At 34.7% G+C, this 123,130-nt stretch overlaps 2 protein-coding genes across 9 annotated transcripts; both read right to left on the reverse strand.

Moving 5' to 3' along the window:
- Positions 1-8,908: 8,908 nt before the first annotated feature.
- On the reverse strand, positions 8,909-50,930 carry LOC136033160 (protein cereblon-like). 7 transcript variants are annotated; one of them, XM_065713823.1, is made up of 8 exons: positions 50,803-50,930; positions 39,370-39,531; positions 32,156-32,370; positions 31,218-31,370; positions 28,634-28,734; positions 26,898-27,163; positions 18,553-18,749; positions 8,909-12,841 (listed from the first exon to the last, which is right to left on the reverse strand). In XM_065713823.1, the coding sequence occupies exons 2-8, from the start codon at positions 39,529-39,531 to the stop codon at positions 12,676-12,678; spliced, it is 1,260 nt and encodes a 419-aa protein (XP_065569895.1). In that variant the 5' UTR covers positions 50,803-50,930; the 3' UTR covers positions 8,909-12,675. The 7 variants fall into 7 exon arrangements, with proteins under 7 accessions (XP_065569895.1, XP_065569896.1, XP_065569893.1 ...); XM_065713824.1 differs by having other exon boundaries at positions 50,793-50,833; XM_065713821.1 differs by lacking the exon at positions 50,803-50,930 and adding an exon at positions 50,752-50,784.
- Positions 50,931-65,682: 14,752 nt separating this feature from the next.
- On the reverse strand, positions 65,683-121,542 carry LOC136033173 (uncharacterized). 2 transcript variants are annotated; one of them, XM_065713865.1, is made up of 6 exons: positions 121,380-121,542; positions 92,800-93,061; positions 89,851-90,125; positions 85,359-85,414; positions 70,910-71,132; positions 65,683-66,092 (listed from the first exon to the last, which is right to left on the reverse strand). In XM_065713865.1, exons 2-6 carry the CDS (start codon positions 93,051-93,053, stop codon positions 65,746-65,748), a joined length of 1,155 nt encoding a protein of 384 aa, XP_065569937.1. In that variant the 5' UTR covers positions 93,054-93,061; positions 121,380-121,542; the 3' UTR covers positions 65,683-65,745. The 2 variants fall into 2 exon arrangements, with proteins under 2 accessions (XP_065569937.1, XP_065569936.1); XM_065713864.1 differs by lacking the exon at positions 121,380-121,542 and adding an exon at positions 102,227-102,363.
- Positions 121,543-123,130: the final 1,588 nt, after the last annotated feature.

A 123,130-nucleotide genomic window follows, 5' to 3' on the forward strand; every position in this document is an offset into this window, starting at 1 on the left:
TTACATGTGTTTTAGTCCCCTAATTTTTTATCTCTAAAAGCGTTATCTTGTAAATAAAATTTGCGATAATGATTTAGCAAGAAAACAATTTCTCATTAATGCGCAACTTGTACATGCTTTATATGCGAGTTTACAGGCATGAGAATATTAAAGCTCGTAATTAGCATTAGGAATTAACCCAGCCATATTAGTTTCAAGAAGTAATTTCATATAATTAAATTTAAATAATTAAAGTGATTAAATAATTAAAGAAATATAATTATTTAATTAAATTATTATATTATTAACTTAGTTACAGCAATTCAATTATAACTCAATTGCTACAATTTAAATGATTACTTTAATTACTTCCAAAAAGTAATTTTTAGACATAAAAAACATCACTAAAAACTAATGACGATTTCCCTCTTTAAAATTCAAACTCTTCCTGGTTTGAAAACGAGTTATTAAGCCCATTGGTGGGTTTTGGGTGATTGGTCTTGAAGCCCAACCCATCTGACAAGGCTCAACCTCCATCACATAATGTAACAGGGTGTTCCAGCTGAAAAATCAAGTAACTTTAAAGTAACTAGAGAAGTTACTTGAATTTTACATTCACCAGGAACGGCTTTTGAAGTAACTAAGGTCTTATTCAGATAGAAGAAAATATTACGACTAAGATTTTGATAACATTTGTTTTAGACTCATTTAGTTTGAATTTAGAATAACCTCCTGTGCATAAGTCCTTGTAAATATTGTAGCTAAGGCCTCCAACCAGTAGAGGAAACTCTTGGAATATTTTGGAACTGATCTTGAAATCAAAAAAATTAGATACACTCTAGGGGTGTATGAATAGTATATTCTAGGCTAGTTGCATGTTTAAACTTGTTTGTCTTGGGTATAGTTTGAATAACATAACCTCTTGCCAAGATAGCAAAAAGTATCTAATCTAGAATTTTACCACAATTATTTTTTCTGCATTGTTTCCTGATTGAATAAGCTAGCCTAACCTATATCTTAAATTTAACCCACTGTATAAAATTGACCTACATTGTTCACAAAAAGAACAGCAGAATGCTGCATAAATAACTTAATGCCAAATTCATTACGGAAAGGTATTAATTTTGCAATAAATCTGTGGGCATTAACCTAGATTTGGTTTAAATATCCTGTTTCTATATTAATTTCAGTGCATTAGTGTCTGAGATAGCATACAGTAGTGTTGATTATTGAAACTCTTTGGCTTAGGCCTATCTTTTTCTTACATTCAGTTGAACTATTAAGGTTAGAATTTTAGACTAGGCTAGTTAAAATTTCCAAATGATGGCCTTTTCACTAGGCTATCTTTAAAAGTATTTGAGCTTACTAAATTATTTTTTAATAATGGATCTGCATCAAATGAGAGGGAGTTCCCCTAGATTTGGCAAAATACTTTGGGAATTTTCATTGAAATATATATATTTTGGTACATCCATCAAGGAACCCCCCTCCTCAGATTTTCAAAATACATTCCCTTCCCCCTCCCATTTACAGTCTTGTAAATTAGTGCCATTTGTGAATTAGCATAGCAGAAAGACTTTGGTTTTGTCCTGGATTTTGTTTTATTTTATACTTGACTGATTTCAGCTTATTCATAGAAAATTGTAAGGGTTTCATGTCTTCATTTTTATGGAATTTTTATTTTTTATTTATCTGCATAATTTTATAGTATTTGCTTATGAATAGGTTAAACTTGTATCAGATCAAAGGTATAAGCTATATAAAAAATGGCAATTTTTCATGATAATTAAAAATGTTTTCTTGGGCATTAATTTGTGAACACAGAACATTTTGTTGTTAGGGCAATATGATTTTCAGAAACTTGTTTAATAACCAAATCAGGCTCATACTTAGGCCCATGACCTAAATTTAACTAGAGAAAGAAACAGAAACTTGCAGGTAGGATTTAATTTAGAGCAAAGTGGATGTCATATATTTGAAATATTCAGTTCACCAAGTTTAACCTTTATAAAGCAGAGTAGTCACAACACAATTTTCAGTTTACTGTATTGGCTTCTAATTAAATCTAGGCTTTCACATTCCAAGATAAAAATGATTTATTCAAAGCCCAATAAAGGAACAAAATTTTACAGCCTCCATCAAATATTCCAAAATTCATGAAAAATATAGCATAGAGATGGGTGCATAAAAATTCAATGGCTGATTTAGGATTTTTCTGTGAAGGGAAATTTCTCTCTTCTGATGGCTGTTCAAAAACTGTTGTCTTTTGATAGGTAGAAAACAAAAATAACTGAACCTATAGACTTTGTATGCATTCCTTTCATCTCAAATACTTGATACTCTTCAAAACACTCACTATTATTGAAACAGATAGCTTACAAAATCCTAAAATATCAAATAACTTCAAAAATTCAATAGATTATCTCAGCTAGAAACAATTTTAGATTTTACAATTTTACAGCTTTTTTCAAATCTTCATACAATGAACACTGCCAGTGGTACGTCAGAAATGCCACATTTAGTTCTACAGTTGCTTATTGATGAAATAATGGATACTGATGTAGGATCAGATAAAAATGAAGAAAAATGGTGGTAAGTTGTAATATAATATTCAATTTAATCTTGCAAGTTATTATTTTTCTAGACACAATCTTGTATATTCAGGTATGGACAAGTTCCAAAGCTGCCAATAGCACAATTAAATAGAATTCCAAAAGCTGCTGACACTAGCAGCAACTGCCAAATAGCATTACTACTTAGCTACCCCATTTTCTCTATTTTGTGGTATATGTATAAATGAATGTTGGAGTGGAGACAAGTATTATGTTGACTAATAATTTGTAATTTTTTTTTACTACATAGAAACAGTTTTTTAGGACCAAGAAAAAAGGATTCTGATTTTATTTAAAAATACATTATTTTGTTTTGCTACAGTCATTTATTGTTGTAACCTGCGATTATGATGTTATTCATCATCTTGTATACAATAATTGTGAGTCTTTATTTTGATGTGCATATTTGAAGAAAAAGTTTACCATATGTATAGACCAACTAACCCAATAGGAACATTTTGACTAAATACCTGACAGCCTGTACAACCAACAAGTCTCTTTTTGCTTCCTGGCTTTTGGCTATGGTCTGTTTTATGCTTTCTATTTAGCTAATTTTGTTTTGCTGGTTAAATAGCAGAAATATTCTTTATTTGACTATGTTTTTGAGTTTAGGCTATTTTATGGTTTTCATTTAGTTATTTTCTTTTTTCCCAAGAAAGAATGTTGGTTAAATAGCAGAAATAATCATATAGGCTACATCACCTATCACTGTCTTTGTACAATAAACTTCTAATTTCTTGGAATTAATTTTTTCAGGTTTGGCATTAATAAATTTACTCATAGATAACATTGGCCTCCAAAATTACAGTTTTGAAAATTCCATAAAGTATTTTGCCAAGTTTCATGCTATTTGATATGTTAATTCCAAAAATGGTTCCCATCATTCCCATAATGTCAAGATTTTCTTGAAAAATACATATTATTTTAAACAAAACCCAATTTGGAAAAGAATGATGTTGCCCAATTTCTCGTGTACTATCTGGTAACATTAGTTTCACCCAAAGCCAATAATTTGTTATTTCTTTATATTACATAGAAACAGTTTTTTAGGACTTAAAAGTTTCTGATTTTATTTAAATGGCCCTTGTGTTTCAAGAGTTAAAGAATTAAGACAAAAGGTCAAACTGTAGCATAAAGAGCAGAGTATTGTGGAGGGGAAATCAAATCACATAACTTTTCCTAGCTAGAATTTCCTCTTTGTGGAGAATTTTTCCTGCAGAAAATTCTCCCATCAAATATTTTTTTTCCTCAGAAATGTATTGATAAGCATCTTATCACTTTGGTTATGGATGCAGTTGTTGGCTTGTTGGAAAATTACAAATTTCTGATGGAATGTAAACATTAACTTGCTTTTCTGAATTTACAACAAATTAGTGCAAACATAAATGCTTGGTTTGGTGGTGTCCATTGTAATTCTGAGTAACTTGCAATGTCAAGGATAATAACATCTTTGTTTTATTATACTTGACATCTAAAGTTTGTGTTTCCAAGATTTGTCAGGGGCTAGTAGCTACAGTAAATTCTTAAATGATTCATAAATGAGGGTAGCTTCCCCCTCCTTAATAACTCATTTTTCACCCTGAAGTTTTTAATATCTTATAAAAGTTTCTTAGGGGCCATTTTCACAAGGATTCAAGTTCAACTAAAATCCTTGTGAAACTAACAAAAGATGGATAAAATTCATCTTTGTTCAACTTAGAGATGTGCTTCATAGTCCAGTTAAAAATGCGGCAAAAAACATAATCCATCTCAGTGATACCTTAACTCATATAGCAAATTTCAAGCAGAACTAGCTTAGCCTACTAGCAGTTGTCTTTCATTTTTGAAAAGGCCAGGCTACCCAAGCAAAGGGTGTATTGTCATTACAAATGATTTTGCTGAAATGAGCTGGTGGAAAACTATTATGAAATGTAACGAATCTAGTTTACTGTTTAGAGATTAGGATATCACAAAATTAAGCATTCAATTTGCTTGTTTGTAAATCTTAAGTAAATACAGACCCTGTTGGAATTTTGTTGATATCCATCTCACAATTAGTGTGTCTAAAGAAAGTTTCCAAAGAGCATTCAGTTTTCAGCATGCATTTTATCTTTATTGATGGTTAAAGAAAGCAATAGATATACCTGCTGTAGTTGATTAGTAATAAATAACTTGCTGCCTTTCTGCATAAAAATGTGCATTTTTATGTATAATGTATAGCTTTTAAAGTCATTAATTCCTGAGAAGCCCCTTCTCCAGTTATGCCAGCTTTATGGGCAGTAAAGCCTTTTTAAAATAATCTGAAATAATTCTTTGGGGATCCTTACCAGTGACTTTCCTTTCTACTGCAATTAGCAATGGGTGAAATATATTGCAGTCACTAAAAATTTACAATCTTACCTATTTTACCACTATTAAGTTGCAAAAAGGGTGAACTAAATATTTACCATTGAATTTGCCACAAAAGAAATTTCTAGCTTCAAGAAATTCAATCATGCCTTTAGAACAAGGGATCCTAAGTTAGGTCAAAGTCTTGAAAATGTGCTTCTAGTATAAGTAATTTGTATCTTACTAAAAATGAGACATAAAAAATCCTGCAGAAAAGAAACAAGACAGATTATAAAGGATCATAATAAAGGAAGAAATACCATGGATGCCCATGAAATGTAAGATAGAAATGAACAAAACTTCAATTATGCATCTGTTTTCTTTAAACAGACAGGAGGAATAAACCTCCAAGCTTTGACAAATTCAATCTCACTTTTGGAACCAGGTATAAGACTAATTTCCAGGGAATGAAAACAGTAAATCCCTGGCTTTTCTATTGACACAGGCAGTGAAGGGAATAAAAACACATTTATTGTTCTGCCTATTTGTTCAACTTCTCTGTCTGTTCTACAAATTCTGTATTATATTTATTTGATAAAAAAAAAGGCAAAATGTCATAGATAAGATTTATTTGCAAAAAAGCCTGCAGGACATAGCAAACACATGCAACTTTATGCAAGCACCTAATTCCAAACAACTTAAAAAGGCAAACAAACTTGCAAACAACTTAAACAAGCAAACAAACTTTCAAACACTATGAATTCAGAAACACCCATAAATAAACTCTTACCAAGCTAACTCCTCAAACATGATTCCCTATGCTTAATCCCTAAACAAAGATTAAATAAAAAAAAACAAGTTTTTTTAAACTGAAAGTAAGGAGCAATATTAAAACTTAAAATGAACAGAAATTACTCCGTATATGAAATGGGTTGTCCCCTCTGCAATCCCTCACTCTTTACACTAAAGTTTTTAATTGTTTTAAAAAGTAGAATTGTGGCAAAGAATCAAACTTTAGCATTAAGAGCAAGGAATTGCAGAGGGGACAACCCATTTCATATACAGAGTAATTTCTGTTTGTTTTAAGTTTTAATATTGCTCCTTACTTTCAGTTTAAAAAACTAGTTTTTTTTAATTTAATTTCTAAACATTTTTGATTTTGGCTCTCCGCACATAAATTATTAAAATGAAATTTGCATATTAATTTTTTTTTGGCTAAATGGCTTTCTCTTAGTTTTGATCTGACAATTTTGAGAAATAAGGGGTGGGGAAGGAGGCCTAGTTGCCCTCCAATTTTTCAGCTACTTAAAAAGGCAACTAGAACTTTTAATTTTTAACAAACGTTTTTATTAGTAAAAAATATACATAACTTAAGAATTAACTTACATAACAAACTTTTATACTCTTATATTTTTTTATTATGTATATGAGGGGGTTTGTCCCCTTGTTAATACCTCACCTTTTATACTAAATCTTAAGTTTTGTCCCAATTCTTAAAGAATGACCCCTGAATCAGAAAGGCTGTGGAATAAATAGTTGAAATTACCACCACTACTACTATATCATCTACAAATAATATACATGATACCCTGAACCAATCCAAAGATACAAATGGGGCTCCATTATTTTTTCATAAAACTGTCTAAATCATTAACAAACAAGGAGAAAAGCTTTGGGGATAAAGTACATCCTTGTTTCACACCCAAATGAGACATAACTAGTCTAGAAAATTTCCCCATCACCTTTACAACAAACTTCACCCTCCTATACATAGCTGCTATTATTGCTACAAAACAAGACAGCAAGCCTATTTCTAACAGGCTTTCAATTAACAACCTCCTATTTACTGAATCAAAAGCACTTCTCAGGTCTAAAAAGATACAAATAGCCAACCATTTTTCCATCTCAATATTTCCAAAGTAAAAATATTGTCAATAGTGCTGAATGTCAATCTGAATCCCACTTGTACTGGACTCAGTATTTCCTCTTTATCTAACCAATCTCTTAGCCTAAATTCCAAAACCTTATTTGCACATTAGGGGAAGGGGGGGGGTGTGTGCATTATATCAAATACCTAACCTAACCACCTCTATATATAAATATTAATTTAAATGTAATTGCATCATAGTTTGTTTCACAAAAGAACCTAACTTTACTTATTGAGTGTGTTCTGAATAACACAGAAGTACCTAACAACCATATTGATGCATAGCTTAGATTTCTTGTTATGCATTGATGTATAGTTCTTCTCAATTCCTATTTTGATAGCAATACATGAGGGTTTGAATTTCACATTATTTTGCATAATTGCATAGCCTACTAGTTTTGACCCTATTTTCTAATGTAGCAAGAAGTTAGGCCTACTTAAAAAAGAAAAAAATTGTATGCTGACCAATGGTCAGCATTGCACAGCAAGTGATATCCTGATTCAATGTCTGTAGCTGGGAGTGTTACAAAACACTGATTCTTCATTTGAGTGCAAAAAACATTTGATTCTTCTTAAGTTTTTCCTCTAAATTTCTATAGGTAGGCTAATCATTATAGCTAGGTGTACTATGGCTAAACTTACAGAGTCACACCATTGACCCTTATCCCAACCAAAATAACAGCAACACCAGGCCTTAAACTCCTAAGCTTAAGTTTTCAAGCCTGGAGTAGCCTACAAGAAACTTTGCTAGGAGGGCTCAAATGTATCTATAAATTAACATTAAAAAGTTGTTACAGGCTACCAATAAACTGCAAAGTTTTTTGAAGCACTTCAATGAATTACAGGATTCAATCTAGCCAAGGCTAGCTTAAGTAATTATCATTGAATGTTTTAAATCAGCTTCCAGAGTAACACAGTGTTTCTTTCTGTCAAGTGGGATTGAACTAAGCTTTCTTTGAACTATATACATTTATTTCTGGACAATTAGACCTATTACTCACTCTAGGCTATGCCATCTCTACAAAACAATTTACCACTGACTTTGGATAGGCTAGCAACTGTCCAAGCATTACAGGAATTTAATTAGAAGCTTCCTAAAGCAAGACCTGAAGACTTCATCCCCAACAAACTATTCAACCAAGCTTCTCTAGATATGCCCAGCAGATCACATTAATGCTTGAACTTTACCAATAAATTTTTTATTAAAAATCATTTTAAGGTCAAAATAAGATTGTTTACCATCACTGGTTCTTTGAACAATTGCAGTTCCATTCTCTTCCCTGCATAGAGGCTCATAGTCTTCAAACTTTTGTGTTAGCCATCATAAAAATTTTATATTATTGTAGTGATGATAATGATGTTAAGTTACTTAACTAAAGATACTCGTTAACTATCTTTAGCAAAAGTTACTTAAAAAGTTACTTTGAAGTAACTTTTCTGTCGTTCCAGCTGCTAAATAGCCTCAGCTGGAACGGAAAAAGTTACTTTTAGTAACTTTTCCGTAACTTTTAGTTACTTTTTGTCTCAGCTGGAACACGCTCTAAGTTCAGAATAGCAAGAAGCAAAAGCCACAAGACCCTTAATACATTTGTTCTTTTCATAAACAGATAGCTAATCCATGTCTATAAATTTCCAAGTCTTAAACACATTTTTCTACTGTTTTCTTAAATTCAAACTTTTTTTTTGGGGGGGGGGTGGACAAATTATTGGGGAGCAACCCAAATAGATATGGGTCGCCAATTAAGAAAAAGGCAAAGAAGATTAAAGAATGTTAGCTTTTAAAATTTTGATATTTTGAAATATGTGTTCAATCCCGTAAATTAAGGATAACTCTAGCACCTAGAATACTGATAATATTGCACTATCAGTTGTCTTGGAATGAAAATAATAAAAAATGAATAATTATAACTGATGCCAACTGAGCTTTCGAACAATCCCAAAGACTGACAGTTACGTAATCAAAGATGGCAGTGAACAAATTAGACCAACAGGAATTAACCCTTGACAGCTTTGAGCTTAAATCATTCTTTATCTAATCTTGAGTATCAGCATATTTCTGGCTATAATACATTAACAACGTCCATAAACAGTTAAATTTTATTCGTTTTCACGCAATACAACATGCTACGAAACAGAGTATATACATATACGACATCTTTCAAATGTATTGATTCTATACAAGATAAGCGCCACTTGAGGATAAGCTTGAAGGACCCTCGTTTTTCTCCCAATTATCAATAAATGTAAATAAAATTCTACACTACAGCAAACAATGACAAGAGGGTTTACTTTCCGTTCAAGAGAGAAGAACTTTTAAATTTAGAGAATTTTAGAAGTTATAAATATATTATTATTATATATCATTATATTAATAAATATATAATATACTTATAAATTTAACTTTTATTTTAGAGCATAAAATTTAGCTCAGATCAGGTGAGTTGAAGCAAAGAAGTTACAGACGTGTTCCAAAACTCAATTACTACCAATTTTTTATTAATATCTTTAGCTTAGACCGGCTGATAATAAAACAACTATATATTTTATTAAAAATTTAATATAATATAAAATTTTTAATATAAAAATAAAATTAAATTTAATTAAATTCTTTAATGTAAAAGGAGCTAATTTTAAAGTCTGTTCTCATCTTAGGTAATACAAAAATACTTATTATCTTTTTATACGTTGTTTTAGAACAAACATAATAACAAATTTAATTATCATTAACCCTAATTGTTCTGGAACACATTTTAATTAACACTGGCGATATGAATTTAAGCGGAGTCATTTTTTTAAAGCATTTTAAAACTACTTTGGTCACGGAGTATATTAGCTCTTTGGTGGCTAAATCCAACAACTAAAAATCGTCTTCTTTGTGCTTGGCGTTATCTATAGACACCGTGTGTCATTTGCAACTAAGGGCGTGAAACTATTATTATTGTCATAGATTTATTATCTGAATAGATATCAGATAATATATAGATAATATGGATAGTATAGATAATTAGAAAGAATGCAATTAGTAGTGATGGCGAAGAATTCGGTGCTACATGAACTAATCCACATGGTGATGCTGGACTGGGATACAACCAATACAGAAACGTTTAAAATAATTAACCCTGGAAACAAGAGAATAAACCAAAGACTTTACATATGTAAACAGCTTAAATTATATAGATGTATTGCACAAATTATACATACGCAAATTATGTCTAATTACACAAATTTGTGAATGATTGTTTGTATTATATGTAATTCTATACTTACTACATTCTATACTCTAAATTCTATACTGTATTCTATACTTACTGTAATTTCCTTACAACATACACATACCGCAATTTTTTAAACGACGCAATTTAGATAGATAAAAACAAGACAAACCCTTGAATCTGATTTAACATTTTTTTTTTTAAATATGAATGATCCAAAAAGTTCATGCGTGAAAGTAAGACTTGTCCTGGTGGAATTTTCCGATTCTATTTTCAATAGGATATTCAATTGGGCATATGCTATTCTGAGCTATTCTCTGAGCTATATTGTCATCTATGCTATGTCATCTATTGTCATCGGGTTCAGCCTTGCTTCAATATCTTCCACATCTTTTAGAAGATAATTTTTGTGTCTCTGTTTCACCTTTGCATGACAAAAAATGGCGGGAATACTTGATCGCAGTCAAACATATTTTATGTAAAAAACGAAACAAAAATCCTACAATTTTGTTTTCTTTAAGAGAAGCAGGAATCCGAAAATGAGGCGCCTACCGAACCGAAGCTTGTCTCGATGGAACTATTTAATCCTTATTTAAGGGTATTCAAACAACAAAAAGAGAAAACATACATGGACCGCTCAGAAGCCAATCGAGCCAAGTCCACCTTACATGTTCCGTAAGGTTTCGGCATTGAATCACCGATTGACTTTTAACTGTTCTCAGTTGCATGGATTTCACCAAAATAAGGATTAACGTGAAAGAATAACACCTTTTCTTTAAGAATTCAATGTGATAAATTCAAACTAGAAAACACCTGACGATATTCTCTGTCTAAAAATATCCTCAAAAGGATATTTTTGATATTTGGAAAATTTTTTGATATTTTTTTTATCAAATGATTCACAAAGCAACTAAAAATGAATATCCTTTTGAATTTTCGTATAAAATGAAATTTTTTCCTGCAATAAACATTTTCGCAAATTTATCACTAAAAACGTTCAGTCTTACTAAATCCAACTCTCAAAATAACATTTTCTCAAACATTAAATTTAGCCGGCATTTTTTAAGAAGAAAACTATCACGTTTGAGGCAAAATCTAATATTCGATGGAAATTAAATGAAAACTAGATGGATTTTGTTAATTTTTTGGCATAATTTTCGATCTTACTTAATTACTATCTTATTAATTACGATCTTATAATTTTAGCATAATTTTCAATCTTACTGTATGAGGCAAGATTTTGAACAAATTCGTTATTTTCAGCTTCATCTAGATTCTAGAAAGTCAGAGTCACTTTCAAAAACAGATTAAAATTTTAAAAATCAAAAAATTCTGGCCCAAAGAAGCACTTGCTAAAGTTTCCCTTGACATCCTTATCAAGAATTAAAATTGGTGGCAAACTAAAAATAGTACCCTAAAAATACATATTTTTCCCAATTTTCACCCCCCTCTCACTTCGGAAAAAGTGTCCAAGGCCCCTTCATTCTAGACTTGCGTGCACCTACAAATATTATCAATGGTGTTTAAAATACTGGCCATCATTAACCAGTAAGATACTTCAGACAATTATTCTCTAACATCAATAATGATGCGATCTTAAATCTCATTCTTCTTCTATATGGGATCGCATTCTTATTCTATCATTCTCTTCTTATCCTTCTATTACATCTTATTCTTCTTCTATATTATTCTATTATTATATACTTTCTATTAAATCTTATTATTATCTTCTTCTTCTATTATTAGTATTTATCACATTTCCTTGGTCATGCTGCACTGAAGTATAAGGGTTTTGCGAAACTTGTGCTTCACTGAAGGTCTTTATTTTTTACAAGGACATACAGCAATAACTATTTCGAACTTTTCTTAGCAGTTTTTAATCCACATTACCAAAAGTTTCTTGGACGAGTCCTCTTTTTGAATAATACGTAGACAACATTTTGGATATTTGGAAAAATTTTTGATATTTGTTTTCTACAAGGACATACTGCAATAGCTATTTCGATCTTTTCTTAGCACCTGTTAATCCACATTGTCTTTTCCAAAAGTTTCTTGGGCAAATCCTCTTTTTGAATAGTACGTAGACAATATTTTGGATATTTTGAAAAATCTTTGATATTTGTTTTCTACAAGGACATACTGCAATAGCTATTTCGATCTTTTCTTAGCACTTGTTAACCCACATTACCAAAAAGTTCTTGGTGGGAGTCCTCTTTTCGAATAATACATAGATAATATTTTGGATATTTTTTTCTACAAGGACGTACTGCAATAACTATTTCGATATTTTCTTAGCATTTGTTAACCCACATTACCAATGGGTCGGTCTTCTTTTAGTGCAGGAACTTTTCAGATCTTATGCTTTGGTGAAAATCTTCCCTTATGGTCTTTATAAAGATACTGGATACTATATAATTGGTTCGATCTCTTTGCGACACTTGTTCATTCACATAACCCAGAGTTTCTTGGGGGAGTCTCCTTTTTTAATAACACACAGAAAATTCTTTTGATTTCCCTGGTACTGCTGTAATAAAGTAGGGGCACTGCCAACCTTATGATTAGTTGAAAGTTGTTCTTTATTTTCTTCATAAGGAAATAATGGAAAAACTTGCTGGATATCCTATCAGAACTTATTAATTCACATCACCCAAAAATTTTCGGGTGAGTCTTCCTTTTTAGTGATACGCAGAGAGACTGACGATTTGGTGAAGCAAAAAAAATTGTCAGGATTCAAATCCTTGTTTGTAAATTTCCATCCGAGATGCTCTCCACAGCTATGACAAATCATTATCTGCCAGTTGTATCTAAATTAAAGATAAAACGATCAATTAAATATATTTCTTCCGTTATATTTCTTAAATATACAATCCATTAAATATTTTCCATTTAATAATAGCTAAATAAAATATCAAACATATTATATGATAATTTATTTCATTTTTTCATGCTGCTAATGAAGCTCTACAACCGGTGCCTTTTCAACAACAATATAACCGTGAACATATCTCGGAAATAGGGAAAACGCAAGCAAAAACACGTTTTCATGAAAATAATTAAAGATAGTTACATCAACATAAGTAGCAACATAAAAAGAGGGGTACCCCCTCCCACCACACACACACAAAGAGTTTTAGTATCCCTAAATTTTTATCTTCCTATATTAATTATTACTTCAATATATTTTAATAGTCAAATGTTATTACGAAAACAAAATTATAAGAATTTTCAACGAGTCTGAAACCCCTCAAAGATGGCATAGGATAGGTATGAAAAGTGCACCATTGGAATTGTACTGGTCAAAAATCCTGTAGAGGTGAATTACAGCCCCCCTCCACCTTGAGAGACAAGGAAAATCAATTTCTTGCATGGGAAGAACTGACGTGTCTCTCTTGTTTTTTCTTCGACGCTACTGTGGCACTGGAACATCATGGAGAGTCATTTAAAAGTTCATTAGAAAGCTATTTTTTATCAACACTTTTTTTTATAAATTTGATTTGACAAAACCATCACAAAGATGGTACTCAAAAATTACACTTTGGGTGCCATTTCTGGACTTAAGAGTTTGGGAAGAACGATAATGCCAATATCATCATCTCCATGGTCGAAAAGTCTAAGCCTGAAGTTTAGAATCCCAATCTTAACATATTGGAAGCTCTTGAGATCAACAACAACTGGACAGAAAGCACATCCGCTTATTGACTACTGTCACATCCTCCGAACTGATAGTAGCCAGCTACTCTCTTAAAAACATACCTCTACTGATTTTACCTCTCAACCGGCTATTTCAGAAGAGGAGCTTAGACCTTGCGTCTGCAGCAAGCCAAGCTTTTACCAAGCCGCAAGTCAAGCGTCAGGAGGGTGAAAGCGAGTTCAGAAAACACTTGACGAGAGAGCCAAGATAGCAACTGAGCTAGGCTTAGAAATAACAGTCCTAAAGACAGCGAAAATGCGACTCAGTCGGATTTGTGCGCTATTCAGTTTAGATGAGGAAAAAATGTAGACGGTCAGTTGTATTCTTCTGTTAGAAGCGATCATGTTGGTCTTTTTTAGGAGAGACTTTACAGGAACAGAACTGCGGTCGGATATTTTACCGAAAGTTATGCCACATATCAGTGTGGCGTCTGCTGAACGAATTTTTTATTCTGAGAGTATTGAAAGCGTTACTAAAAAAAAAAATAAAAGGAAGGACAAAAATGCTCACAAGACTTGCCCTTCTTCACGTTCGTTGTGATAACATCATAAGTGTAGGAAGTTATTATTGATAGATTTACTAATAGTAGAAATAGGAGGCGAGAATTCGCTCCACAATATTGACAGTGTTTCTGTGAATATAGTTTTCTAGATAGTTTTACACTACTGACAGCCAGATAATGGACAGAAACATTAGCATGTAATTTTCAATATCAAAATTGTACTTAATTTAGAACAGAAATTTTCGCAACGAACCCCCCTCCCTCTTCCTACAATACGGGATCGCATCCATCACTGGATCTGACCGATTCTAAAACATAGATAGATTCTAGGAACGACAATAAGGGTAAACGCACTAGTTTTGTGGTTGTAAAGAGTCATGTACTTTCTTTATATTATTTATTACATTTTCACAAAGAATTCGTAGGAAGGCAGTGTCTTAGAAACTTGAGAAAGGACTAATTCAACCGGAAATTAAGAATTCTAGTACCCTTGTAAGGACAAAAAATGATTGAAGGGCAACCAGTGCTCTGGGGAGCTCAACCAGCTCTCCCTTCCCATGCTTTTTTTTGCCCTGGAATACCCCCATAGCCCGATAGTATTCTGACCATAAATTATAGATAGCCATTTCGCTAGACTAGTCAAAAGGACGAATTAGTATGCCTCCAGGGTCGACATAAACCCCGTAGCCCCAGGGGCAATGACCCTAAATTAAGAAAATTATTCACAGTTATGTTTTCTGAAAAGCACCCTTTTTTCTGAACAGCTTTAGATTTATTCCCCGAAGTCCCTAAGTCAAGGATCCACAGAAAAATCTGTAAAATAAAAAAATATTTCACCTGAAAACGGGCCAACACTTTTTTCTCTGTTCGGCCTGGACCCGTAACAATTTTATTCAGCATAGATCAAAAGAAGTTCGGGACTTCGAATGTTTTTAGTCATACCAGAACAGCTACTAAGAGATTCACAACGTCAAAAACGGAGCCACAGATTTCATGTCTTAAACCGGCTGAGAAATTACATTCATAAGTTCATGGGCCAAGTGAACCCTATCCCGAAACAATTGAAACTAACACAAAATTTGTTTCGTATCAGATAGCCTTGAAACTGACTGAGAAATGGTAATAAGAACTTGAAATGTTAAAAAAAAAAATGATTCCACGCATGAGGATCATTGGCGTGTCATTAAAATTACTTTAAACCCAAAGTTACAATTCTATTTTCATATTTAAAGGAAACAGCGTTGCCATTGGTTTGTATTAAAATCCTCAGAGTTTCTCATCTTTATGTTCCATAAGTCTAAACACTAGGGAAATATAGATAATCTTGACTCAATCAAACTTTTGATAAATTTAGGGCAAAATATGTAATTTGGGAGGGTTAAGCATTAAATTATGGTACATATAGTTTGTTCAAATGGTTCAGAAAATAGCTGTTAAAACAATTAAAAATAACTGTCAATCTTAATTGAAACTAAATAATCCAGTTTCACTGAACTGACCCGACCAGGGATATTTTTCACTGGCGTTAGCTTGAATTTGAATTGAATATGGATAATCGTGACTCAATCCCCCCTATCGTAAACTTTTGATAAATTTAGGGCTAAATATGTAATTTGGGAGGGTTAAGCACTAAATTATAGTACGTATAGTTTGTACAAATGGTTCAGAAAATAGCTGTTAAAACAATTAAAAATAACTGTCAATCTTAATTGAAACTAAATAATCCAGTTTCAATGAATTGACCCGACCAGGGAGATTTTTCACTGGCGTTAGCTTGAATTTGAATTGAATATGAATAATCGTGACTCAATCCCCCCTATCGTAAACTTTTGATAAATTTAGGGCTAAATATGTAATTTGGGAGGGTTAAGCACTAAATTATAGTACATATAGTTTGTGCAAATGGTTCAGAAAATAGCTGTTAAAACAATTAAAAATAACTGTCAATCTTAATTGAAACTAAATAATCCAGTTTCACTGAACTGACGCGACCAGGGATATTTTTCACTGGCGTTAGCTTGAATTTGAATTGAATATGAATAATCATGACTCAATCCCCCCCTATAGTAAACTTTTGATAAATTTAGGGCTAAATATGTAATTTGGGAGGGTTAAGCACTAAATTATAGTACGTATAGTTTGTGCAAATGGTTCAGAAAATAGCTGTTAAAACAATTAAAAATAACTGTCAATCTTAATTGAAACTAAATAATCCAGTGTCAATGAATTGACCCGACCAGGGAGATTTTTCACTGGCGTTAGCTTGAATTTGAATTGAATATGAATAATCGTGACTCAATCCCCCCTATCGTAAACTTTTGATAAATTTAGGGCTAAATATGTAATTTGGGAGGGTTAAGCACTAAATTATAGTACGTATAGTTTGTACAAATGGTTCAGAAAATAGCTGTTAAAACAATTAAAAATAACTGTCAATCTTAATTGAAACTAAATAATCCAGTTTCAATGAATTGACCCGACCAGGGAGATTTTTCACTGGCGTTAGCTTGAATTTGAATTGAATATGAATAATCGTGACTCAATCCCCCCTATCGTAAACTTTTGATAAATTTAGGGCTAAATATGTAATTTGGGAGGGTTAAGCACTAAATTATAGTACATATAGTTTGTGCAAATGGTTCAGAAAATAGCTGTTAAAACAATTAAAAATAACTGTCAATCTTAATTGAAACTAAATAATCCAGTTTCACTGAACTGACGCGACCAGGGATATTTTTCACTGGCGTTAGCTTGAATTTGAATTGAATATGAATAATCATGACTCAATCCCCCCTATAGTAAACTTTTGATAAATTTAGGGCTAAATATGTAATTTGGGAGGGTTAAGCACTAAATTAAAGTACATATAGTTTGTGCAAATGGTTCAGAAAATAGCTGTCATAACAATTAAAAATGACTACCAATCTTAAATGAAACTAAATAATCCAGTTTCACTAAATTGACCCGACCAGGGAAATTTTTCATTGGCGTCAGCTTGAATTTTTTTTTTTGGCGTTTCACTATGCGGTTTTGCTGGCTTTAAAGACTTTCTTATTTCACAATTTAGTAGCGCTACAGAAAAACCTAACATTCCCATATCCTGCGTCTTTCATCAATCCTTCAACAACATATTACAACAACATAACTTCAACAGCATAACTTCAACAACATATTATGTCCAGAAAAAAAAGGCGAGGATTTGTAGAAAAAATTAAATTGAAATGCGGAAAAAAACAAAGCAACGAAAAAGAAGAGTAAAATCTATACCAAATATTTTTAGAACGAGATTGCACACCGTCAAGAAATTTGCAGGGGAGGCAAAGTCGAACCACAAAATTTGTTTTTGGCAGGATTTAAAAGGAAGTATATCTAATTTGCTCTTATTATACATTTCTAAATGTATTCTTATTTCCCAGGGAGGAGGCCACCCCCTTGCGGCATCCAAAAGATAGAACCAGCTACAGCTACTACTTAAAGTTTTCTTGTTGTACAATATTTTTTATTACCTCAATGATAAAATGAAAAAGTGAAAATCGTTTTTTCAAAACAAGTTTGATTTTCTGGATGTGTTTGCCACATACGTTAGATCCTTGTATCTGAATTAACTTTTTTTCAAGAACTTTGAAAAAAGTGGAAAACAGGCAATTTGTATGGAAAAAAGATTATGGGAAAATTCTCAATATTTTGGGTAAGAGAAGTATGAAGTCCTGAGCATACATTTTTCAAAAGTTACGCACAAAGAGAGAAAAACTTTAACCAATGGGAACAACTAGACAAGGGTCGTAAGAGGGGAGCGATAGCTGTCCAAACCAATAATAGTAAAATGCAGCAATATTTGTTTCTAGTTGGTGTGATTGGGGGGTGGGAGGACCCCCCCACCAAATCCTAAACTTTTTTTAAATTACGGGAAATTCTTGTTCAAATCATCATATAAAAGTTTTTTTTTTATTATTATTGAGCCGTCAAAAAATATTTTACGTACGTGCCTACCTCTCAAATATTTTTTTTTACAATTTAGTTTTATACGGTATATATATTTCATATTGTTTGCTATTATGAAAAAAACAACTAATAAACAAAGAACACTTTGGGACAAAGCTTCGCCAGTCCAGATCCCAAAAACCCTTACTGTCTGAGCTTCGTGAAAATTAGTAAGAAGCGTGTCTACGCTGGCACAAAACTGATTCTAACCTCAAATCTGCAATTTTGGCAGATCTCTGATAAAATTAATGTTGCAATTATACATAGTTGCCTGATATAAAGCCAAAACAAAAATACAATAACAAATAAGAGTCACAAATAATTAATATTCAGAGGCTCACCCTGGAAACCAGCTGAATTCCATTGTAGGAGAAGTGATAACATCAATACCAGAAGCATTACTGTAGGTCAAAGTGTCATGTATATAGCCCCCTGGATTGACAAAGGTGCCGTGCGGTCCGTGCAGACTTAGAGCTAAAGAATCAGATGTAACAGCCAATGATGAGTTACATTCCTTACAGCACACCCCTTGCTCAAACTATAAAATGGAAAATAATAGTATTTTTGTATCTATTTTTTTTACAAAGAAATGAACTCAAAATTCAGTTCCCTATAAACAAAACATGTAAAAGCGGAATTTCTATTAAAAATTAAAATTGATGAGTTAAAAACATAATTCAGTATTAAATATTCAGTTCTAAACCTTTATAATTACTTCACTCTGTCTCTAAGACTTTGTGACATCTGAAATTCGGGTACATGAAGCTATCCTGCCAAAGAAGTATTTGATAATTTCATTAAACAATAGTTTCTATTAAGATTGTGATGAGTGATGAAAGATATCGAAGATTTATTCGTAGCTACAATAAGAGTTATCAAAAAGTATTTGTTTATGAATTTGACAATTTATACAATTCAGTTTCTTTTTTTAAGAAAATTGTTTGGGAGATACCGGGCGAAAACCGAGTCAGGTGTTGGTAACTTTCTGAAGCTGATAAAATACTACAAACATCAATGTAAAAATTAAAATAATGCTGAAAAAATGATAAGTATGCCAGCTTCAAATGGCAGAGATAATTAATTAATTTGTGAAAAAAACGTTTTAATAATAACCAATAAAAAAAACATGAAATTAATTCATCAAGCCTGCTTAAATTGCTTGCTATAATATAATAATATTGATTACAATGGCAGTCCAAAATCAGGCCACCATACTGGCCTGAAAATTCTTCATTGTCTGGCTAATAGGTACTAGATATTGTTATCAAACCTACTGTATTGACGGGTGAAGTCCAGGTGAAAAGTTAGTTTGTGTCCTGATACGAGTAAGTAAGTCTGGATGAAGGGTGGATGGGTGAACGAATATCTAGACATTTCCTTTTTCGGTGAATTAAATACAAAAAAACAAGTTTTTTTCAACTGGAAGTAAGCAATACCTTGCTCTTTACGCTAATGTCTGAATTTTGTCTCAATTTGCAAAGTTGGACTACTTGAGAGGAAAAGACGATGACATCCAGCGTCATCGTTTTTGTCGGACATTTTTGAACTGCTATGCGGCCTCAAAGAAAAGGAAGATTTGTCAATGTTTACAATACTTGATCCATTCGGACGTGCCTTCTTTTCCAACGGACCCTCATACAATAGTGACCTCACGCCTGAACGAATGCGTCCAGATGCTTAATTTTTTAGTCGAAAAGCAGGGAACATGTTTGCAGAGTTCAAGCCCAGTGATTTGGCCACTGATGCCAGCTCACCATTCCCCCTCTGTTCATGTGGTGCTGTCAAATATTCCTGACAATATTAATACGAAAAACTCTGCAAATCAGCGTGATTTTTTGCAGAAGCTTGGTTGTGCTGGAAATGTGAAACATACTGTTTTTCGCCGAAATGGACCTGTAGTCCATATGGTTGACGAAAATTCTGCATTGGCAACAGTGGCTACAATACTTAATAGTATGGAAATTTGGGCTAAGATTATAAGAACCGAGTACGCAGGTTTTATTAAAATGTACACTGATTTTGATGTTTGTCAAATCTCCGTGTTCGATGAAAGTGTAATTTCTGCGACACACTTCGGAAATTCAAGAGTTGTGCAGCTGAAGTTTAAAACAAATGATGACCTTTGAAGTTTGGAGTGAAGATCAAATATTGTTTATTTCATTTCACTCGACCGATCGAAAAACCCAAGCAGCGTCTCAACTGCCAAGGATTCGACATTTTGCTCGGGAGTATTCGAACCCGACCAACTGTAGTGGATGTGCGGGTGATCATAGTAATAAGGGTTCATGCGCGCCAAGCAGACATAAATGTCGTCACTCCGCTTGGCATGTCTGTCTTACCTCAGTCTAAGCCTTTGTTTTATATACATAAATCTGAATCAACCTCAAACCTCGATTTTGTCCTGTCTGATCATCCAGAACTTCAATCTCCCACTATGACTGTTTCAGATGACATCCTACCAAGCGACGATCTACACCTCCAGTTCAACATTTACATGTCCCCTTCACAAAATAAAACAAGACCCTGTTGGTTCACAAAAGCATCATGGGATCACATAGATGTATCGTCCTTTCAGTACACGCTTGATTCTTTGCTGATGAAAATTAAAATCCCTTTCCACCTTCTGTCAACTTCATTAAAAGGGAACCGACTGGACCTTGATTGCTTTCTAGCTGAGTTGACGCATTTTCTTCAGGTCGGCTCTTCTGTATTTGTACCTTCGATAAGGGTCAAAATAGGGACACAGAAACGTGGTTGGAAAGAAGATGATGAGTTGCAAGATACCAAGCACCGTCATACGTATTGGTTTCGGATTTGGGCCGACTGTCATCGTCCTCACTTGGGTGTTATCTTTCAATTGCTGAGTCAACCAAATGTGAGTTCCAAAAAGCTCTCCGTCATTGGGAAAATAGACAAGTTCAAACGGCAACACGTGAGATAAAAACCAAACTCCAACACCTTTGTAGAAGAGTTTTAAAGGTGACATCAAGTTCCTCCTCGTAATCTAACCTTATCGATGGCGCTTCGTGAAAAAAACATTTTTCTTCGCTTTCCTCCAATAATTCTCCTATTAAAATACTTATTAAAATGCCCTCCTCCACCATATTTCAAAACTTGACTACCGGAGGAACTCTGTCATTGTTACACCTTCAGCTGTCCACACCCAAATCCGTCTAATGAAACAGCTTGCATTTCTCAGAAACATATTCCAGCTGCTCTTTCGGAAGGTCTTTTTGCCTGTGTCTTAAACAAGGGCAAAAACCCAAAGGTTTGTGAATTGTACAGACCAATTATTATTTGCTCTACAATTGGTAAGCTTTTTGAAAAAGCTGATCTTCCAAGAAACAAACACAAAGCGCAACCATGGGGACAACCAATTTGGATTTCGCGAAGACTTGGGTGTGCAAAACGCACACGCAACTTTTTTGGCTATAAACCTGTATGGGCGTGCAATCGACATTTCAAAGGCATTCGATTCCATTATCCATTCACATGCTGTTTTTTTCTATTAAGAAGTGGAACAAACCCTCTTTTCTGCCGTCTCTTATGGAATTGGTATAGTTATGCATCCATACGGATGCAACTAGGTAGCCAGCTGAGCAAATCCGTCACTGTTCAGAAAGGTGTGAAACAAGGCTCTGTGTTTAGTCCAAATCTTGTCAATAATGCCATCTGAACCGTTAAAAATATTCCTCCATTTCTAATTGAGTCCTATATTGATGCCAGCCATCTCTGTTACGCAGAAGTTATCCTTCAATTATCAGATGATCTCTACTTTCTCCAAAATAAAATTCATACAGTTTGCTCTGGTATTAATGAGATTAGGCTTCAAGTTGCCGCCTCTAAAACTGAGCTTCTCGTCTAAAGTTCGTCTCAACAACCTTCCGTTACTATCAATGTTGGACCAGAAACTATTTCTGCATTGTCCTCTCTGAATTATTTAGGTCTTCCGTTTGGATCAAATGTTAAAAATACTAAAACACTCGCTATCTCGGCGTTAAAGAAAAGCTTAGAAAATCGTATGGGCTGCTTGCTCGAGTTAAGGGCCAGTTTTACAAAATAACCCTGGGTGGACTTTACAACGCTTTTTTGCACCGCATGTCTTCTTCCTTGTCCCTTTGTGGAGTTTTTCCATAATATCTGAGCGGAAGAAATTAGATCTTCATTCTTCCGTTTTTGCAAATATGTTCTGCAATTGCCACTCTGGACTCGCAACCAGTACATTTCGAGTAGATAAGGCGTTTTCGATATTTCAAACAGTTCGTGGTAGCGAACTGTAGTAAGGAGCGACCCGGCTAAATAGTAACCGAAACTCTAAAATACGGAATTTCGACACCAATAGTTACATCAAAAGAATCGCATTTCAATGCTGATTTTAAATATATAAGATTCATCAGGTTTCTTACCCATGAAAAGTTACGAGCCTGAGAAAATTTGCCTTATTTTACAAAATAGAGGGAAACACCCCCTAAAAGTCATAGGATCTTAACGAAAATCACGCCATCAGATTTAGCGCGTCAGAGAACCCTACTGTAGAAGTTTCAAGCTCCTATCTACAAAAATGTGGAATTTCGTATGTATTGCCAGAAGACAGATCACGGATGCATGTTTATTTGTTTGTTTGTTTTTTTCCCCAGGAGTTATCGTATCGACCCAGTGGTACTAGAATGTTGCGAGAGGGCTCATTCTAACGGAAATTAAATGTTCTAGTGCCCTTTTTAAGTGACCCAAAAAATTGGAGGGCACCTAGGCCCCCTCCCAAGCACATTTTTCCCTAGTCACCGGATCGAAATTTTGAGATAGCCATTCTGTTCAACTTAGGTTTTCGACTTAAGTGTTCAAATTAGGTTTTCGACTCCCTCGCTCTTTACGCTAAAGTTTTTTTTTATTGTTTTAAAAAGTAGAGTTGTGACAAAGAGTCAAACTTTAGCGTAAAGAGCGAAGTGTTGAGGAGGGGTGAGGAAGAGCGAAGTGCTTTGGATGGGACAACCCCTTTCATATACGGAACAATTTCTGTTCGTTTTAATTTTTAATGTCGCTCCTTACTTGCAGTTAAAAAAACATTTTTTTTTATTTAATCCTCAAAAATGAACCAACTTGTGGATAGGTTCAACAAGCGTCGAGAAAATATTGTCGAGTTTTCACATAATTGTTTAGCTTAATTGTGTTGCGAAAGTAGCTGAGATGTTGTTTGTTTTTTTTGTGAGTTTTTCTTGTTTATTGTTTCCATTATATTTTATTTTTCTGTATTTTTTTACTCCTCTAAGTACATTTTATGTATGTAAAGAAGGCTTAAGTGAACTATTATTATTATTATTAACGGCTAATTAATTAGAATAAATAGCTCTTTTAAAATTACTAAAAAAAAGCTTTGGCGTAAAGAGCGAGGTAGTAACGAGGGAGTGACCCTCTCCCTTATAAACGTAATAATTTCTGTTCGTTTTAAATTCTGATGTTGCTCCTTAATTTCAGTTGAAAAACTAGTTTTTTAAAATTTAATTTCTGATAACTTCTAAATAATTCTGGGAAATCTGCCCCCCCCCCTCCCTCCATGGAAAATTCCCTTATTTCATGAGAAATTCCTCCAAAGGAACTCTTCAGCCTCCCCCCACACACATACAAACACACCAGAAAAATACCCTCTGAAAACGCATTTATACTTCCCAGTAACCAATACTATATGTAAACAACGGGCAAAGTTCATAACTTGTAGCCTTTCTCCCTGGGGACTGTGGGGGGTTAAGACATCCTAAAAGGCATAGTTATTAAATTTTGCGACTATGTTGAAATAAAATGGCTATCTCAGAATTTTGATCCGGTGACTTTGGGGGAAAATGAGCGTGGGAGGGGGGCTAGCTGCATTCCAGTATTTTTGGTCACTTAAAAAGGGCACTAAAACTTTTAATGCTCTATCAAATGAAGCCTTTTCCCAACCTTCAACGATCACTGATTCGATATAATCATTCCTTGAGAAAAAAAAACAAACAAGAGCCAAGAGCTCAAATGGCACTTCAGACGAGGTCGGAAGAGCCAAAAGCCAAGATCTTCTTCCCACTAAGTTTCATTACGATTTCACCACTCTAAGAGTTTTCCAAGATTTCCGATTTCCCCCTCCAACTCCCCCCAATTTCACCGGGTCCGGAAGGGATTTAGAATAAGAGCTCTGAGACACGAGATCCTTCTAAATATCAAATTTCATTAAGATCCGATAACCTGTTAGTAGGTTAAAAATATCTCATTTTTTCTAATTTTTCCGAATTAACCGTCCTTCCACTCCCCCCCCCAGATGGTCAAACCGGGGAAGAGACTATTTCTAATTTGATCTAGTCGGGCTCCTGATACGCCTGCCAACTTTCAGCGATCGCCATATTGATCACGTATCTAGTTTTGGATCTTCTTCATGTAAAAACTGAGGTGGTCCGGGATTCAAACCTGAGCACAAGCCATACTTAAGAAGAACAATCATTTGTTTTATCGACAAATAAAATTCTTCTCAACTATCTTGTTTGCTCCCCCCCCCCATATGGTCAAATCGAGGAAGAAAATATTTCTAATTTATTCTAGTCTGGTCCCTGATGCGCCTGCCAACTTTCATCGTCCTAGCTTATCTGGAAGTGCCCAAACTAGTAAATCCCCCCAACTCCCCCAAAGAGAGCGACTTATGTTAATAACGTATGTAGGACATGTGCTTATTTTTCCCACCAAGTTTCATCCCGGTCTCTACACTCTAAATGTTATCCAAGATTATCCCCCTCCAACTCCCCCCAATGTCACCGGATCCGGTCGGGATTTAAAATAAGAGCTCTGAGACACGAGGCCCTTATAAATATTAAATTTCATTAAGATTCAATCACCCGTTCGTAAGTAAAAAATACCTCACTTTTTCTAATTTTTCCGAATTAACCGTCCCCCCACTCCACCCAGATGGTCGAATCGGGGAAAAGAACTATTTCTAATTTAATCTCGTCTGGTCTCCGATACACCTGCCAAATTCCATCGTCCTAGCTTACCTTGAAGTGCACAAACTAGCAAAACCGGGACACACTGACAGACCGACAGAATTTGCGATCGCTATATGTCACTTGGTAAATATCAAGTGCCATAAAAACAAATAAAAAGGCATCCGTGATCTTTTTTCTGGCAAAAAATGCAAAATTCCACATTTTTGTACATAGGAGCTTGAAACCTCTATAGTGGGGTTCTCTGGTACGCTGAATCTGATCGAGTGATTTTTATTAAGATCACTTGATGTTTAGGGGCGTTTCCCTTCTTTTTCAAAAATCGGGCAAATTTTCTCAGGCTCGTAACTTATATTGGGTACGATTAAATTTGATGAGTTTTACATAATTTGAACAAGTATCAAAATTTGATGCATCTATTGTTATAAAAATTCTGTTTCTTAGAGTTTTGGTTACTATCAAGCCACATCACTCCTTATTTACAGTTCGTTACCATGGAAACTGTTTGATTCCAAAGCAGAATGCTGATATTACATCAATTTATCAGTCTTGGTCCATTTTCAATCCTATCATTCATTTCATCCAATCTTATCACTCTAATCCTATCAGTAGCCTTTATAGATATTCATCTCCTTTGTTCGCTGCAAAAGGTTAGTTTTTTTGGTGTCTTTTATAGACTTCTTTTTTTATAGCTTTTTTGATGCTTTTCTTTAGTTTTTTTTAGGAAAGCCTGGCAGAGGTCCTTGCCGAAATATCTACTTTTGTCTTTTTGCTTCGCTTTGTCTACTGGTTGAAAATCAACTTTGTTTTCTTTGTTATTTTTTAATTATATTTTCTCGTTTTTCGTCAAACTAGTGTGTTCCAAGAACGTATTTACGAATTCAAATTCATAACTCAATATGTAACATGGTTTTAAATTAATACCCTATTATTCTCCAATGCCCGGAATTGAGGATTATTGGATCATTCATCCAAACAGCCGGTAATTTTCTAATTGTCAAGAATAACATATTTTTTAAAGATCAATGATACCAATAAATAAATTAACAATAAAATAAACATAGTTAACAACAATTAACAAACACAATTAACAATAAAATTACAGTAGAATTTAATTATCTTGCGTGAATAGCAGAGAATAGAGATGTAATATGGATACCTTGCCAATAACACTCAAATTGGCTCTGAGCCTTTGCATGACCCAATTCATCGAGAGAAGCTCCATCATAAACTCCTCTGAAAATGGAAGCTGAAGGATTAGCCAATAGAAGATATCCAAAATTTGGCCTCTAATTTGATTGGAAATATATATTTCTATTTCTCTTTTAAAACTAAAAAAATGATGAAGGGTGACTTGCCCCCCCCCTCCTTGACATCCTCTTTTTCACAAAGAAATCTGATTGAAATTGTGTCTTTTTATGTCCTTAGCCCTTCTGAATTGTCGAAAGGGAGTGGAGGATAAACATCCCTTCCCCCTCTCCACATGATCATCGTCTCCCCAAACACACCTAATCAAATTTTTAGATATGTATTTTTTTCCAGCATAATGTAAAGGTTCAGAAATTACGTATTTGAAAATGACGAATCAACAAAGCTGTTGGGGCATTTTAAGAGTCAAAGTGGTTGAAGGGTAGTTACTAGGGTAGCCACAGAATTAACAATAAAATGACAGTAGAATTTAATTATCTTGCGTGAATGGGAGGGAATAGAGATGTAAAATGATGTACCTTGCCAATAACACTCAAAATGGCTCTGAGCCTTTGCACGACACAATTCATCGAGAGAAGCTCCATCGTAAACTCCTCTGAAAATGGAAGCTGAAGGATTAGCCAATAGCAGATATCCAAAATTTCAGAATTTGGCATTACAGCAAGTATAGCAGTGCCATCTAGCGTCTTCACATGAAGCTTGATTTTTTCCATTAATATATTTGGATCATATAAATCGAATATGAAGGAAGGCACAGAGGAGAGACTCTTTAACTGGCTGAGTTCTGAAAATATTGAAGTTACTACAATAAAACAAAAGAACTGTAGCATTCTAGTTTCTAAGCAGAACTAGAACAAGCGCAGGTTTTAGTTCAGTTCTTATAGACTAATTATGCGTCTATAGACGTGTGATTTAAGTTTCTAAGCCCGATTGGAACAAATGCAGATATTTAGTCCAGTTCTAAAAGACAATTCCATCTTTATTTCAATTATTTCTTCGCTTCAAATATTGTGCCACAGGTCATTGACCCTTTTGAAAGTTAATTCATTGCATATTTCATAATATACAAGTGTTTCAGTGAATAAGTTCAAATTAAAAAAAAAAGAAAAAGAAAAAAACATGAATTGATTCTGTAGAGAATTTTGACCTGGATTTAGACAGGGCACAAGTTATGAATAGTTTTTAGGGTGGACAAACTTACAAGTCACTTAAAAAATGCACAGCCTTAGTGTGAATTAAATATTTTTAGAAAGCAGTTACAGCATATTATCTTATTTTTTAAAGTCTAAATACAAGACACACATCGACAAAACAAGTCCTATTGACACTGAAAAAACAAGCACAGATACAGAAAAACTGTTTATACAAAAAAAAAAAAAAACCCACGATAAACTACGTTCTTACATAGCATCATGACACTTAAGCATGGTAAAAGTTTATGCATACCTTCTTCAATATATTCGCACTCGTTTCATCTTATTGTCTCTTTTATTTCTAAGGTAATATCAAACATAGTCACTTATTACCTAAATTCCGAACTAGCCCAGCCACTAATAACAGAAATTACCGAAGGTACCATTTTTCGAGCACAAATATGCCGAATCGAATGTTGATTTTACAAATTAACTTGCTTTAGAGATTGAGCTGACTTGAACAATTCAATACGAAGCCACCTCAAAATACACTGAAATAGCACCCCACCAAATCTGGCAATAGTCCTTAGAATAATTCTCGTTCATTTTTCTCAACAAGGTTTTCATGTTCGTCTCGTCTATACTGACTTCTCGACGAAAACATTACATTTAATCAAGGCTGTATCCAGGGTGGAGGGTTAGGGAGTTTAACCCCCTCCCCCGAAATGTTAGTTCGACTCGTAAAAATGTAACAAAAATGAATATAAAACGAATTTTTGATACGTTTTTAGTTTTTGTTACCCCTACCCCAAAAACATTCTTGTGTAAACCCCCCTCCCCCGAAAAAAATACTGGATACGGCCCTGAATTTGATGTCACAAGTGATTCAGATACCCATACTTAATTCTTGTTCTAATGGGTCTCCTCTACGTTCAATAGAGTTCTTCATCAGGCAAATACGTTTTATAGCACAAGCTTAAAAATAACTTAAAGAGGATGGGTAAATAATGTGGATAAACATCAGAAGTAATGGAATAACCGTAAAAATCGCGAGACTTCATATGAAGGGGCGGGGGTCCTCCTTCACCACGGACGTGTCTGTTCTTCATAAAAAAACTTACTTGATAATCTCAAATTATGTCCACTTATGTAGGAATTAGCCACACTTGATAACGACACTTCAGGCAGTATTTTTACTTCTGCAAACTGGTAAACATTATCCCTAAAAAACAAATAAAGATCATACCAGCTAAATGGTAGCCTAAATAGGACTCTTAGCTTTAAACTAATCGTTATATATTTTATAAAAACAGATGTTTATTACATTAGCAAAAAAAAACTTTAGTTTACAGTAGCGGTTATTTTCAAGATAGCAGAGCTCATCGGTATATATAAGTATTGCTCATCGGGCACGTGAACAAGAATTCATTTAAGAGACAAGAAATTTGAAGAAATACAAAACAAAAAGCTATTTATATAAAACATGCACATAATTATGAAACTATTATCATCATGTCATCCAGTTAAAAAAAATGTGACGGTTCTGAATATGAAGAGGGGGTGTGAGTACAAAATTCTTTTCAGGTAAAGGGGGTTTTAATAAACTCCTGAAGCTGCTGATTTACATATTCAAGAAAACAATACAGTCTGGCAGAAACTAATGCTGGACATGTTATCCAGTCTATGAAACTTCGATGGATGTGGATATTAAGGAAAGACGGATTGGGTGTACAACAGGCTTTTTCGGTAAAGGGGGTTTTAATAAACTCCTGAAGCCGCTGATTTACATATTCAAGAAAACAATACAGTCTGGCAGAAACTAATGCTGGACATGTTATCCAGTCTATGAAACTTCGATGGATGTGGATATTAAGGAAAGACGGATTGGGTGTACAACAGGCCTTTTCGGTAAAGGGGGTTTTAATAAACTCCTGAAGCCGCTGATTTACATATTCAAGAAAACAATACAGTCTGGCAGAAACTAATGCTGGACATGTTATCCAGTCTATGAAACTTCGATGGATGTGGATACTAAGGAAAGACGGATTGGGTGTGCAACAGGCTTTTTAGGTAAAGGGGGTTTTAATAAACTTCTGAAGCCGCTGATTTACATATTCAAGAAAACAATACAGTCTGGCAGAAACTACTGCTGGACATGTTATCCAGTCTATGACTGGATAAATCGTTTACTAAAAAATTATACTAAATCGTTTGCAAACCTTAGGAGCCGTGCAAAAATTTGAAAATCTTCTGCAGTCTTTTCATCCTGCAAATTCCAACAAATGGTTCTAAGCTGAGATGGCTCGTTGAATGAAGAAGTTACTTTGCTCTCTGCAGCGGATAAAACATCATCCTCTTGTACTAAAAGGCTGCGATAAGGTAAAGATATATCTCAAAACTTCTGTTTTACTGAATTTATTACTAATAACGCCATAAGCTCCTTTTTAGTCTGCAATTCAGGGTTGGCAAAACGTCTGGCTAACTAAATTTATTACTAATAACGCCATCAGCTCCTTTTTAGTCAGCAAGTCAGGGTTGGTAATTTCGTTGTCCTGAGCATCTCATATCGTAAGTGCTTAAGGGGTTCAAGCATTTTTAAGCTTTAAGCGATGCCTTTGGGCCAGGATGTTCAATTGAGGGGTTTTTTGAATAGGCAAATTCAGCAACAGGACTTAACACTTCAAGAATATACAATTTAATTATTTATTACCGTTTTTTAGCAAGCACTACCATTCACTTACAATAATTTTCAATTCAATTAAAAATATATTTCAACTGAAACTGATAAGAAAAAATCATAGCGTGCACGTGTCCAGGGTATTCCTTACATACTTTTCAAAATTTATAATGATAAGATAGTTTAGAATTAAATCATATATATATATATATATATATATATATATATATATATATATATATATATATATATATATATATATACATATATATATATGTATATATATATATATTTAGATTAAAGAGGGCGGAACTACAATGGTTGACGGCCCCTAATATTCCAGCTCCAAAAAGTTGAGGAGACTTGACAAAAATAAAACCATTAAATTCAGCATGTCAGAGAACCTTGTTCAAAGGTTTTAGCCCCACTTTACAAAACTAAAAACTTTATATTTCTTTCAAAAAGCTCGCACTTATTTGCTAGTTTTCCCCCCAGGGAACATCGTATCCAATGGTAGAGAATATCGCGAAAGGGATCAATTTGTTGAAACTAAAAGTCCTAGTGCCCTTTTAAATAACTGAAACTGAAAGTCCTAGTGCCCCTTTTGCATTATTGAAACTGAAAATCCTAGTGCCGCCTTTATATTATTGAAACTGAAAGTCCTAGTGCCCCTTTTATATAATTTCAGTAACTACCAGTGGCCATGTCAAAGAAGTAAAATTCAACTCCTATGGGGAACTTGCACACGATCAATTGGTTACGATAACCGGGAAATCTTCAAATAAAAGATGAGAGAGATGAGTAAAAAAGTAAGGGGGATTTTTTCCAACTCATCCTAAAAATAATTAAGGTTATTTGGGAACTTCAGTAATAGCTGAAATATCTCTTTCAATGAGCAAATTTGAGCTTTATTCAAGGAACAAAGAAAACAGTAAGTTGCAACTATGTATTAGTGCTTTGAAAAAAGATTGAAAATGGACAGGGTTCACTTAGAGCCTTCAGGAAGAGAACTATCCAAAGGAGCTCACCCTTCACGTCTTGAGTAGGTTTTAAGAACTTCAAAACGTTGTCGGGCTTTGCCTATTGCTTTTATACCAAGATAATTGATGTGGGACCTGTCGACTGGTTCTTCATGCCATCCCAAGATCTCAACTGTAGTCCCAACTTTATATTTGGATCCCCTGAAAGAAAATATTTCAAATAAATCCAATTCATAGCCGATGATCTAACAGACCGCATCATGATGTGCAAGTAAAGGTGGTGAGGGTGTTTTCACTCCTACACCATGCACCATAAAGACTACACCATGATCTGCAATTAAAGACCATAGCCTTGCTTTTACAGCTAAAGGTCTTATCTGACATCATACTGCTTTTATTGCCAAAAACTGATTTTTATACTGTTCTCAAAAGGAAGAAGTAGACCAGTAGGAAATAAAGTTTGATTGAACATACACTTCCACGCTAATTCTCCCATTGAGAACAGCTTAGTGAACAGTTTTGACAATTAGCAAAAGTGGGAGAATGTCATACAAGACCTTAAGGTGACTTTTGACAACGACAAGTTTTTGAACTTGCATTCTGCGGTTTCTAGAAAAATGCTTATGTATTATGTGCACAAGAGGTTTCTAAATTAGTTCAATAATATGCAATTTACTAAAATAAACAATTAGAATTAAAAGTATAATCTAATAAGTAGAAATAAGAAAATCGAATCGAAGAGCAACTGATTTATAACCAATAAAAAAGCAGAGATTTTCCGATCAACTACTCCGCGGTATACCCAATTAGCATGAAATAAAAAAGGTTCTTGTAATGTAGTGCTTGTGTGGCTAGTTTCTACAAGTTACTGTATTTTAAAGGCTAATTACCATCTTTGTTAAAGCGCGTAGCCCCTAATTTCTCAGCTTTGAGCATCTACGAGAAAAATATAAGAAAAACAGAGTAAAAAAGGAACAAAAGCTTACTCTCTTGGCAAAACGCCAAAAGTGTGATTTCCTTGAATGATTTTTGCTGCCGTATTTCTGGCTCTCCACGTGAAAAATCCCAAGGGGACTGTTTGTCCAGGCAAGGGAGGTGCTACTGTCTCCATGCCACTCTGATCTGGGATGCACAGTTCAACAATTTCATCATCAGCAAAGATTACTCTTCCTGGGATCGAATTAAACTCGTGTCCTAAATACTGAAAAAAAGTGAATGGATTTTCAAAATGAAGCAAAGATTTAAAAAGGAAAGCAAAAACAAGCAAAAATGTATCAAGAAAGGGATATATAATATATTCAAACAGAACATGGACCAATTACACAATGCAGTGTAACAAAAAATTGCTATTATTGAGTGCTAAAGAAAAGAAGAAAAACAAGTCCCTCGTTGATTTTGTTTTACCATGAATTTTTTTATTATAATTAAAAAAAAATTTAAATAAATATTTTTATAATTTTTATTTGCTTAAGAATAAGCAAAAACGTATCAAGAAAGGGATATATAATATATTCTTACAGAACATGGACTCCATATTGGTAAAAAAAACTAAAAAAAAAACACACAAAAAAAAACACAGGGTTCTCAAAGAATTGACATGGGAGGGACCATTGTGCTTCTTCGGGAAATTCTTTCTTTCATATCCTTTAGCCATTGATTCTTTTCCCTACAACCACAGTTGGCCTTCTTGTGGCCATTTTAGTGGCGCTAATTAGTGTCGGTCCCGTTCCCCGCATGTTTTGTTCACATACGCATGTGCGATTTTATTTTTTTTTTAATGAAACATCACTACTGTCTCCCTTACTAAAATTAACAAAAATACTAATAGAGGCATGAAAATGCTAATGTAATGCCCTTTATAGCCCCAGGGTTATGCACAAAGAATTTAATATTTCTAGCTTGAATAGCATATCTGCAAATAGCCTTCCACTAGTTACTCGGACCACCCTCCTATAATGGTACATTTTTATGGAAGTGCTATAAGGGGGACTATACCTCTGTACTGTAACACTGTAGTTTATCGAGAGTGGTTTAAATACATGACAATATTTATGCTATGTCATTTATGCAAATGTCACCTTTTTATTGCATCTTCCAGTTTATAAATACATACTATATATGTTACCGTGGATGCCCAAAATACCTTTTTTTCTCCTTGGATGTAGTCAGCGTTGCCAGTTAGGTTTTTCAGTTTAATGCAAGGTTTGATGATGACAGGTTAGGTTAGATTTGGTAAGCTTAGGTTAGATTTTTAACCCATTTATGATATCATAGCCAAATTTAACGCTTTTTTAACATAATCCAACATAATATAACCTAACTTTAACTTTTACATAGCTTGAATAAGACTGAAAGAGCTATCTCGCAAAGCTAATTGAATTTAAGCAGAGAAAAAAATATATGCTACAGGTGATGACTTTGTTTGTTTGTTTGTATTAGTGTTTTTGAATGGATTTCTGTGCTTTAATCATTTTGATCTAAAATTTAAATTGGATCTTTTGATTGTATTTGTACGTTGCTAATTATTATTTTTTGTGGCCGTGGTCCTGCGGTTTTCTGTGTGTCAAATATACTATACTCTACTCCTATACTATAGTGCAAATGTGCATATATATTTTGTTACAAACTCAAATATATCATTTCTTTGAGTCAAACAAAATTAAAGTCTTTCTAAACATATCATATGTTTTCCATTAACGTACACAAAAACAGGTCAAAAGATTACCATATAATATTAATAATATAATATTAATTTAGTATGTATATATTAATTAATATTAATATATACATACTATATTAATATTAATACCATATAATATTAATAAATAATATACATAATAATAATAATATAATATTAATAAATAATACCATATAATATTAATAAATTTAGGCTTGCTTGGTTCAATAATAGTCAATGAAATTAAACCAACCCACGTATCTATATAAAACACTCACATACTTGAGATATTTAAAATGTTCTCTTTCATGTACTATACAATTTTGAACACTACCATGTCAACAAGCTTTTTGAGGTGCTTCAATCGCAATTTCACGAAAATTACTGAAACTACATCTTTTAATTTTGGATTTGGTTTTGAACTTTAAAGATCATTTATCAAGACTGCCTATACAAAAATCAGGCAATTTTAGGTATCGGGATTATGGTGGCCATGCAACTGAACCTCTACGGCATATCCATCTACCTTCAAACTTTTTCAAAAGCCATATTGTATCGGGACTATGGTGGCCATGCAACTGAACCTCTAAGGCATATCCATCTACCTTCAAACTTTTTCAAAAGCCATATTGTATCGGGATTATGGTGGCCATGCAACTGAGCCTCTAAGGCATATCCATCTACCTTCAAACTTTTTCAAAAGCCATATTGTATCGGGATTATGGTGGCCATGCAACTGAACCTCTAAGGCATATCCATCTACCTTCACACTTTTTCAAAAGCCATATTGTATCGGGATTATGGTAGCCATGCAACTGAACCTCTAAGGCATATCCACCTACCTTCAAACTTTTTCAAAAGCCATATTGTATCGGGATTATGGTGGCCATGCAACTGAACCTCTAAGGCATATCCATCTACCTTCAAACTTTTTCAAAGGCCATATTGCAGCGGCTTAAAGTTCCTACATGTAATCCTGCATTTGTTCCATTATAATCAATAGTAGGCACAATGAAAACTAACCCCCAAAAAATCTGGAGGTATGTATCATCTGGTAACCCTGGTACGCATTCTGTTACACAACTTCTAGTGGACGGCAGTAAAATCTGTGACCCAAGATTCAGAATACACTAAATAAGCAGTTCATCTTGGTATTTAATGTCCCTGATAATGCTCCAATTCCGGATCCCCCAAGATGTGAAATTTTAAATGGCATGGCCACCATTACTATAACCGAAACTGATGTAGAAACCCAATTGAAGAAGATTAACCCAAATAAATCTGCAGGACTGGATGAAGTGCCCCCTGGCTACTACACGAGACATATACAGTGTTGTCACATCCTATCGCTCTACTTTTCCAAAAGTCCCTTAGTACTAAATATATTCTGCAAGATGGGAATACATCACGCCTGTACACAAAGGGTGTAATAGAAATGAAGCTAGCAATAATCAAACAATTCGTCTTACCTCAGCATTTGGGAAACTACTCAAAGTTATAGTCAATTCTGCCATTATGGTTGATTTAAATACTAGCAATCTGCTCTCACCTTATCAACATGGATTTCGTTATTATGGTGGCCGTCAATTGAAACTCTAAGGTATATCCATCTACCTCCAAATATTTTCAAAAGCCATATTGCCGCGGTTTAAAGTTCCTACATGTAATCCTGCATTTTTTCCCAAGATATTTGGCAACAATTAGGAGTTTGATTACCATAAACAAAAAAAACGAATAAAAACCCTTCCACTATAAGGATAATTAAAATATCGTAACATCCATAGTGATATATACACAGTAATGCTTGCAGGAACCTGGAAGGTTTGGCATTCGACATCATTTCAAAAAATTTAAGCTCCCTGATTCTAGGACACCTTATATCTGACATCGCAAAAACCTGTCCCTGAGGTAAAACTTTCTTAAACTTATACCCTAATCCTCCTAAATTTTTGCCAAAAAGTTCACCTTTTACCTATACCTACCATTCTGCTACTAAAACGGATATTGATGAAGGTAGATTCAAGTTTGTGCTTTGCAGCTTCTGATGGATGAAAAGGATATTATTAACCGTGGACATACTCTGTGTTCTTACCTGGAAAGGAGTGATACCATACTTGCAATTTGCAACATGAATGCATTCAACCCTTAACAAAACAAGACGGGGTCTTCGGAGGAACCCAGAGGGTTATTGTTGGCGATTCTGTATTAATTATGACAACCAGTTAAACCTTGATTTTTCTACTTTTCCTGGATGAGGTAACGATGAAAATTTTCATAGGTATGCATAAAATACGGTTGTTCAAAAAACAATATAAAATAATAGCGCACTTAGGGTCCTGGGAGGAACCCACTTGGTATACTGCGTTACCAAAAGTATTTTTCGTTTTTTTTTAAAGTATCTCAACGCTCGAGATAAAATCTAAAAAAAAAAATCTCAGCGACCCTTGATTTTACAGAATCAAGTGACCTTCAAGAACCTGTTATTTTTTTAAAACGGCCCCCGATTAAAGAAAGAAAAAATATAGGGGTCCTCAGGAGACACCAGCTTGGCAAGCAACGCTGACGAGATAGGCTTGGTATGGAAGTAGTTAAAAACACATTAGGGCAGTTATAAAATTTCTTTTGGTGTATTTCTATGGTTTTGTAGAAGACGACCTTAAGGGAAAATAAAAATGTACTTTATGGAACCTTGTCTCTACACATTTGAAAAGAACACCTGGGCTAAGGTATGGTGTTAAAAGAACACCGAACACCAAACACCGAAACATTGAGCCAAAGAAAAAAAAAGGAAGATTACTTCCCTGTAGTAAAAAGTGTCTTTTTAGTTCATTGGTTCGGGTCTGTGATATACTTTCGTAAAGTCGTTCATATTGTTCTTTAAGTGTATGTTAGAAAAGAAGACCTTCTTAAGCACAGTTTTGGTTAAGTGTACTATGTGCCACTGCGTAAATAGCGACTTTAGTTAGCCACTTAGCGACTGCACAATATCAGGAAGCAAGTTTGAATGGTGCTACTGGAGAAACTGGAATAAATATAAATGGTGTGCTTACCTAGCAACCATTACATCTCTGTTATCAGGGGAGGAAGCTTCCTATAATCTACTTCAGCTGAGTGTGTAATAAGCTGACAAAGTGCAGGGTCTGAATATTTATTGTTACAGTCGACGTTCACTAGCTATTCATACCCCGTTCCGCCTGTTAAAAAATAGCGCTAGAGAATTTTGACCACTGATCTTGGAATCCGGTAAGATCTAGGTATATCATTTAAGAAATCTACAGTATTTGGGTTTGGTTAAATTTTTATGTATAGATTTTTTTCTAACTTGTTTTACCAGTGTGTTCTTTCAGACTTTTAAGGTGAACATAGGTATGAAACTAGAAATGTTGAACTAGTTAAAACGCTTTTTCTAATTACTAACAGATCTAAGTTTTCCATTAGATCCATAGGCCCTGAAGTCTGGAACAGACTTTCAGCAGATATAAGAAGTAAGAAGGCCTTTAAGGAATTCCATGTTTCTTTGTGATGTAGCTGTTATAACCCATATACTAGATATCGATTTGTTGATTGATTTTGTACTGAATATATATGCTTGTGAGTTACTAAAGAGGATTTTGTTTATGTGTTTTATGATTGGGTGGGTTGTAGGGTATGAGTTAGGGATTCATTCAAGGTCTCTGTAAATATATTCATTTTTGAGTTGTTGATTAACTGTTCAGTAGGGCTGGGAGAGGGAGTAGCATGAGATTTTTTCTCCGAGGAAGTGTATTAACGCTTGATATACGTTTTTGGGCCCCAAACATGTTAATTAGCGTCGGGACTTATTCTGAATGTTAGTGTTTTATTTGTATTATCTAGCAATTTAATTTTTGTGTTTTTCTGTGACCCATTTGTAAGTAAAATCATAATAACCACTTTATTTGTTGTGTGGAAGTGGCTGAAAAAGCTACCAAGTCACTTAAAAAGTGTACTGTTGGTTTTTGGAAATCCATTGGGTCTATTTATTCTCGTCTTAAAAAATCAAACCAAGCTAAGCCTTGGCTCCAAACATTGGTTGCTTGTGGTAGGCCAAGGTCTGAAAATACCGAATAATTAAAAATAAAACTGTTGTCAAATAAGCAGGTTTGTCAGCAGAATAATCTTCATTTTTCTACAGTCTAAGCACCAATCAATTAATATCGTAAATAGCGTAAAATTACATAGTACTTAACCTGGTTGTAAACTTCTTCTGGCCAGGTGGATGTATATTAATCCGAAAATACTATTAACCCATAGCATACCAGGAGAGAGAAGGTCCTCGGAGGATCCCAGATAGGGATTTTGGTGATTTTGAAGTAATTATGACAACCAATCTAACCTTCATTTTTCTACTCCTACTGGACGACGTAACAATCAAGATGTCATGGTGATGCATAAATTACCTTCTTTCAAAAAACTATAAAAAATACTAAGGCACTTGGGGTCCCGGGAGGAACCCGTTTGGTATACTACGTTACCAAAGGTTTTTTTTTCTTTTTTAAAGGATCTGAACCCCAGAGATCTATATAAAAAAATTTCAACGACCACTGATTTTGAAAAATCAAGGGACCCCCAAGGATCACTTACTTAAAAAAAAAATATCAGGGGTCATCAGAAGACCCCAGCTTAGTAAATAACATTGACAAGATGGGTTAATTATGAAAGGGATAAAAACCTGACCTCAAACATACTAAGTATTCATATTATTTCAACAAATCATTTAAAAACGGATCCAAAGACACTTTCGTGCCGCCCACAGCTACTTTTTCCAATATGTTTTATATTTTCTACTGTAGATAATTTTCTTTGGGGTCAGTTACTTCAATTTTAGAACGCAGAAAGTTTCCAAAAGAGCATAGTTCTTACCAGCTTAAAGTTTCCATATACTTTTAGTAAAGCATTTAAGAAAATTTCCTTGATGTCTCTAACTAGCCTTACTAAAAAAAAAAAATAAATACAAAAAAAAAAAAAAAAAAAAAAAAAAAAAAAAAAAAAAAAAAAAAAAAAAAAAAAAAAAAAAAACGGCTAGGCTTCATGAGGTGGGTTGACTGCATTCATGCTCACATATCTTTGGCTAGAATTTTAAAAGTTTCTACTCAAAATAATTTAAGGCACATATTAGGACTTTGGGTCTACCAAACGCATTTAGTAATACCATATTCACCCAAGCTTTGTTTTATCTGAATTCAAAAGGAGAAAATTTTGGAGTTATATGCTTTAAAGTATCAGTGCAATCATGCATACTTGCACCTGAAAGTTAACCCTATGGAATGCACCCCTGCCCGTTGTGGTGTACAAGAAGGTGAAGCACTTTCATTGCCAGAAGGGTCACGTATGATAGGAAGATGAGGGTACCCCCCCCCCAAAAAAAAAAATTCTCAGCCAAAAAACCGAAGTCGGTAAAATAGTGGCACAGGACTTCATCCCTCCCACACAATAGCATATTTCATAAGTTATGTAGGGATGAGTAAGAGAAAACATAGAAGTGACAAAATTGCCTTTACTAACAGTGTGTTGATCAGGAAGTCCTCGCTGAAATTCAACAGGCTCGTTGTGGGCAATTACTTCACCAACTTCTGAAGCTATTTCTACTGGAATGATGTCTAACTGCTCATCTATATTCACACTTTCTTCATCTGCACTTAAGTAATCAGTGTCTGAGTCACTCATCTGCAATAATAATAGTATAAATGGCATTATTACAATCCAAGGAATGCTGCAATTTTGCCATATTGCAATGGTATAATGCAAAAAATAAACAAAAAATAAAATCCTCAAATTTTGATTAACTGATATTCGATTTAACTTGTATTCTTCTACTCCGAATTTGAAATGAACCACTGCTTTATTAAACCATGGACATTTTTCCAAGATTTATTCTACAGCCCGGAGTATCTTGTATCTCCTATGTGTGCCGATAGCAAGTTCCCCTGCGGAAAAAAAATCTTTTAAGATTTCCTTTACTCAAGAAAGTTTCCTAACTTAACTGATTTTTTTTTCTTTGCTTGATGGCAACAACAGTAACAGTAAGTGACTTTTTTCCTTTTTTTAATTTTTTTATTCTTCAATCTGAATAGTAAGTTAAGCTTTTCCAGATGTCCCTTGCATAACTGTTGAGCTAAAGTGTAAAATAGCAGCTTTCCACTTACTTTTTAAGGAGATTCAATATCCTAAAGAATCACCCTTTCTTGTCCATTGTAAACTTTCTCACATCGAGAGGCCAACCTATTTACAATTGATTGGGTAGTTTTTCTGTAACCAGTAGAGCTTAGATAAAAGATCCGAATAAACAACAGAAAACTAAAAATCGACACCTACTTTCCCGGAAATCTTGGAATCATCTCATTTTGTGCTGAAGATGATTAGTACATCTGCTAGGAAAGCGCCAAAAATCAGCTCAAAAGATATGTCATTTGATCAATTTGACATCTTTGAGAGCTTCCTGTGGTTCAACCTAATCTGATTGAAAAACTCGTCAACACAATTTTACTGTCGTTTCTATCAGCTTCCATAGCCAAACCATAAATTCTTAACAGCTTGCAATGATGACTAGTCCTCAAACGAGAATCTGTTAATGGCTCTTTTGTCTTTGAGACAGTCAGCCAAGGTTGAGGCTCACAAAACGATATTTAAGGTATCGAATAAAAAAGTTCTACCTGGAAACTAAAATGTTGGATAGCAATTCAAATTTTAGGCAAAATTAGAATATTCAGTTGAAATTTTGATCAGCTGTAGTTTTTTTTGCCATAAATTTTAGTTGCAATCATTGGGCTCGGTCCAGAACAAGGACAGGTTATGACCTTAGTTAGGACTTTTGTTATGATTTTTTTTTCGAGATCTATCAAAACTTGTTGCAATTTTTTTATCATTCTTATCTTCCAGAACATTTCTTACCTAAAACAGACACCTTGAAAAACAGAACAGCGAAGGTAAATAAGAAAAAGAAAAGTGATTAACTGTTGTGTTTTTGCCTTTTTGTCATTAATGAAAAACAAAACTTTCTAGAAAGTGAGTTTTTCATAGAAAGTAGAGCCATATTAAAACTCAAGACAAGCAGAAATAAAGTCATAAAAAAAACTTAAATTTTAAACAACAAGCAACTAGAGTAAAAGAAAGATTGAAACCCAAAATGAACAGAAATTAGATCTATGTTGCATGGGCAACGTGAGGTGTTGCGGCAACCTTTGTGCAGCTTCGCCGAGTAAAGTGTGGCGAGAGCAACACTTTAGTTTTGTTTCCTTGCTTCAATTAAGTGCTGACGTTGTCAATCTGTAAGGATCTTAAGATAAATACTATGTACAACAACTCACAAAAGTTACAAAACCCCTCACTACCGAAGATGATTATGAACTATCAGCTGACTGTTGCTTAAAACTCCCCTTTATGTCTCACAATTGGTATCGGCCTATTTTTGGTTTCAGTGTGTACCTTACTACTGAAGTTGTCAACCCCCTTAAACTGGTAAATCTCATGAAGGAATTTTTCTACCAAAAAATGGATGACGTATACTTTGATCAACTCATCAAGAGCTGCCAACTTCTGTCGAAAAAAAAAATCTATCCCTCTTAGTTTAAAAGTTGACTTTTTTGACGTAGGCCAAGTTTCTAACATCTTCACTTAGAAAGGAGCAAAGGATAAACTCTAATTTCTTTAGCAATGAGAGAACTTTTAAAGTTTGAGAGGCACATCTGATACAATTTCTGTATCGGCCTATTTTTAGTTTCAGTGTGTACCTTACTACTGAAGTTGTCAACCCCTTTAAACTTTCAAACTGATATATCTTATGAAGGAATTTTTCTACAAAAAAATGGATGACATATACTTTGATCAAATCCTCAAGAGCTATCGACTGCCATCGAAAAAAATATATCTGTCTTAATTAAAAAGTTGCCTTTTTTGCCGTAGGCCAAGTTTCTAATGTCATCACTTAGAAAGGAGCAAAGGATAAACTCTAATTACTTTAGTAATAAAAGAACTTTAAAGTTTAATAGGCACACCTGATACAATTTCTCTACTGCAATCCCAAGTGCAAAAAACTGAATGATAAACTCAGCTAAAATCACAAACAGAAATGGATAGAAACAATAGATTTTTGGCCCCAGTGAACAGTTCTACAAGGCTTTCCAAAATGCAAAGTCATATTCATCAATCTGGCCTAAGGTACACACTTTCCGTAAAAACCGCAGAGGTTAGACCCTTACCACTTTCTAGGAATAAGATGAAATTGTGGGGCTAAGCAAAAAAAAAAAAAAAACACAATAAAACCAAAGTGTTGCTCTTGCAGCAGAATTAAAACAATAACCATATCAAATATGAAGGTTCCATACATTGACAAGATGAATAATTATCAAACAGTTCGTGGTAACGAACTGTAGTAAGGAGCGACCCGGCTCAATAGAAACCAAAACTAAAAAAAAAAATGAATTTTGATATCAATAGCTACATCAAAAGAATCGCATTTCAATTCTGATTTTAAATATATAAGTTTCATCAAGTTTAGTCTTACCCATCAAAAGTTACGAGCCTGAGAAAATTTGCAACATTTCAGAAAATAAGGGGAAACACCCCCTAAAAGTCGTAGAATCTTAACGAAAATGACACTATCAGATTCAGCGTATCAGAGAACCCTACCGTAGAAGTTTCAATCTCCTATCTACAAAAATGAGGAATTTTGTATTTTTTGCCAGAAGACAAATCACAAGTGCGTGTTTATTTGTTTGTTTTTTTCTTTTTTCTTTTTCCCAGGGGTCATCGTATCGACCAAGTGGTCCTAGAATGTCGCAAGAGGGCTCATTCTAACGAAAATGAAAAGTTCTAGTGCTCTTTTTAAGTGACCAAAAAAATTGGAGGGCATCTACGCCCCCTCCCACGCTCATTTTTTTCCCAAAGTCAACGAATCAAAATTTTGAGATAGCCATTTTGTTTTGCATAGTCGAAAACCATAGTAACTATGTCTTTGGGGATGACTTACTCCCCCACAATCCCTGGGGGAGGGGCTGAAAGTTACAAACTTTGACCAGTGTTTACATATAGTAATGGTTATTGGGAAGTGTACAGACGTTTTCAGGGGGATTTTATTTTGTTTGGGGGTGGGGCTGAGGGGAGGGGGCTATGTTGGAGGATCTTTCCTTGGAGGAATCTGTCATGGGGGAAGAAAAATTCAAAGAAAAAGGGCGCAGGATTTTCTAGCATTACTATAAGAAAACAATGAAAAATAAACATGAAAACGTTTTTTTCAAATGAAAGGAAGGAGTAGCATTGAAACTTAAAACGAACGGAGATTATTACGCATATGAGGGCTTCTAAAATACTTTAGCATAAAGAGCGAGGCATTTAGGAGGAGATAAATACCTCACTCTTTATGCTAAAGTATTTTTAGTAATTTCAACTATTTATTCTACGGCCTTTCTGATTCAGGGGTCATTCTTAAAGAATTGGGACAAAACATACGATTTAGTGTAAAGAACGAGGTATTAACGAGGGTACAAACCCCCTCGTATACATAATAAAAATATAAGATTATGAAAGTTTGTTACGTAAGTTAATTCTTAAGTAACGTATATTTTTTACTAATAAAAACGTTCGTTAAAAATTAAAAGTTCTAGTTGCCTTTTTAAGTAACCGAAAAATTGGAGGGCAACTAGGCCTCCTTCTCCACCCCTTATTTCTCAAAATCGTCTGATCAAATCTAAGAGAAAGCCATTTAGCCAAAAAAGAATTAATATACAAATTTCATTTCAATAATTTATGTGCGGAGAGCCAAAACCAAACATGCATTAATTCAAAAACGTTCAGAAATTAAATAAAAAAAGACTAATTTATTTTACCTGAAAGTAAGGAGCGACATTAAAACTTAAAGCAAACAAAATTAATCCGTAAATGAAAGAGGTTGTCCCCTGCGCAACTCCTCACTCTTTACACTAAAGTTTTTTTTATTTTAAAAAGTACAGCTGGAAAATAAAAACATGCATTACTTCAAAAACGTTCAGAAATTAAATAAAAAAAAACAAGTTTTTTAAACTGCAAGTAAGGAGCGACAGTAAAACTTAAAACGAACAGAAATTACTTCGTATATGAAAGGGGCAGCTCCCTCCTCAACGTCCTGCTCTTTACGCTAAAGTTTGACTCTTTCTCTCAATTCTTCTTTTTAAAACAGTAAAAAACTTTAGCATAAAGAGCAGGACGTTGAGGAGGGAGCTGCCCCTTTCATATACGAAGTAATTTCTGTTCGTTTTAAGTTTTAATACCGCTCCTTACTTTCCATGAAAAAAACTTGTTTTTTTTATTTAATTTCTGAACGTTTTTGAATCAATGCATGTTTTGATTTTGGCTTTTTTGGCTCAGATGAATAATTAACAAGAACTTTGCATATTTTTGAGATATATGGCATAAAGCTGCCATTCACCTAAAGCTAGCCATTCTTGAAAAATTTCACATGCACCCTTTGCACAATCTGAATGGAAAAAGTTTTTTTTGAAAATTTACCTGAAAATTTTTACGTAATATTAATGAAATATTGGAAATACCATTTTAAAAACTTGGATGCACATAGTGTCTTTTGATTTAATTTAACAATCCTCCTCAATATCCCTTGGAAATTTCAACTAAATACCACTAGCCGTTTCTGAGGTATTGCAAATATGCCATTCTGACAATTAGGATGCACATAATGTCTTTTGACTAAGTTCAAACCCCCCCCCCCCCCAATTCTTTGCCAGTTTGAACTTAGTATACTTAACTGCTCCTGAGATATTGCAGACATTTGGACAAATAGATGCATATGGTGTCTTTGATTTGGTTCAACATCCCTAACAGTATTTCTTGTACATTTCAAGTTAACAATCTTAGCCTTTACTGACTTATTACAGATATACCTGTTTGACAACCAGGGTGCACATGGTTTCTTTAATTTCAACATTCCCCACACCCTTATCTCAGAGATTCAACTTAATAGCCGTTAGCTTTTCTTGCCATAACGAGGACATAACATTTTGAAAACCTGAATGCATGAAGAGCCTTTTGATTTAGTTTGATATCCCCCTTAGCAGTTCCTGGAAATTCAATGGGTATCCAAAAAGGCTTAGGGTGTGAACATGAAATTTTCAAAAAATATTGAGGGGGATGTTGGACAAAATCAAAACACACTTAAGTGCATACTGGATGTCAAAAGGGCATATTAGCAATGTCTCAGAAATGGCAGAGGGTACTATGTTGAAACTTTTTAAGGCATGTTAAGGGATGCTGAAAAGTAGCTGGAGGGCAACCAGTCCCCCTTCCTTGCTGCTTTTTAGTTCTTCTCTCAACACCAAGAAAAATTTTGAGGAAGTCCTTTTTTCTGAATAGTCAATTGGTCTACTAGCTCTGCTTTTGGGGATGACCTGACCCCCATAGCCCTCATGATAAGCATTGCAGACTATGCAACTTTCACAATGTTTATATTGTTGGGAAATGGGTGAATCTTTGATTCTGGGTGTGTCCAAAAATACTAAGCATATTAAGGTAAAAATTCAAGTTTTCAAAACTTGAGGGGGATATTTAAAAGATGCCACACTTTTCTCAGAAAAAGAACAACCCAATATACAAACAATATACAACTTCCAGATTTTGCCCCAGGAGTTACTGGAGGTCATTTCATTCCCTGAGGCATAGTTACTTGACCTTTTAACCAGAGGCATCATTTATGGGGGGAAGGCAGGGGTGGGCAAATGCCCACCCCTGATTATTCAAGGGGCCCAAGCCTCCACCACAAAGGGCCCTTTGCCGGCCATAATAATCCATTATGTCCAATACAATCCATTCTGTCCAATTGATTTGAAATTACTGCATGCCTATTAACCAAAGAGCATAATTACCTGACGACCCTTGAAGTAATTACACTCCTTGCTATTATCCATTAGGCCTATTAACCTAAGATATTAATAGACATTACCATTAATTAGTATAAAGTCATCATCCTAGTGCAAACCGGGTCGTGCAAGGATTGGAATTGGAGTGACAGAATTGTTTGTGATCTTGCCGATTCAAAATCTTATTTGTTTGTTATCATGAGTTTGTCAGGAGCTCAAAAGCAAAAATTGGCAGCCTTGAAGAAGGAGAAAGAGGCAGAAAATCGGTCTTCTCTGAGTAGATGGATTAAGAAAGAGAAACCTTCACCATGTGAACCGGTTCAGCAAGTTTGTGCAGATTTTTATTTCTGTTCTTTTGGGTTTCAGTTTTCTGTGCCACTCACAGTTTCCTAGACTTAAAGAGCTGAAGCATGGAAAAGGATTTTCCGTGTTTTTTTTTTTGTCATTTATGAGCAACACGGTTCGCAAACTCCTGTCTTCTTCCATTTAGGTTCAAAGATTTGAGTTCGAGTATCCTGTAATAATAAGAGGCATAGAAAACCGCATTGAGTAGTACACCGTATGAAGAGTTATGAAACTACGTCAAATATATTTTTTTTAGATCTTGGTTGCTGTTCATTAGTCAGATAATTCCTTGTTCAAGTCAGAGAAATCCATTGTTACTAGTTTAGACCACAAGCCAGCCAACTTAGACAAATTTGCATCCCAATTTATCGATTTCTATAACTAATCACCATGAAACTAGACTGGAGCCGGGTTAAAGTTACTGTAGTCACGACACACATTTCGCCACTTGGGCCAATATTCTGGATCTGTTTAGCCGTCTGATTATCAATCTACCATTTATACATATCCAAAAAGAGTTGTTTCCATAACATCTTCAGTTTCTGAATTATGCATATCAAGCAATCAGCATCAAGAAGCAATCTTCAAGACATACTAGAATGCCTCTGCAAGAACTCAAATAATCCTACAACATGACTAGGACGTGACTGAAGCAATGACAAATCCACGAAAATGGATTGAAAAAGGGTATACTTTCTTTCAGGTGTGTAATTCAGCAACTGAGCAAGCCATCGCCAACGTTTCATCTTCTTTGAATGAAGTGACGGTCCCTTGGATCGAACAAGCAGGAAACAAGACACCCCAAGGAACCACTACGCCTGTCGCAGGTCTGTCGGAGCCTCACCTTTGGCAAGATACACCTCAAGATGAAGAGCATCGCCAGTCCAGCGGTTCTATGGAAATTTCTTCGTCCTCTCTTGATCAACCATCCCAACTGAAACTAGTACAATACCCTGCACAAGTGACAGCAAACGGCAAGCCGAAACGGTCATTCTATGCTTCATATTATGAAAAGCACCCATGGCTGGAGTACTCCATACAGGATGATTCTGTTTACTGCTTTTTAGTTCAGCATTTCCTGAAGTTTGACATTAAACCCACAGCCTTTTTGGACCCACTTAGCCTCAAACATGCCCCCTTTTCCCAACAACAAACCTAACTTGTATAACTTACATTCCTTGTCCAATGAACTTTGTGGGATCATGTCATCCCGATAGACATAATTATTTGACATTTTGACAGTCATCAGATGAAATACAATGAAAAAATATATCATTAGGGCTACATATGAGACCATCAGGAGCAGAAGGAGGGTGTGGTTGTGAACTGCCAGAAGAATGACCATGCTATTTTTAATGAGCCTTAGATGAGGAACCTAACAGTACTACCTTTTGTTCTATCATGTTTCCTTCAAAAGACCCACTAAACTACAATTTTCCTGGAACCACAATAAAATCATGAAAACTACTTTACAACAGTCTAAGATACATAATTATCTCACTCCCAAAGGTTGATTTCCTTTAATTGACTCCCCCATTCCTAATAGAGCTATATATAGCCCAGTCTATATATTACCATCCTATTTTACAATAATTTCAATATTTTCTTCCTAATGTGTTTACAGTAATCAAACAGCAGCAATTTGTAATATATTCTCTGAGGCCAACCTGACTTTTTTACATAATAATGATAGATGGTAATAAGCTTATCTAAGCTATGGATGTCAGGTGATTGATTTTTCTAACAATAATTTTGACAGGACCTGGGCCTGTCATCATCAGGTTAAATTCAAATTTCTTGCCAGAGAGTAAAATCACTAAATAAATAAAACTAAAAACACTGAACAACACTAATGATGAGCTGAACCTGGAATTATTGTTGTGCCATGACCTGAATTTTGGTAGAGGTATTGATGGGTGCTGTCCTAGTAGATCTTAAAGAGGTAGGGCCTTTAGGAAAGGGGTGGAGTTTTTTGTGAGTTTTCAATTATGGGTGATGGGTTCCCAAATTTCCCTAATGTGAAACTCACCATTGTCTTTATTGATGGTTGGTTTATTTTTAGCAATTTCCAAAGCTTCTCTGATTTTCTGCTTTAAGAATTATGGGACAATAGCAATAAGTTGGGCCTGGTCAAACTTAATGGAGTGGGAAGGGTTTTCAAAGATATGATGGGCCAATGCAGAAAAATTATCTTCCTCCTTTAGCTTTGTTTTTTTAAAGCTTTGTCTCATGGTATGACCTATATAGGTATCACCACAACTACATGGAATCTCATATACCCCTGGTGGATCTGAAGTGATCTTATCCTTGCCTTTGTTCAAGAAGGAGGATATAGTCCTTCCAGAGGGAATAAACACCTTAAAGCCAAGCTTAGTGAGTTTGCTCATCTTTCTCCTGGAAATAACCCTGTCAATGACTTTTTGGGAGTATCCATTACCTATCAGAACATCACTTATATAATCAAGTTCAGCCTTCAGCTCAAAATCAAAGGAGCACACCAGAAATGTTATATCAATCAATGAATAGACTACAGGATTTTTGATGATAGGGTGGTTATAAGAGCCATATCATATCTATCACTATGAGTTGGCTTTCTATACAGGCTCAAGTCCAACCTAGTTTCTTGTTTTGTAATGAGAACATCTGAGAAGAGTAAATTGTGGTTATTTTCAAGTTCAATGGTGAACTCAATATCTGGGTCCTGATTAGGATCCTTTCTCAATATTTTTAACCAACAGTCTTGATTTTTAAATGTCTTCACTCCTTTCTCCCCCAAAGAGCATCAGCCTATTCTATATTTCTAATGCTTAGAAGATTGTATAGGTAAGACACCTACCTATCTAATCTTTGACAAAATATATTTTATTTTATATTTGGGCTTCCAGTCTCCATTTCATTGTTTCTATGTATTGAAAAGACAATTCCTTTTATTTCAGCTGGATTTTTAGCTAAATTTAGGCCTTTTTCTAAACTTGAGAAATTACATTTTTATATCTTTAAAACCATGTAAATCAGGATTGAGCAAAGATATGAGACTCAAAAAACTTTCCTATGACTCATTTGAGCAATACATCTACTTCTCAAGGGTACAATTTTATAACTTATAATAGTCCTCAAAGATCAGTTTCCTTTGAAATGGGGAGGGACAGAGTTAGGTATCTAAAATATCTTCCCAGGGGATCAATAAGGATTTGGATTAATTCCTTAGAATTTTATTAACCTTTCTCAACTACTGTCCATTACAGACAAAAACACCTAACCTAGAATTTTACTGTAGCACCACTAGATTCATTATTTTATTCTCTTTCCATATATCATAAGTAATTTCCTAAAAATGCACCCTAATCTCTCCATATGATCTCATATACAGGCCTATAAATATATCTATCTTCTCTTCTGAATTGCCTGTTAAGTCATATTTCTGTGTTCTTGATCTGATGAAATCTAATTCTGCCTGAGTGATGGGGGATACCAGGGTAATACAGACACCTCATTCCCATCTACTCCAGGGAGCTCTAAGCTTAAAACGCATCATAGTCAGAACAGGTTCCATTAATGGTGTATATAATACACATCATATATAAACTATATAACACATCATCATTATATAAAACACATCATAGTCAAAACAGGTTGCATTAAAGGTGTATGGGAAAGGCTTTTCCTGCTTAGATTGATTATAGATCTATTTCTGAGAGTCTAAATTGTGAATTTTTTAAAGTTTTGGTGTTTTATAGTGAAGCTTGTTGGCCATACATTGTATATGTTGACAACATTCTTCTACCAAGCTGTAGCCATAGAAGCATAACTTAAAATTTGGCCATACTTAATTTTCATCTTGCTTCTGCTGGTTTGTTAATTAACCCTTCTAAATGTCAGTTTAGTTGCTTTAGCAGCAGCTATCAAATGGATCCTTTGGATCTGGAAAATGACTACCCTCCTTGCTCTATTTTGGTGAATTGACTTGGAATTGTGTTTGGTTGATCTTTTTCTTCTAAGATAGCAAGTAGCCCCTGAAATAGGTTACACTTTTATTTATTTATTAATACATCAAATGATAAGCAATAATGCTTGTTGCTATACACACAACTTCATTGGAGGCTCCTTGGATCTCATCTAACTGTACCTATTCTAAAGTGACTTTTGATAGGCTTAAGATGGATATTCTTAGGTCGCACATTTGCCTAGGACTTGTTTTCAAAAAAGAAAGGTTCAAGATTAACCTGTTTTTGGCAAAAGTTAGTACTGGAGTTTTTCCACACATCTTAAACAAGTAGGCCTAATTCAATTAGGCCTACTTGGTTACTAATATTATTTGGTAAAATTCTAGTTAATTGACTTTCTTTCAGAACTTTATTGGACCTCATCTAACTATGCATATTGTGAAGTGATTTTTGATAGGCTTAAGATGAGTGATTTTTGATAGGCCTAAGATATTTTTAGGTTTCACATTTGCCAATGAAGTGTTTTCAAAAAAGAAAGGTTCAAAATTAACCTAGTCTGTGGTAAAAGTTAGCACTGGAATTTTTCCATACTTTTTAAATCAATTCAAAAAGTCTTTTAGATTGATCCCTCACCACATTCCAGTTTCAAATTTGTATACAGGGTATATAAACGACCAACTAGTCCTTTTACCCTTTGACTCCCCAAAAAATATCATCAGAAGTTAATAACCAGTATTTACATTTAAAACTCGTACAAGTATCATGCGTATATATTTTAAATTATTTGCATCATTACCTAAACTTACCCCATGTTTACTTGACCGTACATATCCGACTAATCCAAGCGTTTTATGAGAAGCACATGACGTCAGAGGTTACTCGGATTACCCCCAAGAACGCTCAGGATTACTTGTCCGTGGGCTTGCACTTTAGGCCTTTTTTCGCGTCAACCAGCTGGTTTAACCAATGACAGCTTTGGTTTAACCAGCTTGTATGTTTAACGCAAAAGCGGAAAAAAATTACATATGGTTGAGCTCAAACAAAACTGGTTCGCGAAAACACTCTTTTTACTTGTCGGTTTGGGCAAAAAATTTCAAACATTAAACATCCGTATAGTGTTAAGAGTGTCATTCTACTATAATTAAATGATTTAGCACTGGCTTAATTTCCTCCGGATTTGACATATTTCACATTAGTTTGAGGTCAGAGAGAATTGAAAAATGATCTAGCATACTCTCTGGTATATTTGAAGAGATAAAAAGGGTCTGAATTAGTGGAATCTTTGGTTAAATTGTTCAGGTAATATATTGGAAAATGTTGTATTCATACTGTAAAAGCAAAATTATCTATAAAAAAGTCCTAAATGATAAGACTTTAGCTTTGTTGAGCTACCCTAAACAGAGGATAAAATTCTAGTTTGACTTCTTTTTGTTTTGATTTGGAATTCTACTAGCCTACCAGGCTGTAGATTAAATTTCCAGTCAAATTCCAGTTTAGCTACTTTTTGCTATCTTTGATTGGGGTTATGTTAGGTGAATGAAACTTTCAGTGATTAATCCATAGCTAAAAACATACTCTGAGAAGCTATTGCTAAGCTTATGTGATAACCCTCTTCTGTTTTTAAATCTGGGAATTTTGCATACTGGACTGGTCTGTAACTATTAAAATTTTGGTAAAACAACATCTTACCTTAATTTTCAGCAAGCAGTTTCTGTTTCTCTGGTTTTAGGCCTGATAATGCAATTCTTGTTATTTGAGTAGAATTTTAAGCCATATCAGTGTTTTGTATTTAAATATAAGGAAATGTATATCCTGAAAGTTTCCAAATCTTGGAAACTTCATAAATTGAAATTGAGCAAAGTTATGACACTAAAAATGCTTTTTTCTTGTCATTTAAGTAGAAGATTTATTTTGCAAGGGTTTCACTTTTATAACACAAGCATTTTTAAGGGTGTGGACCAAATATTGAGATTTCCAACTGTCATCATTACTAACCAGCAATTCTACAGGATTTAATCCTTATTTCATTAGACAATGTGATTTAAGGTAATTTAAGGCAAACATTTTTAAGAGAGAGAAAGAGTAGAGTTAGATGCTCCAAAATACTTTCCCATGATATAGTTTAGTCTCTAGACCCATCCCTAAAAGTTTCATTTTCCTAACCTAAACCTTTTTCAAGATAATATAAATTTATCTAAACTAGAATTTTACCAAACAGAAGTTTAACCTAATAATTTGTAATAACATATTGTTCAGGCTAGCCTTTGCAATCCCTATAAATTTTGACTCTTCACAATAAAGCACTATTACAGGCTTAGCCTAACAAAAGAAAATAGCAAACTGCTTAATCTTAATAAAAAAAAAATCCAAAGGACTTTATATTTCTTCAATACAAAATATATATTAATTTTTGTTTTCAGTAGAATACTAGTTAAGTATAAACCAGCAAATGTTTAAGAATTTTTTGAGGGGGGACAGCTGCCTAAAATTAACAAAATATTTCTGATAAGCACAAAAATATAACAAATTAAGCTAAACTAGGAAAATAGTTTTTTTCTCACTGAACAGTTACCATAACACATAATGTGTTGTAAGATTTTTGCAGTACTTGTGCATTATAGCCACCACATTCAAGTTCTATTGAGAAGTTTAGCTTGGCTAATGTTAATGACATAAAATAAAATATGATGAATATATAAAACTTTATCAACAAAATTATGAAAACTACAACAAAGAATCCTGGAATTTGTAAATCAGCATCATATCTAAATATACTGTATCTTACATTGTGATAGATTGTTTTAATGCCCTACTGTACAGGGGTAAATATTTAAATTATGTATCATTGGCAATTATCTGAAGAGTAATCTATTAAAAGTCTCCTGAGCTAACTAGGGAAGTTTTTTCTTTCTTTTTTTACTTGCTTTAGCCTGTATCCAGTTCCTGATTGCCATATAAATTCCATATTCATAGTTAAATAACATAAGCCTTTGTATATAGACTATACCTTGTTGCTAATTTTTCTGGGCATAGAATGTTTGATTTGGTAAAGCCCTAGAGAATGACCTGAAGAGAAAGAAACATAATAAAAAAAAAATTCATGCTTCATAATTTTTAGAATAATAGCTGGTAACACATTTTATATTCAACTTTGCTCTACTTAACCCCTCAATCCTCCCAATATAAAAATGTATTGCTGAAATTTCCTATTTTCCATTTGTTTTGTCAATCTGTCTCTCTAACTTCATCCCATGTAGCTGTAAATTAAACAAATGTGACAAACAATAACTAGAAAAACAGGTGACAGGAGGTTAAATGCATTGAAAATATGAAATTTGAGCCATATTTCTGCACATTGGGAGGGGGATTGAGATAAAGCATAGCCTAACTTAATGATTTTCTCTTGCTATGTAGGGTAATTGGAAGGTCACTTGTATATCATGCTGTCCTTTTCAGTTTTAGTTGGATAGAAAAAATCCAAAGAAAGTCCCCTTTGAAAAGATAGGAGCCACAAGGTGAGATTGTATTTGTCAAAGCTTGGAGGTTTGTCCCTTCTGTCTGTTTAAACAAAACAGAATCTTAATTGAAGCTTTGTTCATTTCTATCTTAAGGGTGCACAACAATTATGATATAAGGTACTTTTCTTTATTCAATTGTCTTCTTTGTTGTCTAAAAGACTTTTTTTTAATCTAGATGTTTCATAAATTGTTCATTTTTACCAGAAGTTTATTTGACCTACTTTGAAATCCCTGGTCTTAAAATTACATTTGACTTTGTTAAAGCTAGGAGACATAGACCTTGTGTTTGTTTAAAGAAAGTGAATAAACATTAGTAATTTGTATTGCACTAAAGCCCTAGGGCCATCACAATTCCAAACAAAAAAGAAACTTCACTTTAGAATATTCAACATTGTCTAACATAACAGAAACAAAGAAAAAAAAATTACAAAATTTTACTTCTGCACTCTACTGTCAACATGAGAAATTGTCCAAAATTTTAAAATCTTGCAAAACATTCATCCCTCATCACATTCACCAGCCATCTCTCATCAAACCTACACTTCATTTCTCATCTCACTCAATCCTACAAATGCATCAAATGACCCACTCTCTTGTTAGTGCTTCCATAGATATGGTCAAAGTAAGAACCATTTTGCTTACATTTTATTATATCTAGAAGTTTTCTGTAGCTAAGTCAGTACTTAAATATTTCATACACCTTTGTAAACAACCTTAAGATGGTAAAATAGGTTGGATTATCCAAATTTTTAGTTACCACAATATATTTCAATCATTATTGTAATATAAAGGGCAGCCAATAGTAAAGGACCTGAATAAATATTTTAAGGTAATTAAAAAGGTTTATTACTCAAAAACTTGATAAAACTAAAAGGGACTTCTTAGTGATTGATTACTTTAAAATATCTACATTATACACAACAATAAACCTTTGCTATAAAGGGAAAGTCAGTAAGGCCCAAAAGCTATTCAATACTAATTGTGCTTTGAGACAGTTTGCTGAATGTCTAAATGATTTTAGATAGTAATGAAGATAAAATGTGGACAAACTCAACACCAATATGCAAGTAAGTAAGTATGGCAGCACTGACACATCAAGGTCTAAACCGGCAGTGCTAATTTCCACTTTGTGACCCTTTGGCCAAGAATTGCAATTAAGGGCTGGGGGCCAGAAATCTTGTGCTTTTGTACACCCTCCCTGCTTACCTTTTGCATATTTCTCCATTTGCCTATTTAGAGCTGGTTTAGATCTGTCTAACATCACTGACCCCCATTTAAAACAAATAAACAGGCAATACTAGGAATCAAACCTGTACCCCATGGACAAAGGATTTCTTACTAAGAGTGCTTTCCACTTAGCCAAGAACATTATTACGACCAGAGTAGAACAACTATTAAAAAAAAAAATATTGAAAAAAAACCAAGATGGATTTACAGCCATTTTCACTAATCTTCAATACACATTGTATTTTACTTAGACAAGTTATTGTAAGGCAGGTGTCAACAAAGCTCCAGCAGGGATTGCTTTACTTAAGATGCAAACTAGCATGGTGAATACTTAGCTGGTAAAAACCAAATACACTAGCAATGCCAGGAATTAAACCTGTACCCCTTGGACAAAGGATTCCCAAACCAGAGTGCCAACAACTTTGCAAGGAACACAAACGTGACCAGAGAATTATCATTTGAAAAAAGAAATATTGAAAAAAACTCAATTCATGGTTGTTGCCATTTTCTCTACTGTCCCATAAACAATATATTTTATTTAGACAAATTAATTTTAAGGCAGGTATCAACAAAACTCCATCAGGGATTGTATTTACTTAAGATACAACAAGCAATGTGATTGCATAGCTTTGTGATATTCTAGTCTTAAATAATGATAAAAAAGCAAATTTACATTTGCTATTTGTTTTCCAAACCATTTTAAGCAAAACCATTTGCAACAGCAATACGTCCATGGTTAGATTAGTGTCTATCCAAAATGCTTTACAACAAAAGGGACACATTTCTTGCAAAGCAAATACTCAGCTTTAATGCTATTCTGTGTCATCTCTAAAAAATTAAACTGTATCAGGTGTATTTTGATATAAGATACTTCTAAGACTTTTAGCAAGGGGGCAGGCATTTCTTCACAATTTATACAATGTGTAAAAGTGCACCAGGGGGTGAGATTGAAAAAAAAATTTCAGGGATGGGTCTAAAGGCTAAAGTATGTCCTGGGAAGGTCTGCTTACATGGAGTACAAAGAAACTGTTTCACAGCTTTCCTCAATCCACTTTATAAGGTTTTAAAGATATGCAAAGACATTTACTAAATTTTGAAAAAAAAATATTAATATAGCTTAAAATGCTACTCAAATAAAAGGAATTGCATTTTAAGAGCTAAAGCCAGAGTAAAAGAAACTGATAATTAAAAATTAAGGTAAATCTTGTTTTGTCAAAATTTCAATAGTATAGGTATAGACCTTTTGAGTAAGCAATTATCTAAGACTTAGAAATCAGAAAAGGGTTGACATAGAAGCCTGGCAGTACCTTCCCAGAGTGTTTTTGACCCTGGATTAATTACTGAGTTTCATTCTTGTAACCTATTCCCTTTCCAAGATAATGAAAATTAGCTAAACTAGAATTTTACGTATTTTTTGCTTTGGATTCATTACTGGAAGTTCTATTTTCCTGACTTAACCCATTTCTAAGATAGAAAACAGTAGCCAAACTAGAGTTTGACCTGAAAATTTATCCATGGCCCTATAGGGTAAGGCTGAAATGTAAAGAGTTCTGACAGAGATGCAACACATCTTGAAGCATCTAGTAAGAATAGTAATTGGATTAACAATGCTTTATAACCACTAGGGTCTTGCTTCATCAAGGTTTTATCTCTGAAGCCAAATTACCAAGCTAAGGTCAAGCCTAGGGCATCAAAAGGATGAAACAAAGATTTCCAAGTATCTTCATAAGTTTTCAAAAGCATATTCAAACTCTTGACTTCCTGTCTTAAGGCCTATGTGAATCAAATTGCAAGATATAACCCAACATTTATCCAAATAGCCCTAATACGAAAAAAACAAAATTAAACCTTACTTTTGCGTGGCTAGAATTCTATTTGTCAGCTTATAATTCTGATTTTATATAGACTTATTTATAGCCTACGAATTCTTCTTTTCGAAATCTACGCCTGAAAAGGTCAACCAACAATTATGAATGGTAGAACCCTACGGTTAAAAACAATGACAGTTCTGGTTAAATTAGAGTTCAACCAGTCAATTGTTTCACGCAAAATCACTTTTCATGACAACCTGGTTTGTCACTGTTTCACGCAAAAACAGCGGTTGAGCTCAACCACACCGAGTGGTTGAGCTCAAACAGTCTCTTTGGTTGACGCGAAAAAAGGCCTTTTCTAACCCCGAAAAAAAAAGATTATCGAGGACAAGAGACGTCAATGTTGCATATGAAATGTTAGTCATATTTAATGTTATATAAGGCCTTTTTTTGCGTCAACCAGCTGGTTTAACCAATGACAGTTTTGGTTTAACCAGCTTGTATGTTTCACGCAAAAATGGAAAAATATACACATGGTTGAGCTCAAACAAAACTGCTTCGCAAAAACACTCTTTTTACTTGTCGGATTGGGCAAAAAATTTCAAGCATAAAACATTCGTAAAGTGTTAAGAGTGTCATTCTATTATAATTAAATGATTTAGCACTGGCACAATTTCATCCGGATTTGACATATGTGCCGTAAATATACCGTGTGTGCATTCAAGTTTGTACAAAGAGCGCATCTGCAGTATCCAGATGACCAAATGGGCGTACCTGCAATATATTAGAAACCGCTATGGGTATTGAGTCGAAGCCTTCAGTGCATGTTGACAGGGCTGATCAATTAGATCAAAAGACATTATGTGCATCCACGGTTGTTAAAAGGCTGTATCGGCGATATTTCATGAACAGCAAAAGGATTAATATTGAAACTATTAGGGCATCCTGAGGAGAATTGGCAGATTAATACTTGTCTATTCTGAAGTTCGGTGGGTGTTCAGAATGGCTTCAGTCCTAAAGAAGCCCAAAGATTACACAAATTTTCAATTCATTTTTTTGACAGATATTCCACATAGTTGTCCATCTATTCCCACAGAATTCATCCTATTGTTAGAATGTGCGATTTAAAGTAATCTAAAGTTACGCAGTATAACTATTAGCAAAATTTATTGCAAATTTTGTCCAGCAAACAAATAAACAAGCATCTCGATTCTTAAGGATAAGAACCCAAAAATATTGTCGAATATTGCTTATATTAAAAAAAAACTTACATCAGTTGAAAACGAACAGAAATGAACTTAACACAAAACAAGTTCTCCAAACAAAAGGAAACAGTTGAATTTAATCTAAGATGAGCAGGAATAAGTTCAGATAGTGATTGTGGTGTAAAACGAACATAAATCACTATCAATAAATAAATGAAAACCAAACTGCACAATGAATAATCAAATGAAGCATATATGAGACAAAAATCAAAACTACCAAAAACAGGAGTAGAGCTAACGCCCCTATTCTTTCTAAAGACCAAGACGTCATTTCTGATTGACCAAAAACAAAATTACCTTACCTTAGACCTTAGATCCTCCTGAGCCATCGGTGGCGCATAGGGCGTCGACATAGTCTCTCCATTCATCACGAAGCTGTGCGGCTGCAGTGATATCTTCCCATTGGGGAGTAAAGGAAATGATTGTCTTTTTCAGGTCCTGATCATACTGCCTCCGCAGTGTGTGTTTTGGTCGGCCTCGTCTTTGTCTTCCTTCAGGCTGCCAATGATACAATCTTAAGGGCAGTCTGTCTTTGGGCATGCGTTGAACATGACCCAAATATGTCCATCTTCGTTTCTTCAAAACTTCGGTCACTATGGGCTGGTTTGTTTTCAGCCGGATTTCCCTATTGGTAATTTTCTGATGCCAACTGATTTTGAGGATCCCTCGAAGGCAAATGTTTTCGAATCCAAGGATACTTTTCTCAAGTTGTTGGTTGAGTTTCCAACATTCACTGGCGTTCATCAATATAGACAACACATTGCTGTTGAACTGGCGCAATTTTAAACGAAGTGAGTATTTGTTGCTTCTCCAAATCGGTGTTAGTCTGTTGAAGGCGCCTGATGTTTGTCCAATCCTTCTCTTGATTTCAAATGTTACATCGCCAGTATTTTCTATCCAGCTTCCTAAGTATTTAAATTCTTGGACCTGTTCAACAGATTATCGGAGCATTGAAGAGTTAGGGGGGAGCCAGATATGGACATACTTTTTGATTTGTCGACGTTGATCGACAATCCGACCTCTCGGGCTTTTTCTGAGATTTCATCAAATAGCAGCTGTAATCGATCTTTGGCGTCTTCTAGTAGTACTATATCATCTGCAAAGTCAAGATCTGCGAGTTGTTTGTTGTTGACGTTTACTCCATAGCCCGTAGACTGTCTGAGTACATAGTCCATAACTATTGTAAATAAAAGTGGTGAAAATACACATCCTTGCTTGACACCAGTCATGATTTTGAAGGATCTTGTAACTTCGTTTTCTGTTCGAACACAGCATTCTGTTTCTTTTGTACAGGGCGATACTCAGTTCTACTATCCTGGGGGTATTCCATAGTATTTGAGGATTTTCCATAAGATTTCTTGGTCAACCGAGTCAAAAGCCTTTTCTAGGTCAATGAAAAGAAGATATAGCTTTTTATTCCACTCCTTTGAGTCGTCAACCAGCATTCTCAGTGGGAAAATTAGGTCTTTACATGATCTTCCAGGTCGGAAGCCGTGTTGTTCATCACGAAGATGTAGGTCCAATTTCCGCTGTAGGCGTTGTAGTATGATAATTCACAAAAGTTTTTATAGGTATCGACATTATGTTAATACCTCTCCAGTTGCCACAAACAAGCGCATCGCCTTTTTTGAAGAGCTTAATAATGGTTCCAGTCACTGGGCACTTTCTGGTCACTCCATATCTGAGTTGGCAGCTCAACCCAAAATGTCATGCAGTCGCGGACTGAAGTTTTCAGCATCTAGATGTAATGCCATCTACTCCTGACATTCTTCCGTTCCTCAGCTTTCTGACAACGGCTATGATTTCTTCTGGAGGCAGTGGTTCTTCATTTACAACAAGAATCATAAATGGAATGTCAGAAATTATATCTCGGTCATTTATTCTCGGTCTATTTAGTAGGTTCTCGAAGTGGGTTGCACACCTCTCGTCAATCATCAAAGGGTCTGTCATAAGGACTCCATTCTCATCCTTTACTAGATTGAGAAAAGAAATACATTTAAAAAAATTTTCTCTTTTATAACGTTAATAAATTTCAAATTTCTGAGACTTTCAAGAATGAGCATCAATAAATATTGAACTGTCAATTTACATTCGTTAGTTCTTTTCCGTAATTTTGTTTATTATAGTGGTTTTTCACTATTATGACAGATGAAAAGTATACAACTTAAAATAAAAAAAATTATCAGTAAAGCAAAAATGAAGTTTGGGTCCTTAGAAGATATAGTCCTACTTTGCTAGCTAGTGCTATTCCTGTTTGTGGTATTTTCTGTTCGTTTTAAGTTCTTCATTATTTATTGTAATTTCTGTTCGTTTTGTGTTTCACTTATTTACTGATAGTGATTTATGTTCGTTTTACCCTTCAAGAGCTATTTGACTTTAATTTTGCTCGTCTTAGGTTTAGCGTCCATCTTTACTTTTCTTTGAAATACTTATTTTGCGAAAAAAATTAAAAAAAACAAACAAGTTTTTTTTTTAAATGAAAGTAAGGAGCGACATTAAAACTTAAATCGAACAGAAATTACTCCGTATGTGAAAGGGGCTTTACCTCCTCGACGCCCCGCTCTTTCCGCTAAACTTTGACTCTTTCTCTTAACTCTACATTTTAAAACAGTAAAACACTTTAGCGTAAAGAGCGGGGCGTTGAGGGAGAAAATCCGCTTTCATATGCGGAGTAATTTCTGTTCGTTTTAAGTTTTAATGTCGCTCCTTACTTTCATTTAAAAAACTTGTTTTCTTTGTTTAATTTCTGGATGTTTTTGAATTAATGCATAATTTGATCTTGGTTCTCCGCACATAAATAATTAAAAGAAATTTGCATATTAATTTTTTGGGGCTAAATGGCTTTTTCATAGTTATAATCGGAAGATTTTGAGAAAAAAGAAGCGAGGGAGGAGGCCTAGTTGCCCTCCAGTTTTTTGATTACTTATAAAGGCAACTATAACTTATAATTTTTTACGAACGTTTTCATAAGTAAAAAATATGTGTAACTTACGAATAAAATTATCGAACTTCTATATTCGTATGTTTTTATTGCGTATTTGAGGGGGCTCACCCCTCGTCGATACCTCCCTCTTTACATTAAAGCTTAAATTTTGTCCCAATTCCTTAAGAATGACCCTGAATCACAAAGGACGTAGAATAAACAGTTGAAATTACTAAAAATACTTTGGCGTAAAGAGCGATGTATTATGAGGAGGTAAACCTCTCATATGCGTAATAATTTCTGTTCGTTTTAAGTTTTAATGCTGCTTCTTACTTTGAGTTGAAAAAACTTTTCATATTTATTTATCATTATTTTTTAAATAATTCTAGAAAACCTTGCGCCCCCTCCATTGAAAGTCTCTTCCCCCATGAGAAGTTCCTCCATGGAAAGATCCTCCTCGGTAACCCTCCCCCCTCAAAGCTCCCCTCAAACCAAAACATTCCCATGAAAACGTCTGTACACTTCCCAGTAACCATTACTATATATTAACCCAGGTCAAAGTTTGTAACTTGCAGCCCCTCCCACGGGGACTGCGGGGGAGTAAGTCGTCCCCAAAGACATAGTTATTAGGTTTTTAAACTATGGTGAATAAAATGGCTATCTCAGAATTTTGATCCGGTGACTTTGGGGAAAAAATCAGCGCGGGAGGGGGCCTAGGTGCCCTCTGATTTTTTTTCACTTAAAAAGGGCACTAGAACTTTTAATTTCCGTTAGAATGAAAGCTTTCGAGACATTCTAGGACCACTGAGTTGATATGATCACCCCTGGGAAAAAAAAAACAAACGAAAAAACAAATAAACACGCATCCGTGATTTGTCTTCTGGCAAAAAATGTGAAATTCCACATTTTTGTACATAAGGGCTTGAAACTTCTATAATAATGTTCTCTGATATGCCAAATCTGATGGTTTGATTTTCGTTAAGGTCGTACGACTTTTAGGGGGTGTTTCCTTCTATTTTCTAAAATGAGACAAATTTTTTCAGGCTCGTCACTTTTGATGGGTAAAACTAATCTTGATGAAACTTATATATTTAAAATCAGCATTAAAATGCCATTCTTTTGATGTAACTATTGGTACCATTTTCTAGAGTTTCGGTTACTATTGAGCCGGGTCGCTCCTTAGTACAGTTCGTTACCACGAACTGTTTGAAATTAATTATGAAGTAGATTCGATTAAGATTGTAACAAATGTTTAAGAATATTAGGTTTTTGTTTATAGTAATAATAATATTCATTAAGGAGTAATGTTTTGTTGACTTTAATAGCTTGTAGAATTAAAAAAAAATATATTTTTTCTGTTAAGGGGGTTGAAACAGTTTGGAAGACAAAGAGCGTAAAAATAAATGATGGATTGGTAGCTCGCCAAACACAAACGTCGAAGCACAAACAATAAAATTAAAAGCATAAGATAATGCTGAAAGAAAATAAAGAGTATTCGAAGGCCAAACCCCAAAGAAAGCGTAAAGAGATTACTAAAGACTGGCGAAACCGGTTTTTTACTTGCCAAAAAGCCTGCGAAGCAATCCTTTTTTGACCAGTAATATGATCAGGTAGCAATAAGCTGCCTGAGGTCAAAAAAGCTACGCACACTCATCCTCCATCCAAATGTCTTCAAAGCCTTCCTCTTTAGACCCTCTCAAAAAGTTTTCATTTCCTTTAAATCTTTCCTTAAGACACCCTCCTACCCCACTCAGGAACAAAATACTTGTCAACCCCTTTTTATGTGATTATATACAAGGGTGAAAATGTTCATGATTTCATACTGCACAGTTTCTTATGATAAAGTGTAATATCAAAAACTTACTAATCTAATCTAAATTATGCTTCTAAGTTCTGAATGTGATTTCTTCCACTAATAATTCACTCTAATTATCCCAGCACGTGTAAATATATACGCATAGGACAAAAACAGGATATGATATTACATATTGACGAGGCAATAATATCCCCAGACAAAATTTTCTAGAAAAAAACTCTCAAAGAATCTTTGGGCCCAGACTTCAAATATGTGTTGGATAGGAATATTTACTGCTTTTAGTGTCCCAGTATCTAATGATTCTAGTGATTCAGTGTCTAGTGATTCAAAATGCCATTAACGAGATTTTGAGACGGTGGCAAATTACTAAAAATGACAAATTGAAACCCAATAAGGACAAAATGTAAATTAAATTAAATGAATGGTCATTGAATGAATGCCCGCGAATGAATAAATGAAGCCTAAAACGAAGAGAAGCTAAAATGAACAATCAGGTCGAGCTAAATTAAACAGAAATAGCCATAGATAAGAGTGGAGCTGACAACCTCCAAAATCCTCTAAAAGCTAGACAGTCATTTACAATTTACTGAAAATAATGTATATTTTGAATAGTTTACTATTTGTCCTTGCATAAAAAATAATCAAGTTTAAGCAAAGTAAAAAATGAGTTCTTAGATACAAAATATATAAAAAACCCAGCAATTGAAAAATCTAAATTATTTGATTTTAAAAGTGAGATAGTTTGATGAGTTTCATAGGTCTTCTTTTTGACCCATTATTTTAAAGTCACTTTGATAGCTCATACTTACAGTCCAGTTTGTTTTGGAGACCTCTCAACTTGTGGAGGGATTTGGTCTCACTAAAAAATATACTCATTTGTTCAGATCAGAAGCCATGACCAACTGTTTTATTTAATAATATGAAAAAAACTTCGTTTTCTTAAAGAGTTAAAGAGGCTGCGTCCCAAAGTCGAACCTTAAAACGTACAGGAATTAGAAGAGGCAGTTGGGGGGCTGCCGCCCCCCAAACCCCCAGCTTTTAAAGACTCTTTTGTACAGGTTTTTTTTTGTGGGGGGACTTCATTGTTACTAATTACTAGTTTCGGCACAATGGTTCTCCTGTCCTCTTGTGTTTAACATTTTTCGAAGTTATTCCATTATGCATTCATTTCAATTTTTTGTTAATTAAAAGAGGGCCTTTCCGAAGCCAAGAGTGGGGGGTTAGCAAAAAAACAAAAAACCTGTACAAAAGAGTCTTTAAAAGCTGGGGGTTTGGGGGGCAGCAGCCCCCAAACTGCCTCTTCTAATTCCTGTACGTTTTAAGGTTCGACTTTGGGACGCAGCCTCTTTAACTCTTTAAGAAAACGAAGTTTTTTTCATATTATTTCTGTACGTTTTTCTACAATCCATGGTGGATGTAATTTAATAATTCCTGTACTCCTCGTACAGGAATTAGGAGAGGAACTTGGGGGGCTGCCCCCCCCCGCTTTTAAATCATTGTATAAAATAGAAGAAAAATAGATAGAATGACCGAAATGTTTCTTTTGCTCATAAGAAGCTAATATTCTGTTATCTCTCAATTGATAAGCTGTCCAGGTGTTATCAAAATTATACACTTTTATTTTGATGTTGTGAAAAAAACCACCCGTCAGGGACTTGAATCCTTGACCAGAGGATTAAAAGTCCCACGCTCTACCGACTGAGCTAATCACTTGCATGTGTGTAAATATAATTTCTCAATAATTTTTAAAAATTTCAAATTAACATGGGCTCTTATGGAGAGAAATGCGTTAATTAAGTAGCTAATGCGTGGTTTCTGGAAAACAGGGAAGTTATCGGATCGAGCTGAAATTTCACGGATAAGCTCCTGGGCCGTAGGGGACCTTAACTTGTGAATTTCAGCCCGATCGGACAACGTTAAAAGGGGGGTGGGGTTGGGGGGTCGAAACTTTCGGGGGGTTAAGATTTTCCTACGGAACTTTCCAGGAAAATTACTCAGAGAACACCGCATCGAATGAGTCCTCGTACACCCAGATCCGATGTCGGCTGTGACCTGTAGGCGTCGAGAAAAAAAAGAAAATGAAATTTAAGTGCCTATGCGTGGTTTCTGGAAAACAGGGAAGGAGTTATCGGATCGAGCTGAAATTTCGCGGATAAGCTCCTGGGCCCTAGGGGACCTTAACTTGTGAATTTCAGCCTGATCGGACAACGTTAAAGGGGGGCTGGGGTTGACGGGTCGAAACTTTCGGCCAGATTTTCCCCATGAAGGAAAAGTTGGAGGGGGATGAAATTTGGCAGGTTTCTTAGTTGGAGCTCGGGCTACGAAATGCATCCCTTCCCATCCCTCTGCGACCACTGGAACCGAAGATCGCTTAACATTGTCGTGTGTCGCCTCTTTATAGAGGCACGAGTGTGCCTCCTTGATTTGCGAGCTATACCGTATGGGCAGATTACTAAGCAATTACCATAGAGTGTTCAATTTATTCTCTGGAATACCTTGGTGTAACACCTGGAACTAATATAAAAACAGTCGAACAATGATAGTTGACACCGTTATAACGGACTTAAGAATACGTTACGCTAAGCGGCTTCCCTGAAATTCAGCATTTGCTCTACCAGTGATTTATAATGTTTTGTCAGAGTGGGCTATCTAATACACAGAAAAAATCTCTAGAGAAAAATAGAAAGATCTACAGTGTCGTTTGCTGAATATTCAATTTCTTGTGTTTTGTATATATGTTTAAAATTAGTTTTTTTTTGTTAGTTTTTTCTGTTTATTCTTTCCCTCGTTGTTCTTTGACTCCGTCCATTCTTCTCTGTTGTGTGTTGGGTTATATATACAGTCATTCATTGATTCATTTGCTTAAAGACAACAGCATAGTTTAAAAAAAGTTCTAATATTACCAATACTTCTGACTAACAGTAACAATTAGTTACAGAATACTGAACGTCATTTTTTCTCTGTGCAATTTTTCAGGATTGCAATTTAGTACCGTCTTTCAGCATCAACGATGAATGACCAATACAAGAAGCTTTTCAGAAGTAAAAAACCTTGAATCTGACCTTGATTTAGAAGTTTTTCATTGTTTTCATTTTCTGTTTCCATTTTATTGTAGCAAGTAAAAAATAAAAAAGAATAATTTAATTTCAACAATAAAAAAAAACAAAAAAACTGTATAAGTAAAATAAATTAACTATTTAGAATATTTGGATTGTTCGATAGAATTTCATCCCTTTCGTCCCTTTCATCACCATTATCATTTTTACCACTTTCATTAATTTCATCAGTTTCCCCACTTCCCCTGAATTTTTCATAATCACCACTTCCATCAACTTTATCACTATCACCACTTCCATCAAATTTATCACTATCACCACTTCCATCAACTTCGGTATTTTTAAAAGCGACTTTATCATCACCATCATCTTCTTCATCATCTTCTTCATCATCATCTTCTTCATTATCTTCTTCATCATCTTTATCATCGTTCGCAAACGTTAAAGATTCACCACCAGCACTGAGAATACTTGAAAATCCTGAAATACAGAAAAAAAGTCTCATAGAAGTGAAATAAAATATATTTTGTGGTTAGTACTCACATCTTATGCTCAGTGCTCATGTAAAAGGAAACTTTGACCTAATCCAAACAGACTGTGTCCATAATACCACTCCTACTATACTATTATTGCGACTCCTACTACTGCTACTACCACTCCTGGCACTGTTACTACTAAGGCTAAGGATATGTAGATGAAACTTGTAGAAAAAATTGTAGATATCCTACTAAATACTAAATAGAGTTATTAGTACATAGTTCTGGTAAATAAACTTCAGTGAAAAAGTGACCAGTTTCAGAATGATATTAAAAATATATGAAACTTATATATTTAAAATCAGCATTAAAATGCGGTTCTTTTGATGTAACTATTGGTATCAAAATTCCATTCTTTAGAGTTTCGGTTACTATTGAGCCGGGTCGCTCCTTACTACAGTTCGTTACCACGAACTGTTTGATAGCAGAAAAATAAAACCCGCAAACACTGGGGGACGGGCTTGTTGGCATAAACAGATGGAGGGAGCCTTTCATTATTTGTAAGATGTCTTGATAATTCCCTGTTATTTAATAAATATTCACCAGTTTTTCCCTGTTTTAATGAATTTCACCAAATGTGGACATAACCATAATATTTTACAGGCGAATCTCTGGTTTTGAGCATTATAACTTTTAAGCTACAAAGGGAATTCTTTTTTAGTCGCTGAAATATCGCAAGGAAGCGAAAGAAACCTCTGGTTGAAAGTTCATTTCAGAATAGTTTGCCATAATCAGGTGTTCGTTTTAATTATTAGTTTTAGAATTTAGAAAAGAATGATTGTTTAAACTTACAGAATATTACCATAAACCGTACTAGATATTAGGCTTCGAACCAAGGTAAATAAAAATGAGCCAGGGTTTCCGCAGGGTTTTTGATGCCTCCGTCCACTCGCTGCGGTCAGAAATTCTGGCACTCACCCACAAGCTATCATGACATCACACTGAGTCACAAGATCGTCTCATAAGTGCTAAGATCAATATTAATTTCTTAATATATGAGGAGGCATTTTAAGCACATTAGAGTTTATTCAGATACAAAGAAATCGGGGGCGGATCTGGAGGGTGATCTTAGGGTTACATATCCCCCCAAAAAGGGAAACATCGTACTAATTGAAGGGATGGAGGGACAAAAATACTGATGCGGACAAGATTTTTATCGGTAACACACCATCCATAAAAGTTAATTACATATCTGACCCAGAAAGAAATTTTCTAGAAACTCTATATAGATTTAGCAAATTATAATTCTTTGGATACCATGGATGTGAAAGAAGATTTATTTTGAGAGGAAGAATTAGCGACTGTTCTAAAAGGATTAAAAATAATCAGGCCCCAGGTGCCGATACTGTGGTAAATGAATTCTCAAACGGGGTGGCTCCGAGGTTAGAAATAAGCGACTGAAGATTATGAATATGATTTTTGAAAAAGGGAAAGTACCTGGCGACTTTAGGAAAACCCTAATTAGACCAATATATAAGAAAAAATGATAAGAGTGAGTGTGTTAATTATCGAGACAATAGTCTGGGCTCTGTAGGTAGCAAACTACTTAGTATGATACTTTTTAGACTGAGAGATGCTGTAGAAAAAGTGATAAGAGAAAAACAGTGCAGTTTTAGAAAGGGTAGAGGACCATTTCGATCAAATTTTCATTCTTAGGTTAATAATTGAGGAATGCCTGAGTTATAAAATGCCTTTGGTCCTCAATTTTATAGATTATGAACAAGCGCTCAATTATTTTGATAGAAGAGCTTTCGTGAAGGTCTTATCCATGTATTGTAAACCAGATAAATACATTAAAGTGATTAGTGCTATGTACGAGAATAACACTGCTGGAGTAAAGGTAGGAATTGAGGTTAGCTTCTGGTTTTGTATTAGATCAAGAGTTAAGCAGGTTTGTGTTGTATCCTCCTTCATTTGGATAATCTTGATAGATTTTGTATTTGGGAGCACGGGGAAGGCAATGGGTGAACACGGAATCAAATGGGGAGGAAAAACCTTCCTGGACTTAGATTATGCTGATGATTTAAGCTCCTAGATGAAAATGGGAACAATTTAAGTGTCTCTTAGAGGTTTTGCGCGTTCAGGGTGCTAGAATAGGCTTAAAGACTAATTTTAAGAAGACTATGTCGCTAAGGCTAGTGATAAGTGAAGATGAAAAGGTTTTCGTTGGGTAACGAAAAAATTGATCGGATGGACAGTTTTGCTTACCTGGGTAGTATTATTAGTGAAACGGTGGGCGCAGTGAAGATGTTAAAAGTTGAATAATCAAGACTCAGGATGTTTTTCTTAGAAATAAAAAAAAGTTTGGAATAAGAAGAAGATAAGTCTGCACACCAAGATTAGAATATTAGAAGCTACAGTGAGGACAGTGGTCAAATAGGGTTCTGAAGCATAGGCGCTTCGAAAACCGGATGAATATTTGCTACATCTTTTCCAGAAAAATTGCCTACGGATTGTTCTTGGTACCCGACTAACTGACTGTATTTCAAAAGTAGTATACGATAAATTCCCTTCTATCCTACTTTCTAGGGCTGTAATGAGAGAAAGGTTGAGATGGCTTGGGCAAGTTCTGCAGATGAAGGACGATAGATTGCCAAAGATTGTCATCTTTGGCTAGACATCAAGGGTTAAATGTAAAGCAGGTTGTCCGTGGGGTAGGAGGATGTCACAAAGAGATATTTGAGGGAAGTGGAAACCTCCTAGGAGGGTGCAAAGAGGGAGGTTTCAAATAGATTGGGAAGGAGGAGGAGCAGGTGTAGCTGTGTTGGCCTCGGGCGGGTTGGTGCTATGGTAAGCTGTTAGTAACAGTAGTAGTAGTAATTGGGAGGAAGAAAGAGGACCCACGAGTTATTCCTCCTCCTAGGTTTTGAAAAATAGATTTTTTATATATTTTGTTCTTATGTGGCAGACGCTCCATCCTAAATTTTAGAAAATATCTCTTTGTATCTTCACTATATGGAAAAATAATATTCCCCCCTACATTTTTGTGGGATTGCTTGGAGTCGCTTCATTTTTGCTCGGTGCCAAATTGAAGAAAATATTGTAGCTTAGTTTATTAAATTTACTAGGGTAGTCGAATAAGCAGGCTGCAGCCCCTACTTCAGATGGCTCTTGCTTCCAAATTAACAAACTGTTGCCCCGATTTTAGATCCTAAAGAGCATCAGCCCAGGTATCGAAGACCCAATTTTCGTCCAACGTAGAATAGCCCACATCCCCCCCTACCCAGAAAATTCTCGCAGACACTTCCATCTTCGATGAAAATATCCTAGGAAAATTTTTGCGGTAAATTTCGTAGCTTACAACCCTCTCCCTGAAAAATACCCTATAGCATGCTTTAATTTGAAAAAGACTAATTTCTGGTCGTTTTTCAAATTAAGTCGGATATCCCATCTCCATGGATCGTTTTGGTCACTATTGAGCCGTGTCGCTCCTTACTTACAGCTTTTTTACTACGAACCGCTTGAAAATTTTTCGTAAATCATCTGAATTCTTGTTGTAATCATTGAAACCTCCATTTTCTTTGTAAAGAAAGAAGTTTTTAAAATCATTTTATTCACTAGCTCGGTTAATTTGATTCATCCCCCAAAAGCAAGATAAAGAAGCAATGAAAAATAATGAGGGGAACAATACAAAAAAGCTTTTATTTTAATGTCATGAATAAATTTGTCAAGGAATGGTAACATCGGTAAATGGTAAAGAATGGTAAAATAATTGTTGAGAAAATCAACACCATCTAGCATTCTCACGTAAGCAACGTAAGTAAAAATAAAAACGGTCGTAATATGTTACTCCATACAACAAACGGCATTAAGCAAATAAAAGTCTGATTCTCGTCTTAACGATCAGACTAACTATTACTGAATGCATCAAGTCAGCAAAGGTGCTTGGTACTCAGTGAAAGTTTGCAGATTATAGACAAAAGCACAATGAAGATGACAAAAAATTGCTTTCCTTTCACTTGTAATAAGTATGATCAACTAAATTAAGTAGTCTAATGAAATGAAAACAATTTAATAATCCTAAGTTTAGAATTGAAGAAACAGAATACGTAGATCAGAAAAAAAATATCGGATATACAAGGAATTCTGATGAGGATCAACTTCCTACGAGATGTGGGATAAGAGATTGACGTAAAAGCTCAGAGTTGTGGGTGCGAAAAATTCTACATAAGGTCAAGAAAATAGAGAAACGGGGCTCTTGATTTTTCAAAGTCATTGTTACAAAGTACCAACTTACAATGGTACTTTCTTCTTATGTGTTTAAATAAAACCCAGACAGTAATTTTGATTTTTTTGTGTCCTAAGTAAAACGTAAAATTCAAGTTACCATCAGTCCATGGTTAATTGGAAATAAATTCAAAGTCTGAGTGAGAGGAACAGCTAGCCTAAGCCTTTTTCAGAATGCATAAAAATGAGGCCATTTTCACTTGTTGATTGTAAATCACACTAGAGCCATATTCCTATTGTATTCTTTGAACAATATATAATCAAGAGATAACCCATATTTTCCCCACTCAGGACTCATCGCAACTCTCTTAGTTTACCCATCATTAGTTCAGGTGTATGAAACCAGCAAGATATAAGTTCTGGATCTGGTTGGTCGAAAGAGCTCAGTTCAATAGCACTAGTTTGGAGCAATAGCTTTTGGGAAAGAGATTTCGTAGCTAAGGTTGGGTGAACTGAATCGACCTTAAAAAGACCATGGGCACAGAAGAATTCTAACTCATTTACCCTGTGCATAATAAATGTAAGGATCCTCACCTCGTACACCCACAAGAGCTAAATCTATTTCGAATCCAGCAGGGAAAGTACACATCTGCTTATATTTACAGAAGTTTAGTATATTCCGGGAAACGAGGCTCCTTGATGGGATTCTACCATCAGCTTTTTGTCCGAAACGGATAACCACTGGTCGGTTATCTACACTTCGCTTACGGTTCCCAGCATATCGACATTGCAGTATTGCCATTTGAGCAACATCACCCTGTAAAACGAAATATTTTTATTTAATAGGGTAAGTTGATTTCCCTTATTCATCGAAAACGGGATAAAATACGATTAGAAAAAAAACTTGTTTATAGCCTGTACCACCAACTTTTATGTGGATACCTCTCTACATAAAAGTTATTCCTGTTTTTCATCCTCAACCTTACCCACTACGACTTGAATGGATTTATTTGCATTGTTAGATGGATGGTATTTAAGGCTGTACACGTCTTCTTATCTCACGAGCAGAATTTTAGGCAAAGCTAAAGACGGTTAAATACTTGGGAAAAATTGCATTTTTTTGGATGGGAGTCTTTGTTTCAGAGCTCTACAGTTAATGCTACTACTTACAGCTCATTGTAGCAGCAAGCTACCTAATTCCAACACAGCTGAAAAATGCTAAGTGTAGAACAAACACCAATAAATCTGTGGTGCGGATTCGATAAATTTTTAGTGTTAGTGTATAATAATTTAGGACATTTAAAAGGACTTGGGAAGCGTGACAATTTGTGGGTTTGAGTCTTTCCTTGGAAAGAGTTTTCTAAGGTTTTTCCTCTTTCCACTTTTCATTCGATTGCAAAACTATAGAAGCAAAACATCATGTTCAGTAGATACGTAGTTTTCATCTATAAAATATGACCTCCCCCGCTTTAATTTGTCAAACGCTTCTCTCTTTACTCCCTTCCATGAAGTTCCAATATCCTTTCGATCAAGCTGTATGGCTTGATCGAGGGACTTTATTTGAGGAATTTCCACTTTTCATTCGACTGCAAAACTATAGAAGCAAAACATCATGTCCAGTAGATACGTAGTCTTCATCTATAAAATATGACCTCCCCCGCTTTAATTTGTCAAACGCTTCTCTCTTTACTCCCTTCCATTAAGTTCCAATATCCTTTCGATCAAGCTGTATGGCTTGATCGAGGGACTTTATTTGAGGAATTTCCACTTTTCATTCGACTGCAAAACTATAGAAGCAAAACATCATGTTCAGTAGATACGTAGTCTTCATCTATAAAATATGACCTCCCCCGCTTTAATTTGCCAAACGCTTCTCTCTTTACTCCCTTCCATGAAGTTCCAATATCCTTTCGATCAAGCTGTATGGCTTGATCGAGGGACTTTATTTGAGGAATTTCCACTTTTCATTCGACTGCAAAACTATAGAAGCAAAACATCATGTTCAGTAGATACGTAGTCTTCATCTATAAAATATGACCTCCCCCGCTTTAATTTGCCAAACGCTTCTCTCTTTACTCCCTTCCATGAAGTTCCAATATCCTTTCGATCAAGCTGTATGGCTTGATCGAGGGACTTTATTTGAGGAATTTCCACTTTTCATTCGACTGCAAAACTATAGCAGCAAAGCATCATGTTCAGTAGATACGTAGTCTTCATCTATAAAATGTGATCTAGCCATCTGAAACTTTTTTTTTACATATAGGCCTTATAAGATTGAACTGAGTTTTTGCACCATTTAATATTTTTGATATACAGTCATTCCTTATACCACAGCAAGGGTTGGCCTTGGAAAAAAAACAATGAAATGTATATAAATAGGGATATGAGAAGCATTCCCATTCAAATCTTGGCAAAAACTAAGCACTGAGTATCCCCCCTCTCTCTGGAAAAATTTCTGGCAGCGCCCACTTATCACTTGTAAGATTACAGACTTAACTTCTTATTCTTCCCAGTAAGTCTATTGCGTCAACATCTAGTTATGTAAATAGTCCCTTATTGCCACTTTAAAGTCCAATCTTATAAGATTAGGAACTTAATTTCCTACTCTGCTGAGTAAGTCTACTACTTCAACATCTAATCACATAAAAAGATCCTGATTGCCACTTTAAAGTCCAAACTTTTGAGATTAGATACTTGAATTCCTACTCTTTCGAATAAGGCTACTACATCAACATCTAGTCATATAAATAGTCCCTTATTGCCACTTTAACGTCCAATCTTATAAGATTAGAGACTTAATTTCCTAATTTTCTGAGTAAGTCTACTATTTCAACATCTAGTCACACAAATAGACCCTTATTGCCACTTTCGAGTCCAAAGTTTTAAGGTTAGAGACTAAACTTCCTACTCTTCCGAATAAGGCTACTACGTACAAATCTAGTCAAATAAATAGTCCTTTATTGCCACTTTAAAGTCCAATCTTATAAGATTAGAGACTTAATTTCTTACCTTTCTGAGTAAGTCTACTACTTCAACATCTAGTCACATAAAAAGACCCTTATTGCCACTTTAGAGTCCAAACTTTTAAGATTAGATACTTAAATTCCTACTCTTCCGAATAAGGCTACTACGTCAACATCTAGTCATAAAAATAGACCCTTATTGCCACTTTAGAGTCTAAAATTTTAAGATTAAAGACTAAACTTCCTACTCTTCCGAATAAGGCTACTACGTCAATATATAGTCATGGAAATAGTCCCTTATTGTACTTTAAAGTCCAATCTTAAAAGATTAGAGACTTACTTTCCTACTCTTCTGAGTAAGTCTACTACTTCAACGTCTAGTCACATAAAAAGACCCTTATTGCCACTTTAGAGTTCAAACTTGTAAGATTACAGACTTAAATTCCTACTCTTCCGAATCAAGCTACTACGGCAACATCTAGTCATATAAATAGTCCCCTATTACCACTTTAAAGTTCAATCTTATAAGATTAGAGACTCAATTTCCTACTTTTCTGAATAAGTCTACTACTTCAACATCTAGTCACACAAATAGACCCTTATTGCCACTTTAAAGTCCAATCTTATAAGATTAGGGACTTAATTTCCTACTTTTCCGAGTAACTCTACTACTTCAACATCTAGTCATATAAATTGTCCCTTATTGCCACTTTAAAGTCCAATCTTATAAGATTAGAGACTTACTTTCCTACTCTTCTGAGTAAGTCTACTACTTCAACATCTAGTCACATAAAAAGACCCTTATTGCCACTTTAGAGTTCAAACTTTTAAGATTAGAGACTTAAATTCCTACTCTTCTGAATAAGGCTACTACGTCAACATCTAGTCATATAAATAGTCCCTTATTGCCAGTTTAACATCCAATCTTATAAGATTAGAGACTGAATTTCCTACTTTTCCGAATAAGTCTACTACTTCAACATCTAGTCACATAAAAAGACCCTTATTGCCACTTTAGAGTCCAAACTTTTAAGATTAGAGACTTAACTTCCTACTATTCCGAATAAGGCTACTACGTACAAATCTAGACAAATAAATAGTCCTTTATTGCCACTTTAAAGTCCAATCTACTCTTATGAGTAAGTCTACTACTTCAACATCTAGTCACATAAATAGACCCTTATTGCCACTTTAGAGTCCAAATTTTTAAGGTTAGAGACTAAACTTCTTACTCTTCCAAATAAGGCTGCTAAGTACAAATCTAGTTAAATAAATAGTCCTTTATTCCCACTTTAAAGTCCAATCTTATAAGATTAGAGACTTAATTTCCTACTTTTCTGAGTAAGTCTACTACTTCAACATCTAGTCATATAAAAAGACCCTTATTGCCACTTTAGAGTCCAAACTTTTAAGATTAGAGACTTAAATTCGTACTCTTCCGAATAAGGCTACTACGTCAACATCTAGTCATATAAATAAACCCTTATTGCCACTTTAGAGTCCAAACTTTTAAGATTAGAGACTAAACTTCCTACTCCTCCGAATAAGGCTACTACGTCAATATATAGTCATGGAAATATTACCTTATTGTCACTTTAAAGTCCAATCTTATTAGATTAGAGACTTACTTTCCTACTCTTCTGAGTAAGTCTACTACTTCAACATCTAGTCACATAAAAAGACCCTTATTGCCACTTTAGAGTTCAAACTTGTAAGATTACAGACTTAAATTCCTATTCTTCCGAATCAAGCTACTACGTCAACATCTAGTCATATAAATAGTGCCTTATTGCCACTTTAAAGTCCAATTTTATAAGATTGAGACTTAATTTCCTACTTTTCTGAATAAGTCTACTACTTAAACATCTAGTCACACAAATAGACCCTTATTGCCACTTTAAAGTCCAATCTTATAAGATTAGAGACTTACTTTCCTACTCTTCTGAGTAAGTCTACTACTTTAACATCTAGTTACATAAAAAGACCCTTATTGCCACTTTCGAGTTCAAACTTTTAAGATTAGAGACTTAAATTCCTACTCTTCCGAATAAGGCTACTACGTCAACATCTAGTCATATAAATAGTCCCTTATTGCCACTTTAAAGTCCATTCTTATAAGATTAGAGACTTAATTTCCTACTTTTCTGAATAAGTCTACTACTTCAACATCTAGTCACACAAATAGACCCTTATTGCCACTTTAAAGTCCATTCTTATAAGATTAGAGACTTACTTTCCTACTCTTCTGAGTAAGTCTACAACTTCAACATCTAGCAACATAAAAAGACCCTTATTGCCACTTTAGAGTTCAAACTTTTAAGATTAGAGACTTAAATTCCTACTCTTCCGAATAAGGCTACTACGTCAACATCTAGTCATATAAATAGTCCCTTATTGCCACTTCAAAGTCCAATCTTATAAGATTAGATAAAAAAAAGTTTTTTTTATCTGAAAGTAAGGAGCGACACTAAAACTTAAAACGAACAGAAATTACTTCGTATATGAAAGGGGCTGCTTCCTCATCAACGCCCCACTCTTTACGCTAAAGTTTGACTCTTTCTCTCAACTCTTCTTTTTAAAACAGTACAACACCCCCTCGTCAGTACCTCGCTCTTTACACTAAACCTTAAATTTTGTCTCAATTCACTAAGAATGACCCCTGAATCACTAAAGCCGTAGAATAAATAGTTGAAATTGCTAAAAATACTTTAGCTTAAAGAGCGAGGTATTAGGAGGAAGTGAGCCCCTCATATGCGTCATAATTTCTGTTCGTTTTAAGTTTTAATGCTGCTCCTTACTTCCAGTTGAAAAAAACTTTTTCATATTTATTTTTTCATTGTTTTTTTTAAATAATGCTAGAAAATCCTGCGCCCCCTTCATGGAAATTTTCTTCTCCCATGACATATTCCTGGATTGAGAGTTCCCCAACATATTCCCCTCTTCTCAACCCCTCCATCAACCAAAATATACCCCTGAGAATGTCTATACACTTTCCCAATAACCATTACTAAATGTAAGCACTGGTCAAAGTTTGTAACTTGTAGCCCCTCCCACGGGGACTGCGGGGGAGTGACTCGTCCCCAAAGACATAGTTACGAGGTTTTTTGACTACGCTGAATAAAATGGCTATCTCAGAATTTTGATCCGTTGACTTTGGGAAAATAAAAGAGCACCAGAACTTTGTCACAAAAGGAGCACCAGAACTTTCATTTCCGTTAGAATGAGCCCTTTCGCAACATTCTAGGACCACTTGGTCGATACGATCACCCCCGGGGAAAAAAACAAACAAATAAACACGCATCCGTGATCTGCCTTCTGGCAAAAAATACAAAATTCCACATTTTTGTAGATAGGAGCTTGAAACTTCTACAATTGGGTTCTCTGATACGCTGAAATTGATGGTGTGATTTTCGTTAAGGTTCTATGACTTTTAGGGGGTGTTTCCCCCTATATTCTAAAAAAAAATTTCAGGCTCGTAACTTTTGATGGGTAAGACTAAACTTGATGAAACTTGCATATCTAAAGTCAGCATTAAAACGCGATCCTTTTGATGTGGCTATTGGTATCAAAATTCAATTTTTTAGAGTTTTGGTTACTATTGAGCCGGGTCTCTCCTTACTACAGTTCGTTACCACGACCTGTAAGTCTACTACGTTAAGTCTACTACGTTAACAACTAGTCATATAAATAGTCCCTTATGGCCTGTTTAAAGTCCAAACGAGTGTGTTCTTTTTCCATGGTTTTTGGCAGCTCACAAAACTGGACAGAAAAGCAGTTACAACTTAGTTAGGGAGGGGTGACTAGCTAGAATTGAGTTAAAATCAAATATAAGATTAGAGACTGAATTTCCTACTTTTCCGAGTAACTCTACTACTTCACCATCTAGTAACATAAATAGATCCTTATTGCCACTTTAGAGTCGGGACTTTTAAGATGAGAGACTTAACTTTCTACTCTCCCGAATACGGCTAGTACGTCAACATCTAGTCATATAAATAGTCCCTTATTGCCATTTGAAAGTCCAATCTTATAAGATTAGAGACTTAATTTCCTACTTTTCCGAGTACCTCTACTACTTCAACATCTAGTCATATAAATAGACCCTTATTGCCACTTTAGAGTCAAAACTTTTAAGATTAGAGGCATATCTTCCTACTCTTCCGAGTAAGTCTACTACGTCAACATCTAGTCATATAAATAGTCCCTTATTGCCATTTTAAAGTCCAAACGAGTGCGTTCTTTTTCTATGGTTTTTGGCAGCTCACAAAACTGGACAGAAAAGCAGTTACAACTTAGTTAGGGGGGGACTAGCTAGAATTAAGTTAAAATCAAATATAAGATTAGAGACTTAATTTCCTACTTTTCTGAGTAAGTCTACTAGTTCAATATCTAGTCACATAAATAGACCCTTATTGCCACTTTAGGGTCCAAACTTATAAGCTTAGAAACTTAACATCCTAATTTTCCGAGTAACTCTTCTACGTCAACATCTAGTCATATAAATAGACCCTTATTGCCACTTTCGAGTCAAAACTTTTAAGATTAGAGGCATATCTTCCTACTCTTCCGAGTAAGTCTACTACGCCAACATCTAGTCATATAAATAGACCCTTATTGCCACTAGAGTCCAAACGTTTAAGATTAGAGGCTTATCTTCCTACTCTTCCGAGTAAGTCTACTACGTCAACATCTAGCCATATTAAAGACCAATCTTATAAGATTAAAGACTTAATTTCCTACTTTTCCGATTAACTCTACTACTTCAACATCTAGTCATATAAATAGACCCTTATTGCCACTTTAGAGTCAAAACTTATAAGATTAGAGGCTTATCTTCCTACTCTTCCGAGTAAGTCAACTACGTCAACATCTAGTCATATAAATAGACCCTTATTGCCACTTTAGAGTCAAAGCTTTTAAGATTAGAGGCTAAACATCCTACTCTTCTGAGTAAGTCTACTGTGTCAACATCTAGTCATATAAATAGTCCCTTATTGCCATTTTAAAGTCCAATCTTATAAGATTAGATACTTAATTTCCTACTTTTCCGAGTACCTCTACTACTTCAACATCTAGTCATATAAATAGACCCTTATTGCCACTTTAGAGTCAAAACTTATAAGATTAGAGGCTTATCTTCCTACTCTTCCGAGTAAGTCTACTACGTCAACATCTAGTCATATAAATAGACCCTTATTGCCACTAGAGTCCAAATGTTTAAGATTAGAGGCTTATCTTCCTACTCTTCCGAGTAAGTCTACTACGTCAACATCTAGTCATATAAATAGTCCCTTATTGCCACTTTAAAGTCCAATCTTATAAGATTAAAGACTTAATTTCCTACTTTTTCGATTAACTCTACTACTTCAACATCTAGTCATATAAATAGACCCTTATTGCCACTTTAGAGTCCAATCTTATAAGATTAAAGACTTAATTTCCTACTCTTCTGAGTAAGTCTACTGTGTCAACATCTAGTCATATAAATAGTCCCTTATGGCCATTTTAAAGTCCTACTCTTCTGAGCAAGTCTACTGCGTCAACATCTAGTCATATAAATAGTCCCTTATGGCCATTTTAAAGTTCAAACGAGTGTGTTCTTTTTCCATGATTTTTGGAAGCTCACAAAACTGGACAGAAAAGCACTTACAACTTAGGTAGGTGAGGGAGGGACTAGCTACAATTTAGTGAAAATCAAAATTTGCAATTTTTCAATGTTGAAATTTGTGCAATTGTTGTAACTTTTTCCCTCGACATTTTCGTACAAACTGTACGAAAGTCAAATATATAATTAAACTACCGTATAAGAACGGTGATAAGAGTGAGTGTGGTAATTATCGAGACATTAGCCTGGTCACTGTAGGTAGCAAATGAATTAATAATATAATACTTCCGTACCATTATGCATAAACGTTTTCAGTCCACTTTTTGGCAAAATGAAGTTACGAGTGCTATCTAGAATCATTTTTTTTTTCTGCGTCGATTGGTAGAATTGATAAGTTTTTCAGTCCATTAATTTCGAGGCTAGAGATTTTGCATTTACGTACCTAGTCCAATTTTAGCCATTTTTAATTAAGCATAAACATATTCGGTTCACTTATAGTTACTTTCCTAGACTGAGAAAGTTTATGTATTTTGGCGAAAAAGCAGACATAGCATCAGCAAAAATTAGTGAAGGGAAACCTGCTTTGACCTTCCGCAATGCATACGAACACCAAATCTTAAAACAAAAATTTTGGTCTATAAATGGCTACTAGAACCTAAAATCTCACAGTTATCTCTCATAATGAAACTGGTACTTAACTGTAATTAAATAAAAAAACAAGTTTTTTTTAGCTGAAAGTAAGGAGCGACATTAAAACTTAAAACGAACAGAAATTGCTTCGTATATGAAAGAGGCTTCTTCCTCATCAACGCCCCGCTCTTTACGCTAAAGTTTGACTATTTCTCTCGACTCTGCTTTTTAAAACAGTAAAAACAGTTAAAACATTTAAAATCAGCATTAAAATGCGATTCTTTTGATGTAGCTATTGGTATCAAAATTCCATTTTTTAGAGTTTTGGTTACTATTGAGCCGGGTCGCTCCTTACTACAGTTCGTTACCACGAACTCTTTGAAAATATATAATTCCACATTTTTGAAAAGGTTACGTTGGGCAACGAAAAGATTGATCAGGTGGACGGCTTCACTTCACCTTGGTAGTATTATTAGTAAAGACGGTGGGAGCAGTGAATATGTTAAAAGTAAAGTAGCCAAGGATTAGGTTGTTTTTTCACAGCTGAAAAAAAGTTGGGAAGAATAGGAAGATAAGTCTGTAAACAAAGATTAGAATATTGGAAGCTACAGTGATGACAGTGGTCAAATATGGTTCTGAAGCATGGGCACTCCAAAAAACCGATGAAGATTTACTAGATGTTTTCCAGAGAAATTGCCAACGAATTGTTCTGGGTACCCGGCTAACTGACCGTATTTCAAAGAGTAGGCTGTGGGGAAAACGCGATTCAATCCACCTTTCTAGGGCTATAATGAGAGAAAGGTTGAGATGGCTTGGGCACGTTCTGGGGATGAAGGATGACAGATTGCCAAAGATTGTCCTTTTTGGCCAACCGTCAAGGGCTAAGCGGAAAGCAGGTCATCCACGGTCGGGGTGGGAGGATGTCATAAAGAAAGATTTAAGGGAAATGAGAACTTCCTAGGAGGGTGCAAAGAGGAAGCCTTTGAATAGATTGGGATGGAGGAGGAGCGTTTGTAGCTGTGCTGGCCTAAGGAAGTTTGCTGTTGTGGTGAGTTTTTAGTAGTAGTAGTAGTAGTAGTAGTAGTAGTAGTAGTAGTAGTAGTAGTAGTAATTTAAGGGAGATTCCAGGCCTGGCCTCCAGAAATCTCCCTTAGTTTCTTATAATTATAATTCAAATTTCTGGTTGATTTCATTAATTTGGACCCTACCCAATATGCCTCTCAAAAATAGTTATATGTACCCAGCCCTCCTAACTCCTGTATAGCGTATGCTGAAGTATATCACGAGTAAAATAAAAGTGACACAAGGATTAAAAAAAAATCAGGAAGGAGGAGTTAAACAATTTATTAGCCCGTGCAAAAGAAAATGGATGTGAGTTCAAAGATAATACAAAAACAATGAATTTTACCAGAAAAAGTTTCTTAGCTCCTTACGTAATCTGACTTTATCATTGGCGTCAGGCAAGGTGGTTTAGGTAGCTCTTTTTGTTTAGGAACAAAGGACTCCGAAGTTGACAATTACCTTCGAAGACACAATTCAATAGCTTTGGGACATATATGTTCATAGTCTTACTTCAAATAGATATAAATGTGACCTTGCAACGAAGCTTCTCAGTTGGATATGGCGGATATCGCAATCGTTAATTGCCAAATTGGCCATGAACCCAAGATTGCCTTTCCAATAATATGTTCAAAGACAGGAAAGGTGATGGGGAGACCTACAAAATCCCCTGCCAAATATCTTTGGACAACGATGAAGACATACAAATTACATAACACATAAAACGTAAATTATATTCACAATCATCAAGTTGTGTTCTTCCTAGCCATTTCTGTTTTGTTTTTACTCTTGAGAAAGTTTTCTTAGCCTCTTAAGACATCATTCCTGGTTGCAAACCTAAGTGACAAAGGCCCTTACTGATGTCTCAGATGGCATTTTCCAGAGCACCTACCCTGATGGAATCGATTATTTTATGTTTGAAGGCTAGGAGTAGTTCTCCATGTCAAAGTCATTCTTGGATCTATCTTCAGATTAACTGAAAAAAACAAGTTTTTTAAATGAAAATAAGGAGCAGCATTAAAACTCAAAAGGAACAGAAATTACTCCGTATATTAAAGGGGCTTTTCCCTTCTCAACGCCCCGATCTTTACGCTAAAGTTTGACTCTTTCTCTCAACTTTACTTCTTAAAACAGTAAAAACCTTCAGCGTAAAGAGCGGGGTGTTAGGGGAGGGAAATGTCTTTTTAATATACGGAATGATTTCTGTTCGTTTTGAGCTTTAATGTCGCTCCTTACTTTCGGTCAAATGACTTGTTTTTTTTTTCTTCAGTTGATTTCTGAACGTTTTCGAATTAATATATTTTTTTTAATTTTGGCTGTCCGCACATGAATAATTAAAATAAAATTTGCATATTAATTTTGGCTAAATGGCTTTCTCTTAGTTTTGATCAGAAGACTTTGAGAAAAAAGGGGGTGGGGAGGCGGCCTAGTTGCTCTCCAATCTTTTGGCTACATAAAAAGGCATCTAGAACTTTTAATTTTATACGAACGTTTTTATTAGTAGAAAATATACGTAAATTATGAATTAATTTACGAAACGAACTTCTATATTTGTACATTTTTAGTCCGTATATGAGGGGGTTTACCCCCTCATTAATACCTCGCTCTTTACACTAAAGCTTAAATTTTGTCCCAGTTCTGTAAAAATGACCCCTGAATCACAAAGATCGTAGAATAAATAGCTGAAATTACTAAAAATACTTTAGCGTAAAGAGTGAGGTATTTAGGAGATGAACTTCACATGAGCGTAATAATTTCTGTACGCTTTAAGTTTTAATCCTGCTCCTTACTTATAGTTGAAAAAATTTTCCATATTGTTTTTTATTTTTTTGTTTTAAATAGTGCTAGAATATCCTGCGCTCCCTTCATGGAAATTATCTTCTCCCATGACAAATTTATCCATGCAAAAATCATCCCCTCGTAACTCCCTCACCTCAACCCCCCTCCCAAAAAAATCCCCTTGAAAATGTCTGTACACTTCCCAATAACCATTACTATAGCTAAACCCTGGTCAAATTTTGTAACTAGCAGCCCTTCCCCCTTGGACAGTGAGGGAATAAGTCGTCCCCAAAGACATTGTTATTAGGTTTTTTGACTATGTTGAACAAAATGGATATCTCAAAATTTTGATCCGTTGATTTTGGGAGAAAATGAGCGTGGGAGGGGGTCTAGGTGACCTCCAATTTTTTCGGTCACTTAAAAAGGGCGCTAGAACTTTCAATTTCCGTTAGAATGAGCCCTCGCGCGAAATTCTAGCACCACTGGTTCGTACGATCACCCCTGGGAAAAAAAGAAAACAAAAAAAAACGTGATGATCAGATCGGTCTTCATCAAATAAACAAACCCGTGATTGGTCTTCTGGCAAAAAATACGAAATTCCATATTTGTGTAGATAGGAGCTTGAGACTTCTACAGTAGAGTTCTCTGATACGCTGAATGCGATGGTGTGATTTTCATTAAGATTGTATGACTTTTAGGATGTGTTCCCCCATTTTTCAAAAATAGGCAAATTTTCTCAGGTCCGTAACTTATGATGAGTAAGACTAAATTTGATTAAACGTATATATTTAAAATAACCATAAAAATCCAATTCTTTTGATGTATCTACTAGTATCGAAATTCCGTTTTATAGAGTTTCGTTTACTATTGAGCCGGATCGCTCCTTACTACAGTTCGTTACCACGAACTGTTTGATTTTCCCCCGTGAGTCCCAAATTGGATTGCTCACAAAGTGTGGCTGTGCTTTTTGAGTTGTTGTCCCAGAAATACACACTCTACAAAAATATGTACTCAGAAGCTCGATTATTGAACAGAGGAAACGCAACTGAATACTTGAATTTAATTTTTTTCGGTTTTAATATTAGGTGTGGTGGATTAATATAGGACTACTTGTCATAAGGGTTTAGTCTTCCAAAGTTTTCAAAACACAAATAACATTCAAAATAAATAGGTAATAAAATGAACCAGATCTATAGATCTATATATATATATATATATATATATATATATATATATATATATATATATATATATATACTAGCTGTTGGGGTGGCGCTTCGCGCCACCCCAACACCTAGTTGGTGGGGGCGCTTCGCGCCCCCCCCAAGCCCCCCCGCGCGCGTAAGTCGTTACGCGCCATAATAGTTACGCGCCATTGTAGTTGTGTCCCTATGTCCCACCTGTGAATATAGATATATATATATATATATGGTTTTAACTACGTAAAACTTGCGAATATACAACATTCTTTGCTGTCCCATTGTCTTTGCATATAAATAGATTGTCAGGTTATCCCCCTGTTTCCCCCGGTGTCCCCGTTGTAGTTGTGTCCCTGTGTCCCGGTCGTCATTTATATTCCCTGTGTCCCGGGTCCCGGTCATCATTTGTATCCCGGTGTCCCGGTCTGTATATACATTCGTTTTTTAGTTTTGTTTTTCTCCTTTATTTTTTTCCTTTTTTTTTCTTTTTTAGCTTATTTAGATTTTTAGATTTTTTAGTTTTTTTTATTAGTTTTTAGTTTTTATTTCTTTTTAGTTTTTTTGTCCCGGTCGTCATTTATATCCCCCTGTTTCCCCCGGTGTCCCCGTTGTAGTTGTGTCCCTGTGTCCCGGTCGTTATTTATATTCCCTGTGTCCCGGTCGTCATTTGTATCCCGGTGTACCGGTCTGTATATACATTCGTTTTTTAGTTTTGTTTTTCTCCTTTATTTTTTTCCTTTTTTTTCTTTTTTAGTTTATTTAGATTTTTAGATTTTTTAGTTTTTTTATTAGTTTTTAGTTTTTTTTCTTTTTAGTTTTTTTGTAGTTTTTACCTTCTTTTTAGTTTTGTTAATTTTTTTTTTTTACTTGTGTCCTGGTCGTCATTTATACTCCCTGTGTCCCGGTGCTTTGTTGATTGCTAATCGAACATTCCTTTTGTCCTGGTCGCTTTCTCTTTGAGTGTCGTCATTTATTTTTTTTCTTTTTTAGTTCTTTTAGTTTTTACCTTTTTTAGTTTTTTTTTAGTTTTTAGTTTTTTTAGTTTTTTACCTTTTTTTAGTTTTTTTAGTTTTTTAGCTTTTTTATTTTTTTTATTAGTTTTTAGTTTTTTTGTAGTTTTTGCCTTTTTTTTTAGTTTTTTGTCCTGGTCGCTTTCTCTTTGAGTGTCGTCATTTATTAGTTTTTTCCTTTTTTTTTTTAGTTTTTTATTGGTTTTTACCTTTATTTTAGCTTATTTTTCAGTTTTTTCCTTTTTTTTAGTTTTTTTTTATTTTTTATTTTTTTTAGTTTTTTACATTTTTTTAGTTTTTTTAGTTTTTTTAGTTTTTTAGCTTTTTTACTTTTTTTATTAGTTTTTAGTTTTTTTTTGTAGTTTTTGCCTTTTTTTAGTTTTTTCAGTTTTTTTTTTAGTTTTTTATTGGTTTTTACCTTTATAGTTTTTTTAGTTTTTTAGCTTTTTTATTTTTTTTATTAGTTTTTAGTTTTTTTTGTAGTTTTTGCCTTTTTTTAGTTTTTTCAGTTTTGACGTCACCTAATCCAGTTTTTTCAGGTGACGTCACCTGACACATCCATCCACACATCCACAGACAGACAACTTATTTTTATATATATAGATATATATATATATATATATATATATATATATATATATATATATATATATATATATATATATATATATATATATATATATGTTCTACAAATATGTTCTTCTATAAAAATGTTGTATAAAGAAGTATTCGATCAACCATCTTCAGACAAACAAGAATCGTAAAACATTAATACTAAAAACTGAATAAGGAACTTACGATTGATTGGCAGTATTCCTGGAGACTCGTACCATCAGGCACACGTGGGAAAACAACTGCAATAAAGAAAAGAAATTGATTAACCATTCGACACATGTGAACTGAACAGAAATAAGAGCATAACGAAAATGTTGTGTACAAGAAAGAAAAAAATAGAGAAAGAGAGAGAGAGTGATGCGTTTTATTCTATCAACTCTTTAGTGATTCATTTGCATAAAGGAATTCCCAGAGTTGGTCATATTTTTACTCCTTGTTTTGTATGGCAATGGGAGATATGGTTGATTAAAAAAGAAACGGGAACAAATATGCTGTCGATACAGAATATCGTAGTTCGTTTTCAAGCCAATAGACGGTAAGTTTCCTATATAGGGTTTTCGGACAAGGCGGAACCCCTAACCGAAACTTTTCTTTTTGATCCGACACTAATTTTTACTAGTTATGGGCTATTTTATTTTTTAGCATTGGACGTGATCCTCTCTAACTAGGTTGCTATGTACCGCTGCAACCCGGATTATAACTTTGGACTGAGAGATGAAATAAAATTCTTTTATTTAAAACTGTCAGGAATTATTCTAGTTTCTATTGGCATATCAGATTTTTTTTAAACCGTACAAAAATTGCTCTATTTTATACAATTATATTTACATGCTTTTTGTAATGTTAAAAATCCTGTTTTGATCTTTGTATGCAAGATGATGTTTTTAGTATTTAATACTACTGTCTTGAACAAAAAAATGCAGTTTTTTGTACAAAATTCTTTCTATTTTAAAAACTATTTTTGTTAATTACAAAAGGTTTTTAAATACCAGAGCTCCAATCCATGCTTGTAAATGTTCTGGGCTTCTGCAATATTCTCACCGATGTTTGTGGGTTACGATAATAATAACTGATTGTTTTTTTAACCAAGGATAAAACTGATTCATCTCTGCTGACCTGAATTCAACCCTGCTCATAAATATTCCCTTTTGTGAAGAGCTTATACCTTTCTGCCACGGCAATAAATTTTGAATTACAATATATTTCTTCGAATTCAAACTCCTGACTTTTGAAACGTGCATAGCCTCAAAGGCCCTACTCCCAATTGTCATGAATTGATTTTGACAACTTCCCTCTTGAATATCTTTTTAATATTGAATGTGAGGCTGTCATTATTATTGACTCTACTAGTGCAACTATTCCGAAATTTCTGAGGACTGGTGTGTCACTCTTAAAGCTGCTTGAATGCAGTGCTACAGTGTCTGATTGTCTTGAAAATTAGGTGTCTGATGAAAATGGTAGATCTACTTCTAGTGCATGATTGAGGTTCTTGACTTATATAACACCATTCGTTATTATGATTTCCACTAAGTAGGCCAATAATCCTTTTAATCTTTGCAACCGTACAAATTTTGTCACATAAAACAATATTACAAGGCCAACCAAGGTTTATAAATAAGAATTTTGCAACTTCCCCAAATCCTCTAAACGCCTTGAGCGTCATTTGACTTATTTTAATCTCAGTTTGTTTTAGCATTCATGTGAAATGGCATTTGTTATGTATGTTTGATTTAGTTCTTCATTTTAGTATTCTTCCGTTTATTATCTTTTCTTAGTTATTTGTTCGTTTATTGAATCACTTCATGATTAATTTATCTATTCTTAGTAATTTCTGTTTGTTTTAAGTTTATATAACTACTAGATGTTGGGGTGGCGCTTCGTGCCACCCCAACACCTAGGTGGTGGGGGCACTTAGCCCCCCCAAGCCCCCCCCCGCGCGCGTAAGTCGTTGCGCGCCATATTAGTTACGTGCCATTGTAGTTGTGTCCCTGTGTCCCACCTGTGAATATATATATATATATAAATATATATATATATATATATATATATATATATATATATATATATATATATATATATATATATATATATATATATATATATATATAAGTTGTCTGTGTGTGTGTTTGTGTGTGTCGACTGACGTCGTGTTTGTCGACTGACGAAATTAAAGACCGAGACATCGGGACACAAATGACGACCGGGACACCGGGTCATAGGGAGTATAAATGACGACCGGGACACTCAAAGAGAACGCGACCGGGACACAAGGAATGTTCGATTAGCAATCACCATCAACAAAGCACCGGGACACAAATGACGACCGGGACACAGGGAATATAAATGACGACCAGGACACACAAATGACGACCGGGACACAGGGAAACAACAACAACTGGGACACCGGGGGGCACAGGGGGATATATAAATGACGACAGGGACACAGGGAATATTCGATTAGCAATCACCATCAACAAATCTCAAGGGCAATCATTAGAATAATGAGGTATAGATCTGAATACAGATTGTTTTACCCATGGAAAATTATATGTTGCATGTTCAAGAGTCGGTAAACCTGACAATCTATTTAAATGCACAGACAATGGGACAGCCAAGAATGTTGTATATTCGCAAGTTTTACATAGTTAAAAATATATTTATATCTATCTATATTCACAGGTGGGACACAGGGACACAACTACAATGGCGCGTAACTAATATGGCGCGTAACGACTTACGCGCGCGGGGGGGCTTGGGGGGGCGCGAAGCGTCCCCACCAACTAGGTGTTAGTTATATATATATATATATATATATATATATATATATATATATATATATATATATATACATATATATATATATGTGTGTGTGTGTTTTTAACTACGTAAAATTTGCGAATATACAACATTCTTCGCTGTCCCATTGTCTGTACATATAAATAGATTGTCAGGCTTACCGACTCTTGAACATGCAACATATAATTGTCCATGAGAAAAACAATCCGTATTCAGATCTATACCTCATTATTCTAATGATTACCCTTGAGCTTTGTTGATGGTGATTGCTAATCAAACATTCCCTGTGTCCCCATCGTCATTTATATACCCCCCCCTGTACATAAATTTTTTTCACTCCATAGAGGTTCCCTTGTGTCTGTCTTTATGGATTTTAAGTTTATACCAATCTGATAAAAAATTGTTGGCCATATTTCAGTTGGGATCCATCCGTGGAACCAATTTTTAAAATTTTTTTTTTTCAATGTGGTTTAACTGACTCTGTCTATATTCCCTGTTAGTTTTAAGCCTATCAGAAATGAAATAAATTTTGGGCCCATTCTCGGGAGTCATAGGGGTCATGTAATCCTCGGAGGCATATTGTTTGGGCATCTTGGCTATTTTGTCGGGGTTTTCTCGGCTATGTCTTAAATTGTGATCCGGTATTGCGTATAGTTACAAGACACTCGGTAACAAAAAAAAGGCACGGGCTTGTTGTCCACCGCTTACTTTTGACCCTTAAATAGGGCACTAGAACTTAAAATTTTGATTGTTGCGAGCTCCCAAATTTCCTGATCTATCTTTACGAAGGGATTAGGAAAAAAATAGAAAAAAGATAACTTAATTAATTTTTTGGGTTTTGAAGGAAATTAAAGGGTTCGAGGAAGGAAATTTTTCCACCGTGGAATACAAGGGAGGAATGGGTGGATATAATAAAAAGTGCTAAAAGTTTGATGGGGGTTAAGAAGTTGGGTAAGTTTGTGGCACAGATATGATGGATAGGGACTATTTTCCGTAATGTATTTATACTTTAATTTGGATTCAGGGGTCTGTATTTGTTTATGATTTGCATACTTTTATATATTTGTATTAACCATGGCTCGTAAAGGCTTTTAGTGCTAATGAATACCATATCATAGTTTTTTGTTAGAACAAAGTACCATTTTATTTAAAATTGACCGTTTGTCTAAAAAGCTTAGAAAAAGTACACTACTGTAGTCAATTAGACTCATTGGTTAGTAATTTTTGCACTTTCTTGGATCACCTTTCCTGAAAAAGAATTTGAAGTTTGTCAACTACTAGGCTAACTGTTGCAAGAAAACGTTTTATTTAATAAATTTGGAATTACTAAAAAGCATTAATATCACCATATACTTGAAAATTTAAATGGAATTCTATCTGAGTTGAAACGTATATAGTATATAATCTTTTGTTTCCTATTTCATTTGGGATGGGGAAGACCCCCCCCCCCCATGAAAAATATTCCTGGATATGCCTTTGGAAGTCAGTAAGTTTCAGTCTTAAGGCAGGAACATACCTAGATTAAAAAAAAGTATAAAAAAAGTAATAGAGCTGTATTAGGTGGCGCGCGTCATGAACATATTATAGAATTAGAATGTTTTCCCAAGATGATGCTCAGCCGAATGTACCCAAAGGGGAAGTTGAAGAGGAGATTAACATCTTTCTATCCGTGGGAAGACCAACGGTCAATGAAGTGAGCAATTTATGAGCATTTTTTTCAAGAATATAATTTGAATCTTGCTTGAAACTCTTACTTATCAAAAAAGTGAGAAATTTTATGAGTATTTTTTTATGATTGAAATCTTACTTGAAACTCTCACTAACTAATAAAGGGAGGAATTTTATGAGCATTATTTTTTAGAATATAGCTATATCTTACTTGAAACATCACAGGTGTTTTCCGGTACTGGCTCTCCTGGTGCTGTACACTCTAGTTTTATTGTTTGCGTATCAGTCGCTATTGTGGTGAATAACCGTGTGGTAGTTGACGTTCGAACGGACAATAATTTCAAAAACCATCTACCATAAGCTTCAGGTCTTTCTTTGACGCTTGCTTGAAGAGATGGCGTTCCTCTAAAGGATGCCTGTACATTATTGATGGCGTTGTGAAGAAGAGGAGAATATCGAAACTCAGGCCCGGCAGTGGGTTGAATTCTAGAACAATACCCTTAGTTATTAGAACAATTCTTTTCGAGTCAATAAACGCCTTCTAAGGACCAGAGACGCTCTAGTCTTTAGAATGTTTGTGGAGCATTAACCCTACTACTGTATGCTGTAATTTCAGTCTGTTTTAAATTCGACCAGGTTATTCATTTGTAAATTCTGTTTGTTTTTGGTCTCATTCATTCACTGATAGTAATCTCTGTTGGGGATAAATTTGAATTATTTATGTGACTAGATTTATAAAAAAAAGGTTTTTCAATTAGTTTTTTCTTGGTTTTTTAATTGATATTTCTTTTATTGGTTAATTAAAGTGTTTTTATTGTTTGTTTTTTGCTTACGGATTACTGGTTATAATTGTCTTGTATAAAAATCTTCAACAATTTTTAATGATAGTTTTACTATAAATTTTTAGAGGAGGAGGGGTGAATTATTAAAAGAGTTTATAAATCTAAATAATTTTAAACCTTCTGCAGGGGTGAAGCCATCCTGAAGCCCAATGCTTGTACAGCCTTTAATATAGAAGAATATTCATTGACCATTCTATTATAAGAATATAATTGTAATATGTTTTGTTATCACTGCTTATTTCTTCAATAAAGACATTTTGAGCTCATTTTAAAGAGAGTTTTGTTATGGTGCTTAAATTCAAAGCTAAAAATATGATACCAAGAATCAATGTAACAGGATTTGTTTCTTGACTGTGGTTCCCTTGGTTCTAGAATTCCAACTAATGTTATCGTCTTGGCCTACAATATTAAAAGAGATTAATAAAAATATTAAGTATTTCACACCAAAAATCAATGAATCATTACAGCCACATGTTTTAGCCGAAATTAGCCGAATTTTAGCCGAATCCTTGATAAACTCCCCTTGGTCCCCAGATTCAAATTTAAAATCTACTACTTTCACCGGCTGAAATTATCATCGTTTTTTTCTTCTTTACGCTTATCTTTTTCTCAAAAATGGCGACGAAGACCACGCTGCCTTTCTATAACAAATAAATACAAAGTAGAAACAATAGGGAAAATTTTTTCAAGACAGTGGAAATCAGAGTCCTGGTTGAACTTCGTTGAAGGAAGGATGCTAGGGCTGTTTTTAAAAAAGTTTTTAAAAAACATTATTTAGTTTTAATTCTCACAATTTAATGTAAGTTTATTTATATATACATATTTTCTCTCTCATTATCGTATTGTGCTGAAGACGGCCCTTGGACATAGGGCCGAAATATTGACAGAACTGATTTCCACTGTCTTGAAAAGATTTTCCCTATTGTTTCTACTTTGTATTTGTTTGATCTTTTTCTTATCTTGTTAAAAACTAAACGACAACCCCCCCCCCGCACTCCAATATCTCCTGAAAGTTTCAATTTGGTTTCTTAAGCCGTTAATTTTCGTCCCAGAGACTTTAGAGATATAGTATTTTGATATCCTGTATGCACATAGTGTTTTGGTTATTCTGTGAAAAAAAAGATGTGTTCCTTCTTTAGCGATTAAGACAAATGAGCACTTGAACGAGGCATTGTCCTTACTCACCTATTGAGTCACCTAGAACAAAACAGGATAACCAAACAATCAACTATAATGAAGGGTCAATGGACATGCAACATTGTTATTAGTAAACGTAAGCCATCATAAATTTAAAAGTAAAAAAACCTCAAATCTAATGAAATATTCCCAAGTGATCACCTCCCGCAAAGGCACCTCAGAGGAATACACACTTGCCTATATGAGTTTCGGCGCATTAAAAATTCCTTACCCAAGTAAAGTGGCGTTTCTACCATAAGCTGTTTATAGTATCCCCGTGATAGGTACAGCTTGGGAAATGAATGTTTATTAGTACAATCATAAGAAAAAATAAACACTGAATGAGGGTAGATCTATCCTTGTTGGAATCAAGGAAACGAATGTCACCAAAAAAACAAATCTATAACAATCTCACGTTTCACAAATCGGAGCACAATAAAGTGCTTTATTGGTTTCTGTAACGAAATATAAAATAAAAGCCCTTTAAGCTGGCTCAGAAACCTTATATATATATATAACAAATCCCCCCCCCCCAAAAAAAAGAAGAGATTACATTAAAATAGCCTTCAATATTTTTTGATAACTTTTTGCTCATTTACCTAAGAGTTCTTTATGTTGAAAACTAGATTTTTATGTTGCCAAGTTATTTTATTGGCGGAAAAACTTCCTAAGATCATAGATGACTTAGAGTTTGACATCTATTTTCAAAATCTGTTTCTGCAAATTCTGGCATATGTAAATAGTTGTGAGTAAAAGGCTGAGTAAGTGATGTTTATATGTATATTATTTCTGGGAACGGGAAATAAATTACTTCAAAATCGAAATCATTCGCTTCATTTTTATATTCTTAAAACTAATTTATTATTATCAGAAATATTAATATTTAAATCTACAAGGTGGTCTTCTTGGACTGTACCATGACTAAGTTCAAGAATATTACCTTCTGATTTAGCCCTACTCTTTCACGAAAGGCATAATTTTAGTGATTTTTGGTGTATTTAGTGATTTTCTGCAAAATCTAGTGATTTATGTATTGATTTAGTTTTATTTTTAATTAGACAATACAAAAAATCTCTAGAAATGGAAAACTAGGGGTGGAAAACCTAAATCTAAGATTATACAACATCTAAAAGTCTACTTACGTAGTCACGGGGCTTGGGAAAATATCATGTTTCTCTTCAGCGGGGTCTACTAAGAATCCATCTTGCCTCTTTTTTCGTCCGCACTCATTTAAAGGCTCAACAACCTCAAAGCAGACAGGCTGTAGAGTTGTTGTTATTGATAAATGTGCATACCGACTTACTGTGATGAATGCCCTTCGGCGAAAGAACAGTCGAGGCTCTTGACCCTCACCAGAACATATTATGCTTACAAAAAATACAAGCAAAAACTTCATGTTCTTGCCTGAAAAAAGGAAAAATATATATTTAGACTGACCAAGAGGCAACCACCACTACCTCTAAAACTCACTGGAGCACCCTTCTTTTGAGGCAGATACAGCTGAGCGTGCTCCTCCCCCCAAATCTAATCAAAGCTTCACTCTTCACACCGTCCCACAGACCTCCAACTTCCTGCTTTTCTTTTGGCCTTTTTGTTTTTCGTTTGGCCACACAGATGGCCAAAAAATATGACTTTTGGCATCCTCATTTCAGAGCTATATTTGACCACTGCCTAGCTTCCAGTTTTCTAATATTACAAGTACTATGAAGATTTAGCGAATATATTCTCTGAGGCCAACCTAGCTCTTATACATAATAATGGTAGATGGTAATAAGCTTATCTATACTATGGATGCCAGGTCAAATAAACCTCCATAGCTTAGGTAAGCTTATTTCCATCTACCATTATTATGAAGATTTATCTTCATATTCTTGCAAACTTTCTCTTTCTTAAAAAAAAAAAAATAAAAACACTTTGAACCTTGGCTATTGTACTTTTAAATTTTCACAGCATTTACCATATATATATATATATATATATATATATATATATATATATATATATATATATATATATATATATATATATATATATATATATATATATATATATATATATATATATATATATATATATAGTATATATATATATATATATATATATATATATATATATATATATATATATATATATATATATATATATATATATATATATATATATTAACTGAAAGTAAGGAGCGACATTAAAAGTTAAAACGAACAGAAATTATTCCGTATAGTAAAGGGGTTGTCTCCTGCTCAACACCTCACTCTTTACGCTTAAGTTTGACTCTTTGTCATAACTCTACTTTTTAAAACCATAAAAAAACTTTAGCGTAAAGAGCGAGGTATTGAGGAGGAATTAATTCCTTTACTATACGGAATAACTTCTGCTCGTTTTAAGTTTTAATGTCGCTCCTTACTTTCAGTTAAAAAAAACTTGTTTTTTTAATTAATTTCTGAACGTTTTTGAATTAATGCATGTTTTGATTTTGACTCTCCACACATAAATAATTAAAACTAAATTTACATATTAATCTTTTTTTTTGGCTAAATGACTTTCTCATAGTTTTAATCGGAAGATTTTGAGAAAAAAGTAGCGGGAGAGGAGGCCTAGTTGTCCTCCAATTTTTCTATTACTTAAAAAGGCAACTAGAACTTTTAATTACTAACGAACGTTTTCATTAGTAAAAATATACTTAACTTACGAATTGACTTACGTAGCGAACTTCTATATTCGTATGTTTTTATTACGTATATGAGGGGGTTCACCCCTTCGTCAATACCTCGCTCTTTACGCTCTTTACTTTCTATTCGTTTTAAGTTTTAATGCTGCTCCTTACTTTCAGTTGAAAAAACCTTTCATATTTATTTTTCATTATATTTTAAATAATGCTAAAAAATCCTGCGCCCCTTTCATTGAAATTCTCTTCCCAAATGTCAAATTCCTTCATGGACAGATCCTCTGCGTAACTAAATATTTTCTAAAATAAGGTAAATTTTCTAAGGCTCGTAACTTTTGATCGTAACCCCCTTCAACTTCCTCCCCCCTAAACCACAAAAATCCCTGTGAAAACGTCTGTACACTTCCCAATAACCATTACTATATGTAAACACTAGCCAAATTTAGAATGAGTCCTCTAGCGACATCCTAGGACCATTGAGTCGATACGATCATCCCAGGAAAAAAAACAAATAAACACGCATCCGTGATCTGTCTTCTGGCCAAAAATGCGAAATTCCACATGAAAACAGGGTTTTCTGAAACGCTGAATCTGATGGTGCAATTTTCGTTAAGATTGTATGACTTTTAGCGTGTTTAACCCCTATTTTCTAAGATAAGGTAAATTTTCTAAGGCTTGTAACTTTTGATCGATAAGACTAAACTTGATGAAACTTATATATTTAAAATCAGCATTAAGATGCGATTCTTTTGATGTAACTATTGGTATCAAAATTTTATTTTTTAGAGTTTCGGTTACTATTGAGCCAGGTCGCTCTTTACTATAGTTCGTTACCACGAACTGTTTGATATATACAGCTAATGTTTCTCTTGTAAACCAGCCTGCGTGCGCATTGTACCAGCCAATCGATTAGTTTAATACTGAGTTGCCTTTTTTATGGCACCCGGTATTAACCAAGTGACATATAGCAATTGCAAATTCTGTCGGTCTGTCTGTCTGTCTGTCGGTTCCGGTTTTGCTACTTTAGGAACTTCCAGGTAAGCTAGGACGATGAAATTTGGCAGGCGTATCAGGAACTGGGCCAAATTAAATTAGAAATGGTCGTTTTCCCGATTTAACCATCTGGGGAGGGGAGTGGGGGGCCGATTAATTCGGTAAAAATGAAGTATTTTAAACTTACGAACGGTTGATCAGACTTTAATGAAATTTGATGTTGAAGGATATCGTGTCTTGGATGATAGAATAAGCAAATGTCCTAGATACGTGATTGACGTAACCGTACTGGATTCACCCTCTATGGGGGAGTCGAGGGAAGGGGTTCAGTGATTTGGCGAGTTTGGTGCTTCTGGACGTGCTAGGATGATGAAAATTGGTAGGCGTGTCAGGGAGCTGCACAAATTGACTTGATAAAGTCATTTCCCAGTTTCGACCATCTGGGGGGCTAAAGAAAGAGGAAAAAATTAGAAAAAGTGAGGTATTTATAACTTACGAGTGGGTGGTCGGATCTTAATGAATTTTGATATTTAGAAGGACATCGTTACTCAGAGCTCTTATTTTAAATCCCGACCGGCAATAAGCCTCTGATTTTCCTTTTAAATCAATATATTGATTCTTAGAATTTTGGTAGAGCTCATACCATATGAGCTCTTGGCTCTTAGCTCTTCTTGCCTCGTCACAAGTTTCTTTTACTCTAACATCTATTTTCCTCTTTCTATGTTTCGTTAGTATTTTGTCAAAGATGTATTGCATGAATAGGTACTGGATTATTTTAATTTAATAAAAAAAAAAATTATTCTGAAGGAAGTTAAGTGCGAAGTTGAAACTTAAAGAACAAAATTATTATTTCACAGCGTATCTAACATATATCGACAAGACAAGTTTTAATCCTACAATCCTATATTTGTAGGATTATAGAGAACTAGCGCTTAGCAGAAAACACAAAATAATGTAGGAGTTTAGGTTCAGTAAAATCAAACTATTTAAGGGCACTTTTAATTGTATAAAACCAAAGTATTTTAGGATTGTTGCTTAATTGTGTTTCACGCAACATGGATCTGAAAAGGACATTTCAAGATTATTTTTTTAGACAAGCTCGAGTGAAGCAATCTTGATAGTATTAAAATTACAAACTCGCTTCAGAATATTTATCATAGCTTAAAATTCTCCGTTGCATAGAGAGAAACAACCGGTTAAGAATGCTCAAGAATGGTTATGGTTAAGAATAATTTCTTAACCATAAATTAAGAAAAAATATTTTTCCTCAGCTTCATGGTAACCTCCCACAACCCATAAGTTTCCTACCATTTTTAACTCCAATCGGAATAATTGTAATCTTTACAATACAAAAAATCATATTCAAGTTCCTTGTACTCCTTGTGTAAGGTCAGTTTTTAATCCTCAAATAGTTATTAATCCTTTTAATCCTTCATTGAATGGAATATGTTGCCTGAATCGCTCGAAGGTGCCACTCATTTGGTTTGTTCAAAAAATTTTTGATAATTCTTTGGCTTCTTAGAAGTTGTTTTGTTTATTCAATTATTTATTTTTCTTATATATTTATTATTATTTTATTGGAGCCTATTTAATCTAATTATTTAATTTAGTCTGTTCAATCTATTGAGTTTTGTTTTTTATAGTTTTTATTTTATTTACATTTTCTTTTCTTCTCCTTTTTGCTCTTCTCTCTTTGAATAAGTAATTATTTTAATTTTTCTTCTCTGAGTAAGCGATTCGTTTGCCTTGCCCCTTCTTAACAGACCAATGAGCCTTTGGGTGAATAGTAAAATGTAATATTGTGTGCCTATATTATGATGAATAAATCTTGCCTCATCTTAATTTGGGTAGATTCAACCTATCTAAAGTTAAAATCTCTATAAGTAATGCATGAGATACATCGTCGGCCCACCTGTTGATGAAAAAACAGTCAAAGTTTGTGACCAACATTTGTTTGCTTCTTCTTTTTATGTTCTTCTTGTACTAAAGAAAAGGGTAACAACTAATAAAAGTTGAAATGGGAACATTTAGCTTTGAATTTTTTAATGATTTAGTAATCCTTTAAAAAGGTCGTCAAATATATTTGAAAAAATTCAATTCCGAGCTTCCATTTTTCAAATTTTAAAACAGTTTGCCATAAATCTTCACACTGATTGGTCAATCATGAAGTTTACACTTGAAAGTTGAGCTCTGCTCAACTCATAAAAAGGTAAATGCTGATTTCAAATATAAAAATTCGTTGAGTTTCGCTTTACCCAACACAAAGGTTATGAGCCTGAGAAAATTTTCCTGATTTAAGTAAAAAGGGGGAACAACCCTAATAGTAAAGTGGGAACCCTAATGTATAGGTTTCAAGCTCCTATCTGCAAAAATGTTGAATATTGTATTTTTTTTTTCCTGAAGAAAGATCACAGATGAGTGTTTACTTTTTTTCCTTTATTTTCAGGGGTGATCGTATCGACCCAGTCATCCTATAATATCAGAAGAGGGCTCATTCGAACAGAAATTAAAATTTCTAGTGCCCTTTTTAAGTGACCAAAAAATTGGAGGGCAACTAGGCCCCCTCCCTTACCCTTTTTTACCAAAATCGCGCAATCAAAATTTTGAGACACCAATTTTGTTCATCACAGTTGAAAGGCCTATACATGACCCCCCTCACACACACAGCCCAGGAGAAAGGTCTAAGTTATAAAATTTGCCCATTATTTACAATAGCATTTGTTATTGGGATGCAAGCGTACATTTTCGACAGGGGCAAATTTTGTGCTGGGGGTTTTCCCACAGGGGAATTCTCCATGGGGAGAGAAGTTTCCAGGGAGTGAACTTGTCAGGGGAAATTATGCACTGCGGAGCTTTGCTATAATTCTTATACAAGATTCTTTTCATGTGTCTCGCTTTCTCTTTTCCGTCTCAATTTTACGCACGAAGTCACTGGGATTGAATTGACTAGAGGATATTTCCGTGGAAAGGGGATTTCTCCGTGGAGATGGGGCCAGATTTCCTGGCATTATTTAAAAAACTCTCGGAAATTATATAAAAAAAATTGTTACGTATAGGGGGGTTTCCCCCTCCTCAATATCTCGCTCTTTACATTGAAGTCTGACTTTTGTCTCAATTCCTTAAAAGTGACTCCGAAACACGAGGGTCGTTTAATTAGAAAAATAAGATGCCTTTTTAAAAGTAATAAAAAACTTTAGCGTAAAGAGCTAGGTATTGAGGAGGGGGCGAACCCCCTTCATGTTCGCAATAATCTATGTTCGTTTTAAGTTTTAATGTTGCTCCTTACTTTCAGTTGAATAAATACAAAAGGAACGGTCAATATTGTAGATTCAATCTAGGCGAGCCAGTTAAGCGAAAGCGGAATCCAAACGGTTAAAAACTGGATGATCAGCTTGTTTAAAATACAGGTTCTTTTTTCAAATGAAAGTAAATTCCATTCACAGAACGGGTATTTAAAGACCTCTAAGGTCGTTCATTGAAAACTTAATTGTCCAGTGTAGACGTCCAAGAAAAAACTACCATCGCTACATATTTCCCAAATGGTGGACACGCCAACTTTTGCTAAAATTCTATTGAAAGAAAAGGATTTTGAGATGAAATAAACACCGATACTACGATTTGAAAAAGACAAAAATTGTCCTGTATGTAAGGGATATACCCTAACCCTTCTAACTCTAATTTTTATGAAAAAGTACGAGTAGTGCTTTACTTGGAGTATCTTAAAATGGAGTATGCCAAAACAGAATAGCGACAAAATTACCATATATGTTGATATATTACCATATATATTACCATATATTGACCGATTGCTTTTCATAACATTCTAAATGGCAGTTCTATTGATTAAAACAAATATGAGTAATGTCATCTCATTACTGATGAATTCTAATAAAAACCTGAAGCTTTTTATTCACATTGTTCTCGTACTCAAACAATTGTTCTTGAAGCGTTGGGGAAAGAAAGTCAAATTTTGAGGTCATTCAAAAATTTGCTCTTGAAGCATTGGGGAGAGAAAGTCTAAATTTAGAGAAGAGAGCAGGGTTTGAGAGTAATCAAACATATGTTCTTTAAGCATAGGGAGAAGAAAGTCTAAATTTAGAAAAGAGAGCAAGATTCGAGAGTATTCAAACATTTTTGCTTGAAGCGTTGAGGAAAGAAAGTCTAAATTTAGAGAAGAGAGCAGGGTTTGAGAGTAATCAAACATTTGTTCTTGAAGCATAGAGAGAAGAAAGTCTAAATTTAGAGAAGAGAGCAAGATTCGAGAGTATTCAAACATTTTTGCTTGAAGCGTTGAGGAAAGAAAGTCTAAATTTAGAGAAGAGAGTAGGGTTTGAGAGTAATCATTTGTTCTTGAAGCATTGGGGAAAGAAAAATCCAAATTTAGAGAAGAGAGCAAGGTTTGAGAGTAATCATTTTCTTGAAGCATTGGGGAAAGAAAGTCATATATTAGAGAAGAGAGCAAGGTTTGAGAGTAATCAAACGTCTGTTCTTGAAGAACTGGGAAAAGAAAGTCTAAATTTAGAAAAGATAGCAAGATTCGAGAGTATCCAAACATTTTATATTGAAGTGTTGGGGGAAAAAGTCTAAATTTAGAGAAGAGAGCAAGATTCGAAAGTATTCAAACATTTGTTCTTGAAGCATTGGGGAAAGAAAAATCTAAATTTAGAGAAGAGAGCAAGGTTTGAGAGTAATCATTTTCTTGAAGCATTGGGGAAAGAAAGTCCAAATTTAGAGAAGAGAGCAAGGTTTGAGAGTAATCAAACGTCTGTTCTTGAAGAATTGGGAAAAGAAAGTCTAAATTTAGAAAAGATAGCAAGATTCGAGAGTATCCAAACATTTTTTCTTGAAGTGTTGGGGAAAAAAGTCTAAATTTAGAGAAGAGAGCAAGATTCGAAAGTATTTAAACATTTGTTCTTGAAGCATTGGGGAAAAAAAGTCTAAATTTAGGGAAGAGAGCAAGGTTTGAGAGTAATCATTTTCTTGAAGCATTGGGGAAAGAAAGTCAAAATTTAGAGAAGAGAGCAAGGTTTGAGAGTAATCAAACGTCTCTTCTTGAAGAATTTGGAAAAGAAAGTCTAAATTTAGAAAAGAGAGCAAGATTCGAGAGTATCCAAATATTTTTTCTTCGAGTGTTGAGGAAAAGAGTCTAAATTTAGAGAAGAGAGCAAGATTGGAAAGAATACAAACAGTTATTGTTGAAGCATTGGGGGGGGGGAATGTCTAAATTTAGAGAAGAGAACAAGGTCTGAGATAACTCAAACATTTGTTCTTAAAGCATTGAGGAAAGAAACTCTAAATCCAGAGAAGAGAGCAAAGTTTGAGAGTAATCAAACATTTTTTCTTAAAGCGTGTGGGGAAAGAAAGTCGAAATATATAGAAAATAGAGCAAGGTTTGAGAAAACTCAAACATTTGTTCTTGAAGCATTGAGGAAAGAAAACGTAAATTTAGAGAAGAGAGCAAGAATCGAGAGTATTCATACATTTGTTCTTGAAGCATTTGAGAAAGAAAATCTAAATTTAGAGAAGAGAGCAAGATTCGAGAGTATTCAAATAATTGTTCTTGAAGCACTGGGGAAAGAAAGTCTAAATTTAGAGAAGAGAGCAAAATTTGAGAGTTTTCGAACATTTTTTCTTCAAGCGTTGGGGAAGGAAAGTTTAAATTTAGACCACACTGCCCTTCCATAACAAACAAGTACAAAGTAGAAACAATAGGGAAATTCTTTTCAAGACAGTGGAATAGGGAAAAGAATTTCCCTATTGTTTCTGCTTTGTGTTTGTTTGAAACATCTGTCTATGATGCTTTGGTAGCCAACTAGCCCCACCTCTTGAGAAATGGCACAAAAGTGCCATTTTAAGCTCCATATGGCACTTGCAGATGATGGAATTTATAAAAAGCAGGCATATATAAGAAATAGCTTTAGAACGAGTCATTAAACATCTCTCTATGATGTTCTGGTAAACCGCTAGCCCTGAAAAAAAAGAAGAAAAAAAACGGGAGACAGATATGTGTTACACATTCAAAAGTGAATTTCCTTGTTGATCAGGGTGGAGTCGGCTGTAATTTCCTCGTACAAGGTTTTCAACTACGCCGATTCTCATGGTATACTTTTCGTTTTGATGTGACGTCGTTTTAGAGGGGTTTCAGGCTTCGCAATAAGCTTTTACTGTTAAGACAAACCAAAATAATAGTTAGCATTCTTGAATCAGTGTTATATGGATTTTTTTTTCACCAGTCAGTTTTTGAAATACATTTCTTAATAATTTCTTAATAATTTATTTACGAGTTTCTTAATAATATGCTATGCATTGTTATACAATTTCCTCACTTTCGGAGATTCTTCAGAATTTAGATGGTCTGAAATCGATCCCCTCCCAAAATATATCCTTATAAGTCTACCGAATACTAGCCTAATCACTTTTTGTAAAACCCAAAAGCTATAGAGCCCAAATATATTGTTTTTGGAGACAGCAGCATGAATTGGGGAATGAACAGGGGCGGTCTGTGACCTTAAATTTTTCGCCACCGCCTCTAGAATTTGAAGGTACTTTTTGGGAGGTATTTTTTGCTGAATAATGTCTGTTTACGGTTGGTTTACATTGTTTTTGTTCTTATCATCAAAGGATGACTTGTACTGTCAAAGAATGATAATTTGAAAAGAAAACAACAATTGAATCAGTAAATTTTTTAGACAAAGCCTAGGGCTATGTCCAGGCATAAGGGGAGAAGGGAGGCCGGGATACAGTTAAACTGAGGGATAGAGTTTAACTGGGAGGGACTATCCAATAAATTCCAATTTTTGAAGCTAAAGGAAGAAAGGATTTTGCTATTTTAGAGTTTAGTTCAAAGCAGGACATAAACTCCATTGTTGCCCAACGTTTTTTGTGAAGCATGCAACAGCAAAAAATAGTACCTTAAAGGCCCGAAACAGCTGCTTTTCAGGAGGTTCAACACAAATAAATTTATAAACAACGTGAACAACTGTTAATCCAAACTAGAAATGCAGTATAAAAACGCAAGGCTACCCGACTTCGCTTATTTTGGGACCAGTTTGCCAATAAATTAGGGAAAATATTTGAAGCTGTTTAATCTTTAGTAGGCTTACGTGCTTCCCACTGCATTACCTAATGAATCTGAAAAGCTATTGGCATTCGGCTCAGTTTTTAGCACAACGTTAACCCAAGGGTTCAGATAAGGGAAGGCAAGAAACCCAAAATATTTGACATTATTCGGCTTGTTAAATTTTCTTATTAGTATCTTGATAACTGCTTTAAAAGTAAGCAATAGTAACAGAATTGTAATTTTTGTGGAATTGGTGAAATAATCAGTTTAAAAAAAAAAAAATTTGTAAACCATTTCTTGGGCTAGACTCAGGGCCGTGTCCAGGACTTTTTCTGAGGGGGGGAGATTGCAAAAGGATTTTTTGGGGGGAGGGAGGTACAAAAAAATTGAAAAGACGCATCAAAAGTTTTGCTTATATTCATTTTTGTTACGTTTTTGCAAGTCAAACAAATATTTCAGGGGAAGGGTTCAAACCCCATAACAACCCACTAGATACGGCCTTGACTACACTCCTTTTCTATTTCAAATAAAATGAATAAAATATAAAATATGAAATATAAAATATAAAAAAATATGAATAGCCAGTAGAGCTTGTAACTAAGACAGGGACAAATTTACATTAACGGAAGCTCAAACGTTTTGGCTTCACGTCCAGAAGCCAGCAACTAGAGCAAACAACTAAACAATAAAAAAAAAACATGAAATGAAAAAACGGAATACATCATAAACAAAGGTGAAAAAGACCTCAAAAACATGAAAACGAGCCTAAATTATGTTATACTACAATTTATTGAGATTGTGTGGGAATTTTGTCCCCATGCTTGATTTTGTTTAGAATTTTGGCTTAACATGAACTACAGGCTATCACACGTGACTTTCTTTAATTTCCTTTTCCCTCATGTTGTATACTTTTATTCATCTCTGTGAATAATTAGTCTAATTAGCTAATTAGTCTTGTTTGTCTTTTTCTCTTTTTTTTGAGAAAAGCTTCCGGAAACAGCCGAAAAATCCAGAATTCCTTTAGTATATTAAATAAAAAGCAGAAATTATTCCGTATATGAAGAAATTTTTCCCCTGCTAAATCCTTCGACTGTTGCGATAAAGTTTTTTAGCGCTTTAAAAAAGCTCTTTATTCCAAATCAACAGCCTTTGGGTTTCAGCCGTCACTCTTTAATCGTTGGGACAAAAAATCAAAACTCTTGCAGAAGGAGCGAGGAATTTAAGGAGTAGACATCCCCCCCCCCTTTATACGGAAAAGCTTATTTTTATTTAATTTTTTTGTTCTTTACTTTCAGTTGAAAAAATTGTTTTATCCGTTTAATTTCTGACTTTTTTCAGATCAGGTTGATAATTCCCCCCTCCTTTCCATGAAAAATTACCCCAAGAAAATTCCCCCCATAGCAACCAACCCAGTGAAAATTGTTCGTATATTTCTCAATAACAAATATCATATGTAAATAATGGGCAAATTCTATAACTTAGTATTAACTTATTATTATTCTTTTATTATATTATTATTATTATATTATTATTATATTAATATAACTTAGTATCCTTAGTATTGCACTTTTCAACTGTAATGAACAAAATGGATGTCTCAAGATTTTGATCAGACGTATTTGGGGGATAAAGAGGGTGCTAGTTGCCCTCATATCTTTTTAGTCACTTAAAAAGGACCATGGAACTGTTAATTTCTGCTTGATTGAACCCTTTGCCAATCTTTTTGGTATTTTCTAAGATTTCCGGTCCCCCCACCCAACTGCCCACCGCAATGATACTGGATTCGGTTGGGATTCAAAATAAGAGATCTGAGTTGCGAGGTCCTTCTAAATATGAAGTTTCATGAAGATCCGATCACTCCTTCGTAAGTTAAAAATACCTCATTATTTCTAATTTGTCAGAATTAACCCTACCCCCCACCGAGCTCCCCCAAATAGAGCAGATCCGTTACGATTATGTCAATCATGTATCTAGGACTTCTGCTTATTTTCCCCATCAAGTTTCATCCCGATCCCTTCACTCTAAGTGTTTTCCAAGCTTTTAGGCTCCCCCCCAATTTCCCCCCAATGTCACCAGATCTAGTCGAGATTTAAAATAAGAGCTTTGAGACACGATATCCTTCTAAATATCAAATCTCATTGAGATCCGATCACCCGTTCGTAAGTTAAAAATGCCTCATTTTTTCTAATTTTTCAGAATTAGGGAAAATCGGGAAAAATACTATTTTTAATTTAATATGGTTCGGTCCCTGATACGCCTGCCAAATTTCATCGTCCTAGCTTACCTGGAAGTGCCTAAAGTAGCAAAACGGGACAGACCGACAGAGTGACAGAATTTGCGATCGCTATATGTCACTTGGTTAATACCAAGTGCCATAAAAACGTGAAATTCCACATTTTTATAAATGGGAGCTTTATATCTCTACGAGTTCTCTGATGTTCTTAGAATGATGATGGGTTTTCATTAAGATTCTTTAAATTTTTGGGGATGTTCTCCCAGTTCCAAAATCAGGCAAATGCTCTCAGGTGCATAAATTTTGATGGGTAAGATTAATTTTAATGAATTCATATATTTAGAATCAGCCTATACAGTGAGAAGCATGGAAACCTATTAAAGTTTTAACAGCTTTAAATATATTTTACATCACACAATGTCTTTTTATTTACCTTGCTTCTCAGACGGGAATAGATTCTAATTCCACTGGAACTTATTGCGCAAAAGCTATCAGGTGGATCGCAGACATAGCATTTTTAGCCGTTCCTCCCTCTTCCCTTTCCTAATAAAAATGTACTAAGCCACTCCTAAGATATTGCAGATAGGATATTTTGATAGCCTGGAAACGCAAAGTGTCTTTATTTTTATCACGACGCATTCCTCCGAGTCGCAGCTTAAGGTCCTTTTGTCTCTGCAACGTCTGAAACCTTCAATTAAACCTCCCAAGCTCCTCCTGAAATGCAACGGATACCCTATTTGGCGAATACTGTTGGCGCAAAGCGTTACAAATCAACATAGGCTACTGATGGACGGGAAACCAAAATTGTGACATTTTTTGGGGAGCCTGTGCCTCTAAACTAAATTCTGTTTTCGGCATTAAGGCCCCTGATACGAAAACTCACAAGCATTTTAATATGTTTAGACAAAAACGTTATTTGGCCCATTTGAAGGTCCCCCTTTTAGACAAGCCAATATTTTGCTTCCTTGGGTATTGAGAACCCTTTGGACCGAAAATATAGAGGGGGGGGGGTGAGTGTCAGCTTGATTGAAAAAATTGTTCGGGCTTATTTCTGAAGGAGCCATTTTTATTTTTTATTTTTCTATCTGCATTTGGGGTCCCCTTAGTCCATGATTTAATAAAAAACCTGTAAGTTCCAAGCGTTCACATTTTTCTAGGGGGCTATCAAGCCCAAAAAAGTGTTTGATACATTAGGTTGCTCCTGGCTCAAGGATTTATAGCTCAATGTTATAAATTAGAAATAGGGCAGTTCTCTGACCCCCTGCACCAGCCTATTGCCCCAAAATTGTGAGTTTTTCTTGACCAAGGAATGATCCATGAAAGTTTTGAGCCAACTGGGCACCCGAGAACAAATATACCACCCCCTTTTTTACGTTTTAAAATTTACCTGCCATCAATTGGCAACTGGAACAATTTAAAACACAAATATTGTACCTTTGAACTACTTTGAACAAAATAGCCACCCTAATTTTGATTTGGTGTCACGTAAGGTTACTGGGGGACCAGGAACAAAAAAAAGGAATAGGAAGAGGGTGGCTACCCTCCAATCACTTTCAACTATTATTAGTGGCACCAAAACTTTCAATTTAGAATCGAATGAGTCTCCTCCCAAGTTTTTGTGATCACACCTTTCCTACAAAATGGCTTGGAGAAGAAAACACGAAACCATGATAAATGAAAAGCCTATGGGTCTCCACTCTATTTTTTCCTTCGTATTTCTATAGCGTTGTCTCTGAAATCAGTCTGTAGTCATTTTGAATAATAATAGGAACGTGTTTTGCTAACAATGTGGTTTGTGGGAATGAAACCATGGTTATGATACTAAATAGGCTGTTGAATACTAGGACGTCAGCGATATGCTTATCATTTTCAAAATTTTCTTTTCTTGTCCAAGGCCCTAAATCCTAGTAAAAAGTTTTAAGCGACGTTAAAAGCATTGTTGGCCTTATTTATCTGAAACTCAGGGGCGAGTTTATACCCCCAATAAGTCCTATGTCCCCAGATCCAATTCGAGCCGAAAATGGAGCATCTGAAACATAATATCCTTCTATATATCAAGTTTCATTAAGATCCGATCACCTATTCGTAAGATAAAAATACCCTAATTTTCACGTTTTCCAAGAATTCCGGTTTCCCCCTCCAACTCCCCCAATGTCACGGGATCTCCTCGAAATTTATAACACGAGCTTTAAAGTACAAGATACTCTAAGAATACCTCATTTTTCCGGATTACCCCCCCCAACTCCACCAAAGAGAGCGGATCCGGTCCGGTTATGTCAGTCACGTATCTTAGACTTGTTTTATTCTTCCCATCCAGTCTCATCTTGATCTCTCCGCTTCAAGTATTTTCTAAGATTTCCGGTCCCCCCCCCTCCCAACTGCCATGGATCCGGTTGAGATTTAAAATAAGAGATGTGAGTTACGAGGTCCTTCTAAATATGAAGTTTCATGAAGATCCGATCACTCCTTCGTAAGTTAAAAATACGTCATTTTTTCTAATTTTTAAGAATTAACCCCCCCCCCAATAGAGCGGATCCGTTCCAATTATGTCAATAACGTATCTAAGACTTTTTCTTATTTTTCCCACCAAGTTTCATCTCGATCCCTCCACTCTAAGCGTTTTTCATGATTTTAGGTTCCCCCCAAACTCCCCCAAATGTCACCAAATCCAGTCGGTATTTAAAATTACAGCTTTGAGACACGATATCCTTCGATATATTAAATTCCATTGAGATCCGATGACCCGTTCGTAAGTTAAAAATACCTCATTTTTTCTAATTTTTCAGAATTATCCACTCTAAGTGTTTTCCAAGATTTTAGGTTTTCCCCTCCCACTCCCCCCCATGTCACCAGATCCGGTCGGGATTTAAAATAAGAACTCTGAGATACGATATCCTTCCAAACATCAAATTTCATTAGGATCTGATCAACCGTTCGTAAGTTAAAAATACTTCAATTTTTCTATTTTTTTTTGAATTAACGGGCCCCCCACTCCCAACTAGATGGTCAAATCGGGAAAACGACTATTTCTAATTTAATTTGGTCCGGTCCCTGATACACCTGCCAAATTTCATCGTCCTAGCTTACCTGGAAGTGCCTAAAGTAGCAAAACCGGGACCGACAGACAGACCGACAGAATTTGCTATTCCTATAGGTCACTTGGTTAATACCAGGTGCCATAAAAACACAAATTTTTGTATCTTCATTTTAAAAATAAAAAATTAGAAGCCTTGTACTGTACGTTTCGTGAATTGACACCCTAAATCTGGGGAGGGTAAACAGGAAGGGTGTGCGAAAGCATAGGATGGTTGGCCCCTAACCCCCCCCCCCATTGCATATCCTGGCTGAAGGACCAAGTAACGGCCGGTCAGTACGGCCGGCAGGGACCGTAAAGTCTAATGCCGTATTCTTTACCTTTTCTCTCTTTTTTTACTTCAAAAGGGGTAGATTTGTATATCATAGTGTCAGGATTTAACAGCAAAGCTTCCTGACTTATTGGTTAAGAAGGGCTGAAAAACGATGCCTAAGTGGGATATCTATAGGTGGAGGAGGGCTCATAGTTGCAGGGTAAGACCCAAATGCATATGCATCCTTCCAGACAGGTTAGCTATGCAACGAATGAAGGGAAACCAAAACATTCTTAAGAATGAGAGTCTGGCCCATTTGTGTTTGCGTTTCAGTTTGCGTTTGAGAGAGTTTGGAGAACAAAATTAATCTCAACTCACCAAAATCTCCGGTTTTTGGGCAAATAGCCATTCGAAATATTTTTTGAGTTGCATTTTTGAAGGCCAATCCTGTTTACTAGTCTAGATTATTGATGAGAACTTTCACTCTAATCTATGTCATGGAAACTCTATGACAGATGCACTTTCGCTAAATCAACAGATATGGGTATCGAAGAAAAATGACAAGACTCAAAGGGGTATACGTTTTCAGCCTTAGTGTTATTAAATAAAAAAAAGAAGAGTTTTTCCAACTGTAAATAAGGAGCAACATTAAAACTTGGAACGAACAGAAATTACTACGTATATGAGGCGGGTTGCCCCCTCCTCAGTTTCACGCCGTTCACGCTAAGGTTTTTTAAGATTTTTTTTTATGTCAGCTTTACCTCCCACTCAGACTAAATGTCTCAGCTACTTCTTCAATTATCCATGGCTTGATGGCAAAGTGATTTTAATTAAAAAAAAGTCTTAAATTAATAAGACGACCCTTGTGTTTCAGGAATCGTTCTTAACGATTTAGGACAAAAGTTAAACTTCAGCGTAAAGAGCGAAGTTTTGAGGAGGGGGCAGTCCTGTCTTATATTGGATAGTTTCTTTTCGTTTTAACTTTTAATGGTGCTCCTTACTTACAGTAGAAAAAGCTTGTTTTAGTTTTTTTTCTATTTAATGCCCGTTATTTTTCAAATAATGTCGGAAAGTCCGTCTCCCCCTCCATGGAAAATTGTCTCCCCCCACGATAGATTCCTCCATGGGAAGTCCCTCTTCTGTGAATTATATCCCCTGAACAATTCCATCCCCGCTGAAAATTTCCCCCAGAAAATTTCTTGCAGACGATTATGCTTAAAAAATTCTCCTTGGTATACTTTCATTTTAAAAATAATTGTAATCATTGATCTTTTTAAAATAATGCTGGACCCTCCCCCCTCAGTGGATTTTTTTTCCAAAAATTTCCTCCAATGGAAATTTGCTCCAACGGACAATTCCCCAGGCAGAATTTTTTACGTGGAACCCCCCCCCCCACTAGAAAATCCTCCAGAAAATCCCAGCCCCACTGAATATTTCCCTCGTAATATCTCCAAATTAACAATTGAATCGGCAAATAGAAAGTAAGACACAAAAAAAATGAGTTCATGTAGGAATCCTGACAAATTCCCCCAGTGTAAAATTTCTCCTGGAAAGTTCACCATCTGAAAAATTCTCTCTCCATGGTTAATTTCCAGCAGATGATCCTCGAACCCCTAAAAAATGCCTGTATACTTCCCAATAACAAATATTATACATAAGCAACGGGTAAATTTCATAACTTACAGCCCTTTCCACGTTAGGAATCATGTTATTCCCAAAGGCATAGTTGTTGGACTTTTCAACTATACTCTGCGAAATAGCTATCTCAAAATTTTGATCGGACGACTTTGGAGTAAGAAGCGCGGGGAGGAGGGCTAGCTACCCTCCAATCTTTTTGGTCACTTGAAAAAAGCACTACTACTTTTAATTTCCGTTTGAATTGGCTGTCTCCTGATATTCTGGGATCATTGGTCCGATACAATCACTCCTGGAAGAAAAAAACCACAAAAAGTAAATAAACATGCATCCGTGTTAATTCTTCTGGCAAAAAATACGAAGTTCCACATTTTTGCATATGGGAACTTTAACCCTTACAGTAAAGTTTTCTTATACGTTGAATCTGATGATGCGATTTTCATTAAGATTTCTTGATTTTCTGGGGGTGTTTTCTCACTTTTTCGAAAATCAGCCAAACTTTCTGAGGCTTGTAGCTTTTGATGAATAACACTAAACCAAATGAACTGTATACATTTAGAATCAGCATAATTTGCCAATTCTTTTGATAAATCTATCGATATATTTGATGGGTCTGTTCGGTTTCTTTAAAGTTTTTGTTACTATTGAGCCAAGTCACTCTTTTCTTAGAGTTCGTTATCATGAACTGTTTGATAGAAGATGAGATGAGATACAGCTACTTGTTCAATTTAACTTGCTAAGTAACGGGAAAAAAGGAGAGGCATGGCATTAAACTATGAAATATTTAGACTTGCGTTTTTTTTCCTAAAAGAGAAAAATATCTATTTTCATCGAAATTTCATTGCTAATTTTACTCTTTTTGAGATATGTGACCCCATTGCAAAGTATTTGCTGTTTTTCATACTCATATGGAAGTTTTCTCTGTCTCTGATAATAAGTAAATTCAATAGGTAGTACTTTAAATATTGTAAGTACTTTCTTAGAATTTGTAGTATATTTGCGAATTATTTCTATTTCTATTTGAATTTTCTCTGTTTATTTATATTTGGATTTGAAACATTTACAATCTCCGAGGGTATGATCTTTTGATGATTCTCGAAAATTGGATGACCTGTCATTTGGTTTGCTAAACCCTGTAATATATTAGTAAATTTCCTGCAAAATTTTCTTGTATCAAGTACCTTATATGTTGAGACGTCTCATATAGCATCATATAAGAGTATCGTTAAAGCATCTCATATAATAGTATTTGTAAAAAAGTGTAGGTAACATATGAGTTGAAATTGGCACTAGTGTCGGAAAAGAAATCACCAACGCCATCAAGCGCTTGGTGTTTTCTGGCACTGTTTTTCAAGCTTCCATTTTTTTTCTGCCGAAATTGAGATCAGAAATCCATCATATCATTACTTTTGGCAACTATAATAGGCCACTCTTGTCTATTTCGAAAAATGAGCAAAAATAAGGACAAATAATCTTCCAATCGTAAAACTACTACAAATCACTATTAATAAATAAATAAAACTCAAAATGAACAGAAATTGCAACAAATAGCCGAGTCAAACTCAAAACGAGCAAAAATTAACATGAGTAGGACCAATAACCCCTATGCCTTCCCAAGACCAGAACATAAGTTGCGCTTTACTGAAAAAAAAAATGACCTTAGATTGTCAGTTTAATTGACATATACTGGAATTTACTCTTAAATTTTGGTTAATTGTTTATTAACGAAAGTAAGAAAGGTAAAACATTTAAAATGTATTTTGTTTTCAGTAAAACGCAAAATATGTTCTGGACTTTAGAAGGTATGGTGGTTATCAGCCCTACTCAAGTTAATTCTTGCGCGTTTTGAGTTTGACTTGGCCATTTATCGTAATTTGTGTTCGTTTTGAGTTTCATTTATTTATTAATAGCGATTTGTTGTAGTTTTACATTTGGAAGATTATTTGACTTCATATCTGCTCATTCTTGGCTTAATGGAGCTCTTTACTTTTCTTTGAAGAACTTGTATTGTGGAAAAGGTTTTTGAATTAATTTATGTTCGTTTTTATTGTCATAGTCTTTTTCATGTAAAAAATAATATTTATATCTTTTTAATTTTTTTTTCTATGAGTCTATAGTATGGTCTGCTATTGGTACGTTGAGGAAACATTATCATCAATTTTTCATCATGACACAAACAGTATTTTCTTATCAAATTTTATAGCTTCTGAAGTTGACCTGAAAAATAGAACTTGATATCATTCCCAAAAGATTCTATCCATACTCTTTGACAACCTGGATGCACTTACATTCTTTTATTTATTGAAATTGTAAGAGCACTAGTAAAAATAGTATCCCAAAAGTTTCAACTTAATGCCCCCAGTCGTTCTCGATATATTGCTGGGGTGTCTTATTGGCAACCATAAACTTTTGATTTATGTTTTTGCAATATTTAGCTTTAAAGGCTAATGGGCCAATTGCATAATTGTGGGGTTTGACATGCCTAATATCGCAAAGACATAGCTGCTGAACAGTTCTAATACTCTGAACAAAATGGTTGTCTCAAAATTTTGACTGGATGTGTTTGGAAAATGGGCTTGATAGAAGGGCTGCTTGCCTTCCAATCTCTTTTTACTCTTTATAAGAGCATCATATTGAATCGAATTAGTTCCTTTAAAAGTTTCAATTATACTTATAGCTATGCATACAGTGCCTTCCGGCTAGTTAAAAACCCCCACAACTTACCCTTAAAGGTCTAAACTAATAATATAAGCTGTTATTCAGACATTACATTGTCACCTTTTTGAAAGTCCACATACTCATGGTTTGTCTTGATTTAGTTGAGTGTACACCTAGATAATCTTTAAAAGCTTCACCTTAATACCCGTAGCGTGCGCAGAAGCAATAGTCGCAGCATTAGTAGCAGTATGAGCATATTACCTTTGGTTTCTTTAGTATCAACCCCTTCAACACACGCTGATAGTTTCAGTTTAATACATACCATCAACCGTTCCTGAAAAATTTCTGATGCTTAAACTTGAAAACCTGCGTGGGCCTAGTGTGTTTCGAATTAGTTCCATTCAGTTTCTATGCATCCCAAATTTTTCGCCTTAATATCTTTAGTCTTAATAGCAGTGGTAGTAGTAGCAGTAGAATTAATTGTATTAGACTATGAATTAGTGGCAGTAGTAGTAATGGAAGCATTAATAATCATAACAGTAGCAGCAGCATGAGTAGAAGCAGTAACATTAGGATGCAAATATTTTCTCTTGGTTAGTTCAACATCCCTCGAAAAAAGTCCTATTAGTTTCATACACCAAACTGTTCCTAAGATAATGCTTTTGGTTTCTTCAGCATCATTCCCATCAACACACGCTGAAAGTTTCGGCTTAATACATACCATTAACCGTTCCTGAAAATTTTTTTATGCGTCCGCCTAATAGCCTATGGGGGCATAGTGTGTTTCGAATTAGTTCCATACACTTTCTATACATCCCAAATTTTTCGCCTTAATATCTTTAATTTTAATAGCAGTAGTAGTAGTAGCAGTAAAATTAATTTTAGTAGCTTAAGCTTCAGTGGCAGTAGTAGTAATAGAGCCAGTAATAATCATAACAGCAACAGCAGTATGAGTAGAAGCAGTAACATAAGGATGCACATATTTCCTTTTGGTTAGTTCAACATCCCTCACAAAAAGTCCTATTAGTTTCAACTTCACACACCAAACTGTTCCTAAGATAGTGCTGCTGCACCCTTTTGACAACCTACATACAGAGGGCGTGTTCTTATTCAGTTCATCTTTCTCTCAAGACTACATTTTAAATGTTTTCACTTTTTTGACTCAAATAAGCAAAAAATTATTAAAAGTTTAAGGAATAAAAAACTTTTAGGAAATAGTAGTATATGTATATTTAACTGACAATCCAAGGTCACTTTTTTTTCAGTAAAGTGCAAATTGTGTTCTGGTCTTGAGAAGGCATGTGGGTTGTCAAACCTACTCATGTTAAGTTTTGCTCGTTTTGAGTTTGACACACTTATTTATTAAGTCCTAACTTTTTGATGAAACAACCAACGTCCAAGGTGTGGAGTTTTACCGACTTTGTACGAATCTGATGTAAGTACTGACTATGCGCAACAACGATCGAAGTTCAAGGTGTGGACTGTCTCAGTGGGCGTGTTGCACCTTATTTAAACCGGAATTGTGCATATCAATCTATACGATCGGAGAATTAAATTTAGCTTGTGGCTCTTAAAGCTCCACCCCCCTCCCGAAGCGACAACTTTCTAGAAGAAAAATAGGTATACTATAGATTGTGAGCCCCTGAATAAGCCTGTGGCTCCTCAAGTTCTTATAAGGTTTCAAATTTCTTTCCCAATAGTCATTATTATGTATATAAACAACGGGGAAGTTCTATAGCTTAAGCACTTGCCCCAGGAGCTGTGGGGGGTATGCCATCATTGGAGCCATAGTTACTTGACTTTTTGAGTATTTTGAACAAGATGTTTCTTCCCAAATTTTGATCAGATATCTTTTGAGGGAGGGCATCTAAAAGGGAATGGGAAGCGGACTGGTTACCCTCCACCCATTTTTAAACATCCCGCCCAGAATGTCCGGGAAGTTTAAACTTCCAAGCCATTCGTTAGGTATTTCTGGTATGTCCTTTTGATAACCAGCGTCCACACAGTGTGTTTTAATTTGTTTGGCTTCCCTCTCAAAACCTGTGGGGCTTATATAATCCCCATAGGCATAGTTATTCAACCATTAGACTATCTTGAACAAGATGTTTCAAAATTTTGATTGGGAGTTTTTGGAGGACGGTTACTAAAAAGGGTATGGGAGGGGACTGGTTCCATCATTTCCCTCAACATGGCTCGAGAGTTTTAACTTGATATCCTCAGCCATTGTTAAAATATTGCAGATACAACTTTTTGATAAAATGGATGTACATAGTACTTTTTGACGAAGTTTAATTTACCCCTTGTCATTCTCCAAAGTTTTCCCCTAATACCCGTAGCCTTTTCAGATACACCCAGAATCAAGCATTTCCCTTTTCCTAATGACAAATCCTGGGAGTAAATAATGAAAAAAATTGTATAATTTACAATTCCTGTCCCAGGGCTGAGGGGCGAGGCATCCTTAGAGGCATAGCTATTAGACTTTTTTACTAGTTTGAACAAATAAATTTCAAACTTTCGATCAGTATCGAACAGATGGTACATCTAAAGAGAACAAGGTGAACAGCTGCGATCCAATCTGTTTTCAATGCCTTCTCAACATGCATTGAGAGTTTCAGCTTGATTCCCTCCACCGCTCCTTAGATATTACTGATATTCCCTTTTTCACAACCAGCATGCACATAACTTATTTTTATTGTGTTCGGCATCCCTCTAAACATTTTCTGAAAGTTTCATTTTAATGCTCTGAGCCTTTTTTGACACCCAGGATCGAAAATGCCCTCTTTTCCTATAAGAAACCTTATATGTTACCAATGGGTAACTTTTATAACTTAGAGCCCTTAACTCAGGGGTCTAAGGGGTCGCCAACCTTGGAGGTCTAGCTATTTTATCTTCTGGATATTTTGAACAAAATGGCTGCATAAAAAATTTGAAATAAAAACATAAAAATACATTTGGGGAATAAGAGCGTGGGATGGGTCTGGTTGCCTCCGATCACTTTGACTTCTAATAAGGGTGCTAGAGCTTTCAATTTCCAATCAAATGAGCCCCTTCCAAAGTTTGAACCACCGCCCATTCCATATAAAGTGGGTTCTAGGAAAAAAAGAATACTAACACACTAAGGCCTTATAGATCTTTACTATAAGCAACGCTTTAGCGTTGCCTCTGATAGTATTTTTTATTGGGAAAGTGGAGCATGTCCGACCTTTTATCAAACAGTTCGTGGTAACGAACTGTAGCAAGGAGCGACCCGGCTGAATAGTAACCGAAACTCTAAAAAACGGAATTTTGATACTAATAGTTACTTCAAAAGAATCGCAATTTAGTGCTGATTTTAAATATATAAGTTTCATCAAGTTTAGTCTTACCCATCAAAAGTTATCAGAGAAAATTTGCCTTATTTTATAAAATAGGAGGAAACACCCACTAAAAGTCACAGAATCTTACGAAGACCACACCATCAGATTCAGTGTATCAGAAAACCATACTGTAGAAGTTTCAAGATCCTATCTACAAAAATGTGGAATTTTGTATTTTTTGCCAGAAGACAGATCACGCATGCATTTTTATTTGTTTTTTCCCCCAGGGGTGATTGTATCGACCCAATGGTCCTAGAGCGTCGCGAGTGGGCTCATTCTAACGGAAACTAAAAGTTCTATCTGAGGCCACATTGGCCCCCTCCCACGCTCATCTTTTTCCCAAAGTCACCTGATCGAAATTATGAGATTGTCATTCTGTTCAGCGTAGTCGAAAACTTATTAACTATTTCTTTGGGGACGACTTAATCTCCCACAGTCCCTGGGGGAGGGACTGCAAGTTAAAAACCTTGACCATTGTTTACATATAGTAATAAATTATTATGAAATGTACCGACGTTTTCGGGGGACTTTTTCGCTTTGGGGTGGGGGTGCGTTGAGGGGAGGGGCTTACGTGGGAGGATCTTACCATGGAGGAATTTATCAGGAGGGAAGAGAATTTCCATGAAGGGGGTGCAGGATTTTCTAGCATTATTTAAAAAAAAATTCAACTGGAAGTAATGAGCAGCATTAAAACTTAAAACAAACATAAAATATTACGCATATAAGGGGGCTCGTCCCCTCCACAATGCCTTGCTCTTTACGCTTAAACATTTTTAGTAATTTCAACTGTTTATTCTACGACCTTTGTGATTCAGGGGTCATTCTTAAGGCCTTGGGACGAAATTCAAGCTTTAGTGTAAAGAGCGAGGGATTTTCCCCTCCTCAACGCTTCGCTCTTTACGCTAAATTTTTTTATTGTTTTAAAAAGTAGAGTTGTGAGAAAGAGTCAAACTTTAGCTTAAAGAGCAAGGCGTTGAGGAGGGGACAACCCCTTTCGTATACGGAATAATTTCTGTTCGTTTTAATTTTTAATCTCGCTCCTTATTTGCAGTTAAGAAAACTTGTTTTCTTTTTTATTTAATTGTCAAAAAGGTCAAGGATATTCCGATGAAGCTTTCATCGAATGCTGAAGGAAGTATTGAACTAAATTAAAACACACTATGTGCATGTGGGGTTTTCAAAAAAGTGTATCTTAGGAATAACTTAGAGTATTTAGCAGGAACTTTTAGGGAATGATGAGGGGATGATCAATTGATCAAAATGCAATATGTGCACGCTACTGCTACTACTGCCACTACTATTAGCACTAGCACTATTACTACTCCTAACACCACCACTACTACTGCTACTACAACTACAATTTCTGTTGCGAATACAGCTAAGAATGAGGACGTTAAAGCAAAAGATTTAGAAATGTTGAAGGGGAAGCTGGAATATATCAAAATACACTATGTGGGCACTGGCTATCAAAAGGCATATAAATATTTTTGAAACGTATTGTGCGTTAAGTTCAAACTTCCAGCGTATGATGAGGAGGATGTCCAACTAACCAAAAGGCAATATGCATACTACTACTGCTACTACTGTTGCTACTCCTACTACAAATATCATGACTCATACTGCCACAGAGGGTAAGAGTGTGAACGTGAAAATTTCGGAGAATGTTGAGAGGAAAGTTGGACTAAATCAAAACGTACATTTCAAAACATGCATGCATAGCGCGTGCTGGCTGTCAAAGGGCGAATATCAGGAATGACTTGAGGTATTAAGTTTAAATTTTCAGCAAATAATGGGTGGGATGATTGATTGACGAAAAGGCAATATGTAGATGCTACAACTACAACTGCTGCTACTACTACCATTACTACTTCAGCTACTACTTCTATTGTGACTACTACTAAGGTTTTGAGTTGAAAATGTCAGGAAATATTGAGGGCGAAGTTGAACGAAATTAAAGGGCAATATGTGCATACAGGTTGTCAAAAGGGGGTATCAGCAACATCTTAGGAATGGCTTATAGTAATAAGTTGAAATTTCCAGGGTATGGGGATAAGGATGTTCAACGGACCAAAAAACAATATACTGCTACTGCTATTGCTACTACTGCTAATACAACATTACAACTACTATCAATAGTTCAAGTTCAAGTTCTATTTATGTTCATAAAATAACAATAACAAAAACTACTACCACTAAGGCTAAGGGATTGAGGGTGAAAATTTCAGAGAATATTGAGAGGAAGTTGAACTAAATCAGAACACAATGTGCAGAGCAAGGTTGTTGGAAGGGCGTATCAGCAATATCGTAGGAAGGGCTGGGAATATGAAGTTGAAACTTACAAGGCTTGTTGAGGGGATATCCAACTAACCCATTGGCAATATTTACATGTTACTACTCATACTTCTATTAGCACTACTGCCACTGCTTCTAGTACTAGTGCTATTACTATTACTACTTCTACTGCTACTTTAATGTTAAAGCTTAGGGTATTAAAGCGAAAATTTCGAGGAAAGTTGTGAGGATGTTGAACTAAAACAAACCTACTATGTGCATGCAGGTTGTCATAAATAATAATAAAGTGTTGAGGGTAGTAAGTTGAAAATTTCAGCCGGATTAGGGGGGGGGGCTACAAAAACTGAAGGTGTTATGTGCATACTACAAGTAATGAAACTACTACTACTACAACTATTGCTATTGCTGAAGCTAAGGATATTAAGTTTAAGCTTTGTGGGAATATTTAAGAGGATGTTGAACTAAACAAAACCATCACACGCAAGTAGCTTGTCAAAAGGGTATACCAGCAATATCTCAGGAACGGCTTTAACGAATTCTAGGCCATGCCCCACTAAGGTATTGGTGAAATTCTGATGGTCCCCCCTTGATATTATTTTTTTTAATTCAAAATTTTTGTCTGAAATATTGGTTGAATACAGCATTTTTTATACTATGTTTAATGTCGTTGTAATACTGTCACATATCTTATTTGCTCTTTAAATGCATTTGAATCTGTCGTCAATCACACGAAAAATGTTTTTTTTTTTTTTATAGCAAAGGTTTTAAAGTATAGTCCGCCAAATGGTCCAAGTCCTACCCATAACCCGCCAAATATTGTCATGTTCCACTTTTGAAGGACTTTTCAGCTTAGGTTAAGGTGGATTTTGAAATACGAACAGGCAATTCCTGCGTACTGCTATTATGGTTACTACTTCTATCAAGGCTAATGGCGTTAAAGTGAAACTTTCAGGAAACGCTTAGGGGAGGTTGAAGGAAAATCAAACGCATGAAATGCATGCATGTTGGTAAAAGGGCATATCAACAATATTTTAGGAACAGCTTGGAGTATTAAGCTAAAACTTCAGGTGGTTTTTAATTAACCAAAAGGCGCTATGTGTAAAAGCGCTGCATTGTAGTAATAGTATTAAGAAACTACTATTACTACTATTATTACAACTATTACTTACTATTACATACTTTTACTATTTATTTTTTACTATTTATTATTTTTTTATATATTTATATATATATTTTATATTATATATTTTATTATTTATATTTTTATGTTATATTTTATTAAAGTAACAATTTTTTATATTTTATATATATTTATATTTTTTTTACTATTTATTTTATTACATTTACTTTTACTTACTATTACTTTCTTATTACTATTACTACTATTATTATTACTATTATTACTACTATTACTGCTGCTAGAATTACTACTCGACTAAGGTTAAGGGTATTAAGGTGAAATTCTCAGGGAATATTTAAATGAATGTTGAGCTAATTAAAACACACTCTTTCCTTGCAGTTTGTCAAAAGAACGTATCAGCAATATCTTACGTGATCTAGGGAATTAAGTCGAACTTTCAAGGCATGTTAAACAAATCAGAAGGTACTATATGGATACTACTGCCACTATTCTAAAATTAGTACAACTAATGAGTTGAAACTTTCATTGAATCTTGAGGTGAGTGTTGACCCAATCAAAATGTACTATTTGCACACTACTACTGCTAATTCCACTGCTAATGTCAAAACTACTAATGATACGAAGGGTATTAAGGAGAAATTTGCTATAAGCGTTGAGGGGGCTGTTGAACTAGATTGAAACACACCATGTAGCCTACACGCAGGTTGTGAAAAGGGCGTATCAGCAGTATTTTAAGAACAGCTTAAGAACTCCAAATAGTAGTAGTACAACTACCGCTACTGCTATCAGTATTACTATTGTTAAGGCTAATGATGTTAATATGAATCTTTCAGAGGTTGCTGAGGGAAACATTGGACTAAATCAAAACATACTGTGTGAGTGCAGGTTATCAAAAGGGTGTATCAGCAATGTTTCACAAACAGATTAAAGTACTAAGTTGAAACTATCAAAGTATGAGGAGGGGATGCTGAACTAGACCCAAAAGGCACAATTGAATACTATTACTGCTAATACTATTGTAGCTATTACTAAACCTACTCCCAATGTTCCTAATATTACTTATGATACTATGACTACAACTATTGCTAATACAAAGGATATTAGTAAAAACTTCAGGGGATGGTGAGGGTCGTGTTGAGCTGAGTCAAAATGCACTGTGCGCATGAGGGTTATCAAAGGGGTGTATTAGCATTTTCCCAGCAATGGTTTAGGGTATTAAGCTGAAATTTTTAATCTATCAACATTGCAATCACTCTCGCCACTATTCCTACTACTCCTAGACGAGCGGGATATCCTAGGACTGGTATATGGTATAAACTACAAACTTCCAGGGACGGTTCATGTTGCTTTCAACCTGAATGAAAAGACATTAAATGCATGCTGGTTGATAAGACGTCTCAGCAATATCTCAAGAACGACTGAGGGTATTAGGTTGAAACTTTCAGGGTTACTAATGTAGCTGTTTCTCCTCTTCTTATAAATGAATTAAATCAAATGGTATAGGTGCATCCAGTTTGTCAAAAGAGTATATATTCTATGTCTTGGAAACAGAAAAGGTTAATGCATTATTTTTCAGGAAAAGTTGAAATGTCAGACAAAATCAAAGCATATTATGTATGTCCAGATTTCCAAAATAAAGTTTAATATTAAAGATAGTTGAACGATTTTGTCAAGAACACGAAAGGTAAGTCAAAACCTAGATTATTATTGGTGAAAACAATGAAGGTTTAAGAGATTTTTATTTACCAATAAAAAAGACCATGTCATTTAAAAAAAAATTAGCTAATTTCTTAAGTATTCTTTTCCACAGAAGAAGCTTAAAAAAAAACTAAAGAGCTAAATTAAACCAAAGATGAGCAGAAAAAGAGTTAAATAATTTTCCAAGCGTAAGACTGCCATTGGTCACCATCAACAAATAAATGAAACCCAAAACCAACAGAAATTACAATAAATAGCCAAGTCAAACTCAAGACGAGCAGAAACTAAGAACAGTAGGACTGAGGCACCCTGTGCCTTCTAAAGATCAGAACGCAATTATCACTTTACTGAAAACAAAATATATTTTAAATACTTTGTCTCTTTAACTTTAATACATCAAAAATTATTAGAACTCTCAAGAATAAATACATTAAACTGTCATTCCCCATTCATTTTTTTTTTATTATTATCTATTTTTACGGTGGTGATTTTTTTCTTTACTTTTGTTTTTATTAGAAACGAAAAACCAAAGCTTGAAATAACAAATGATTTTAGTAAAGTGCAAATGATTTTGTGGTCCTTAGAGGTCATTGGGGAAGTCAGCCCTACTCCTACAAAATAAGAAATCCAAATCAAAACGTTACATTCAACTTTCTTTCATAATATTTGCCTCAAATCGCCAAAGAATTGTGCTACATGTTTAAATCTCGAGCTCGAACCAAATGCGTCGCCAAACTCAAATTTTGATGCAATCTGATCTGCGACATTTGTTTCTTTCTATTTGGTCTATTTGATTTTTTAGAAACAAAACATGTACAAGACTCGAGTTCTTCACGGCGTGCAAGTTTGATCATTATCGGAAGAAGTATATGCTGACTTGGAGGCTGCTCACAAAGAAGTATATGCTGACTTTGGAGGCTGCTCACCTTGCTGCTCACAAGGAGGAGGAATCTTCAAAGAACTATCACCAAGCAGTCTCTCCCCAAAAATATCAATGTTTGATGTTTTTCAGTTACATATTCTCGCAGGATACGAATGCAAAAGCAACCCCTGAAGCAGAACTTTTACAATCGGATTTTACTTTTCGCTCAAACTGATTTAATCGTAGAAAAATATTAAGAGCCTGCCTGAAGCTTAACCTATTTTCTTCTATTGGTTTACCTTGACATCGTTTATTTCTTTCTTTCAGCCAAAATACTACAACAACTAACCCGGATCAGTGTTTTCAGTCTAACCTAGATTAGAGAAAAACTAACCTAGGTCAGTATTTTAAGTAAAAATATATTTATAAAGATGAATTATTTCTTTAAAGAAATAAAAGAAAGGGAATACGGACAAAATCCTTAAAATAAGGAAATTTTTGAGAACCTTAATGGCCAGCAAAAGAGAAATCTTAAGAATCTTTACAATTCTATCGTATAATTGTGAAAGATCACGACAAAAAAAGCTGTCGGGCTTCTGCGGGCATGTGGAACAAGAAAGTTCTATTGAGTCTTGTGGCTTACAGATAGTGTACTGAATCTGAAACGCCATCTATGCAAAAATTCTTATATTTAACAAAACTATTGAATTTAATTATACTCGTTTTAGAATTAATTTATTCGCTTATACTAGTGCCTATTTTATGTTTGTTGGCTATGACTATTTGATGAACCTGATTCAAAATTTTGCAAATAATGCTTTATTTTAATGTAATAGATACCAAACGTAGTTTCCTAGTTTTGAATAATTTGAAAGTCACGTTTTTTTCATCTGAAAAAAATGTAAATACTTATAAGAGTTGATGGCAAATAATCCCCCCTTTCCCCTTGATTTAGACATTAACAGGGGGGAATGGAGGCATTAGGATGCCAGCTGTAGAGACAAAGTACATAGTATTCTCAGTAAACTATTTTTCCAATTTTCTTTTTGATTTTCAGAAGATACATGTGTGATTTGCATGCCAAACTCAACTATCTGCTAAAATAGTTGTCTCATTTTATAGGAATAACTATGGCAATCACTAGAGCCCCCTTTGGTCATTAACGCGAAAATAGTTGCCATTATGAGTAAAACGGCCCATGAGCCTCAGAAACTAAAGTTTAGACTACTAACTCATGTTGTTTACAGAATAAGGAACCCCTATTATGTTTTCCTAAAAACATAAATATCCAGTCAAGCCATAAAAACGTTTGCATCGTAAAATGACACATGACGTATACTTTGACATTATACTTTCAAAATAATTTATATACTTTCAAAAATAATGTACTTTCCGTATGTACTTTCCGAATATACTTTCAAAATAATGACATATACTTTCAAAAATAATTTAGAAACTTCATTACATGCTTCATTGACTCATGTTAACTCATGTTGTTTACAGAATAAGGAACCCCTACGATTTTTTCTAAAA

This window comes from Artemia franciscana, chromosome 11 (genome assembly GCF_032884065.1).
Source record: "Artemia franciscana chromosome 11, ASM3288406v1, whole genome shotgun sequence".
Classification (NCBI taxonomy): domain Eukaryota; kingdom Metazoa; phylum Arthropoda; class Branchiopoda; order Anostraca; family Artemiidae; genus Artemia; species Artemia franciscana.

Bases quoted from the DNA above. Each gene is read 5' to 3' on its own strand.
- LOC136033160 (XM_065713820.1), bottom strand. From the start codon at position 50,760: ATGATACTTGTACGAGTTTTAAAT. The intron at 39,532-50,736 runs GTAAATACTGGT...TTATTATTGCAG, and splicing joins TACTTGTACGAGTTTTAAAT to ATGAGTGACTCAGACACTGA. The intron at 27,164-28,633 runs GTAAGTTTTTTT...CAATATTTTCAG, and splicing joins ACATAATTTGAGATTATCAA to AACTCAGCCAGTTAAAGAGT.
- LOC136033173 (XM_065713865.1), bottom strand. From the start codon at position 93,053: ATGAAGTTTTTGCTTGTATTTTTTGTAAGCATAATATGTTCTGGTGAG. The intron at 85,415-89,850 runs GTAAGATATAGC...TCTTTATTGCAG, and splicing joins AAACACCTGTGATGTTTCAA to TTGTTTTCCCACGTGTGCCT. The intron at 66,093-70,909 runs GTGAGGATCCTT...TCTGTATTTCAG, and splicing joins AGCTCTTGTGGGTGTACGAG to GATTTTCAAGTATTCTCAGT.